Genomic DNA, 144179 nt, shown 5'->3' with positions numbered 1-144179 from the left:
TGAAACGCGGAAATGTCAAATACAAAATAAGAAGTAGGGACAGAGTAAAGCTGTCCCAGACACCTGGATTATTCCTGCAGTCAGAAATGTTGTTTGGGTTGAAAAACTTGGCGCTCAAAGTGCTTCACAAAAAAGTTACAATATTATCAAAAGAATGTTGAACAGATAAAACCTGAAAAGCATTTATTAGATTCTGGGAATTGTGATAAACACACTGAGAGTCCTGCCAAAGCTCCTGTTTTTCTCAGTGCACGCACACAGATTCGTCTGATTTCTCCAGTATTTTCCAGAGATTCACCACTGGCGTGGTTGGCAGCAGCAGGAAACACCTGAGCTGTTTGGCGATGGCGGAAGGAGACGATGCTCCGAAACCTTTGGTGTTGCCACCTGTCCAGATGCTTCAAAAGATCTCATGTCTTATCATAGTCCCTGCAAACACGTCAGACCAGATTATTGCTGATACTGGATGATTCCGTGGGTTATTATTTGCATACAGACGCACTCCGTGACATTTCGATCCGATCCCAACATATGAAAAGTACCATTGTACAATGTTCTTGAAGAAAGAACCTGAAGGCGGTTTCCCCAAAAACTCCCAGGGGGATTGAACGATGACGTTCTCCCAGTGTCAATAAGGAGAGTTTTGATCCCAGTTACAGCTCAGCTGACAGCATCTCGTGAAGAGACCAAGCCAGTCAGTCTGCGCACAGGCGCTTGTTGAGCGTCTTAGAAGATTCAATGATGCCAGATGAGAAAAATCAGAGGAGGGAACACACAAAAGGACAAGGAGTAACACTGATGAAAGCTGCAGTGAAATGGGAACGAGGGAGCGGTTGATTCCTCTGCACTCCTTTTTTAATTCCTCTATTTCTCTATTCTGTTTATTTTGCTCTCATATATTTTTTTCGCACTGAAACGGAATGAGTCCGGACATCATTTTGTTATACTGATGTGTGCTGACAATTAAAAAAAAAAAGAAGAAGAAGATTTTAGTGCTTTTTTGAGCAGCTGTAAAGAGTAAAGTAAAAAAAGTCGTCTGAGAATTCCAAACTTTGGAGCCTGGACTACTAAAATGAGATCGGGAAGCACAGGACGGAGGGGAACGGGAGGCTCGAAACCAACCCTTCCTTTTTCAGTCGTTCTCAGATTTAAAGAGCTGTCACATTACTGCAGTGAGCAAAGTAGTATTACATGACAGTATTACTGTGTGTCTGTGGTTGTCTCAGCGTGGCTGTAGAGGAATTCGGGCCCGGAGCTGCAGCTCTCCGTTCCACTGCTGGCGATGTTACGGACTTTTCACCTGTAATCTGACGGCGGGGGAGTGCCAGCTCAAGGGCCTGTCACAGCACAGAGGTACTCCTGTCTGTGGCCTGCATTTTTGAATTTCAATATTTCTGAGAGATCAAAGTCCAGAGGAAGCATATTAATGTCAAACAGCCTTCAGCAGTTAGAGAGAGAGTGCATCAGGTCCAGGTAGAGCTGATGCGTCTGTTTTGTTGTGAATCGTGAAAGACTGATCTCCAGTTTATCGTCTTCTAATGTTCTCAGAGTTTTCTTTCTTTCTATCGTTGCAGAGAAGTTCCTCCAGAGCCTGCAGGATTTCTGATGACACCTTTGCTTCGGAGCTCATCGCGAAGTCCGTTTTGTTGTCGAGGTCAACAAGATCTTGCTGCACATGTACTTGGATGAATGTGCTGACGATGTATCCTGACTCTTTAAGGAGGGCGGTGTTTTTGACGTGCTTTTAACAAACGTACGTCACTCAAAATAGAGAGTGTTTGACACTAATTCCGTTTTTTTATGTGTAATTTTTTAAAAAAAAATTTCACATGCAAATATAGATTCTGTGGTTTCACTTCTCGGTTTGTCTTCTTTTAGTCACAACATCCCTCTGGTTTTAGCAGCCGCGATACTTTTATCCATTCTTATACCTTAAAAAGCTGAATGAAGAAATACTGGATGACTTGGTTTCTTTTCTGCATGCCAGGAGTTTGATTTCTCCCTCTGCTCACCTTCTTAGACACCAACAAAGAGATGCTTTTTAGTGTGGCTTTTTTTTTTTCCAGGTAAAACTTTAATAGCTTTTCTATCAAATGTATTTTTTGGCTCCCCAAAGAAAAACAAAGTAAAATCAAGAGTAGGCCTGGTGGTGGGTTGGACATTTTGAAGGGGAAGAAGACAGAGGAATAGGAGCAATCAGAACTTTTACAAGGCAAAAAAAAAAAGAGGAACAGAAGCTTGGTGGTTTTTGGGCTGCTCAGCTGAGCGTAAAGGTGTCAAAAGGAGGAGCACAGGCTCGCAGCTCAGACCGACTCCCTCTCAGGCCAACGCCGATGGGAAAACTGTCCGCCTGAAGCCATGCTCACACTCAGGTAAGACGCTTTCTCATTTTTTGAACAATGTCTTCTTCCTGCGTGCGAATGTTTGATTTGATCAGAAACTGTAACCAGTGGTGGCGCAGCTCCAACTTATTCCCGTCATTTCTGTTTGGGCTTTCAGCAGAAAGGTAACTTTGATGATTGTGACCTTGGTCTCAATGTCACCTGAGTGTAGAGCTGAAAAGGAGGATGAGGAGGAGCTTGAGCTGTGTGTCACGTCCAGGAGAAGAGTGGAGGATCTCTCCTATCAAAATCTGACAAGTGTTCCCATGAATCTTCCCAACAACACGCAATATTTGGATGTTTCTCACAACTCCATCGAGACACTGGACGAAGCTCCATTTCTGCGGCTGTCCCAGCTGTGTTTCCTGAAGGTGACTCACTGCGGCCTGCAGGAACTCTCCCCCCGGGTGTTCGATCACACACCGTCTCTCAAGGTTCTCAATATATCCTTCAATAGATTAACTATCATCCCCGATGTTTCACTGAAACACCTGAAAATCTTTGATTTGGCAAATAACCTCTACAAGAGCTATCGATTACCAGCGTCATTCCAGAGCCTGACGAACCTGCAAGAGCTTTCACTGGGAAGTCCAGCGGCTCTGTCGGTCGAGTCCAAAGACTTTGAACCCCTGAGGAACATCTCTTTGCATCATCTGGCTTTGGGAGCAGGAGTTCCCTGGCAGAACTATGATTCTGGTGCTCTGGAAAAACTGTCTTTCCAGAAAATGTCTCTTCATGCATCTTTTTGTGGGAATTTCGGGATGTTTGAGAAGGTCCTCCGAGACATGAATGAAACCGGAGCAAAAGCTTTGAGATTCATCGCCTTATTTCCCAAGGACTGCAACGTGACAGGAGACCCTTTCAAGAGCCTGAGAACGATGCCGACCATCCTGAATCTCACCATAGAGAACACGTGGACGAACTCTTCTTTTATGGAGGTGCTCCTGAAGAACGTATGGCTCTCCTCCCTTCATGACCTCTCATTTGTTAACATCACTTATAATGAAGATACGCCAGACGGGTTTCAGTTCCACGCCATCAATCACACCGTGAGCATCACCTCAGTTACCTTCAACCACGTGCTGCACTATCAGTACAAGTATCCCATCATCAACATGAGCATTGAGGCCTTCTCACATCTGACCTATCTGAAGTTCTCCAGGACGGGAATGAACATTTTACCCTGTGAGCTCATCTCTGCCCTGCCATCGCTGGAGATCCTGGATCTGTCAGATAACCTCCTGTCAGATTTAGGTTTCTGGTGGCCGACTTGCTCGTACACCTCCGTCTTCCCCAGGCTGAGGCAGCTTTCTTTGAGGAAGAACCGCTTCAGCAGTCTGTCCTTCATCTCAGGCAAGACACATGAGATGAAGACACTGGAGTCTCTGGACCTCAGCTTCAACTCCATCTACCTGGACAGACCCTGTTCTTGGCCTGCTCAGCTGACTGAGCTCAATCTGGGGAATAATAACCTCGGCAACAGCGTTTTTCAATACTTGTCTCCCCGTTTTGAGAAGATTGACTTGTCGAAAACAGGAATAACAGTCATAACACAAGAGGATCTGTCTCGGTTTCCTAAACTGACACGGCTCCAACTCAGCTACAACAGCATCCACGTAATCCCTGTGCTACGGCACGCACCGCCTCTGCTCAGTCTCCACGTAGACCAGAACGCCATCACATCTATATCCAGAGACGTCCTGGAGGGGCTCCCCAGCCTTCAGACCCTCAAAGCTGGAGGAAATCCATTTGTCTGCTCGTGTGACTCGCACTGGTTGGTCACATCTCTGAACAAGTCTTTGCTGCCTGACTGGCCCCTGGATTACACGTGCAGCACTCCGCCGGAGTTTGCAGGCCTGCCGCTTTCAGAGTACAAAACCAGTGAGCTGTCATGTGAGCCTTGGCTCCAAGCTGCGGTGGCCTTGTCTGTGCTGATGGTCGTATCTGCTACCTTCAGCCTGCTTTTCTACAAACTCGATGGCGTCTGGTATACAAAGATGTTATGGGTGTGGATCAGGGTGAAGAGGCGAGGAAAGAGAAGGTCCAACCTGTTGAAGAACCTCTCATTTTCGTATCACGCCTTCATCTCCTACAGTCATCAGGATGCCGGCTGGGTGGACCGCCAGCTGGTGGCCTCCCTGGAAGGTGCTGGGTTTTCACTCTGCGTTCATGAGCGCGACTTTGTGCCTGGTGACTGGATCATAGACAACATTATCAACTGTGTGGAGTCCAGCTACAAGACCCTGTTTGTCCTCTCCAAACATTTTGTCCAGAGTGAATGGTGCAACTATGAGCTCTTCTTTGCCCAACACAGAGCCATCAGCGTCCAGCAGGACTCACTGGTCTTCATCCTGCTGGAGCCCATTCCGACAGACTGCCTGCCAAAGAAGTTCTTAAGACTTCGAAGTTTACTGAGGCAGCAGACGTACCTGGAGTGGCCGGAGGATGAACGGAAGCAGCAGGTGTTCTGGGCGAGTCTTAAGTCCATGCTGCACACGGCTGACAAGTCTGTGGCTCTGAAGGATGTGGCTTTGGCTATTTCAGACACAACGGCCCTGCTTACGGACCAACTTTAACTTCCTGCCTGATCCTTGTCAAAGTTTGCCGTCTCCCCAAAAATGGAATGGCTGTGCATCTTCAACCTTTAAAGAGTTGTGTCAGGGCTGCAGAAGTCGGCCCCTGGGCCACAACTGGTCCCCTTGAGGTTCAGTTTGACCTGCCAGATGTGGACTGACAGTAACAAATTCAATAACGGAAAATTTTAAATTGACTTAAAAACATTCTGTAAATTCCTGCTTATGCTTCCTCACTTTTGTAAAAAGGCACTGTCTAGTGAGGGACCTCTTTGATCGGGCGGCAAAGTGGCCCTGCAGGGCCTCGGTCTGAAATCAGGGGGTAACGACTTCTGCCGCTGGCCGCTTGTGCTCTCCTGGATTATTTCAGTTATCGGCACTTAAAAAGAGGCATCAGAAGAAATACGTCGTTCTGGCGGTGAACAATGCAGCGTTCAGTCGTTACTCCGTAAAAGCTTCAAGTGCACCAGTTCACGCACTGAAAGCACAAAGGTGTGGTTGCTCTTTCAGTTTTAACACAGTGTTCCTCACCTGGAGTGACTGGGCTACTGGAGACAGGAACTCAACATGAGAAAAAAAACCTTCTGTTTTGTAGATTAACTGAGACAAACGACTGAATACATGTTTCTGTATACGTGCCATTAATGTAATGGAATGATTTCATGGATGCTGCTGTTTCCTTGAAAGCGTCTTTCTTTATTTTAACTTCATCACATTGTGAATCTGAATAATCCAGGTTGTTGTGTTTTATGTGAACGTAAAACTTAAAAATGATCTCAGGCTTTTTTTTTTTCTGCAGCAGGAGTTGGTGGTAATCATCAAGGAGGGTATTTTATTTTCAAAAAATATATACGTTCTGTTAATATTAGATAAGAGATGTGATAGCTGGATAATAGAAATGCATGGTTATGTCTGAAGCTAAATGGAAACAATGTTAAGTAAAAAAAATGAATGAAACTTGGTAATCAAGGATAATGTGATTTATTTGTTAAAATTTGAGCTGTAAATATTTCATTGTAGTAAACCAGACTGCTGTGTGCCATCAGTGTCAGCGACCACTTCCCCAAATTTGAATGATATCCTGTAAAGTAACGATACAGGCTTGTGATTGTGTCACTTCCTCTGATCAGGTCACTCATTATCTATGAGTGAGAGAGTGAGGAACTGTATTAATACTGCCGGGGAACAAGGTTATGAAAATCTCTTTCTTGGTGTGGATGAGTACAAAGGTCAGTCTCAGGGAGGAAGTACGCAGCGTATATTAAAAAAAAAAAAAAGTACTTTCACTAAAAATGAGACAGTATCATTTTTAGTTACAAGCCTAATTTTGAGGATACAACTGACAGCTGAGGTTCATTAGGTTTGTCACAGCAAAATGAAAAAAGCCAGCACAAAAATTGAAGGTGTAAAATTCAAACAAACACTTTTTTTTTTTTAAAGTTCCATTTCCTCTTAAATCAAATAACTTCGATGTTTGGGTGAGTCAACATGCTGTTTTTTTTTTCTTTTAAAGAGAGTGAGACATTGAGAACAAAAGTATTGGTAATAATCCATCCATCCATCCATCCATCGTCTTCCGCTTATTCCTGTCAAGCGTCGCGGGGGGGGGGGGGGGGGGCTGGAGCCTTGGTGATGGTCAATAAAGGGATAAAGACTGGGGTAGAACATGAAGTGCCATCAAGCTTTTACTACATTTTCATGGTAATACTGTCAGTGATTCGCCTGTTTTAGGTGCCACGTAAACTTAAACCGCACTACAGACATTTTCTTGGGCTGAATTATGTGTTACAATTGAACGATCCCAGAGGGAAGTGGGTTTCCCCGCGGTGGACTACAATACCCATCATCCCACGCAAGCAACATCAAGCCGAAATGCGCCGACTCACTGAGTTGGAAGTACAGTTGCCCCTGTTTTCGCTCAGTAAGATGGTGGTTTGTGCTGCAAGAAGGAAGGCAACTCATGAACCCGCAAAAAGCCGGTAGTTTGGACGACACAAATGCTAGTAAGTTCTCGGGACGGCGGATTCTTGCAGCGGATCTCTCGTCGCAGCCGCGCCGCCTTCTCACCCCACATCCCGGAGTGGACTCCCCAGCCTGGCAGCGCTGAGGTGGGTGACTGTCCTGGTGGACCAGCGTCGTCAAACTGAGTTTAGAAGGCGGCTGAAGCATCTCCCCCTCAGCCAGACGCGAGCGTCACACGGGGGCTCGTGTGTCGTGTCACTGCCTTGCACAAGAGGAGACGTCACAGACGGCAGCGAGCAGCGCACGGAGCCGTCCGACGGTAAACGGTAGCATACCGGGCTGACAGCCAAGCCGGTTAGCATAGCTTCATAACTTAGCTCCGTAGCTTGACGTCACCGAGCGGAAGCGTCATAACAGCACCGCCGGTTCTACTTTAACGATGTAGTACTATTGTAATAACCGGTGTCGGAACGCGTACTTCCATGATGCTATGCATTATATATTACTACTTCGATCTTAAAGTAGCGCGTGACTTTACGATATGTCCAGAGCCAGAAATTCCTGGCACCTTCATCAAAGCAAACACAGAAGTTTGTGTCGGCATTAAAAGACTGAGGACAGTAGACCCTCGTGAAGGAGTCTAGTTCTTGTGAGTGGACATTTGCACGCGCTGTACTTGAATGTACGTGTGTATGAAAACATACGAACGGGGACTCAACCAGGGCTCCCCACGCCTGCTGGTGCTTCCTGCAACAGCTCCGATTGGTCGACAGAGTCACGTGGTACAGTATGGCAGGCTCACCAATGAACAGTGAGCGGTGGTGTCGCTGTTTTCTCCATAAAAGACAGCATCAAAACTCTAAAAAGATGTTTTAGAACCACAGATTCATCGGTCAAAGTCGGTGACGCTCCAGAGATCTTCGCTCCGGACCGACAGAGAGCGACCCTGCGGCTGCCAAAGGGTTAATATGACTGCTAAATAATCAATAATTCCATTGCAAAATGAAGCTGTAAATGACAACCAGAGGGTTACTTTAGGATGGCAGCAGGGTCACGGTAATAACACCAAACCTTTACCACGGACACGTTACATTACCGGCTGAAAACACACGTTCATGACTTTGCTTCTCTGCTGCTGTGCTGAAACATCATGTTTATAACTTGATGCCCCAGCAACGCACCTCCACAGAACAGTGACACACTGAAAATAGAACGAGGAAAGACAGGGGAGGAAAAACAAAATTATCACAGTTGTTTAGGAAAAAACCCTGCACGCAACGTAGTGCATGGTGACCCCATCCAGCGCACAGTCAGAAGCTTTTGTTTAACGTTTAGCAAATCAAAAGGAAAACTATATCAATGGTCTTTTTTAATTGGGATTATACGATCCAGTTGGAATCCTTAAATGTCAAAAATTGCATGCTTCAGTTGCCCTTTGAACCCTCTCACTCGGTAAAAGTTTGTTTGTCAGCTCCAAGCCGTTTTTCAGCCTAATTGGATACAACAAGGAACCTCCGCAAGTCTTAAAATAAAGATTTCTCCTCCCTGGTAAACGCTACTTAAATCCTATTGATATCATGAATACTTGTTTTTTTCCAGGACGTGTTGTCCACATCAGGGCTGATTACATTTTCCATTTCCAGTTAAAGTTGTAAAATCATATTAAAGCCATGTGGTGAATATTTTCCACATCCTTGAGTGAACTCAATCACCATAGATGTACTTTTACACCAACACGTTCCTGTGCTCTGTTGGTAGCCGCCAGCTTCTGCTGTAAAACATGAACATGCGTAGGATTCAAAGGATGAAACCCAAAATGGAGCGTTTCCCCGCGTGTCGTCTGGGGATCAAACCTCAATATTTGACCCAATTATCAGATGATTACAGAAGTGCTGACTGGCAGCGAATGCCACCGGCGCCACCACAATTTGTGTGAATAAAAAGAATGGAGGGATCTTCAAATGCTACAATAACTGGTTTTACTTAGAGGCCGCAGCCTCCGTATCCAACCCATCAGCTGACGGACGAGCGCGGCGCTGATGTCTTTGATGTTTGTCGGCGCTGGCATGAGGAACAGGAGCTGCACGATCTGCACATGCTTCACACTTAATCTGCTCCCTGCCTTTGAATCGCCAACAGAGACATTAATGCAGCTTTCAAATAACAGGTCGCAGCAACGAGTGATGTCACAGCTCCAGGCAAGCAACTAAAGGCCATGCATTTATGATTGTACTGTGAAAATGGCTGCTGTGTCAAATGTGTCTTGCCCCACCAGTGACAGAAACATGGGCGCAGGCATCCAAGCACCTCCGCGGTCTGTGTTTGCGTGTTGACCGTCGCTGCCAGCACGTTAACTCCTGGTCGTCTCTGAGGAGGTTAAGAGCTGCTGCAACTGCACAGGTCGGAGGCGTTATGCAAACATTTGTGTGTCGCCAACCGTGGCGGACGTGTGCTTCCTGTTCCCGTTACTGTCAGGCTGATAATCCTTTGGTGTCCAGTAAGTCCCGCCTCCACGGATCACGTGGACATTCGAGTCAGTCTTTAATGAAACACGGCCATGACTTGATGAGGCACAATGGCGCTTTTTCCACTCGGAAAGCAGAATTATAAAGACACACAATGTTATATCTGATTACTTGAGCTCCTCTGGAGAGTAAAACTGGCCTGAGTCTAAAGTGACAGTGTAATTCTGTTATAAACTATTAGATTACGGCAGATTAGGATCACCTCTGAAGAATTAAGGACAGAGCTGAAGTTTTAAGGGCCTAACTGACCTGCAGTCAAGCACTCCAGCTGCAAGGCTCTGCTGCTCAAAACATTCGATCCTCAGGTTTAGAGTTTTGATGTCTGATTCGGGTCATGGTCAGGGAGGACGGTGGCGTGGTGAGGTATGTCTCATGTTCCACCCGTATGAATTCAGATGTAGTTAAAACTCCTCTCTTTTGCAGCGGTGTCCTCCTAAAGGCCAAACCACGGCGACCCTGGCCAGACTGCTTACGTCCAGGGCTGCAGCCAGTGACTGCGTTCACCACCACTTGATCTGCAGGTTATTTTCACCACCGATTTGTTTGTTCTATAAAATGTCAGGAAGCGTTTCTGCTCTACAGCCTCAGCTTCTCATTGTGTGAATGACGACTGGGAGATTCGGTCTGTGCTGACTCAGCGTGGACCGAGCGGTGGCTCTCGGTGATAGTAAGGCTGGCCGGACTAAACAGGCTGGTCAAGTGTCACAGTGGACCGGCTCAGGCTCATTCCCTGCAGCAGCAGCAGCCTGCAGCCTGCCCCCCCCTGTGCTGAGCTGCAGGAGGAATCACTGTTGACCATACATGTCCAGCAGCATGGCTGTTGGAGGACCACTGCTCCCCCGCTGGACTCCGCCCCTCCTCACTCAGGACACGCAGGGTATTTTTAACTTGCTCTCCCGCCTGCTTGGAGAGATCTTGTGTGCCCCAGAGGTAGATGCAGTTCTGAGACTCTGCTAATGAGAAATGATGTCTGAGTATCTTTAATGCTGTCGTGGGAAGAGTTTACAGCCGTGCTGCCTGAATCGCTAGCGGCTGGCGAGCTCTGCTGCCTCCCGTGGTCACTTGTTCTTGAGTGCCAAGAAGAGATAACCATGGTTTATGAACGGTGATTGGAAAAAACAAAAGCTGTGGAATGTAATTCTGATTAAGTTATAAAAAAACCAAACAATTCAGACTTGACATTGAAAATCCACAGATTACGATCGTTCATCTTCGACATGCAGCTTTGGAAGGCTTCCTGTCGTGAGTCAGCCCAGTAGCCTGCTAACAAAATGTCTGAATGGTTTTGTGTTGCAGTGTCGTTCATTATCTCTCCATTAGCTGAATGCTTGCTCATGCAGTAAAGTCAATCATGTGTTGCAGAATCTCTCCGTTTCTCTCCAATTAACCAGCATTGTCTGCCCACAGAGGGTTTTAGAAGAGTTTAATTGGATCTGGATACCGACCCAAACAAAGTTAACATCTTCTCTTGCGCTCCTGGTGACACAATGCTGCGTCCTGACAGCTTCATTAGCCCTTGTGGTTCAGTGGCAGGAGAGCAAACCTCTGCACCCTCGCTAGTTATCCTGAAGCCAGAGTGGAGTTGCGAGCGGGACCTGTAACCCTCAGAATACTGGTTTCTGAAGACGGAAGGATAGCCTTGTTGCTACCCAACTAGGGCTGCACCATTTTGAGCCGATGCATCTGATTGTGATCATCTTGACTGATATCGTGACATGATTTGCGATGTATGAGGTCATTTTTTTCACACTGTTTCTTATTTTCATTGAACAAACCTCCTAACAAATCTGATGTCATTTTTATGGGGATCTGTATCAAACAAAGATGCTTTCTTAAGCCTGTAGAACAGGAGGAGGAGGAGACAGATCGCAGTGCCACAGAATTGGATTAAGATGACCTTTTTGACGCAGTATTAACCCTGAACCAGTATAGAACCTTGCTGAGAGTTGAATTTTGCTGCAGGCCACATTGTAATTCAGTGTCATTGACAGGCTCCGCTCGAGATCAAGTTGCTTTCCCCTTTAGTCTGGTTTGAGATTCCAGCAGAAGAAGAATCACACTGAATCCGTCAGCTCTTCGTCTCATCGCTGTCAAAACTGAAAAATAGGAAGCTGTGTTGCATCCGTCAGGACTGAGTTGCGTTTCTAATGTGAAACTAACCCTTTACACATTCTTGAATTTTTAAAGTCCCTCCAATTTGTAGCCAAGTCCTCGTTCTGTTCCATTGTTTGCAGCTCCTGCCGTCCTGTCCTCTGACAACAGCCCACTTCAGCAGCGTGGAGTCGTAGGATGTCCGGGCGCCCCGAGGTGAAGGATGACCCGATGGAGTGCCCGCTGTGTATGGAACCACTTGAGATCGATGACGTCAACTTCTTCCCCTGCACCTGTGGATACCAGATCTGTCGCTTCTGCTGGCACCGCATCAGGACAGATGAGAACGGCCTCTGTCCTGCATGTCGAAGGGTAAGAGAATATTGACTCAAAATACCGTAGTCTCATGCAGATGTTTAGATATCATCAGATATCGTTTTTGCTAAATATCTATCAAGTAATTGAATCATTTCAGCTGGTAAAAACCATCACAAACACCTGAGCAACATGAGATTGTGTCCTCTTTTATATTTTAGTTTGATAAAGAGCCAAAAAAACGGGCTGCTTTCTTGGCCATGTTACCTGGTCTCCTAAAAGGTTAAAGGAAATTGTGGTTTCGTACCGATGAATGTAGATGTTTGCAGTCGTTCTGGGTCAGTGGGTTTAAGGAAAAGGAGAGAATGAGGATGATGCTGAGTTGACCTCCAGCAAAGACACCGTGACATGACCAAGACAGCTGACGGCATCACATGTCTCTCACTCAATGTACACCAGAACATTGATTTGGTGACGTCACGGTCGAGGTCATTTCAACGCTACTGTTGGATTCTCGAAGCATGTATCAAATGTGACATGTTACCTTAGTGGGTGTGCCCCACGGAGAGGTTGTGAATGGTGGAGTGAGAGCGCCCTCTGCTGGACAAACTATTCAATGAGTCCACGTGTGAGGGCTCAGTGTTTTGTGTCCTAACCCAACAGAACTGTGCAGAAAGGATTTCCTGCTGTATCACAGTGTTTGATGGCGTCTTCTGCATTCATGATACAAACGTCTGTCTGGGAGTAGCACCAGAACGCCAGCTTATCTACCATAAGTCACATCAGCAACAGTCTTCTGGGCCTGAAGAGTCAAAGTGCAGCAACAAAAGAGATCCGGACTGGTGCCGGTGTTGAGTGCCAGGATATAAAGATCAATGAGGGTGAGGAAGCTCCACATAAACCTGGATAATTTAACGCTCTAGTGAAGCGAAAATACATTAAAGACTAGAGACCAAAGTCAACAGACCCACCTGAGAGCCACCTAAGCACCAACAGCTGGGTTGGACGTCGGACACTTGTTGGTTTCCAGTGTGGAGCCAAACGTCCTGTAGCTTGTGAGGAAGGGAGCTGTAATGTGAAACATATCTGAACCTGTTCTTGTTTTGTGCTCTGTGAGTTTTTTGGAAATTCTTTACATGTTTATTGACCTGAAAAAGTTGGAGAAACAGAATTCACGTTGTCCTGCTCCTTTAAAATTCCCGTACACAGTTTCTATCAGGTGTCACTCACGGTGACAGAAGGTCAATACTACATCACGTGGATTCTGAGGTTAGCTGACACGATCAGTAATAAAGTTCTGAGGGATAATAAAAGGTCTCTCATTCTTCAGCTTCTGTCACTGTACTCTTCAGGGAAAGCGCTCTCACTCTTCATCGGTCGATGCCCATCCTGGGACGTAGCGCAGCGTGGACTGATTACGTCTCAGCAGTGGTGGAATACGAGGAGATGTTGATTTTGACTGTCCCTTGCTGTGTGTGCGCTGCAGCCCTACCCAGAAGACCCTGCGGTGTACACGCCACTGTCACAGGAAGAGCTGCAGAGGATCAAGAACGAGAAAAAGCAGAAGCAGAATGAGAAGAAGCAGAAGATGACCGAGAACCGCAAACATCTAGCTAGCGTGCGAGTGGTGCAGAAGAACCTGGTGTTCGTTGTGGGGCTGTCCCAGAGGCTGGCCGACCTTGAGGTGAACAGTAACTGCACTGTCATCAGACACACTAACTGGATGCAACTGCTTGACCTTGGTCTGATTTTTGGTTTATTTTGGGCAAAAATGAGTATTTCATGGTGTTGAGTTCAGCCTGCATGTTGTCGCTCACTCCTGAAAACAGCAGCAACTGTGTGCAGACCGTGACTGATGGTGTCTCTGATGTTTACTGCCATAAATATCCTTGAACGTATTGATTATCCTCCCAGCGGCGGAGGACGATGCCAGGCTGTGTGACAGTTGAGTTAAAACAAACAGCACAATGCTTTGTGAACACTGGGGCGATGTGAGGGTTCCCTCTTCTGTCAAGCGATTTGAGGAACCAACAGTCTCTATTCTCGTGTCAACAAGGGGGATGCTAATGATTTGCATCGATCAAAATGCTAATAGTTTGTTTCCTACACACTCAACAGTTGAGCTTTGGAGTAGCAAGTGACGTTGTTCCACTGTCTTCTATCTGTGAGGACGTGCGTCCAAAAAAAATCCCTCCTGCTCTTCATTTTGAAGTAAAAAATGATTGAATTTGTTTTACTTTCAGAGAATTTACCAAAACAAAGAAAAAGAAAAAATACGTTTCAACCTCAAATATCAAGGATCCAGTCTTAGTAGTCACTTAAAATCAGGTGTGGTCAGACTCACCGTTGGTGCCTTACTGATCGTAAAGCAGCACAATGACAAGAAAAAAAACGGGTCTGATTGAATTAGCAATCCGCTACATCGTGCCTGGGTGTCATTAACCTGCAGCTTCTCGGAACACAAAGATGGAATGAGGGTTAATGCAGGCGCCAAGAAAAAACTGTATCTGATGATCAGACACAGACTGTTTTTGGAGAAAAGCGTATTTGATGATGTCTGACGCGGTTTGCTAACACGCCCATTCACAAACAGTCATTGTGCTAAGCTAACTGGCGGTCAGGCGGTGAATCTCAGCTCCCTGGTGCTTCTTTAAATGTCAAACAGGGATGGACACGTTGTGGGTTCACTGCAGTGCTGCAGCTGTGTGATGGTGTGACAGTAAAATTACCAACACACTTTGAATCCTCCGACGCCGCAAAACCGACGTCATAGCTTCCATTTCCCTGGGAGGGAACCTCGAGCTTCAGTGCAAAACAGTAGGCAGACTTCTAATAAACACAAGCAAGTCTCACCATACAGAAGCAGAACCAAATCCAGAAGGATCATCGGCCTGATGTACACAGCAGCTAAGTCACCAAGCTTTGAGTTTCTGAAAACAATCAAACGTGTTCACCAAAGAAAAATGATGCTATTATTGTAGTATTATTACCATTATTGTTATTATTATTATTGCCATTGTTGTGTTTCCCAGGTTTTAAAGAGGCCAGAATATTTTGGGAAATTTGGGAAGATTCACAAAGTGGTGATCAACAACAGCACATCGTATGCTGGTTCACAGGTGAGGCTCAGGTAAATACTCTGGTGTGGTGTCGCGCTGGTCGTTGCTCGCCTGCGTTTATAGCACGTGTGTCTTTGCCCCCAGGGGCCCAGTGCCAGTGCCTATGTCACATTTATACGCTCTGAAGATGCACTCAGAGCCATCCAGTGTGTCAACAACGTAGTGGTCGATGGAAGAACGCTCAAGGTAGTGTAGCTGGGGGTGGTGGTGGTGGGGGGTGTCACCTGCCTCGCTCGGAATATTGATCTTCCAGTTGGATTTGTTTTGTGTTTTTCAGGCTTCTTTAGGAACAACTAAATATTGCAGTTACTTTTTAAAGAGCACGCAGTGCCCCAAGCCAGACTGCATGTATCTACATGAGCTGGGAGACGAGGCTGCTAGTTTTACAAAAGAGGAGATGCAGGTGAGATGGTTAGTTGTTGAGAAAATACTACTTATACCTCTGCTGCTGCGACTGCTGCTATTACTACTCTTTCACTGTGATGGATGCAGATGGTGTTTGGTTTCATTTTAAGTTCCCACTGATGTGTTCTCTTGGTTCCAGGCAGGAAAGCATCAAGAGTACGAGCAGAAACTACTTCAAGACCTCTACAAAACAAACCCGACCTTTCTACAGACCTCAGCGGCGTCGGGGGACAAACCAAAGGGAAAAGCCAATTCTTTACAGAGGTGTGTGTGTGTGTGTGTGTGTGTGTGTGTGTGTGTGTGTGTGCTGCATGGCAATGACACCTCACCACAATAACAGATGCAGACAAGAGAATTTTTAGATTTAAACCTGAGCAAATTGATGTGGCTGATGGTGTGCTACAGGTCACTAAGGCTGACTGACTGGTGTTGTGTGGCAGCACAAAAATTACAGCCACACACAGCTGCAGCGCCACTGGGACCCGAGTCAAAACAAAACACATTGAACCCTGCACACAGTGGGCTTGATCCCCCACACCAGACGGTTCACACCTTAAATAGCTAGAATAGGAGGCAGGCGTCTGCCCAGATGGAGTTAGCGGTAGGGTGGCTGTCATCCAGTCGGAGTGGCTCACTTCTGTTTCCTTTCCCTTCAATTAAAAGTTACAAACAAATACTATTTGAACACCATTATCACTGATTTATACACTGAATTTGTCCTCACAGAAGCAGAAGTAAAGGTTACAGTGAAGGGTCATTCAGCGGCATCGATCAGGAGGCCTGGGGGGCCGCGCATTTCCCCGAGCTGTTCTTCTCTTGAAGCACGCTTGACTCGGTGCACCACCACATTTGAGGAACTTTTATTTCATTGCAGAAGTTGCCAAATCATAAATTAAAAAATAAACAGACATTCTTCTAATTCCTCCTCTAAGTCCCGTCTAACCGTAACCGTGGCGCGCCCCCGAAAGTAAACATCTGGAATAAATCAATTGTCAAATCAAATCAAATCATTTTGTCACATTCAGCTTATTATTTTTCCAATTAAGACATTTCTTATCCTACTGCATGACGGCATTTCCGTCAACATTTGTGACCATCATACTTATTTAGAACTTTGTTTCCGGAAGTTGACAAACCCGGCACCCGGACACAAACGTGCTCACACTCCCTTTCCAGCGCTGACGGCTCCAGTTCCAGCACTGGAATATGTAGAACAGGATCTACTTTATATTACGCTGGAGTGCCGTGCTGGTTTGAGGCTTTATTGTGCCAAGAATGTCCATCATTCAGGTGACCATTTTGTTTTCAGGTTTTAATTCTGGACTGAGCTGGATCTTGAGGGGTTGATGTTGAGGAGATGTGTGAGCAGGAATGAGTCGGTTAGATGCTCGCCATATACACTCAGACGTAGCTGTGCAATATCCATCAGAGTAATCATCCCAAAATCAAAAGACTCAGTGATACTTAGAGGAAGTGAAGGAGCCGGTCAGTGTCGGAGTGGATCACCACCTGAATGTTCTCCATCTGTGTGATCTCGCAGGTCCAACAGCGCCAGTAAAGATGGCTGGCTGCCTTTACAACCTTCAGGGAAGACAACCAATGGTTTGTCATCAGACTACAGGAAGAGTCCGCCGCTAGACTGTTCCGACTCGGAACACGCGAGTCCTGAGGGGCCCGAACCCAGCCTCAGCCACGGCCCCGCGCGGACCCTCTCCCCTTTCTCTTCACACTGTGACCTTGCAAGGTAAACCAGATTAATGCTTATTCATTATCCGCTTTTGATCCAGTTTCAAGACATGAATCCAAACGTAATCTGTAATTGTTTCACTAAAATAAGAATGTCATTAACTTGTTGTTGCAGCATTAAGAGTTTTCAGAATATCTCCGACTATGTAGCAAATGACAAGCAGTCTGCAAAATGAAAATGAGCAGTTTTAGGGCAGACAAGCTGGTCTTAATACAATTTCCTGCATGACAACCCAAAATGTGTGCAGACAAAACCAGTGAAACGGTTGATAATGACTGTTATTTCATGTCTGAAACGAGACTAAATAGGTTCTTTATGAGCAAATAAAAAAAAAAGAAAAACAACAACAAAACAAATTCAGCGCCGCTGCAGGTCCCTTCTTAAAAACGACTGTTTGCTTTAGCACGAGTGAAAGCTGCCAAACAAGTTGTCATTTAAACCTGATGAGGTTCCATGACGCGAGACGCATTTTAAGCCAAAGCTGCAGTATGGAGCTGGCTCTGCTTGTAAAGTGTCATGAGATAACTTTGGTTGTGATTTGGCGCTATAGAAATAAAACTGACTTGACTTGACTAACATTCAAGGATGGAACTCTTCTCGCTCAGCTTGTTGCTGCGATGCGTTCAAATATTTAGTCTCTTATTTCAATCTACAGCCCCAGCGACAGACTGCCAGACATCGCCATTGAGGGCAACGGTGAAGTGGTAAGAAACTGACTCTCCATCTGCGAAAATAATGTGTGAATGTGCTGTAGAATGTTTGTTGAGCAGCCTCCCTCCCTCCCCCCTCCCCACAGCTCCCATGCAGCGACTCTCCATCGCCCCCCCCTGGCCTCAGTAAGCCAAGCCTCATCATTCCCGTCAGCATCCCGGGTCGTAAAGCTCGATCGCTGTTTGAAGAGGCTGCTACAGACTCCCAGTCACTGTTCTCAGACAACAGTAACTTCAGACACCCGAACCCCCTCCCCAGTGGACCGCACAGTCTCTCCAGCTCCGTACACGGCCACGCTGACTGGCCCACAGCACCAGAACCACAGAGCCTCTTCACCTCAGGTAGGCTTGATGAAAAGAGGGAAATCTCTGGACTCCAGTGCTCTGATGAGTCATTTATCACGGGAGGATGTCGTCTACGATCAGATCCCTCCTGTGAGTCAGTTTTGTTAACATCGACTTGTGACACTAGGCCTACTTTTACAGGCTCTACCATAGCGCTGTAAAACTGTCATGAAGCCATTTTGAATGTTTACACTACATTAACCAGTGCAGTCACGAAATATCCCCCCCCAGCTGACGGGCAACACGTCAACTCCACACCAACATTGAATTGAAGGAGCTGTTCCGGCGCTCCCTTTCACGCTTTCATACATTTGCGCATAGATTTATGATAAAGGTCAGAAGGAGGGGGAAGCCTCACTGAGCGTAGTGACAGAACCACTGGACACCACACAGGTCTGCGACTGCATGTAGCAGCTCTATTTTTTTGCCCCATCATGTAACAACCCACATGTTTAAAATGACAGAATGTGCGTTGAATCGGTGTAGCAGCTGAGCAGAGTGCAGAGTCCAGCAGAGCTCAGCTCATCCGCTGTGTGTTGGCAGATACCATCCCGGTGTCGTCGTCCACAGACTGGCAGGCGGCGTTCGGCTTCGGCTCATCTAAACAGCAGCAGGAGGACGATCTGGGGTTTGATCCCTTCGACATCACCCGCAAGGCACTGGCTGACCTCATTGAGAAGGAGCCCCCTGCTGAGGACAGATTTAGCCCCGCCCCGTCTCCCTGCTCCTTCCCCCAGAGGAGGCGTGGGCCCCTGCTGACCTCCTCGCCTAACCACCATCTCCCACCCAACAACAGCCTCTCCAACCACTACTCTCACAGCCCTCACCGGGGGGTTTACTGCTCCTTCAGCCTTCCCTCCCACCGTTCTTCATCCTCCTCCTCCTCCTCCAATAACTCCTCCTCCTCCTCAGCTTCTCGTCAGTCTTGGATGGATTCCACCTCACACAGTAATTTTGCGCGTTTGAACCACTCAGTCAGCACTGCAGCCTCCGCCTCTCACAGTGGCTTTTTGGACTTGACTGTTCTGCCTGGACGTCACAGTACTGGGCTGGGAGGACACCCCATCACAGGTGAGCCTGACACAGGGAGGTCTGGAAGGTCTCACCTGTTCTCATATAATGTCTGAACATGGGGATTACACAGTTTTGTCTTTTTGGCAGCTGTCTATAGTCACTAGCTGGCGGATAAACCTGTTGAGGTTTCAGCGTTGGTACGTGTGCTGTCCTGCACCGCCATCCTGCTGCTTCCTTTTTGCTGGTGTTCAAACAAAAGCGAAAGAAAACGTCGGCTGTGTGGGAGTAAAATCCCGCACTGTCGCTGTCTGCTGGCGAAGTGTGTTTGAGTGACAACTCTAGCACAAACATGTTGAATAGCAGTGCAGGTTATGGGCCAGATTGTTACGTTACCTAGTGACATCAGTGCACCCCCACGGGTGGACCCCACCCACACCTGTCCAAAGAGCAACCAGCTTACTAATGACTGTTGTTGTTGATCCATGCGAGTTTCCAGAAACAGCCGGTAAATAGTGAAGTCCTTTCTGCGTCGGCTTTGTGGGCAAATGTATACTTATTGACCACTTGGTGGCAGCACATCCTCCTCTCATATTTGACACCTCAGGTGGATTTAGCTTTTCTCAGAGAGCAGCTGGACGGTGCTGCCTGAGCTGTTACCCCAGCGTTGGAGCATCGTTTCACATCGTGTGGCGAACTTCATCTGCATTTATGAGTTTCGCTGATTCACTGAGAGCCAGCATCATTAGACAGATGCATAGAAGTAACACTAGATACTCTGTGTGTGATCACATGACTGCATTGACGTGATCATGTCACCAAGAATCCATATTTCTCCTCCCTATGAGATGACCTGGAAAAACTGGACCTGATGTTTTTGACTGTTTTCTCTTTTTCACCCACAATCAACAGCTGCAGATTTGTAACGTGGTGAACAGAGCAGGACGGCCGGGCGCGATGAGTCAGTTTTCCTACCAAAGCTGCGTCTGTGTCCCCGGCTCTATCTTTGGCAGCAAGGTCACGACTTTCATTTGGTTAATTGACTTTTCCATGGAGGTGATGATTCAGATGTGAGTCTGCATCAGGCCTTAACGGGATAATAAGTCACTTTTTGTAATTTTGTGTGTAGTTTTCATCTGGAAGATGCCGTGCTTATGTCTGATTACTGTGGAAAACACAACCCCCCAAACTGCACAAATGATCATGAGGAAAACCCACAAACCCAAGCATGTGTTCAGTGTAGAACCTCCGTACCTGAGAGTCACTGAAGGATTCCACTCTGAATGGAACTGAGGCCTTCCTCCGGTCTGGACTAGTGAAGGTCATCAGTCTTGGCCACTCCCCTTATTCAGAATACTCATCTAGACAGAATGAGTTCTTGCCCCTGCCAGTAGTTGTGCTGTTCTGTGTCACCAAAGGTAGTTTAATATCCTTTTTAGGCAAGAAACTGTTTACATATTCACTATGTGATGACTTCGGCGAAATGATATGTACTTTTTCAGAGATCTCGGAGCCATTTGAGGTGCAGCTCACCTCCAGCTATGAGCATCTCCTGAGCTGATCATTATCCACGGTCATTTCAAGCGGAAAAGTCTCATCTCAGCAAGCCCTTTGGTAATCGTGAAAATGAAAAACAAACAAGCAGCATTCAGCATCCCAAACTCCTGAGAATGCAAGTTCAGCCCCGGCCCGCCCCTTCCTGGGAAAGGCCCGCTATGTGAGGAGAGGTTAGAATATCACTTACAGTGCTGCGTTTCTATCTGCCTCAGCAAAATGAAATGCTAATTTAATTTAGCACGCTCCAGTAGCCACTCCATCTTTATCCAGCCCCTCTCTTGACCTCCAGCTAGCTTATCATCAGGAGAAGGCCAGAGAGGCCGCCGTGTCCTGCTGGTGATAAGGAGGCAAATGAGCAGAAAGGCGATGGATTTTGTCACATTAACACAGTGACTCGCCAACCGCCTGGCTTTGATGGTGGTTGGAGGAGGTGAGATACTTGGGCTGAAGGATGTGAATGCATGTTCTACCTGAACATTCCAGGTATACGTGACCACAGGCAGCACCCTCAGCCCTGTGCTTTTGGTTTCAGGCTTCGCAGCTCAGCTGGAGCCCAGTTACAGGGATTTACTCCTATTCAAGAGCATTGGAGTCAGATCATCAGGTTCCACCTCCTCCTCGCATGTTCACAAGTTATTGATGAGAAAAGAGTTCTGATTGTAAGCGTGAAATATACTTCTAGCAGGGAGACCATGAGCTGTTTAGCCAGTGACTTTCTGTACAGTGAGCTGTGCAGAAACAATCCCTTCTCTCCACTTACACGAATCATCCACCATCTTTTGAGCTGCAATGATCTCATTAAGAATTTACCAGTAATGCTGCTCAATCTCAGGCTCAGACATCTCAACCCACAAGATACTGACTATAAAACGAAAGCAGTTGGGAGAGATGAGGCAGCATCGACAAACAACCTTCCTCTTATCCACTATTTTAGTGGTAAACAATTCCAGGATGGCACTGGATAACTTGTCTAAAATACATTTTGAAGGCGGCTCTCAGTCTCATAAATTAAACATGGCGGCACTTGTTTATCTGGGGATCCAAATGGAAACATAGGTGATGATGAGAATGCCAGCCATGCCTCCCTTCCTGACAGCCTGATTAAAATTTTAAAAAGGGGCAGGGTGAGGGCTAAGCAAAGATCACGGGAGAATACTGAGATGTGGGCGGACGTTTCCTTCTCATCCATTTAATATTTGCTTAACAGAATTTGATTGAAAAAGTTCATAATTAAAAGAAGTTGTCATCAGACGTATCGAGGCATTCAAAAATACACCAGCACTTCTCAGCATTGTCATAGTTTTCTTACATTTCTCGCCATATTTTAAGGCGCTAACTGTGAGGATTGATGAGTAAGTTGCAGAGCAATCATGCTGTCAATTAGTATGTATTATTCATAGATCCATGGTAACTGGAAAGGCTGCGGTCCTCGTGATGCCTGCCGTGTGCAGCGTCTCATTAGACGGAGCTCAGAACGCTTCCAGCGCTCAACCACAGCTCAGCCACGCTGCTCTTAGGGTGCAAGGCGGATCACAGCAGCTGATAACCAGTTATGTAGCATTAGAGAAGTTGTACCAGTGTTGTACTTGATCAACAATATCTACTTAAACACGGTGGGTCAAAGTCAGTAGGAGAGCCTCTTTAACCACAAAACACCAAATACTACCCAACTAGCAGAAGCCGCTCCTCACACACTCCCTTCTGCCCACTATGAAGTGTAAGGGTTGACTTCCACCCCAGTTGGAGGGTAAGAAGGCTTCCTAGTGCTTGTGTCTGGGGTAACTGTCTGGGGTTACCACTACATCTCTGTAAAGCCTCCACCGCGGGAGAGCAGCTGAGGACCAGGAGGAAGCGGACCAGCAGCTGCTGAGCCGGTTGAGGGAACGCAGACCTGAGAGCCTCTCAGACCACTGAGGGAGACGCGGTGCTCACTGGAGCTCTGGCAGAGGGCCGGTGAGTCAGCGCCGACGCCTGGGTCCCGGGGCTTTATATAACCTCCCCACACCTGATCCTGATCTGGGAGATCAGGCTGACCCACCTGCCTCTCGTCAGGGGCCGCCAGCCCACACAGCCCTGTGATGGCGGGGATGGGGAACAGCTGGCCCTCACATCCTGGTGCACCTTAGTTTCATTGAACCAGCAGGTGTAAGTGTTGGATGCTTGTGTTCCATTGGGTCCTCCAGTGTGAGTCTGAGCAGGTGTTGATGGTTCCATGTCTGTAGCCTGTACTGCTCCGGAATAGTGCCCCCCCGCTGTGGTTTACATGAACTACAGATTTAGTAGCATGACTGCTGTTGCAGGACTCTCATTGCAGCATGGCAGTGGTGCTGGGAGCAGAAATATCTGTCCTGTTCATCATGAGTGGTGATATGAGAGAAGACGTTGTGGCTGCACTTGTGAGACGTGGGGGTTCTTCAAGGATGGAGCCACAGGATGAAGAATAATCAGATCAAAACTGAAAAATGCATGTTGATGCATCTCTTAAAAAAAAATTAAAAAAGATAAAAATCCCCAAATACGTCACCGTAAACCACCTCAGAAAATATTTACTGGACTCTCCACCTCTTTGTGACCAGGATGAGCACCAGACTGCAGTAAAACTCAGCTCTAGTCTCCTCCTCCTGTCTCCACGCAGAGAGCAGAAGTTGTGTGGAAAGTCGGAAGGTGAAGGAGTGGCAGGACGGGCTCCGAGCTCTCTTACCCAACATCAACATCAACTTTGGAGGACTGCCTACCTCCTCCTCCTCCTCTTCATCCAGCATCAACCACACAGGCGCACAGGGGGTGTCTGGGAGATTTTATTGGGACAGCACAGCTAACTGGATGGACCCAGCCATCATCACAGGTAGGACTGGGCAAGTACTACGATGTGCTACTGTAATACATGTATTATTAGTGGAGGGAGTAGAGTACAAACACCTGAAGTACAACATACAGGTTACTCTGTTTGCAAATCTGGATTTGGTTTTCACTGCAAATTCGCCACCTACACCTCCATCAGTCGGTACTTAGTGTGTTCAGAAAATCACCTCTGACCAACAGACACATTTAAGATGGACAGGAGAAGAAGAAAACCGCGTCTCTCCATTTATTTGTTAAGCACCTGTCATACAAAACTTGCGGCCCAGCGTTCCACAACAAAAGAGAAGGACATTAAAAGATGTTAAAAGAGAATATCAGAGAGGGAATGAATCCAGAAGGCATTTCATCAGATGGAAGTTACAATGACATAGCAAGAAGAAAGTAAAATAAAACGTGCAATTCCAGAGTGCAGTCAAAGCTACATGAAGGCGAAAGTATTGAAATAAGCTGGTGTTGCTCCATCGGTCAGCAGTTGAGGAGTTTCTGCACAGATCCAACATGGTGGCCAAGTAGCCGTCTTAGTCTACCGCTTACACTCACAAGAGTGTGGGGCAAAGAGCAGGTGATCAGAAACGTCTTGATTCACGTGTGATGAACTCTGCCTAGTTACACCGAGACAGATCAAATGACCCATAATGCACCTCACACCTTCGCCATGGGGAGCGAACAGAGCAAAGAGCATGTAGAAGAGAGGAATGTAAGCCGTTAGCATGAGCACGCTGAGGTGAACAGAGACGCTGTGATGTAAAGACTTCCTGCCTGTGGTCTGCAGGGATCCCGGCGCCCAGCAGCAGCAGCCTGGATGCTCTTCAAGACGACACTCCTCCACATTGGCTCAAGTCCTTACAGGCGCTCACAGAGATGGAGGCTCCTTCCTCTCACAGCGGCTCCTTCCGGAGGCAGCAGACCCCCCACAGAGCTGGCTGGGCTTACTACCCGGCCCCCACCAGCCAGTTCCAGTCCCCTCCACCAGGCTTCCAGACGGCCTTCAGACCTTCAACACAGACCCAGGCAAACCTGCTACAGAGCACCGCCATCGACCGCCACTAGGGACTGTCTGACACACACACACACACACACACACACGTGCTGCCAACTAGACCAAATCAGCAGATACAGAGCTATTAATGATAATAATATTTTAATATACACTACTTCAACTTCCTCCTCCTGCTCCAGATCTATAAGCTCCTTGTTAGTCTTTGTTTGTGATTGGTTGTTGGAGTTGGTCCAGGCTCGCCACCCCAGCCACACCCCCAACAGGCAGCATCATCGTCCTGGTGTCGCTGCTGAGTCTGTCATCCCGACCTTTTCATGCCTTGACATGGGTTCTTGTGTAGCTCTGCAGGTCCCGTTGAGCCTGATAGTGTTCAGACTAAACAAGAAGCCAATTTTCACCTCACGCCACTGGTGAGTAAACACGAGTGATCACTCTGCAAATATTCTCCCTTCTCCTCCCGGTAACCGGAGAGCTGCTCCAGTTAATCCATCAGTTCTCGCCGTGTTGCTGCCCTGTCCATGTGACCATCCCAGTCCCCTCCCACTGTTGAGATCATGATCATTCAACACAATTAGTCATTGAACCTTAAAATGTGGAAATACATAAAGAAGACCAAATAAATATATAAACAAACAGGATGCTTATTTGGCCTTGTGGTGCTTTGAGGGAGGGGCTAAAATGCACCGCAGCAATGGAAAGCAAACGCACGGCAGCACAACTCTCATTTCCACTGTTGTCTTGTTTTGTGAAACATTAGCAACAAGCGCTACTGGTGTTAAAGAACATGTATTCGTCCGCCAACACGTTAATAGAGAGCGCCACCTTAGCTTCAGCTCAGCTTCGCTTCAGGAACACATCCCTGCTAGAAAAGTACCAGAACGTAATCATACTCTAGAACACCTTCAGAACAAACCACGTCAGCTGGCTGGTTGTTCAGCCACAGAATCTGCTCGTATGTGAATAACACCATTTTTCATTACCTGAGCAAAATAAGAGGCTGTTTGTGTCTTTATGTGAGCGTGGAAGTGAACGTCAACTCAGATTATTGCTTCATCACCTCAGACGGTGATACTCACAAACCAGGTGGTAGCAGCGTGTGGTGTCACACCAGCGCTCGTCTGCAGGCGCTGGGAGGGAGAACCAAGCCCCTCTGTACGTGTGGACTTCCAGCTGATGGCGCAGTGAGCAAAATGGAGGATGCTGATTGTTGTCAGTGCTAAATTTATCTGTTAAATGTTCCAGTGTTGGAATGCATCCAGGGGACACATGCAGAGAAATGAGACTCAGGAAGAGAGACCTTGTTGGGATGTAGAACTGGATGGACTCAGGAACCGGAGCAGACACACGCATGTCTCTTGTTTGTTACAAACGCACATTGACATGTTTGCCCGTGTCTCTGCTCCACGCAGCTCTAAGTCTTGCAGAATGTGGGAAGCTAAAACAGGTTGTGAAGTGGTTTGGGTCTTGCAAAGCACTGACAGGACATCTGGGTCTGTTCAAACCTCTGTATCAGAGGGTCAAAGGTGCTCAGACTCCAGACAGACTGAGGTTCCTCAGTATGGCCACCGTGTGGCGCTCGCTGTCAGCTGTTGTGAGGCCTTGACTGCTCCAAGCCTCCAGAGGTGATGCTGAGTTTAGTTTCAGACATGGAAGCTGCTGCCATGGTTTTCCTGCCAGTTCTTTCCCAGTCAAGTCAGAGATTGAACAGATCATTGGTTAAGGTTGATCAGCTGGTTATTTTCACCACAGCGGTGGGTGCCGGGCTGGCGGAGCCTCAGCTCAACTCAAACCATCACTCACGTTCTCCATTTTCCTGAGTTAAAGGTCCTAAGTTGTATTTGTGATCATGAGGTGCTGAACATTTTCAGTTGTCCTAAGGAAGAAATCACTTACACATGCTAACATGTTTTTCACACGGCTAAAACATGTCTTATATGAAGAACGGGGGGAGGGTCACTCCTCTGAGGATCCGAATCTGAAATAAAGAGGACGTATCACACGCTGGTCTGCTTCTGTCTTTATTCAGCAGTGATGAATCACTCGTCTGAACAGGCTCGGACCCGTTTGACTCCGGTGTCTCGTCCATCTCTGAGCTGCTTTTGAGCTCATTAATTCTCATGTTGGCTGTCAGAGCCGACGAGCGAGGCCCCGATGGGTGCCACTCGTGACGGCACGCTTCCTGGAGAAGCGTTTGAAAGGACAGGCCTCGAACGCTTCCAGTGAGGCCCAATTAACTTTATCTTGCTGAGGAGGCAGCAGCCTGGAGATAATGTCAAGAGCAAATGAAGTGCTCACGCTGGGCCTGGTTTACCGACGGTACATTCACTGACGATGATGTCACACAACAAAAATGACTTGTTAATTGGCCAGAAATCTGAGGATGTTTAAATTCATGAGGCAGGGTCTGTTCCTGACATTGTGGTGACAAACTGTTTATTATGTCAAGTAAATATTGACTGCAGTGGAGAATGATGACATCATCAGTGAAGTGGCTCCTGAAGAACTGGACTCAGGAAAACGGTTGTGCGTTCACGCTCCTGAACTGTTGTGACGAAGCGAGCTGAGAGGACCAAGCACTCGATGTATCGGAACAATCAGTCTCTGTTCCTTCTCTCAGCTGTGGACATGAACACGACCAGAGCTGGAGAACGAGATCCTGAAAACCAGCCTGAGGAGGCTGGCGGCCCCTGCAGGGATCAGGTGAGTGGCTCAGGCTCCTCGTCAGGAGCCCACCTCAATGCCCCCCCAGGGAGGCGTTCAAGCCACATCCAGCTGGGAGGAAGCAGACCCAGGATCAGACGAAGGGATGCTAGGCTAGGCTAGGCTAGGCCCTGGAGAAAGAAGCATCCTATTTGTCTCTGCTATGGCAGCATCAAATGCAATACCTCCAGACAACACTAGGGGGACATTTTGACTTTCGTCTTTGCAACTGAACATTTGACCATCAGGTTAACCGTTCAGCCTCAGTGACTGACTAGAATTTCACATTCAGGCAAAATTACATTTCCTGTTCCTTCGTGACAGGAAACTGGTTTATGGCACTTTTCTTTCATTTCCATCGATTCAAACTGCATCCCAGCAACTCACCAAGCCGGTGGCTCAGAGGAACTGACTCGGGGAACTCGGCGAGGTTGTTGTGTTTGTTGTTGCCTTTATTAGATATCAGACAGTCCAGAGAAATCGTGTGTGATGTGGTGACGATGCTGCCTGAGTGTTTTTACCTCTCCGCCTTCAGAAGGAGGAGATGCTGCATGGGACATGAGGGCATGAGAGACAGCTAGTGGGCCGTGAGCTCCCGGTGATGCTGGACATGCAAGTCATCCAGCTGAGGAGCTTGTAGGCTCAGGGCCAGACACAGAATCTGGTCCTGACAGCCGACGGGGGGCCAATTTGACCAGGACTGAAGTGAAGAATTCAAGTGGCCTGGAAACTCAGGCGGCTCAGAGGGGAGTGCGCTCATCCTCCAGCAGGTGCATGACATCACAGCCGTGATGCACCACTGTTACATCACAGCCAGCAACCAGACTGTGAGATTTTCTGATGAAGCTTTGACACACTCGTGAACTCATCCTCAGGTCAGGTCCTCAGTAGCTGACCTGAGATCTGCTCCCATCATCAGCCTAGTCCTCAGCTATCAGGAGTGGAGCCGGGCACCTGGGACCCATCGGGGCCTGTCAGGGTTTTTTTAGCAAAATGAGTCTGATGTCGTTTCTATTTAAATGCTTGTGAAAGGCCTCTCAATGTTCAGAATCCCTTTACAACACACATGCAGTGTGACAGCGGAGTGTGTTTTGCTCTGCAACATAAAAAACATGCGTTCTGTTCCTATTTGTTCCCCAGTTCCTCCTCAAGTCTTATGAGGGGACTTTTTTGTGTGGTCAGTTTGCACGGAAGAATTTAGACAAGAAATGATAATGAGATATTTCCGCTGTTCTTAGGAGACCCCTGAACTGAGTTGCTCCGTTGCACCGCTGTGACAGAATGTCCTGGCCCTGAGCTGAGGTTGGAGGAGGTGTGAGGAGGAAAGGGATAAACATCTCAGAATGGAATCTGCAAATATCATAGTGTGTGTGTGCGTGTGTGTGTGTGTGTGTGTGTGTGGGAGCAGGCAATGAATGATTGCTCTCTGTGTGGGTCTGGATCAATTGGTTCCAACAGAGTTTATTTGGGGTCACGTCAATCCAAGTGGAATAAAACTGGCGAGTACGCAGGCAAAGTCAGCCAAGTGACATTTGCGCTCATGTTCTCAGGAGAAAAACAATAGATCAGCCAGAATTCAGGGAAACATTTGGTTTATGGGAAAAAGGGGAGGGGGGGGGGGGCAGCCATGACCAGCAGACGGGTCTATCCAGGACGTGAAGAGATGTTCTCATGCTCTGTTCTTGAGATGGGGTCAGGGGTCATGCAGGGTACGGTGCAAAGGAAGCACACTCTCTTCTCATTACCCCCCTCATGGTGTAGTTACAAGAGATCAATAAATAAACAAACAAACAAACAAATGACATCGAGCAGTCATCAAGAATTCAATGAAAACAAAACACACATTTCACTTCCCGGTGATTCAGGCTCATTTACTTCAGATTCGTTACCCGTGTTTTTAAAAAGAAACAAAGATAATCTGCTGTAAAAGGGTGGTGAATTATCAAACAAATCACTAAGAAGACTTTCACGACCACAGCTTCATGCATGCAGCCACGAGCCTGCCCTCGCGCCTGAGCTCAGACTGTGAGGAGGATTAGCCTTGAGTTCCTGACTGGTGAAGTCAGCCCAGCCTTGGAGCTGCTGCTCGCCTCCTCCAGAGGGTTTCAGCACTGCGCTTCAATACCGAGCTCTTCAAAAGACACCACCTTGGTCCCTCACGTCGGGATGTTCTCCAGTTCCAGATGTTCTCAAGTTCCAGATGTTCCTTTCATGATGTTCTTCCTTTCATCCACAAGCTGTGCGAGAGGGAGAAGCTGTTCTTTTATGGTCCCAAGTCGTCCAAGTCGGGGTGAGGTTCTGGACGGGTGATCCCCGGCGCTGCTGACCATCCTAAAGAGACGGCTGCTAACCATTAGTCGCTGTCTTATTCTTGGTTTGATATTCAACCAGTCAGACTTTTTATTTTGAAATCTTTATTTGAATTTGCCAACACCTTCTAGTGTGCTTCGATGATGTCATCCCTCTGAGAGACCTCTCTACTATCAGCCAATCAATGTGGACATCCTTTGTGTGAAACCTGATATCAGCAGCAGCAGCGGGGTCAGCTCCGCCCCTTTCTCTTCAGAGTTGCTGTTAACTGTTCTTTGAACATGTTTGACGAGGAGACCTATCACGGGTGACGTGGAAAATAGAGGAATTCAATATGGGGGGGGGGAGTCAGCGGAGACCCGCTGGTTCTTCTGGACTCCCCGTATTCTGGTTCTGCTGTCCGTGTCTGTGTGCGTTCAGCAAACCGTCCAGTTGCTTTTCTGTGTGGATTTTGAATGTCAGGGCGGCGTTTCCCGACCCTGCTGACGCTGACCGAAGGGTGCAGATGCAGCCTTCCTCCTCTTTTCAGAGGCTTAAGCCTTCGTGATTTCTTTAATGTCCACAATGGATTTATGCACAGAAGCGCGCGCAGTCACAAGACGTAAAAAGGAAACGCTGCGCTAATAAAAAAACAACACTTAAAACGAGAACGGTAGCCGATGAACAGAGTACATTGAGTGCTTCGGTGTGATGACCTCTCGTCTGTCGCCTCCCTCGTCTCATCCAGATGTGCATATTCAACGTATAAAAAGGTGATAAATTCATGTGTAGCATTAACTTGTGTATTTTATGGCATGCAGCAAAACATTCAAATATCAGAAGCTTGCAGGACCCAGCAGAACTTTTTACAGGCATTTAACGGAAAAACCACTGACCTGAGACAAGGGAGGGGGCGGCTCAGCGATGATGGCCGGCGGGTTTCCAGGCTGCTGGGCTGATTCAGGCGCTGCTCTGCAGCCTCAACAGCTGGACTGTCAGTGAAAACTCAATTTAGGAATCAAACGACAACAATTTTATTCATAACACTATTGAGGAGACTCTCACAATCAGAGACGACGTCCCTTTGTACTCCTGAAATCCTCATTTGCATGCTGCCAATTTATGAAGCTGTTATTTTAGCAAGATTTTGCCAATGTGTGTCACTGTCGCTCAGTCTGTTTGTGTATCGTCAGATTTCAAGGAGTCAAATGTATTAAAATAGAACGTGGGGGGAACAAAGAACTGAATGCAGAGCGTGAATGTGTACAGGAATGTGATCGTGTGAACGTGCACATGGATGGGAACGGCTTCAGACACCAGAGGTCCGGGGATTTCTGATTGCCAGGTATTTGCCTGCATGGCAGTGAAAAAGCCCGCTAACAAACCCACATCCCTCTCACTGAGTCAGTCACACCCTCGTGGAAACAGGCACGCCGCCGATTCTCCTCAGTGGTGAAACAAACCGAGGCAGAACAAATCACGCTGTCCAAAACTGACAAAAGGATGTTCAGAGCGACGCGAGTTGTTGGTCATGAGACGTGTCACATGTTCTGCTGTAAACACGACAAACACACGTGTTCCGTAGCCACTCAGCTACGCCAGTCTACAGGAGCAATGCAGGTATTACGGTATTACGGCCACTGGGGGCTGGCGGTGGTGTCACATGACTGCCTGCTGCGTAGGAACATCCTCAGATCTGAGGTTCCTTGAGCTTTGAACAGTCAGCTGTGATTGAACAAACACGACAACAGCTGAGTGACAGTTCATCTCTGATAATCATCATCATTCTTATTATTATGCTAATCGTTATTGTTATGATTATCATTATTATTATGATCGGCATTATCATGTTGTGGTTTTGTAATGCACGTGTTATTAATGGCTGGTCTGTGCCATGTGGTTTGCCGATCATTTTTTGCTTCAACGACTGATATCGTAGAGTTTGTGACAAAACGTACCAGACTGAGTTTGAAAAGTTGGTTGTGGCCCAGCCCTCCGGCCCGTCACTGAGGACTGGCTGGTCACGCAGCTGTGGTTCTCACTGTTTGCACCGATGTTCCCTCACAAAGCCTGAGAGAACGTCTTCAGTTGTCCGTGTGAGTGAAGCGTTCGCACCCTCAAAACTGAAGGTACGACTCAAGAGCAGGTCTGCACTTGGTGACGGTTCCCTCAAAGCTACCAGAGCACCGGCTGACCAACGGAGAGGGCGCCGGCGTGCCCTTTAGGGACATACTGTTTCTCCGACTGGTTTTCCGACTTGTGTCAGATTTTCAAATGTTTGTGAAGGATTTTTTTTTTTCCCTGAGGAAGAATGTGGTGTTCAGGGCTTTCATTCCATGAATTTCAGGAGATGTGAGAACACCGGTGCCATTGGTACAACAGTTCATCCATCTGAAGAGCTGATCTGAGACCAGCCTGAGCGCTAGAAGCCGTCGTTCTACAGACGCGGTGCACGGGTTCAAAAATGACTGGCAGCTGACGAGCAAGGAGCCTGAACTTGAAGTATTTATTGATTTATTTCGAAAGAAACATCGCACATCATAAACATTGCTGTAAATGTGACAGAGTAAGCATTTACACATCTGCAGTAATCCCCAGACAGTTCCAGTTACACTTTCATCAGATTGGAACTCAATTCTTGATTGAACTGATTATAATTCAAGCTAATTGTTAGTACTGATAACTGGACTTTGTCTTGGCAGAATCCCTGTAAACACTCCCAGCCACACACACACGTCTGAACACGTTTTAACTGCTCGTCGGCCCCCAGAACCCTTCGTGTTTCCTGATCTGACCCAAAATCCTGACATGTTGGAATTCTCTAGTTTGCATATCCAGGTGTTATGAACTGGGGTACATATCCAGGTCAAAGCCAGAAAGACCCAAGTTGTATTAAACTGGAACAGTTCTTAAAGGAACACACCAACTTTCTGGTCAATACGCTTGTTTGCTACTCTCCCCAGGACCAGACAAGAGGACAGGAACCCTTCTGAGCTGAGACCCACAGAGCTAGTTAGCTTAGCACGATGAATGATAGTGGATGGGCTTTGTAGCATAACTCAGTCAACAGTCGCCAATTTCACAGGTTTTTTTTTTTCCTGCATTGTTCAAACTCAGATGTTGCATTTCTAGAATCGGATGGATGTCTGGAGTTGCTGTCCTGGCTCAGCCATGCAGCCCCTAAAACCAAAGACTGGACAAGAAGAGCCACTGCTGCTAGTAATCATGGCGACTTCATAAGAGGCGATGACGAGGTTTACTGCTGGACTCACCAACATCTTGGACCTGAGCCAGCTGATCAGGCAAGAGGGTGGCATTCTGGCCTGCACATCGGTCTTTGTGCTAACTAACAGTGAGCTGGTCTTTGTGGCTCTCAGCTCCCTAAACACACAAGACAGGATTCTTCTTTCTGGCTCTCAGGCAGAGGCAAAACGCACATATTTTCCATAAGTTGCTCCCATTCCAGGGCGTATTCACACCAGTAGCACATTTGTCGTGCTCCAGTTCCGTAGCTAAAGTGATGCCATTGTTGCATTTGTCCTGTGGTTAGTTTGCATTCTCACATTAATCAAAGCAGTCCAACGTTGAGCACGAATGAGCAAACTGTTCTCTCATTGGTCAGAGGTGGCGGTGCGGAACCGCTCGGTCCCATGTCAGGGAGCTTCTGTTGAGGACTACATGAGCTTACCTGCCAGCGTCAACACCTTCACACCTTGACAAATGTGACATGCACCTTTGGGTTAAGGACATGATGTCATTATTTTCCCCTCAGATGAATTTGTATGTTTTTGTAAATGGTCCTGGCCTGCTTTCTGACTGCAAACCCTTCCAGGGTGCAAAGGAAAGTCAAGCCCAGCCTCTTGTTCCGTCTGCACCCAAGGGTGGCTGCTGTGATTACACGTGCCCTCATGAACCAGTCTTTGGGAGAAAATCTCTGGGTTTTGGAACAGTGGCTTCAAAAGGAGCACGGTGTGAATACACCCTGAGGTGGAGGGGTTTTAATGAGCACGACTGGTGGTTCTGGACGGATCACAGGTCCTCTTTCCACCACCGGGAACATAGGACTAGTTGTGGTCTGGTGCAAGTGCCTGTTTGGGGTCCTGCTTTGCTTTATTTGCTGGGGTGAATGAAGATCTCTTCCTCCACAGCAACACTGGCTGACTACACTGTTTATTTACTCGTGTTGATCCTGGCTTTGCGATCCTAGACTGGCATCTGAATGGGACTTCTTGGTTCTGGTTTTTCATCTTCTTTGGATTGCACAGACTAAACGCTACACTTGTCCTGGTATTTAAAAAAAATGGCAGTCACAGAATTAGAGTTGGTCTTGTTTACCCGGCGCCGGCCCCTAGCCCGCCCTCTCAGCTGTCTCAGGCTCCGTACTGGTCTTACAACCTCAGTCCCCTGGTGCAAACGGAGGACGGATCCGTCCTGACGACTGTGGTTGTGTCATCTTTATATGCCTTTTATTTTTTTGCATGGAAGTGTTGCAGTTCAAAGCTGAGGATGACATGCACTCTCACACCCATCGCAGTCCACACGATAGCTTCTGAATTTGGGTTTGCTGAGTGTTGAGACTTATGATCACCCTCCATAATGTGCATAGAAACATTCAAGCTCGTGTATTAGGATTTCTAACTGGGGCCTTGAGGAATCTTGCAGATACAGAACACTGTTTTTTGGGTAACTTCATGGCTTAGGAAGTAATAAAGGCCATTGGGGTCACTGGTCGGATCTAGACTCCATCTACAGCAAGAAATTGATCCCCTAATTGCTCCCGATGAGCAGGTTGGCACCTCGCTTGGCAGCCGTTGCTTGAATGTGTGTGTGGACGGGCGAACGAGGCAGCATGATTTGAGTTCGGCTAAGGTAGAAAGGTGCTGTATAATTGTAACACTTGGACCGTTTCCCTCTTTTCTTCATGGAGACACGTTGAGGGTAAGTAAGGTGACACCTTTTAAACCTTGTGCTTTGATAGGTAAGTGTGTACCCTCGGCCTTTCACAGAAAGCTCTGCCAGGTCTCAGCTGTTGGTGAAAGACAATCAAAGGAAAAAAGCTGTTCACTTCACAAACCGTGGACCTTCAAAGGAACCAGACAGAAGCAGAAGCATTTACTTAAGCCTTCTGCAGTCACGCAGGGCGGCCGAGCACGCTGGCCCTCTCCGAGCTCCTCGCCTTTATCAGCCTCGTCTGGTGGGAGTCCCCAGAAACGATGAACGGGATCCTGCACCATCCATTTCTATTACATTAGTGTCCATTAGTGCTCCTGTCTTCATACATCCCAAAGGAAGGCTCCACTTTGTCAATATGATCATTTTTACAACAGCGAACCCCCCAACACACACACACACACACTCACACACACACACACACACTCACACACACACTCACACACACACACTCACACACACACACACACACTCACACACACACTCACACACACACACTCACACACACACTCACACACACACACACTCACATTTACCTCTATGACTAGAATGGACAAAAATCAAACACTACATTTGCTCTGCATGTACGTCCAGTCGACACTCACAACATGAAGGGCGTTTTTTTCTTCAGTAAAAAGGAAAATACAGTTTGAATAAAAGAGGAATGGATGTATAAAATGCTAGATGTGGGGTCATCAGACAGAATGCAATGCACCTACAGGAGGACGAACGTGGTCCAACATGAGAGTTCCCTGTGGTCTCTGGATTATTCTGTACACTAATGTACAACAGTGGAGGTCCTGGATCTCCTCCCTGCCCGGGTATCCCACACAACTGGGGGGGCTTCAGAAGCTGGAGTACTGAAAGTTGATTTCTGGTCCATTCCCTGAAGGGTTATCCCACAGGGGGGCTCCAAGAGGTCCACGAGCAACTTCCTTTAAAGAAAGATCTTTACTGATCTTCATAGTCAACCCTGAACCCCTCAGTCACTGGGGGACGAGTTCATAGGGGCGGTTCCCAGGCTGAAGACCAGTTTCCTTCGCCGTCAGAGGTTTAGAACCTCTTCAGCAGCACGTCTGACTGAACCTGCAACCTTTCTTGTTCATGTCCGTTTCGGTGTTAGCTCCACAACAACAAAACAAGCACAACTTCATATTTTTTGATAATATTTCTTTAGTTTTTTTTTTTCCTTGTTGTTGTTTGTTATTTTCAATATAGCAGATCATTAAACACTCATTTGAAACACACACAAATAAAACAGATCTAGAATCAGGAGAGACTGGAGATGAGTGGATGGATGAACAAATGAAGCAGTTTCTTTTTCTTCTTTGTTGGTTGTCAATTTGCGGTCGGTATTCTCGCGGCTGCCAGCTTTAGCAGACGGTGCCGTTCTCCTGTCGAGACTTGGGGCAGGTGGATCGGGGTATCGGCTGGACGGAGGGAGCCAGGGTGCAGAAGAAGCCGGCGATGAGGGTGAGGCCGAGCCCTCCCCAGGCGCAGAACATAGACCAGCCGTAGCCGTGGCCGATGTCATCGGGCAGGCCGTACAGGTACCGAGGGTAACGAGAAAGCTCAAAGTTGATCCCGGCAACGCAGGTACACAGGGAGATGATGCAGAAGGTTCCTGCAAGAACAGAGAGAGTCCGTTCAGAGGAAGATCCACCAGAGAACCTCCGTCACAGAAGAGGACACAAGTACAACTGGGACAGGCTTGACATCTATGGGGGATGCAGCTCGTTCAACGCCACCCAGCTAGGACCCACCTCTCAGCTACACTTTCAAATGGTGTTAATGATTTATTAGCCCATCACTGCCAGTCACAACCCAGTAAGGTCCAAGGAGCCGTCAGTCTCGAAACCGTGGATTGACAGCTGCCGTCGTTTTGTTTTGCCAGTTGTTTGGACACAAAAACAACACTTGGAAAATCCCAGATGCTGAATTTTCTGGTTTATTTTTAAGAGCTGAACGAAACACCAGAGTGCTCAGCTGCGTGAACCACAGATTCATTGAAGACGTTTGATTAGAACCCGGTTGAGATGCTTGTGACGGCGGAACCAGGCGCTCAGTGGTGTGAACTCGTTTCTGGGACGCATTCTTGCGTCACTCAAGCGTGGGATTGTTTCCTGAGAAATTCTAGAGAGTTTCCAAAGCACAGCAAAACCCAAGAGGCGATCGATGCGCCTGAAACATGCAGGAGAAGGAAGCGAGCTGAAGCAGGAGGACATTGAAAAGCCAACACGCTTCAACTGTCTGAGCCTTTTCAGGCCTTCAACAGGTGTCATTTATTACATCAGCAGCCAATAGGAGGCAGGTCACATGACTCACATCAGTGGATACACAGGTGAAACAAATACAACACCTGATGAACAGAGCGAACTATACAAGAGCCGCACTTACAAAGATGTGTCAGGTCTAAAAATGTCAGCGTGAAATAAATAACCACAACCACATTTCTGGATGCGGCGGTCTTTGGGATGACATCAGGTGTTGTTCTTTTTCTTCCCACGTCTGTGCTCAGAAAAAAAAGCTGTTCCGCATCCAAAAATATCCATGTTGTTTTCTAACGTTGATGTTTTCTGGAATATCATTTTCAAATGTGCGGTTTTTGTGTTCTATTCACTGAGTGTGACGTCATCAGGTGCTCCATTAGTTTCACCTGCATGGTGAGTGATGCAAGTCATGTGACCTGCCTCCTATTGGTTGGCCACAAATAGGTCACATGAGTCATCTAATTCTGAATGAAAACATGGAAACTTGCTTCTTTTAATGACGCCGCCGTCTCACGACGGGGAACTTCCTGTCCTGACGTTCTCCTCCCACATGTGCTGCTTTGCCTGTTTGTTTTCCGCAGTGTTTCCAGCGTAAAAGTCAAGCCTCCGTCACGAAGAGCAGCCGTCATTTCTCTTTCTGGACTCCTAACCATGTTGGACACAGTTTCAGAGTAAAGCTTGAACTTCTGTCAGCCATAACCTCCAACCCTTCATCACGGCTGTCTTCATCGCTGCATCGGTCGAGAAAATTGTCTCTGCTAGTTTCTCCCTCTCCTTCCTCCTCTCATCCACTAAAACACTGTTTATAACCCCAGCTGACAAGCGGAGCGCGCAGCCTAATCAGGACGCGTCCCGTCTGTCCTCGCTAACTGCAGCTTTTCATTTGGACTGTTTATGGAGGCACTTTGTGCTGCCAGTTCTACATACGGCCTCATCTCGGGCGCTGCGTGACCCTATAGGCTGCCTGGCCGGGGCTCGGCTGCTGCAGTTTGACCCAGCCGCTTTTTTTTCTTGTGCCTTTATTACCAAGCAACATAATTGACTTTTTAATTGCCTGTTCATTATACAACTGCAGGGCACTGCTCTAATCCAAGGCCTCTCATAATTGAGTGTGCAGTTGCCTCCTGCCAAGCCAGAGCTGCAATACACATCAGTGTGTGCGTGTGCGCGTGTGTGTGCGTGTGTGTGCGAGCACACTCCCAGACTGTTTTCATTCGTTAATTTAAATAACCACTGTAATCACTAATGAGAACAAAAATACACCCATTCTGTTTGACTGTGCGATGATGAGTTCTCATCATCGCTGCGTTTCTCTCTGCGCGCTCAGACGTTTGACGGATCTCAGTCGGCGTCCCTGACAGGAGCACAGTCAGGATGGGAAGTTCATTTCGTATGAAGCAGAGAGAATCCACGTTTTAAGCTCCAAACGCCGTGTGTACAGTAGGGTGGAACGATTGTACCTTCTCTGATTTTTAGAATACGACTGCTAATTAAACTATGGAGACAGCAGAATATTGACTTTGTTTGTTTTCCAGTATATTCCTGGCAAAGTCTCACCACCTTTAGTAATTAATTTGTTTTGTTGTTTATTGCAGCGGCGAGCAGCTCTTCCATGGCCTGTGTGCAGTGCACTGTGGGATTAAAGTGTGCTCATTTAAAACCACTGTGTGTGTGTGTGTGTGTGTGTTTATTCTGACTGTTTGGATTGTACTTAATTGTGCTGCTTTTGCTCTCTTAACTCATTAGATACTGGAACTCTGGTTGGAACCCAGCAGACCCTGAACTGTAGCATCCTTTGTTCAGCTCAGCCTGGGGGCTTTGTTGCTTTGTTGCACCCCCCCCCCCCCCCCCACCGCCGTTCCAGTCAGCGCTCATTGCTGTTTAATAAAGGTGTGCATCTTAGGTCTGCTTTTAATGAGGTACTTAACTGGGAAGGCCAGTTTTACCCCGCGTTAGCATGTAAGATCAGACTGACCGCAGACTTGAGCTCTGCTCTGAGACGTCCAGTGAGTGGAATTTGGGATGCAATAATCGTGTTTTATGTTGACTTCTGGCGTGAAACGCAGGGATAAGTTCACTCCGAGTTTTATCAGAGCATTCTGACTAGCACATAAACGTCTACAGCCACGAATGCGTCCAATGTGGAGCTTATGACTGATTGTTCTCAGCTGTCAGGGCCAGCTCATACAGTGATGGCTGAGGTACGACCCTTTGGATGGATCTCATCTGAGATCAACGCCAGTTTCTACACTCAAGATGAATGAAGGTCAGTGGGTTTTTTTGGTTAAATGCCTGAAATAAAGTCTTTGCTTCAAATATTTGTTAGATATTTAAAGTTTTGTTCTCGTCTGCAGGGCAGGAAATCCATCAGTAAACCACACGTGGGTTCTGAAGTACTTGAGGACATTAGCATGACAAGGCAGACCGCGGTCGACAGGCTGTGTAGCGTACAAGAACGTCGCTTTGGACCACGAGTGATTACATCTGTGCCTCAAGAACAACACAACTGGTGTTCATGTGTTTGGATCCTATTGTTTACACAAAACAGGATACTTTTAAACTTTCTTTGGCTTCAGTGAGGATTTTTTGCAATAATCCCCAGTCCAATGCAACAGTCCAATACGCTATTGGTGGAGGGAACCATGGAGATGATCACTTCCTGTTGGACTACAAAAATACCTCATCTCTGACATGAGAACTTCCTGCTGCACTACAGAACCCCTCTATGAGCTCTGTGGTTGAACGCGGGGGGCGGGTCCTCCTCCATAAATGGTAATAAGGTTCCTCTGAGAGGGAGGAGTGAGCAGTCTGGTCCTGATACTTGAACATTTCACCTCAGAAAGAAAACAACGACTTCTTTCTTTACACATGAAGAAATAAGTGACATTTTTAACAGAAATGTATCGAAATAATGTGAAATAATATATGATAATGATGACAACTGCTTAAAGACGTGTCTCACCTCCCATGAGGAAGAGAAGGCCGGCCACATACTGCATGAGGCCTCGGTCCCAGCAGCAGCCCAGCACGCCGATGATCCAACCGAACAGGATGATGGCCACCGCCATGCCCATGAACCCGGCCGTCATTCGCCGCAAGTCTGAGGACATGGAGGGAGGGAGAGAGAGAGCGATGTCAGCCGAACTTCTAAACCTCTATCGAGGCATAAAATCGTGACGTGCCACGTGAAAAAAGTCATGCGACAAACATTTGGCAAAAATTGATCAGAACCTCAGTAAATTACACAGAAAAGTAAACAGCTGAAAATGCCTCTGACTACACGACATCATCGATGACATCAGCAGCTGCTCAGTGGTATGAAGCATCAGAGTGGTTTGGCATGCTTGGGTCTGATTGGCTCTCCAGCTCATCCACCTGCATTCTGAACAGCCGAACACAGGAGAACCAGCGGGGACCTAAAAGCGTGTAAAAATACTCGTCCAGCTCACTTGGGATCTTTTCTGATCCTTGGAGCCTCTTGACCGCCGCTGTTTTACGCCTGAGGGAACAAATGTTTGTCTGAAGAAACATTAAAATCAAATTGGACCAGTACAGAACCGCTCTCTGGAATGTGCATGGTGAAGTAGTTCCATGTCCCAGCAGGTGCAGCTCCTCCATACACGGCATGTCGTAGTTCTGCTGATGTAGAATTTGAAGGGTGCACAGACTCCACGTGGGTTTCAGAATCTTTCAGGCTACTTGGACGACTGTCGCATGTTAGAGTGCAGGATGGGCTGCAGGGCGTCCACACCCGAGACTTTGAGACCGATCAAAAATGTGATGTCAGCAGGCGTCAGCAGGACCTCTGGGTTTACATCGGAACATCTGTGTGCTTTTGTGTCTAAATGGCTTCGGGGGATTGGTGGCTTGGAAGCGTTTGTTTTGGGCCACTCTGGATTAGCCGCCGCTCTCACGAGAGTCCAAACGAACCGCAACAGATGTTGGTGTGTGAGAGTGGCTGAGCCGACCCTTCTGTTTTCTCCTGCCATTTGGGTGCCTTAGTTTATCAAATCTTATGGAATTTTTCAGGATGAAGAAACAATTGGATGATTATGAAATGGTATAGAACTGAGGTACATTTGCTCCTGAGGTTGTGAATGTATTTTAAAGAAAGTCTTATCCTACTGTGCCTCAAGCAGCTGGCTTAAAACTCAATTTTCTGGCTTATACTTCTGGCATATATAGTTTTGGAAGAAAAATTGTTCCCTGATAGAGGGCAGTAGAAGTCAGACACCACTTAACGTGCAGTGTTAAATATTAATTCTAACAGCAGTTTTATAAATGTGGTCCATACTGCCGAGATGACACTGTGAGGGCAAACAGAGAGAAGAAGAAGAAGGAATAAGGCCACGCTCGGCCACAAGGACAGCAGTGGACGCAGCGGGAGGCTAATGACAGCGACAGCGGCTGGCAGCAGACGCAGGCTGAAATATGAGGAGGAGGAGGAGGAGGAGGAAGAGGGAGAGCTGCAGGCAACTGCCTCCCTACCCCAAGTAGATTAGAATGTCACGGGTGAGCAACTCTGCCATGGGGAAGGAGGGGGGGGAGGGGGGCGAAAAAGGTCAAAACATTTGGCCTGAGAGCATAAATGAAGAACACCAGAGGACGAACCTGCACTCATGTAGAACATGAAGAACATGTTCCCTCTGCTGGGTGTGTTCCCTGCACACCAGCGTCCGGGCTGGCACACCTCAAACATGAGCTGCTCTCAGCCACAACAGCCTCAAATTCAACTTCAGCCCTGACAAGCCCACCCGGCTCCTCCCAGTCAAATGAAACGCCGCACAGGAAACAAACCAAATAAGGAAAACAATGGCCAAACAGAAGCATGCAGATTAAAACCCTTCTAATCTAGTTTAGTCCGGTGTGGCTCTCCCAACGAGGTGATTCTGAGTAGTTGCCTACGTGTTCGTTGTCACAGCCACAAGTTCGGGATGCACAAGGTTTCCCAAATATGTTTTCTTTTTTTGGTCATTCTTCAAGGGAATAGTTGCTGCATTCTGTGCTTGTAGCGCCGCCCAGGAGGAATGTGACTGGCTGACAGTGTGTTCTACAGATGGAAATGAGCTTCCTGCCAAATCTGACGCAAACATCCTTTAGTTGCGTGTGATTTTAAATCGCACGCTGTCCTTTTCAAATAGACTAAAACCAGCAGGGGAGCGGCCGGATGGACGCTTGGCACACGCACCCAGGGTACACATGTTGACACAGAGCTTTAGCAGCAGTTGTGGTGAGATGAAGTAATGCAGGGCTTGTCTCTCCGTAGGTACGGCAGTTATCGATGAATCACCGCTGACAATAACCGTATAAGCAGCCTCTCAGGAAGCAAGTAAAAGGAGTGTGATGTGTTAAATGCAGGCACCCTGCAGTGAGCATGAAAAGGACAGAAATCTGTCTCGCCACCAGCCAAAGATTAGCGCCGCCACGATGGGGCACAGGCAGCCGTTTGATATTCAAATGGCGGCGTGCGCATGGAGGAGATGGAGACTCTGACTGAGTGTAAGGTCTGCGTTTATTTTACTCTGGCCAGAGAAAAGAAGAACCAGAGATGGAAAAATCACTTGTGTGTGTTCCTCAAAGGAAGTGGCATCAGATGAACGCCTCCCTCCAGTGAAGCTGTGGAGGGTCCAAGTGTTGCGCCAGGGAATATTTGAGATGAGTTCATGCTGATGATCAACCAAAGCAGATCTACTCGATCCACATCTGATATGTACCTCCACCATGAAGAATCCAAAACATTTGAAAGAGCTTCATCCGAAAAGAGAGGCAGTTTTCTGTGACCCAAGCCCACAAAGTCTCAACTGATTTATGGCGAATATGTGAGGGCAGACTAAAACCTCGTCATCACAAGATAATTAACTTGTTACCTCAACATAACGGGACTGCTAATTCATACCAGACATAAAAACAGCTGTACTCGTCTCCTCTGTTCTAGGGTGTTGACACAAACTTTTCTCTCAACTCAAGAGAGAAAATCAAGCAGATCCGAGCTTCAGTTCACCTCAGCTGAATCTGGATTTCAGGTGGCAGCCTTAATTTCCTCACCCCCTGACACGGGAGTCCGTTGAGGGTTAACGATAAGATCGCCCTGAGCGTCACGGTTGAATGAAAACGACCCCGGATGTAGGTCAGGTCAGGGGGAGTTGCTCTACTTCCACTCACGCGGCACCCTGACGCTCCTTATGTCAGCTCAGATCAGCCGTCAGCGCGAGCCGCGTCCTGCAGGTCATTGGGAGACGTTTAAGCACTGAGGAGGACTAATATGGAGCCAGATCCCCGGGGGTGTCCTCTAGTAGAGGAGCCCCCTGGGTAACTTTGTCCTCTGATGCCCCAACGTAACCTCCTCCATCATGAATGCATTGTGCCAACCCTTCCTGCCTGCAGGAGGCCAACAGAGGAGTTATCGCTATTAACGTATATTAGCACCTTCCTCTTGATTTAATGACATAACAGGAGCTTCCACTGGTGTGCTGACAGCTGTAGTCATTTGCTCATAAAAAGATTCAACAGTGTGAAAGAAGAGAAAAAGGGCCCTTTGATGACTGTTGTGTTCGCTGTCTCATGTTTAATCTAACCTCTGCTGAAATCCATGCAAGCGTGTGATGCACATCCTCAATGTGCTGTGTGTGTTGGCAGGTGTGTGTTGGCAAGTGTGTATTGGCAGGTGTGTATTTGCAGGTGTGTATTTGCAGGTGCAGATGGGTCCTAAAAAGCAGGATTTTAGGGATGGGCGTCTGTAGGAGCTGATGTCAGCACTTCTTTGACATGCAGACTCACAGTAGCAGAGTGACAGCGCCGCCACCGGGCTGTCAGTCAGTGACGGTGAGGCAGTCTAGCAGAAGACTTCCCCTCACTTCTCTTATTCCTGACAAAATTGGAGCTGACACAAAATCTGTGTGTGTGTTTTAGTGCAGTGTGCTGAGGTTTAGGAACAAAAAGACTCGCTCAGAGTTAGAAGAGATCGTGGAGGGGGTTCAGATGAGCACTAATCCAGAGGAACAGGAAGCCAAAACTCACCACTGGTGGCGGCATGGCGGCAACAGTTGGCGCCCCGCAGTGGTCCATCCACGTATCCACCCAAACAGCAGCAAAATTCACCCTCCCTCCACAAAGTGTCATCTGTCTATCCGCCCCCTCCCTCCACCTCAGATGAGCTGTGGCCACAACATGACTGCCTGTCGTTTTCACCGCTGGTTGAAAACCAATCAGCATTCGGGAATATAAAAGTATTGGTGATGTAAAGGCGGTACAGGCTTTGTGGGGGGTGGGGGCAGACTCACAGTTCAGATCCAACACTATAATTTCAAGTTAGTGAAGTACACAAATGATGTCATGTCACTGGAGAAGAAGAAATACTTCATTTATCACAGCTGGACTCTCTGCTGGTTCTGGGATGAACTGTGACATTCATCAGTTCAAATAACAAAATCAAACATTAAATTAGGATATTTTATCAAAACGAATGTGGCATTCAAATGCAATCAGAGCCTGTAGGAAGTCATAGATGAATAAACTCTGCTCACTTTGGCGGAACTGGAAATTCCTGATTGCCTCAACTGAGACCAGCACGACAGAAATGAGATGAAAATGAATCTGAACAGCAGCTTACAGGGCGTAAACGAAAAAACCTGTAAATGGTTGAAACACAACGTTTAATATCTAAGTTTTCATTTGGAAAAATGTGACACTTCAATTTTTGTCTTCGTCCTCCACTTATCCGGTTGGTCTGGGTCACGAGGGCAGCAGCCTCAGCAAGGAAGCCCAGACCACCCTCTCCCCAGCCACGTCCACCAGCTCTTCAGGGGGAATCCCGAGGCGTTCCCAGGCCAGCTCTTCTGGGGGAATCCTGAGGCGTTCCCAGGCCAGCTCTTCCGGGGGAATCCTGAGGCGTTCCCAGGCCAGCGGACAGACATAAACCCTCCAGCGTGTTCAATATTCGCGTTCTCCAATATGGATATTGAGTAATTGAGTATTTAGGCTACATCATAGTGAGTTTATTACCTTTACAAATCCAGATTAGATGAGATAATCTGAAGGTGATTCTGGATGCAAGATTTTAGCCTGTAGTGGAAAACGGAGAGTAGGAGCTGAAAGCACGCTGCCGCTGCCTCAGAGGGTTACTAGTATAGTCGTCTGGTTCAAAGGCAGTAGAATCTTGGCGCGCAGTAACAGCGAGTAAACCGTAGTTGTCATTCCTTTGATGGCCGGTCCAAGTGTGTAGGAGATGAGAAGGTAATTCTGGGCCTTGCTTCGGCTCCTAATCATCAGCCCCTATTTGCCCGGGGACCACGAACAGCTCGTTCTCCACGAGGTGAGTAATTCCACCGGTGAGTGGGACTGAACACAAACACTTTTCTCTCCTGCTGCCGACTCGTTTCTTCTCAAACCTCCTGCTCTTTCTGACCAAGTCAGCTCTGAGTGACGCTTTGGTCTCACTGGCTCATTTAACTCACTGACGTGGTGCCACGGCGCAGCTCCACACACACCTACGGGCCTGCTAGAAGCCCCCCCCCCCCCGCTCTACTGAGCAGCGGTGACACAACCTCAATATTACACTTTCTTAACCCGACCACGAGACAAACGGCATCCCAAAGAGGGCCAGTCTGTCCAGTCCTGGAGGGTCCCATATGGGTCTGAGACACAAGGCGAGACACGTGTACCTTTGGAGTGAGGGAGGGCAGTTCGAGGGGCGAACGAGGGCTGGTGGAGATGAGCCGAGTCACATTTAATGACTATTTATTTTCCGCTTCAGGGCTCAATGTTGCTGCTTTCTCTTGTTTGTAGGGTTGGAAATGTCTTGAAATATCTTCCACCCCCTACCCGCAGGTAGAAACTGACTCAGGGGAAAGAAAGGCTTCACCTGAACGACATTGTAAATATTTCCTATGGAATGCAATCTTTTTTCTTATTTTTTTAAAGAAATCCCCAATGAACCAGTCAGTCAAAGGTGGCTGATACGTTACATTCATCGTGACCCTCCATCGTCTACAACGTCCCAGAGCTTTGAGAGGAAGTGGTGTACAACGTTACCGAGTCTTAAAGTGAGAACTTGACGTAGCACTCGATGCAGATATCAGACATTATTCTTAAGATTGTTCCTGGTTGGAGTGACTCAGCACGGTGGAGCATCTGGTTCTCTTGTCTCAGAGTTAGTGAGGCTTTCAAGAGGGTTTTTCGGTAAAATTCCTGCCTTAAGGTCTGGTTCACACCAGCTTGAAGATACCTGAACATTTTCCACTACGGAATAAAACACATACACGTCACACGCGTTAATTTTGAACCATTTTATGTCTTAAAAGTGCTGTTGCTAAGAAAGTAGGTGAATGAGAACAGATGTTGTCAGGCCAACGCGGGTGGTGGTGATGTCACATGTTGGAGGTGGAGTTTGTTCTCACGTTCCATTTACATTTTGCTTATAAACTGATAAGCATTGCACTCGTTCGTAAAGATGATGATCTGGAACAAACGTTTATTTTAGGCAATAATCTACAACCTGATGTGACAATCCCACGTTGTTTTCCTACCTCATGCTAACTTCTGTGCTAAATAAAAACATCACACCCACAGCTCCACGTAACACGCTGAACAAATATCACTGTCAGGGACGGCTAGGACGCTTTTGAGGGTCTGAGAGAAACTCCCAGGAGGACGCGGTGAGACGCTGAAGCGCTGCAGTCACCTGACAGACGACTAACCACGTCTGGGTGGAAACGTTGCATCTGCATGCAGTTTAGCTCCCGTTGAAGGGCGACTGAGCATTGTCAGGTTTGATGTGGATACCTCAGTGAGAGATAAACCCTGATGCAGTTTGATGCACGTCTCGCAGCTGTCAGCGTGTCTGTCTTGGTCTGCAGAGCCTCGACTCGTCCTCCCAGCAGCAACAATTCAGACACACGCATATGTGTTGGCCGGAGCTGGGAGCCATCAGGTGTCATCCGTGGCTGTGCTTCTGATTACATTTCACCTGCTCTGGAAGTCTGAAGAGTTTGATTGATGGACGAGGAGATAGTGTGCATCCGCGTGTGAGGTATGTTAGTATTTTCCTCAGAGACACTACAAGTAGGAGGCAAAGGCCAGCGCCGGCGTCTCGTCCTCCTCCTGTCATTCTTGTGCATTAATGAGGCTGAAACCAGGTCCGGTCTCTGGGTCTATTCATTCAAATATCCGAGAGGTTGTGGAGTCTCCAGTATCAACACTCTCGTCCGCCTCAATGAAAATAAAACGCGGAGTGGGTATCACGTGATCTATAATCAGGGATTCAAATGAAGGGAAAATCCAAAATTGGAAATTTCCAGTAAGAATTGACAAGAATAAACTGGAAATGATGGCATGATTTCTGTATTCACCTTAAAGTGTACAGACATCAAAATAAAACATCTGTATTCTCTTAAGCGGGGTGGGGGGGACCATGTGCCATGGAGGGCCTTGTGTATGCAGGTTCCCCTCTAACCACACTCTTCAACAGGTGAGTTCACTGACTGACACACCTCCCTCACCTGTTGAAGTGCTTGGTTCACATGGTCCCCACCCCTGCTCTGAAGCATAATGCACATTCTCATTGCATGTGATGGAAGAACGCACAGTGCATGGTTATGTACTGATAATATAAGTGGCCCAAAATGTCCAGAGGAGAAAAAAAGATATCCAGAGACAAGAAAATACTGCGGTTTGCTGACGACGACGGCTAACACTGATTGGAAAACAGGATTCATGATTACTAAGTAAGAAGGAAGTGACAGATGTTGGTGGGGACGAGAGAAAATACGACAAAACATTCAAATGTTCCCATTTCAATCAACCTACACTGCTGTTTTAGAAAAGATTTCTGAGTTTACAGGTTGCGCCTGAACGCACCGTGACTCAGTCCAGGAGACGCTGTCATGCGGCGGGTTAAATTCCAGCCTTGATGGTTAGAGGTTCTGTTTTCAGTGTTGCCTGCCTCTGGACATCATAGCTGGTCTACGGGTCTTCCTCGCCCTCAGCCCCTCATCCTCAGCAGAGGCATCCTTGCCTGGCTCCTGTCACCTCCTGCTTCCATCCTGCACCAGCCACTCATCACTCAAACTAGCTTCTCAGTAAATTACTCTCTGACTCAAACTCTCCATCTCTTGTGTCTGTGCTCTTAAGGGAAGTTCCTGAGTCTGAGTGCAAGACAGCAGGACATTTCCAGTAAATGGTGGTTACTGCTTGAACGCAATCCTGGCTCAGCTTATCAACACGAGAGAAATTGCTCTGTATTTCACAATATAAACTGTTTCTGTGGCTGCAGAAGCAAAGAAAGCAGACGAAATCAGAGAAGCGTTTAAGAGAAGTTCCTCGACTGTGTTTCCGATGCAAAAACGCCTCAGGGTGTGAGCAGCACTTTGCCCTTGAGTCATTCCAGCATAACCGTTGCTTTAGTTGTTAACGTGTCCGTGAGGTGCATGAAGTGTCAGGAGGCAGGTGGCAGCCACCAGCCCCCCCCCCCCCCCCCCCCACGCAGACACATGGAAATTTTAATGGGTTTTTCAGTGTAAATCAGAATAATGACATTTCCTCCAACATCGCAAATCATATCACAATCAAAACAATCACAATTACATACTTTTCAAAGTACACAAAGCCCCACTTGTGTGTCTGCGGACATCTGACGATAGACATGTACTTTATCTGAGAGACAGAAATCACATCAACATTCTTGGCCAACAAAGCGGATTTTTATAAACCAAAGTTGTGACCTGATGGCACTGGATGAGAATTCAGCAGCTCACCAAAGGGATTACAACTAATTCTGAGGTCTGAAACAAATTTCCTGCCCCTCAATCCAATAGTTTCCAAGAAATTTCTCTCTCTCTGTCTCTGTCCACACACACACACACACACACACACACACACACACACACACACACACACACACACAAAGATTGATACTAAGCAGGGAGAAGTAGCAGGGATGTACTTGTGCATGTGGGTTGGTGACATCTCCCCACCTGCGGGGGGGTGATGACAAGCTCACCTATTAGCATAGTTACATAGGTGGTCTATAAGTACTTGTATATGTTGCAGTTTCTTAGTCACGGTGAGTCACGGTGAGTGAAAACTGTCAGTGAGACAAGAGCGTACTGATGATGACTCATGTACTCACACTGCACTCAACCTAAACAAATAATCCCAAATAAATAAAAAGATGCCGCCATGCTATCCTTCAGTCCATCTCTATTTACCCTGATGATAACTGAGATTAGCACGGCTGCTAATTCATTGGAACGGACATCAATAACAGCTAGAAATCTCGTTCGGCACAATTCTATGTATGGAAACCTTGACATCAAACTGGATGTGAGGACTGCTGCCCCGAGGGAGTTCCAGACTGAGATGACGAACTGAGCTTTTAAGCTTTTGGTCTGTCTGTGATGATCAAAGAAGTCAAAGATCAAAGACGACAAAATTACCAAGATCAAAGTCAGAGATTGTTGGGGAGGATTTGTGATATTTATGTCACATAACCCGAGGCCTACCGCTGAGACAGCGAGGCGCGGCATGGTCCATCAAACACTGCAAGGGATAAAAGGGTGGGGCATGTTGTAGTCATGTCAATCAGAGATTAAAGTTAGAAGCCCAAGATCAAAGCCCGCACTCTGAGATCAGAGTCAGGAAGGTTTTGTGATGTCGAAGCACCCACGACTCCTCAGACAAGAGACACTGCAGTCGTAGTTACTTCATTAAACCCAGACGTCACTTTTCTACCGTTCTGTTGCATTAAAGGAGTTAGTGGAATTCTGAGCTTCTGTTGGAGAAAGTGGAGGTAGACACAAAAGACTGAGATAATGAAATATTCAGCAGAGCAATAAACGTCTTAACGGTACGAACGGAAAAAGAACGATTGGGGAAGAAGAGGCGCAGATGATCAGAGCAAACACTGTCTTCAGAGATATTCACAGAGGTCTCATTGAATCCTCCTGATTGCGGATGGCGCGCTGTGAATAACTCGGGATAATAACTGTGTTCATTTTGTTTACTGTATCAGCATATGACAGGCTGCTGCCTGTCTGCTTTCTCCGCTGCTTAATGGCTTCCATTGTTCAACGCAGCGCTGCAATTCCCTTTTAATTCTCCGCTCCAGGAGCAATGGCCCAATGAAATGCTATTTCATGGCATAGGAAATGACTTTGGTTGTGTGGAAATTTTATTTTCTCAGTCAGATAGATGGAGGGGAAGAAGTCCTGTCTGCTGCAGCTCAAAGACGTAAATCTGTATTTTGCTGCCTTGGTTGTTGGGTGGGAGGGACGTCAAAGGAGCACAGCACTGGAACTCTGGAGCAATTCAGGGCGTACCAACAGCTTCCTCACAGACCGACAAAAATCCCCCGAACCCCAAACCCACTGGCCAGTCTGAAAATTTGGTTTCTTTAAAGTGAAAAATGAAGCTGTTCAACTTTCCATCAGTTCAAAAAAAGACACTTAAACTTACATACAACACATAATTCATTTTTTACAATAATGAAATTATCGCAGGCAGCGTGGTGGAGCGGTGGTCCTCCCTGTGGCCCCCAGCAAGAAGGTTGTGGGTGGAGCCCCGGCTGCAGCACGGGGTCTTTCTGGGTGAGTCTCCATGTTCTCCCTGTTCCTGCTGGGTTCTCTCTGGTACTCCAGCTTCCTCCACAGTCCAAAGACATCAAGAGGGGACCAGGTTAATCCAGACTCTAAATTGACCGTAGGCGTGGCTGGGAGAGCCAATGGTTGTCTGTCTCTATGTGTTGGCCCTGCCATGGACTGGTGAGCTGTCCAGGACTGCTGGGATAGACTCCACCCCCACCACCCTCAACAGGAGAAGAGGGAGAACATGGAGGGATGGAAATTATCACATGTCAATGTTAGTGTTTGGTTAAGTTTAGGCACAGAAGTCTACGCTGAAGTTCAAGTGCTGAATCTGGAGGCTTCAGTGTGGTTCTGTAAAATCTGGAGCTCATGGGTCTCATCCACAGCTCCACCCCGCCTCCCCGGCACGTCTGCAGCATGAATCGGTCTGCTGTTCATCTTGGTTGGAATTATTCATGGTGTGCCGATACATAAATACAAGCTCGATTCTGGCGTCTGCGTTGTGGTTTATGCAAACGCAGTTGTTGGTACTTCGTCCCGTGACACAGCAGCTTTGAGGTGTTTTGCAGCAGACTGGATAGACAAAGAGCCCTCCAGGCAGTACAAAGTCAGTAGGTGTGGTTTTCAGAGTACTCTTTGTCTCTTGCCTTGGATTTACTTCTTTGTCTGCAGTTATGACTCCTGACTCAAGAGTCTAGCATCATGTCCACTGAAAACCCCATATTTATTTCTTCCAAGATGCCGTCGACTTGTCGTCTGACAGCTCTTTTGTCCTGTTTTCAGCCTTTTGTGATTTCTCTTACTTTGTGACAGAAACATTTCAACCAAGGCTTTAAGACAGGCTAATGATCCAATTGAGACGTCTCTGCCAGTGGTGACTCTGAAGCTAATGGATGCGCGCCAAACCTCAAGTCCTGAGATCATCTGTGCAAATAACAAGGTTTGCAGGTTTCACACAGGCGGACATGTTTTTGGAAGCAGCAAGTAACTGAGCGTTAATGAGGGGAGGTGTTGGTGGGGAACACATTTCAGTGAGCTTGAGATTTTGCCGCTGTAAGCATGTGGCCTTGTCACAGAGGATGCCTGCAGCCACAGCTCGTCGTGGAGGAGGAATCGAGCTTAATTTCATTACCCCATGTCAACTGCCACTGGGGACAAAACAATAGAGTGGGGAAATCAAATTATACAAGATAGCAGGGAGGAGGGAGATGGTGGGTGTGATGGGGATGAGTTGGCAGCAGTGTGAGCGGAGTCCATGTCCTTAAACATATGTGCTTTTAGCTGAGAAAGCCCTCACAGTGCGCCCCTGGCTTTTATGGCACTGGAGCGAAGCCTTGTGTTTTTCTCTGGGGTGGGGGGGCCATATGGGTGATGTTATGGTGTGTCAGTCAGCAGCAGTGTGAGCACCCCTGCAGGCTGAGGCCCAACAGAAGGAGGAGCCCACCCAGAGGGGGGGTCCACCGACTACGGATTTCTCTGACATCCGTCTTTTGAAGAGCAGCGGACACGCGGGTCCCTGCGGAGCTGGCAGTCTGGGCTGGACACTGGAGTGATGAGAGGTGGGATGACACCCTGGGCCTCCGGTTGGACCTGGAGACCCAGGGTGGGGCCAGCGTGCTGTCCATCATCTCTCTCTAGGAGGCATGCAAGCAGGAGATGGAGACAGGATGGCCAGCATACAGGTGTGTTCCTACAATGGAATGCTGTTCCCAGCTGTCCGTTAGCGTTTCTATGGCAACAGGAGGATCGACTCTGCTAGACCTTTATTGTGACACGTTAACGGTGTAAAAGGGCCAGACTGTGGTCCAGCGGCTTCCCTCATCACGTCACAGCTTTAACAACGTTGACGATGCAGAAGGTGGATTTGAAGTGGCTGCTGCCCTGCCCAGCAGGTTTCACCAGCGCTCTTTTAATCCTTCCATTTCTTGAGGGTAACATCACTTTGTGGCCCAATCGTATTTTTTAAAAAATGCTTATTTTTAGCATGCTTATCCGACAACAAAACCTCCCAGTTTCTGTGCGTCGTGTTGGCTCACTGAGATTTTTAAAATCTTTTCCCTCTCTCCGATTGCACGCCGCCACATCCCCAGGTGGCCCTGCTGGTTCACTCTCCAGCAGAGTTACAGTCGCTCCAGCGCAATCAGCACAGACTGAAATCCACTCGTTGGAATTCACAGTTTTAAGTTGGATTTCGTGAATCAAGTTCACGGCCTAAAAAAAAAAAGATCTGTACTTCAAGTACACTGGTTTTAAAGTGGCTGCTCTGACTTATAATTTTCAAACAGAACTTGCTTGCATCCACGCACCGTCCCACAAGGCCACTATAGAACCACAGTTTACTGTTAAATCACTCTTTGTGTTTCATCACTAAACTGTGACAACCCTGCATTATATGCACAAAGTGAAAAAGCAAGTGTCGACCTCACTGCATGAAGCTATGATGCAGCAGTTAACAAACATTGAACACGTTCACGTTCACTTTGTTGCTGACGTCACAGCATCTTTTCTTGGACAAACAGGTCAAATTCACATAAAAACACCAGAGGTTTTCTATGTGAGTCTGTGACATCACTGATCTTCTTCCGCTGGTGGATTCAAAGCTGCGTGTTTTTGTTTTATGTCTGATTTTCATGGACCAGGGTCCTGGTTCTTGCACGGGGCCCCGGTGCTGACGAGTGAAGCTCCTGCCCCTGAATATGATGAGTATCCTTGGAGTCAGGATGGGATCTTTATCACGGTCATCTGGCACTTCTGAGCTGTTCTACCAGCTTCAATGGGTGACAGAAATGTATTAACAGGGTAATAAATTCTATTAATGAAGGTCAGGAACTACAATCCAAGAAGATAAAAATCAGCAGCCTCTGCAAAATGCATTCATGTCTCCGCTGGCAACGAGGAAAAGGAAATGATCCAATATGGTGCCTGAAGAAGTTTTCCTGGCCTGCCAAGCCGCATGACACACTGCTAATATACTATGATGCTCTTTTTAAAAGGCTGTGAAGCTCAGGGAGGACTGGCGCTGACAGCCAATCACTGCAAACATCATTAAAGCCTTGGTTAGCATGGCTCTGTCTTAATGACGGCGTCCCTCTTTTTTTCTGAGAAGAGATTTTCTTAATCTTTCCAGGACTGATGCCAAGTCGTTGAGCGAGCAGCGCCGTAGCCTGGACCCCGAAAGCTGTTTGAATGATTCAAAGGCGGAAGAGGAAGCATTCGTGAGAGGGAAATAGAGAAAGGAAAATCTGGAGAGAGAGAGCTGCTCACAGCTCTTGGCCATTAATATCAGCATCGAGAAGCTCTGAGCATGGAAATGAGAGCGTGACTCGGTTTGAAGGCTCGGAGCTGGGAGCTCTGATCGGTTCAGCTCACTCCCGTTCCGTTTGGTTCCTACATGATCATCATTTCTAAAGTGAAAGGTTTGAAATTACTTTACTGTCTCGTAAAATTGAGTGTGAATTAGAAATCAATGTTTGCAATAATGTAGAAGACAGGAGCCAAACCCAAACTTGTATTCAGTGACACTTTGACATTCACAGTCAGCAGGATTATCTGGAGCGTTCGAGCACGCATTGGTCAGTCCGGTCGTTTATGTTCCTCAGATGGTTCTGGATAGAACCGCACCGCTACTCCCAGAACCTGGAGTCTCTCTCTTTTCACCTGTTCAGCCAATCAGATGTTAAAACCCAGAGTTCAGCGCTGGCTTGACGGCAGCTCTCGACCGTATTCAGCAATTTCAGTCCAATCCTTCTGAACTTGCTTTTTTTTTTCTTGCTGTTGTTTTTTTCAGGACGTCAAATGAAACTATCAGGTTCATTTGATCGACTGTGGACTAAAACCTCCACGTCAGCAGTTTTACAGCGGAGACGCACAGAAGCAGCACCTCAAATAAACGGCCTCAGCTAATAGCAACACAGCAGCGCAAAAGTTCAACAGGCTGCAACGCTGCCAGACGATGGCAGTGCAGGCAACATTACACATGGCTGGAATAAATGGAGTAGAAGAAGAAGAGCAAGAATTACCCTCAGTTGGATAAGTTGCACTTGTCAGCTCGTAGTGGACGTGCATTCCAGTACGTCGCTGGAAACGCGGCTGCTTTTGTACATCTGCAGCGACCTCCTGCTGCCCTCTAACCTTCTGCCCTCCTCGCCGTGAGTGGATGTGATTACTGGAGTTCAAGAAGGATGTGCTAGTCAGAGCAGAGCCCCACCACCTGCACCGAATTCAATTATACGACACCTTCAAATACTCCTGCCCTGCCACATCGCACTACCGGCTGCGTCAGTCTACCTGTAAGCCATTTTTCTATGCTTACTCGCTTGCCTATCTCTGTCTTTTCCTCCCCTGCCGTCTCCAAGCCTCTTCCTGTGTGCTCGCTAACCCTGCCTCTGGATTTCCACGCCTCTCAGCTTCTCCCTGGATGTTTTTCCTCTGACCTTCACCATTCTTCCACTCGCCGCCTTCTGTTCAAGAATCCCTTTTGCCAACTCCTGTGATTACATGCTGCCCTTTGCTACATTTATTCTAAAACATTTACATTCATCCTTTTGAGGTCCGGAAGACGTTATGTTTGTGGCTGTGACGGGACATAAATCCTGGACATGAATGTGGGATGTGTGGTAATCCACCCCCCCCCCCACCCCCCGCCTCCTCAGCCTCACTTCTGTCTTTGCTCAACGCTGCGTCCTGCACCGCCATCGAGATTTTTGCACTGTGCATGTTGGCTTCAACTGGAGCCTGAGATGAAGCTCACGGTGACTCCAGTGTCTGTCAGATAGAAGGGCACCAATGTTACAGACTGTCAGCGTGCCTGTGTGTGTGTGTGTGTGTGTGTGTGTGTGTGTGTGTGTGTGTGTGTGTGAAAGAGAGAGAAGTGAAACGCTGCCTGTCTGATTCTCCTGTTAAAAGCTATTTTTAAAGAAATCAAGTATTAATCCTTGGCTGCTCATGTTGAGGGACTTAACGTAATAATCAGAGATTTGCATGAATTTATGTTAGTAAAGGGCTGACGAGACAAAATCTCTCTCTCTCTTATTAAAACAAAAAAGTGCAGCAGCAACTGTAGAACGACTACACGCTACAAGACTGAGCGGCGCTGCACAGGATTACAGTTCAATCCTGGACCAGCGTGCACACGATGACCGTCCCACGTTCACAGACCATGAGAAGAGGATCTGTTAGAGAGCTACGAGCAGGAGGCCGGGACCTCTCCCCTACAGGCCGTCTCCTGTCTTTGAGCGGGTGGTCCGCCACAGAGGCGTGATAGGATTTCAGAAGGTCCGGGGCTGAGCTGTGATCGCTCAGGGCGCATTTAAAGTTCTTATGCTTTATGTGCACGTGACCTATTTTACAGTGATTATGGTGCACTTCCGGTTTTGTTTCCTATATTTTGGACGTTTCAGAGCCGCATAAACGTAACTGATGTCATTATTAAGTTGGTTCTTTCTTAAAGACAAAAAGAAACAAACAAACAAAGGGTCTTCACCAAGTTTTATGTGAGTCGACTCATCGTTGATTAAGCTTAAAGGAACACATCACCTTTATGGGAAATTCATTTATTTTGCATCATTTTCAGAGCAACAACAGCAGATAGAGACTCCTCTCTCCTCTCTGGTGTATTGCGAAGCTCCAGAACTCCACCAGACGGCTGACTGCTAGTTAGCTTAGCTGCAGTGACAGCTAGCAGCGGGGCAGCAGAGGGAGACGTGGCAAAGGGGATCAAACAGGCATTTTTCCCAAACTGTCTTTGCCTGCAGTAAGAGAACTAGGCTTGAGCTTGACATTCGCTCTGAAAGAAACTTGAAAAGATGTTGTTATCCATCCATCCATCCATTTTCTACACTGCTTATCCGTTCAGGGTCGCGGGGGGGCTGGAGCCTATCCCAGCTGACATTGGGCGAGAGGCTTCACCTTGGATGTGAAGATGTTGTTATTATTGGAGAAAAGTGTATTTGATGAATTGTGAGACATCATTCTCTACTGGCACATCAACAGTAACCATTGCTGCTACGCTAACTAGCAGTCAGCTGTTTAAAGCTGAGGAGAGGAGCGACAGGTCTCCTTCTGCGTGTCTGCCTCTGAAAAGGATGGATGATGTGGATGTCCCAGAGTCGTTGTGTCCCTTTAACTGGACTCGCTGGTCGGTGAACGCTGGATGCGTCGACACTGATGACATTCACAGACGTTTTATGGCCAGAAGTGGGAAGCAGTTAGAGAGTCCAAAAAAAACCTGCCATGCAGAACCAATCCAGGGTCCTTCGTCACTCCAGATGAGTCTCAGAAGAAACTCTTTGAAAATGTGCTTGTTGCATTTGCAGCAAATCACACGAGTCAGAACCAAACTTTGCAACACCTCGTGTAGATGTGACGCACAAACATGGAAGTTCTGCATGCTGACATGAAACCTCGCCAGTTTGGAGCGTGAGACGTCTGCAGGTCTGGACCACACAAGTGTGAAAGGATCCAGCGTGTCAATCCCAGGAGCGTCGGTACACAATGTGATGTCACAGCCATGCAAGTTAAACCTCAGCATGCATGCAGTTCCACGTCTGAGCTTTACACTGAACTTAACTCGTTTAAACAAGAGTCCTTGAAGAAGTTTGAGGGTCCAGCAGCCATGACTTACAAGGACTCGAGCACACGGGGACGCGGCGACTGAGAGGATGCTCTTGCTTTTGGCATTCATCTATCCTGAAACTGACGGCCCGAAGTGTCTACATTTCTGCTGCTTATCATGTCACTGAAGGACATCTGGAATATTCTGTGATTTTATCTTAAAAGGCGGCCGGCTGGAGCTAATAGGAATGAGGAGAGGAGCTGCGGCAGGATGAGAGTGGAGGCTGGTGAAAGTAATTACTTCTTAAATTGTGAAGGCTCGATTAATTCAAAAATTCTGCTGCAGGAGTGCTGACTAAGACCAGGAGGAGAGCACACATTACGCCTTTCCTGAAGTTTTCACCCTGGATGCCGTTAGTTTTCACGCTGATTTAAGAATGATGTGATTAGTTTGTACAGCACCATGTGGCCTCGCACCAGACGTGTTTTTGGTTGTGGACCAGGAAGCCCTGCTCTGGTTTTGCTGCTGTAAAGACCCGGTCTAGACCCTGAGCCTGAAGAGGAACTGGACATTCTTAAATGCAACTCAAATCCCATCAAAGTAGTCTGGTTTTTACGTCATGTTGTAGAATTCTTTCAGTTTTTCATTCATAGTCGTTTGTTTTGCTCTCCCCTCTGCGACAATTCCCTGTCATTATAACGTATTTCATTGTCTCACTAGAATCTATTTCCTCATTGTTTTCCAGTTCTTTCTTCTGAGTTTTTCTTGCAGCACGTATTATCTTTTATTACTATTTATTACCAGCCATCTTTTATTGTCGACCTTTTCAATTAACTCGGTGCATTAGTCTCTCGACCCATTTTCAGCATCCTGAGTTTAATCAATCACTTGTGAAACACTTAGGATTGTAATTTATTTGGTCAGGAGCTGCTATAAATAAAGCTGGATTTATCGACTGATTGATTGAGGAGACGAGGGCAGAGAAACGCACCTCGGTCTCCGCCGCAGAGGAGAAGATCTGATGATGTGACGGATGGAACTTGGTGCTCAACTCAGAAATGATTAGCCTGTATTAGCATTTGTCATGTTTTATGTAGACAGTTACCATCAAATATGACGAGCCTGTCACATCACTGTCAGCCACACATAAAACACTTGTATTTGACTTGTGCTATGGAATATCATGTAAGATAATAAGGCTGTCATAAGCCACAAATCATTTCATGTCGTTCTTTATTCACGCCTCTAGGGATGAAAAAATCATAGGAAATTAGGGATCCTACATATTTAAAGAGGATTTTACTTAAAAAAAGGAAGTTCTTTTTCTAATATTCATTCATCTTTGATGTGGTTGGCCAAACTGACCCTCAGGGCAGACTGAATCAGGCCCCCGGGCCTGACTTTGGACATCCCTGATCTTGATAAAACAACTAACAGGTTTGGAAACCTACATTCTCAGGTGAAGTGTTTAATATTTACATGAAAAAGTAGTAGTACTACCACCACAGCAGTATTCCTGTCTGGAAGAGAACACTCAAGTATTCCTTTTCCTTTGGAAGCGAATAACCACCAACGATCGTGCTGCCAGCTCAAACAATGAACATCACATCAAATTCTTCTCCATTAAAATCACCAAGCGAGCCCAAGATTTCTTTGTTTGTTGTGAAGAGAAGTGAGCGACGCTGCAGTGTTTGGGATTAATCATTCATCTTTCTCTTTATTATTTCATCATTCTGTCACTTCAGTTCTCCTTCGTGAAGTATCTTCCTTTATCCAATTATGTAGCCGTTTATTAATGAGCGGTGCTCAAAGACTTGGCTCTCACGCTTGTCATGATGTCAGATGCTGTTACCGATGTTGCACCGTTAAATTCTACAGAACTCCTCCTCCAGTCTCCACAGCAACCTAAACTAAACTAGCTAAGTCTAGGTTCTAGTTAAAGTAAAACTGCACTTGCAACATCATTGTGTTCAAACAGAGCAGACTCCAGATCAGTGGGTGGCGGTAATGTAAGCTAAATCTGTTTGGCCCGCAAGATTAATTTCCCAAAAATATCGTATAATTGTATTCTTAACACAAAGCATGAAGGCCGCCACCTCTCAGGTTGGAAGTGACGCCAAGTCAGAGAAACCTGAGCTCTGAAAAGTTTTGTGATTCGGATTTCAGAGCTCAGACGCAGTTCACATCATTTTCACAGCTCAGAGCTCGTTTTTCCTCGACTTCCAAGTTGTCTTGAAAGCAGCGCGAGGGGTTAATGAGGAGGCAAGTGGTGGAAATTTAATTCATTTCTGTTCTAACGCTTTAATGTTCTGCTAGAACCATCAATATATCTTCCTGAAAAATGTGCTGAACTCAACCTAAACCCCCCATGTAGTATGGATGTCTTTCTTATTCGGGGATACACAGGGAGTATTGATGACCAGCATGCAGGAGGGGGGCCAGGGTGTTATGTGTGGACTTAATTAATATGTGAATGTGAATGTGAAGCTTAACTGGCAGCGCTAAAGTGTTTTGTTTCGTCTCTATGGAAACACAGCACACGCTGGGTTTAAGTGAGGTGAGGAGAAAGCAGGCTTTTCTCTCAGCATCCAGCAGCTTGAGGAGAGGACGGGGCTCCTATCCTCATGAGCCAGAGCAGCAGAGAGAGGAGAGAGAGGGAGGGAGAGAGAGATGACCTTGGTTCCTCAGACGCTGGAGTGGCCCTGCTGCCCACATGTGCCGAGCAGATAAGCAGCAAGTGCTGAGGAGTCAACTTGTCAAACCCTGAGTCCACACAGCACTAAAGCTGCACGCATTGTCTCCACAGGCAGCAGGTTTCTGAGGCGGGAACACGGCGGCTGGCTCTTGTGATGCCTGAACATCTGTGTTCACTCCTGTCTATCTGCTCCGTGATGTTTTCCTAACCTACATGATCCTGAGAGACAAACAGCTCACCACTTTGAAATAACAACCGTGTGTCACGTCTACGCATTTCAAGTTTGCCATTCAAAGCATCATACCGTCGCCGCTGCGCAGTGACGTCACTTTGTGTTCAGCTCAATCGTTTCCAGCGTGTTGGGCAACTAACAAACAGTCTAATTTTGCAACTAAACAATAAACTAAAGCAGGATTCTGAAAACATCTGAAGCAACAAATAGGTGATGCAGTAAGAGTCAGGCGAGACGGCGGCGTGGCGCTGGAATTAAACGGCACATGCTGGCAACAGACGTTAGCACACAGGGGTTTTGGCCTCCACGCAGGCACGTCTGTGTCCCTGTCTGATAATGAGATGGAGGCCAGCAGGGGGCTGCTTGACTGCACATCGCTCAAATCAGCTGAGCAATTCTCTGCTATTAAGACCTGCAAAAAACTTGCTTGACAAGAGATGCAACATTTTAATAGTTCAGACAAATCAGTGGTTCAGTTCAGGTTTGGTGTAAAAGTTTGGTTGGAATTCTTCTTCTCAGGTACTCAGAAACAGGATAAATGCAGAGAGACTCAGCCACACACATATATTCAACTTGCAGCTAGCAGCGACTGTTGCTAACAGCAGTGAAAATTCCAGGATGCGTCCGTTAATAAACTCCATGTCGTATTTATCCAGACGTATTCTCAGTCTCACACACACACACACACACACACACACACACTTTGCTATGCGCTGTGTGAGAGCAAGCAGCTGCACACTCACATGAACAAACTCGCTTGAGTTTGTTTTTAGCTTAGCAGGGAAAGAAACGTGTTTGTAAGTTATGTGTCGCTTTATGGAAAGATGGTGGTTCGGGCTGAAATACAAATAAATGATCAAAAATGGAGCGGCACAGTGGAGCAGTGGTCCTCACTGTGGCCCCCAGCAAGAAGGTTGTGGGTGGAGCAGTGGTCCTCACTGTGGCCCCCCAGCAAGAAGGTTGTGGGTGGAGCCCCGGCTGCAGCACGGGGTCTTTCTGGGTGAGTCTCCATGTTCTCCCTGTTCCTGCTGGGTTCTCTCTGGTACTCCAGCTTCCTCCACAGTCCACAGACATCAAGAGGGGACCAGGTTAATCCAGACTCTAAATTGACCGTAGGCGTGGCTGGGAGAGCCAATGGTTGTCTGCCTCTATGTGTTGGCCCTGCCATGGACTGGTGACCTGTCCAGGGGGAAGGTTGCTGGGATAGGCTCCACCCCCCCCACCCTCAACAGGAGGAGAGGGGGAACATGGATGGACTGAAAATGCTAAAAAAAAAAAAAAAAAACAACAGCAAAAAAAAAACTATGGTGTTTTGGCCAAATACAATACAAAACTAGACACCGCGTTTTCCCGAATTAAGACGCATCAGGTCATTGACCCCGCAGGATGTAAAATAATCCAGGAAAAGAAACAAAAACATCCCGATGCATGAGGGGGAAAGAACACAACATGTGAAAGGCTTCATGAAGCTGGTGATTGGTGAATCTTTGACATGGCGTCTGGTGAGCCAGGCTGTAATTCCATTGGGTGAATAAACAGAGTTTACAGAAGGAAAATAGTTATAGCAAATATGTTGACTTGAATCTTACATAATCTCGTGTAATACACAGTTAAATAATCAGATACTACAGAGACAGAAATGGAAGATTTAATCGTGTTTTTTTTCTTCCATACAATCTGCAGCTCTTCAAATGAAGGGGAAGAGCCATTCCACTATTGGCCATGTTCAGAAGTGTTTGCATGGTGTGTGTGCTTCACTCCGAGCTCACATTCCACGTACGACACCCATGATGAGGTCACGTGATCACAGTGTGACATATAAAGACTTATGGAATGTTGGCACCTCAGCTGGAGGAAATGTTAACCTGTTTGCTCGCCGGCTGGGGAGGGTGAGTGGACAATACCTATACCAACACAGAAGTACTGTAATAGGATTTGGACATCTTGTGGTGTGTGTATGCAGTGCATGTACTTGTACTTGCTTGTACAAAGAACATGAGAGAAGCGTGTCAAAGCCCCTGTGGTGTGTGGAAGTCTGAATAAATCCAGTGGGACCAAACAGGAGCCTGGAGAAAACTGCTCTTCTCTGTAGATATGATCAGGGACCAGAGCGGCTGTCTTTAGCGACCGAAACATTCTACGCTGAGCTGAGACGGATTTCATGCAAACTTGTTCATACTTTGACACCTCAAAAAGTATTTTGTACCTCAGTTGCAAATAAGTGTCTTGAGCTCACAGTGAACTTTTTCCCCCTCATGCATCATTTGTGACTCCAGAATGCAGAAAGAGCCAGAGACGTATATTTAGCTTGAAGCTAACGGAGACTGATGGCTAACAACAGCAAAACTGCTCAGGAGTCATGTGACCGAAACTATCACGAGCATCATGTGGTATAATCCACAGTTTCTTTATCCAGCCATGCGCTCAGCAATCCACACACTTTGATTTGTGCTAAAGAAACCATAGAACGTCCAGGCAGCTGAACGTTCTTGCTGGCGCTGGGCGACGAGTGAAGCCTGCGTGGTTGCTGGTGTTCTTATCTTAAAAGTGTTTGCAGATTAGTGAGCAAGCGGCTGAATGCAGAGGGCGTGCATAAGACCGGACGATGCACTTACGCTGCATGCTGAACATGCGTAGCTGAGTCTTTCTGCATTCCGGGGTAAAAAAAAACGTTAGAACCAATGGGAGTAAAAGATGGTCGACCAGTAGATGACAAATGAGGGACCTACAGAGAAGCGGCGCCAGTGTGAGCGAATTCATGGTCAGGCTCAAAGTGACGAGTGAAATTCTGCATTCAGATCAACTCAACATTTGCTTCATACTCAGTCTGAAGGCATCAGAACCACAAGTGAACCGAAACGTACTTTCTCTGCAGCACATACTGCATCACACAGTGCTGGGAGAGATGAGAGGAGTTCTTTAGGTGGCCAACTTTGAGCTAATTACAGTAAACTGGAGGGATGGTGGTGCACTGTGAAATTGTATGTGGCAGTTGGTCAGAGTAAGCTAAGCTTTCCCTCTTCGCTTTCTTCTTTTTTCAGTCAGGGAAAATGACTTGAGGATTTCAGAGCTGGTGGATACAGAAGCTCTGTGATGTAACTAACCGGATTAGCGGTTAGCAAGGACTTCACGGGAGGGAAATGCAGTGCAGACTCATCACCCTCTGCAGCAACGGCAACAGACATATCTACAGTTACATTACATTCACTTACTTTGCAGATGCTCTTATCCAAGGTGAATTTAAAAGGGAGGAATAACTACAAATCTGTTCAATAAGACAGTGCAGCTAACAGGCAAGTTATTTGCTTGTGCTCTTGAGGAAAGACACAACAGGTGCGACATAAATCATGTTGCTAGTTTGCTTGAATTCTTTGTAAAGATTTCTCAAATGATCTTTTACCATTTATCCATATAAGTAGCATTATGATGGATAAAATCAAGAGACAAACCTGGCAGTGTCACTAATACCTGGATGATACCAACGGCTGAACTAAGCTAAGCTAGTAATAGTACAGTCCATCACCCGGGGATTGGCTGGCTACATCTTTTCCCTGATGGCAAGCAGGATCACCTGATTCCCCCGGTGACCATTCCCCCAAGGAGGTGCCCCAACTGACCGGTGCTAATGCAACAACCAGGACGCACCCTGGGATCAGAACCTCCTGAGTGCCCCAGAGACAACATGGACCACAGTAGAAGACACTGGAACTGCACCTCCACACAGGCAGATCTGGTCTCCGGTCACACACCGTCCACCGCCACGCAGAGAGGAAAGGTGACAACAGTAGGAGGCACTTACAAACAGAACCTCCCCCGTCACTGCAATGAAAACTGACATTGTTGCGAACCTGCTCACGATCAGGCTGCACTGTCCTCGTCTCGTCTCCCTCATTGTCATTCCATGAGGAGGAAAATAGTCTGTCACCGGTGTTTGATTTCCATTGGAAGTGACACGTTGGCGTTCTTGGGTTAGCTGCTCTCTGCTCTCACCCACACCTCCTCAGATTGCTTCCATCCACTGTATCGACCTCTGACTCCCCCGTGCCCCTCTAGGCACCCTAAACTGGCTTCCATTGATATATGACTTGGATATTACTAGATCAGCAAATACTTAATGAAGGCAAATGTGTATTGTTACATCTACGCCAAACAGTTCCCGGGGAGGCTCCCTGAATGGAAGAGGAAGAGTGAGTTATGATAATAGTGACAGAAACGGCATCAGATGTAGGCTGCGGTGTTTGGTGACACAAACAGCTGAGTGGTTTCTGTTCCATCGCTTCTCTGTAGTACTTTACTGTTGGCCAACATCAGCTGACTGCGCAGGTGCGCTGGCTCATCTGAGGGTGAGATGTGTTTAGAGTCGATGTCTCTCGCTGGGTTATTGTTGAGGGGTCAAACCTGCTGTCACCGAGCGACGCCATCTTGAGCCTTGATTGTGTTAAACACCTACGTTTAAACCCCAGGAGGAAAAAAAATGATTAATTTGTGTTCAGAGTTGTGGTCAATAACCCTCCCAGTGCTAGTTTGTTTTCTAGATTTCCAGAAATGGAATTAGAACATAAAACCACATTAAATCCAAAAAGTGTTTTGGCTGCATCTGGGAAGTGACGACCGAGCTCGTTACTTCTTGTTTCGCCCTCCATTCTGGGAGCCTGCCACTGCCTCGCTAATGTCTCTCCTAGACATATTTGCAGATCTTTTTTTAGCCATGGTGATCTGACTGAACAGAGATAATGGCACACATTTTCAGACAGTCTGGCTGCTCGTAATTCACAGACCTGGCGCTGCGGCCAGGTAAAAGGTTCCACCGGCAGACAGGAAATATCAAGCTCTAAGGAGCAGATGGAGGAGACTGGCGTTAACAAGCAGGGTGAGCAGGGGGGTGAGCGTCGTCATCCCCGGTCCTCGATGTCCTCATTAAAACAATGTCATGAAATATTAGCAGTCATTAAGTCGGCCTTTGTTTAATCTAAAAAGGCGAAGGCTGATGTTTTCCGTCTTATGAGGTTATTAATTGGTCATCGCTGCAAGACGGACTCCGTCTTATCCTCACGTGACCGCGTCCACCAGACTGTCCTAGAGCCAATTTTACAGCTTTGTTTGCTGTTGTTGCGCAGACTGTGAACTCTCATCCAACACACCCACACACACGCTCCACAACAAAAAACAAAAGTTAGGACAGATGATGTGTGTTGTTTCACTTTGGTGTTTTCACACATTTCAAGACGGCGCCATGGGCTGACGCAGCAGCTCGGCTCGCTCGCGGGGAGAGCAGCTATGCAACATTTCACGAGTAGCTGATGTTAATGACATAAATAAGGCTCGTTCTAGGTTCTTCCCTGACCCACGGCCATGGCTAGCGTATCAGTTGATCATAGAATGCAGCGTTGGGAAGTGCAGCCGGTGGGGGTGTTGTCTGCCCCAGATAGCAGGCGAGGAGGGAGAGTTTTGGGCGAGGGGAGCTGGTGAGGTGCAGTGTGGCGCTGCTTTGAAGTCTGTGGAGTGCTGCTGCAGTCAACCATGAGATGGGACTTTCAGTTTCCAATTACCCATGGCTCTGTGCAAATAGCAGGAAACTAACTTCAATCATCTGGCAAGTTATGTCCGCCCCATGCTGAAAATAAGTTCTCTGCCAAGTTTTTGGCTTTGCATGTTATATGGCAGGGGTTCTCACAGTGGGGTTTGGGGCCCTGCAGGGGTCCTTGAGGGCCTCCCAGGATGTCCTCAGCAAAATGAGGAATACCTTAGTGACACTTTTACTTGACTGCTCGTGAGAAGCTGTGCAGGAAGACATTTAAAGTGCTTAGGGTGTGCATGATCTAGAAGCTGTGATGGAAGGGCCTTTAGGGCGTGGCCCGTCCATCAAATTAGTTGAACAATGCACAACGCCAAATGAATTTTGTCCCTAAATCAAGCGCACGTGTTTCTTGTCTGCGGCGTGACTGTAGCTGATCAGTGCCTTCTCTCAGCCTTTTCCCAGTTGTTTGTATTTTCTGTTTTCTGAGGCTTGAAGGTGAAAAAGTGAAGCAGACGGTGTTTTAGAGCATGTGTCTGCACACGCGTGCGAGTGTCAGTGGGAGAGAACGTCATGTTCACCGCACTCCTGCGAGGCGAACAGCGGGGTTGCTTGTGTGTGACCGTCGTGGTGCTGCGAGGTGAGGAAGGTGCTGGTAGTGCTAGGAGCACACTGCTGATTCAGCAAGCTGGGGAACCTTGAAACTGTTCTCTCAACACCTTATATTGTGCTTGTCTTTCTATAAAAATATGTCAGGAGCTGAACGCTTAATTCTGAATCCTGCAGGAGAGGTTTCTCTGTGCTGTCAAGCTTCTAGACAGTTTAGTTTTGCTGCTGCAGTGTCCCATGATATTTGCAGCAGGGACATCACAGCACGCGTGGAGACATTTACAGTGACTGTCAAATCTTTAAAGAGAATCAATAAAGGAAGCGTCTGTACACATAAAGACTACAGTCTTTTCATCAGCTTGACTCGACTGCATCCATATTGCTCCGGGGATTTGTCTTCCTTGTATACATCATAGCCAGACTTCTACAACACTTAGCAAAGAAGAAAATGTCAAGTCTCGAGTGGAAGGAGGGATGAAGAGATGAATGCACAGTTTGAATTAAAGACACAACGACGCTGAACACAGAGAATTGCACTGTTTCTGGGTCAGAACCGGATCTGGACAGGAGCTGCAGGGTGAAGCTACGGATACACAGCTGCCGTGAGCCAGCCTGCCTCTGCCCCACATCCCCCGTATCAGGACTGAACTGCTGTTCACCATTACGGACGGTTGAGGACTCTCACTGTCCCCAGGCAGGGCACCACGCTACACGTTGATAATTGTTCAAAACTCTTGATTTAAAAAATGAATTTGAGCAAACAGCCTCTAGAGGAAAAGTTTGAGTGTTGTGTTCACTTTCCATTCACATCCAGCTGGAACTCATCGTCTGCATGTTGCCCAACAGAGACTCGCTGTTTCTAGTTTATGAAGTTTCCTGTTTTCAATGTTTCATGGGGACAAGACAACTGACCCACAACTCACAGCATAAACGAGCACTGGAATAGTTGTTCTGGGCAATGCTTGCACGAAATGAAGCCAGGAGTGATAAAATGGCCGAAAACGGCTGTTTGTGGTCAGACAAGTAATGGCTGGCGGGTTGCGCCGTCCCGGAGGTTACAATGAGCCGCATCACTCCACAGCAGTAATTTCAACATGCACACTCATGACACTGAATTCCTTTTAAAATACAAGACAAATGCAAAAGACTGAGTATTCGCTTGCCATCACATCTTTTCCTCGCAGTGCTGTGCTCTTGCTGCATACTGGAGCCGTTGTCACTCGCTTCGACTAAAAAAATAGGAAAACTCAGGGTCAAAACAACAACCAAAACACAAAGTTCCCCTTTAAGGACTGAGACAGTGATATTCAGATGTGAATAACTTCATGGTGCTAATTTCTGCATTATCCTCGTCTAATGAAGCTCCCCTTCCTGCTCTGGTGTAGCACCACTCGGCCTGGATTATGGATTTATATATGAATCATAAATAGGCAGCTCTCTACGTCTCATAGCAGACAGGTGGAGAAAACCTGGGGTAATGCAACCACTTGATAACCACCGTCATGATACCACGCATCCTACTGGTGGTTGTCAGGGTAACGTGAAGACACCCTGAACATGCTGAACCTGCTTCAGCCCCAGGGCAGTTCTAAGGTCCACTCAACCCGTCTAAAAATAGCATCAAGGTGCTGACAGCAGAGCCCGTTGTCAGGAGCCTGCAGCCCCCAGCTCCTGGAAACCAGCAGCAAAGTATGTCGCCCAAATGTGGAGCCTGTGTGTTGGCTTGTGCGTGCACCATGGCTGTCTGGAGAGAAGATGGAGGCTGCACCTCTTTAATTCACTCCCAAACATTCTAAGTGACTCCCCCCTCATGCCGTTAAGTCAAGTCAAAACAGAAATCATATCTTCTGAAACTATTATGTTCAAAATGCCTCAGTAAACAACATTGGGCCTTACTGTAAGCCCATGAACAAGCCAGCAGCGGTCCATCTGCTCATTCAAAACCACTTCATTCCCAAACAAGTGATGAGGGGTTCAGAACCGCTCTGCAAGGAAAATGGCGGCACCCATGATGCCACGATGCTTGGTTACACTGAACCAGACAAAGCTGGTTTGTGGTTTTTGATAAGAGGCCTGCGTTCCATAATCGGAGCTTGGACACGTAACTGGTCGATGTCACGCCGAACCTTTGGATGTCAACTCTACCTCTGCTGCCAGTTTAACAGCAGAACATTCTGTCCCCCATTTTGTCTTCAAAAGGCTTAACAATGGCACAATACTCCCGCTTTGAATGGGCTGCTTAAAGGAGCTACTGAAGCGCTAAAGACGTTAGCATTGCCTTCTCAGACAAAGGGAGGACACTTCAACTTTCTACTGAAGAAATATGCTGAAGTCTTCTGTTTCGGAGTGTGAAACTTCTTAGGAATATCTTCAGATTGAACCTTTAGGGCCAATGTGTCTTTGAGCTTTGTTCATTTTTGGCAATGATATCAACCAGTTAATCAGAATTTATTTGCAAAGCAGTTTTCATAGGAAGAAAATACAGCACAAAGAGCTCCGTACCTGGCAAAGGTTCAACTGTGACACTGGAACTGAGGAACCACCAGAGGAAGAATAAAAATCAATCAGTAAAAACTAAGAAGTAAAGGTGGCGTCAAAAGAAAAATGTAATCATATTCAGATTACTATTATATTCATATCAGATTCATATTAATATTACACATATTGGTGTAAGGTTTCCATTGCAACTCAGAACAGCATAAACATGAATGACGCTCTTCAGTCTGTAGCAGTAGCTTTTCCATCAGAAATGGAGATAATCCCTGAGGCTCCAGCGACTGCTCCTTCACAACACATTTGCTCATGTCAATTAATGGATTGCTGTATTTTTACACACTTCTCAGCAATAATAATAACTGTACAATAGACTTCATTCTCTGAGCTTTTCACATTCAGATTAATTTATTGGTTAGAGCTGATTAAGCATAATTGGAAAGATGTTAATTCTACACTGAGTTAAGATGTATGAGGTTTTTAAGTGGCCTGTGCTCCTGGTGCTGTGGCCCATTATGTAGGTCAAAGATTCATATCAACAAATAATTCCAGGAAGCAATTAATACATCTGCACACACACGCGCAAACAACAGTGTTTTGAGGATGGGACTTCTCACTCGACACTATAGTCATTGTTGCATTATTGCTGCATTGGCTGACAAAATCAGTCGAGTGCTTACGCGTAATTGTCACGAATCAGCAGCGTTGCAGCGGAGACGGGCCTCATGCAGCGTTCAGGTCCTGGGCTGCGACTGACTGAGCAGAAGGAGAATTTTCGATGAACACACGAGGTTATCAAAGAGTAAGAGTGGCTTTTACAGACAAATCCTCTAACCCAAAGCTGTGCCAGATTGATCCACGGGCTACCGTGACTCACACACTTGACTGCGCACTGAGACGCGGCACAATTCTTACGCTATCCATGTTCAATGGAAGTGGGGAGAGGGGGATGTGGGGACTATTTTCAGCAGCTGAGGCAAAAGCTCATATGCAAAAAAGGATTATCTACATGGACAAATATAGAGCAGCAAAGAGTGGATTAGCACAACCATTATATTCTAAATGCACCACCTAAGATACTGCAAGAATTTTACAGAATGACTTTTAAATTCAAAACAGCCGTTTTAGCCCATTAATATTACAAATGCAACTTTCCTTACATGCCATTCAGACTCCCTCCCAAGGATTTTACAATATCAACTGATCATACAAGCAGGTGGAAGTGAATATTTGAAAAAGGCATCCGCTACCCAATGCTAATGGCTCGTAGTCCAGATGAGCACTTGCACTGTTCAACACAGAGGTCGTGCGTAAGGCCGTGTCCTGCCCCGCGTCTACGATACCAATAGCAGCCACAACACAGGGGTTTGTCTGGTGCAGCCTGGAGCTTTGCAGCCTGTTGTGATGTCATAAAAGTTCTGGACCGCCAAGAAGTTGCTTGAGACTTCACCGATTAGCTACACGGACAAAATTAAATCCGATATCTCTCCTACAGACCAAACTGTTGAGCCAATGAAAGCTAAAGTGGGACTGACATAGCTAGAAAATACAACCAAGAGTCAAATGACACCAGCTCGTGCAACGCGGTCAACTCCAAGCTGCACGTTCCATACATCCTGTGGCAGGTGGTCGCATCATCACGGCGAGTGCAACTATCCATAAAAGAACTGTTCATTCTATTTCAAATCTTAAACTGAAATCCCTAAATTTTCACCTTACGTCATTTGCGTGACTGCAGGTGTTTATTCACCCCTCAAGAACAGGAACATGGGCTCCTCCAGGAGGGGACGGGTGCACCGCTGCTGCTGCTGTTAATTCACCTCCTTGCATCGATTTTACATTTTAAATATTCTTGTTCTGTGTGGGGGTGGCATGGCTCAGAGGCAGCGTAGCTATTGAGGAACTAAAGGGTTGCTGGTTCAATCCTCACTTCCCCCAGAGACCATGTCCAGGTACCCTTCCAGGTTGGAGCGCCGGCTGCAGCACGGGGTCTTTCTGGGTGAGTCTCCATGTTCTCCCTGTTCCTGCTGGGTTCTCTCTGGTACTCCAGCTTCCTCCACAGTCCAAAGACATCAAGAGGGACCAGGTTAATCCAGACTCTAAATTGACCGTAGGCGTGGCTGGGAGAGCCAATGGTTGTCTGTCTCTATGTGTTGGCCCTGCCATGGACTGGTGACCCGATGGATGGATGGGAATGTTCTGTGTGGATGCAGCTAAGAGAGCAGACTGCCCCCTACTGTTCTGGAGGCAGACATACTTGGTGGATTCCCTGCTCATGTACACGTTTAGAACAATGAGCATTAACTATGGTTCAGGGCACATAAACCCACTGACTGAAACTCAACCACTTATAACATGAGAACGCTGCAGACTTTTTTCTCTCTCATTATTTCCTGTTTCCTTCACATTAATCCAACAGAGCTGTAAAGTAGACAGCTATTATACCCCACTGGAGCGCTAAATGAACTTGGAAAGTTAAAGATGCAGAAGAGCGAATCCCATAATCCAGATCTCTCTTAAAAGATGTGGTCGCTCACGGCAACCAAACATTTTTTTCCTCCTGTAATATGTCGGACATCAGCATTAGCATCATCCACATCCAGAGAGGGACAGCTCTCTGCCAAAGGCCTAACTGACGGAGCTGAAGGGTGCCTCCATATGACACTGATGTCCAGATGCACACCACGCAAATCTCCCCTTTCCTGTGTGGGTGTCAGCTGATGTCTTGGTCTGTGGATCGTGTTTTATCAGGCTTACGCTCCACAAATGTGATTTGTCCACATTTCCAATGAATACTAATGAGCCACAACTCATCGTACAGCTTTTTAACTGGGTTTCAATTCCTGCCTTTGCTCCTCAGCGCCAGTGAGGAGAGCCAGACTTTGAACACTACTGCACCTGTCGGAGCTAATTTAGCACAATGACATGGTCTGATGGAAGAGGCTGTGTTTGACCACCGATGAGATGATGCTTACAGCTGCTGTGTATGAGAGCCTGTATTTATGGAATCAATCCTCACAACAGAAAGTAACCCTGATGATGTCATTCTTTTTAAAGAATCAAACCCCCTTTTTTTTTTGTGCCTTCCCCCAGTTGTACGTCGCCAAATTACCAAATGCATCACAAGAGGAGTCATCGACCGTATCATTTAACTTGACGAAGAGTTTAACCAAGAAGCTCGAGAGAGGATCAGACCAAAAACCAGAGGACTGGACCAAAACCCAGGGTGTCATGGTTACCGAAGCAGCCTGTTGGCAGGCAAAGACCACAGCACCACCTGGATGGCCCTGGTGGTGTCACAGTCACAGCTTTGGTATGGAGTCATAAACTGGAGGTAGAACATAGTTGCAAATGAACATTCATCGCAAGATGGTAAAGGTAGGATGCAGTGGTTGGGCAGCTGGAATCCTTCTGATGGAGGAATCTCGGTCCACATTATGGGGGAAGGGAAGCTACACCGGCAACGTGCAATGAGCAGAAATGGGAGCTTCCTTGATGCTTTAGAAAAGTACTAATTCAGATGTTAATGTTTCAAAAGCTTAGCAAGCAAAACACATCTTCAGTGCACACAAAAACAATGCATTCCCACCGCACAGGAGTCTTCCTCAGGCTGACTGAAACCCTGCGTGGTTGAGACGCATTCTATTCATTTTTGGTTCATGTTCAAAACCAGAATTAGCATTGAGAAGAGATGCAAAAGGTTGGGGGTCTCCTTTTATTTAACGTGTTGCAAAACAACACCAATGTAACAGTGCGAGATCTCCTGCTGTTAACAGGACGGGGAATCCAGTGCATACATCAGGCCTCCAGCTACTGGCGCCCACTCAGGCCTTCAGCCTGAGCCCAATCGTCAGGGGACAACTTTTAAGTACGCGAGTTCACACCTGACATCTCCCGTGACCCTGTGATCAGATCTCACTCCTGCTCAGCGTCAGACAAACACCTACATTAGCGCTGTTTGCAAAGACCAAGTGAGTTTGTTTTCCGGCAAGAGGCGGTGATAGCGTTGCCTGTGGCTGGCAGCTAAACCCGCACAGACGGAGCTGTGTTTGCAGCAGCGGTGTGTCTCCATACGTCCACGGCTGAGGACTAAAGTTTGTAAAAAGATGATCTTACGGCAGGAATGAAACATTAGAACAACTGTTGAGCAGCTTCTTGCATTTCTGTGGGGACTTTGTTGCAGGATCGTAACTTATGGTTCAGTCGGTGTGTGAATGAGTACGAACTTCCTCTTACATACTGGACAGGACGCCAGTTGATTATGCGGTCCTTGTAGGGTGGCCATACGTCCGGTTTCTGAATGCCTTTTCCAGCGTCCGGCGCAGCCTCAGACCAGACACTTATTTGTCCTTCTGTTAACCACGTTAACAGAACATTAGCATGCCGAAAAAGCAGACCTCATCCAATCCAGAACGGTCTAAAGAAGCCTCAGTTCCTGCTGAACGCAGCAAAGAGGACTGCATTCTTTGGCAATGTCACCTTTCCCCGCAAAGACCAGAAGTTCCTGGAAAACAAAAGACTCTTGGATGCAGCCAGGAAAGGTCGAGGAGTTGCAGGCAGAGAGTCGACTATTTGGTGATTACACTCGTCTCATGTTTTATTTTACAAATCAGAAATACCACGAAGATGATGTTGTGTCAGAGGCTTCCGCTTGATCTGATGTTTGCTGTTGTGAATTATACTTAGGAAGTCCACTCTATTCCACAGAAGGAAGTTGTAATGCCAGATTGATTCTAGGTCAATATTTGGATTTTGTACATGAGCTTTATAACGTGAATGTGTACTGTTAAAACCAGGCTGTTGACAGTGTTTTTGCTGTGTTTTGTGTGTACTGCTCCTGCAGGAGATGCAGGCCCACGGGCAGTGGGGGCCTGGCCATGATGGCCCTGGAGCTGCTGCGGAGGTTGAAAGTGGACTTTGGTGAGGCTCAATTGAAGAACAGGATACTGAGGACTATGAGAGTACAGTGGACTGCTGCACACAAACACAGAGGACAGAGGCGCGTCCCCAGGAGACTGAATCAGAGCCACTTAACATGCAGCCATTCAGTGGTCGACAGTTGTGTTCTCTCTTTTGTTGTTTTCATAAAACAAGTTCTTTATGCTGGTTAAGAACTGAATGTGGGTTTTTGCATTCTTTTATTTGTTTATTTTTTATTTAAACTCAATTTTCACATTTTAAGAGCATAAATGTTCTGCTTTGTGAAACTCTCCACTTTGTAAAACAGGTTCCTCTTAATTGTCAGTGTTGGAAACAGACACCAGTGTACTGAATGAATACAAATACTGTGGCCAAATACTGCCTGCCTTCTCCGGAGTATTTCTCCTCTTCTTTAACTCATATGTATATACCATGATGTATCATAGATCAAATTGTCTTTCAATGAACAGAGCAGCTCAGAATTACTGTTTCATGTCATGGACAAAATTCTATGGTATTGGGGAATATACAAGTACTATATGTTGGATTAATTATGCTTCCCTAAATACTGCAAAATGTCCTCCTTTTTGGTGCTGTGGAACGGCCACCCTCAGTCCTCGCACGTGACCGGGACACCAGTGCTCACTGCAAACCCTCGTACAGATGTGTGTCGTCTGTAATTTCCTCTAATACACCAAGGACGCCCCCCCAAGTTGATACAAACACTGATGAGGCGAATATTTTGTCCATGTTTCAACATCTGCATGTGTGAAACATCTGCAGGTGTAGCAATAGCCTGTTAGCTCCTTCGTGGCCGGTTAGCTTATATTACGCTGTTTGGAAATGAACAGAATTCCAAATGTATGAAGAGACTCCAGCAGAAACGAGGTGCTCTGAACTTCTGTGTGGACCCTCGCGGACATGAACAGATTACAAAATGTAATTAAAACTCCAACACAGCTAAGATACATAAAACTGGTTGCAGGATATTTGACGATCAGGCTCCCCAGCTTAGGCAGGACGGTGCTGATTACTCATCAATGTATTAATCATGTTTTGTGCAACAAAATAATCTCCACTCAGATGTCACTCGTGAATTAAGGCTCGGCAGTGCAATCACTCCCCCTGAATAAGTCTGTCGCCAGTCCTGACTTCATCACTGAATGTTGAGAGAGGACCTCAGAAGCAGTGGTCAGGCACGAGGATTAAGGCTGAGCTGTCACTCAGTCACCATAGCAACACAGGATAGCAAGGAGACAATCCTGAACCACAAGCAGGACAAAAGAGCAGCAGGGTTATGCTTTTGTTCCTACAAATGCAACAAAGGTCTCAATCACTGCTTGTTCTCATGTCCCAACTTGACTCGAGGAAAGGTTTTTGTCTGTCTGAAGGATAAAGATGTAGAAAGTCTGAACATGTGGGAGTTGGGCGGAGCCTCTGACGCAGATGAAATATCCCAGAAGTGAAACAACAGCTTTAGAAGAAGCAACCGCACGTATATTTCTAAAAAATTCATATTTTGTGGGTTTTAATTCACCCGCAGCGGCGCTAACCAGCACAACACAACACAACACTGTTGAGCAGGCAACTCACATCTCCCACGACCTCCCCTGAACAAGAACGCACCACAATTGTGATATTTCATATTTTGAACAAGTGACATCATCAACAAGTTATTGACATCAGAAACATTAAGTTGAGGGCACAGTCTTTGTCCCCTGGCCTCTAGAATAACAAATTAAATCAGAAATGTTTCTATACAGCCGACCCAGAGGTTCTGTGTAGTCATGAATCATGTGACCTCATCATGAAGTTTTGTGGCGCGCGCGCGTGTGTATGTGTGTGTATGTGTGTGTGTGTGTGTGTGTGTGAGTGAGAGTGAGAGTGAGTGTGAGTGTGTGCGTTGTTTCAGGAAGTCAGTTCCCTGTTTGCAGCCACAAGCATGAAGCAGGTTCAACATATCCAGGAAATCTTTGTGGGATCTACTTGGACAAAACCTTGCAATATCGCGCCGGCAGGTTTTTCTGTCTAGTTGAGGTCTTCAGAGAAGTGTTGGTGATATGAAGATTATAATCCCTTAATACAGTCTAAACGCTGCTGCAGCCAAGAAGGAAAGCTGGCAAAAAAATATCTGTCTGTGCCCCGAGGTGGACGGGATCCTCCAGGAAGGGAAGATTTATTTGGTCAATAGTAGGCAGGTGAATATTTTTGATGTCTTATTTTATCTTGTGTCTGCTGCATAAGTTACCATGGCGATATTAGCCTGCTGAGAATGTATGAACCTCCAGGACACGAAACCTGAAGTTACCTCCCTAACCCACCAGTCCTGGCACCAGGTTAGCCAGCTGCTAGCAGCTCACTAGGTGCTGGAAATCACCTCCTAAAACACTGCAAAAGCTTGTTTTTTTCCACAGATTTGTGTATTTGTTGGTTTCATGTTTTATTTGTTTTTTTTACATTTTCTTAACTCTGAGAAGGTAATTAAGGTTGCCAAGCTTCAACTAAGCCCAGTCCCCTCGTCCATCTGGTCCGGCCTGAGATGACTCTCTGTCTTCCAGTTTTTTGGGCTCCCCATTTGTGCAGGACTCAGAACTTCCCAGTTTGGAACCAGCATCTTGCTGACTGGATCCACAACCTCCTTTGTCTCTGTCAAATTTTGTTTTGTGTAATCGTATGTCTTTTCACTTAAATGCAGTTTGTGAATGAGTATGAATCAGATTGATTTCAGAAAACACGGAGGAGGAAGCGAGCTGGGATGCAGAAGGTGTTCCTGCTTGCCTCCCGCTGGTTTCGACAGTTCCCTGGGAGTCATCTGAGGACATGTTTTTAGATTCAGCCTCTGAGTTCCTGGATCTTCAGACTCACTCATCAAGCATTAACACAATGGATAAACTCCAACGGACATGGAAAATATCCACTGGAGTTGGATAATCTACTTGCTTGGTGAACGTAAATGACCCCTCACAATACAATGTGTCTCCATCGTTGAGCTTTGACAAATATGAGATTAGGACGATGCCTGCTGGCCACCTTTCTGCCTCGCCTCTGTGGATTACAGACAGAAGACGCCCTGCTGGACCGCGCCTGCGACGGCTCTCCCCTCTGGTTTGCAGCTTCATAAGGATGAGCAGTGATGAATCACTGGGCCTGAAGCGCTGTGGTCACATGGCTGGACACAAGCGATTTCCTCTAATCTAGAGAGCCTGAAACACATAAGTGTAATGAGGTGCATCCAGGACTGCCAGCTATGGGTTTCTGCAGTGTTTGTTAATTATGCTTAATCCCTCTTCCCATCAATCATTCACAACTACCTCCGGATTCAATTCATTTTTGCACGTGAAAGATAAAGTGCGAGTGATGCCAATCAGCAGCTCCACGCCTCAATATGGAAACAAACCGATTTCTCCACTAATTGCTGTGAGCAGCGTTGCCTGCTGCTTTGCATAATCCCGTTAAGATCCACCAAAGTGACAGGCAACTTCAGATCCGCCCTCATCAGCACTGCCACCTGATTGGTTGATATGGAGAATGATGATACAGGAGGTGCTGTATTTGCATCAGCGCTTTCTTCCATCACATCTAAATATACAGTCCACTGCCTCAAGGTGAAATGTGCCAGAATATACCGCTAGGAAGCTCTCAGCTGTAGCACTGGCAGGGTAGTGCGACTTGTTGCAGACACAGTCAGGGTATTTGTTGTTGTAATTTGTTACTTTTCTACTATTCATCTGTCATCAAACAGACAAGGTTTGCAACCAGAAAATGAGAGCAAAATTCTGTCAAATAAATTTGCTCCTAGAACAAACAGAGGGAGTCTCGTGGTTTGAACTTGCTACATTTCGCCAGAGTTCTGCGTGAATTTCCAGGACCGGTGTAACAAACCAATTATTTATCCACTTTTCACTTTTTATGACTGAACCTAAAGAAAACACTTGCACCAGCTACTTTGCCTGTTTACATTCTCCCTGAAAATAAATCAGACTTATTTGTTCAAAATAAATACTTGTTTAAAAAAGCAGCACTTGTGTTTTTCCTAGTTTTGCATTTGGCTCCGCCCGGTTGAATTAGGCTAATTGGTGGCGCTACATTGGCTCATCAGAGCGTCGACTCCAATCTTTTACCGCTTTATTTCACTTTTTCTGTTATCAGGCTCTTTTCTTGCCAGTTCTCAGGTTTTCTGCAACTGACTTGGAGCCGAGACAGAATAAAAAGTCAGCGCTCTGCTTCAAAAACCTCCCATCTGACGAGAGTTACTCCATTTCTGAGGTCCTTAAACCGGCTTCCTGGCTGCCAAAGAGTGAAGCTGAAACTGCTGCTGCTAGTTTATGAGACAGTGAATGGTTTAAGGCTAAAACACGTCTCTGATCCTCTGCTACACTGTGAAGCATCCAGGCGTCTGGGAGAGGTCTGCGTTCTGTCCCTAGAGTCTAAACTAAACACTGAGAAGCAGCTTACTGTTTTTATGCTCCACATATCTGGAACAAACTCCCAGAGAACTGCAGGTCTGCTGCAACTCTCACTCCTCCGGAATCGAGGATGAAGACTTTTCTCTCCTCCGCTCTTCTGTTTTCCCTTTTATTTCTTTTCTCCCTGTTTTTGTTTTTCACCTGACCTTATTTTTAGTGATGATTGAGCTCTTGTAAAGTGCATTCAGCTGTATTTTTAACGTTTGTCTGCTTGTTCATTTCGTTGTGTTTAAGCGATCGAAGCGCTTGGTCTTTGGCGTGTGTCTGTTTCACTTCAGATCAATGTTGAATATTGATGAATATCCTTAGGGCTTGAAGTCCTCTCAAATAAAATTTCATCTAAAAATCATTTTAGATGAAAAAACTACATTTTTGTGAACTGATTTGACGTGTATTGATTTGTTGGTGTATTTTTCCTCAGCTACATGGTTGCTTGGACCGTTAAGTAGGTGGAAGTTCTCTTTAGTCGGCCTGGAGCAGCACCACAGCCCCTTGAAGACCCACACATGGATCCTCGTGCAGAGACGTCTGGATCCAGGGCTGCCGGTTCGCTTGTTTTTGGACTTGAACCTGCAGCGTTCTTTAACAAGGTGACAGCAGCGCCCTCTACCACAGGGCTGTGGTGACAGGATGCCAACAGTGGGAATTTCTCATCGATTGCAGGTGAAGAGTTAAACAATGTGGGCGCTTGACAGGAGAGTTCCAGCGCCAGTTGGAGGCTAGTGATGTCACCTGAGCTGCACCATGCGTGCGTCACTGCGCCGAGCACAAGATGGAGCAGGGCCCTTTGTGTTTTATGTAAAGTACTCGGAGCTGTTGACAGGTGCTAAACAAATACATTTGCCTCGCCTGCTGCTGCACAAGCAAACTGCTGAGGGGCCAAAACCCCTCACAGCGCGGCAGAGGCCAACCAATGGATCAGTCTGTTTATGTGTGCTGTTTGTTTGTGTGGAATGTGCAAGAGGTGGTGATGTGGCGACTTAACAGCTTAACAGGAGCAGAGCAGAGACCCTACAAAGCTTTTTTTAATAGCAGCGAATTTGTGCGTCTCAATGAGTTAAATCCCTGTCATCTTCTTGCAGGCCTGCTCTCTGCATAATCTACCAACTGCAGCAGCCGCATCAGCGTGATGAGATTGAGTGGGAGTGGCTGCCTGGTGAACAATTAGCCTCAGCCACAACCTTTAGCTGGTACCTTGGATTATACGCTGTCACTCATTGAGAGCTTTTCCCAGCTCACAATTTATGCTTCCTTTTGAAGTAACAAAATCCCTAAGCTGCAGTTTGAGAAAACCTCCTTCCATCCTGTCCTCTCTAAAAGCCAGCGTCAAAAATGTATGCACCCTCACTGCTGTCTGCCTCTGTGACAGACAATGGGGGTGGGAAAGGGATATTGTGTACTCTCTGCTGTTGCTTTGATGTTCGGCAGTAATAGAAAAGGGGGTTTTGTTCCTGACTGCGCGGGTGCCGCTGCAAGTCGCTGCAGCTTTTTTGATTGACAGAAACAAATGAGTATCATGTTCATCTCCAACTCTTTGAAGCGGTCTCAATGTCACCCCACTGTTTTCTCAAATATATGTAATGGGAGTGGGAGAAATTGTCAGGCCTGCCCGAGCTCAATTTCACACACTTCATGAAAGTGGAGACTAGGCTGTCATTCTTACTTAATTCATACATGGCCCGAGGCAGAGTGGGTGGATTGGGTGCAGGACATCTCTTAAGTTAACAGCAAACTATTAAACTCTGCCAGCTGACCAAATAGCTTGGAAGGGCTGAGTTGAAGTGGGGTCACTCATCCGAGCAAGCAGTCGGTGACCTTCCGCTTCCAGCGACCGGTTACACAAAGAAACACTGGCGCCGCGCGCCGAGGAACGTCCCCGTCCCTCCACGTTACCTCCCCACAGCAGGAGTCAGCAACACGTATGAGCTGCTGTGGTGTGTTCACTCGCCGCTGAGCTGAGTGTGCGTGGGTGAGTTCTCGCAAACAAGCACTGATCAGCGGCGTTATCACTGCAGCTATAGAATCACCTACACGCCGCTCTTTTTTTTTTATCAGTTTTAAGGGTTTTTCTTCTTTTCTTTTCTTTTCTTTTTTTTTACAAATCCACCATGCAGGTGGAGGTCAGGTGATAAACTGACCTCATTCCAGGTGCCTTATGACCAGCCTGCAGGTCAGGACGAGGAATTCTGTGGTTCTGCCTTTACAAAGTACAAATGTGAAGCATTGTGGAAGCGTGACAATGTGTGCGTCTGGCGAGCTAGCGGCTCGCCAGACGCAGCATCAGACTTCCTGTTTCATCCTCATAGCTCACAGTCCAAATCACAACGTCAGACATTTGCATGGAGGGGACTGTTCCACAAGTAGCCAGTTTACACTCAGGTCACAGTTTAAACCCCCACAGCGGCTTTGCTCAACCATCAGACGACAGAGACTTGCGTTCCGTCTCTTTTATGCTCCACACAGACTTTTTACATGGACGCAACCGAGGCTCAAACCTGATTGGTCAGGCTTCCCCGTCCTGACATTTTCTCCCCCACCGCAGATTCCGTTCTTACTGTATATGGAGAATGTATTCATTGAGATTAGAGTGTGTGGGCAACAGCAAACTGCTCTTCTGTCCCATGGGACATTCACAGGTTGTCAAGCACTCTTCTGGATAGTTGGAATGGGAACTCTCCAGAACTTTCCATCATCAAAGCTGCAAAGCTGTCATCAATTGCTGTCATGTAGGAAACATTTTCCAGTAAAAAACAAGTTATATTACTGCTCATCCTCTCACTGTCCACTAGTCCTCTGGTTATTCTTGTAATTTCATGTTCAGTGGCGTCAGAGCTGGTGTCAGAGTGCGTCACGCTCCAGCTTGATCAAACGTCAGGTAGGACGACTGTCGAATGACCTCTGACCCGGGGGGCGGCCCAGTGGAGGCCGACGGTCCCCTGCAGCTAATAGCGTGTCATTCAGAGCTGTTCAATCCGGTGCGTCTTGCCTTGCGATTGATTAGCGGAGAGTGCAGACGCCCTCTGAGCTCTGTTTATTTGCCCTTTTGCTATTTCTATTTTTTTTCCTTTTGATACCCTCATCAGAGTGGCAGGCCATCAGTTAGAGGAGCGGAGTTATCTCCCACCGAGGTAGTATGTGGATACAGGCCCCGTAATAAGGACATTAAACATGTCCGCCTGGAGAGGGGTGACCTTCCTGCCATGGGTATGAGCTATGTGTTTTCCTGAGCGGACTGAGATAGTGAAGATGAAACACATCCTTCCCGTTCTCTGCTCATGAACTGCAAACCAAGCTGGAAAACAGTAAGAGAGCCAAACGTTTCCAGGTCATTTCCATACGCAGCAGCAGCAGCAGCAGCCGCTCTGTTAGTGAGATCAGTAAATATGATGTCTTTTGTCCTTGGCTGGAGTTCCAAAGTCTTTTCATGGGGGATAATTTGGAGTCTGTGACATCCAGGTGGGAATATTTTTGCTTGGGATGAACAGAATGGATATAATGCCAGGCACAATCTGTCAGATAGATGCAGTCCTGTCATTTACCAGACGCGACTGGATGCCTCTGACTGCTGACAGTACACTGTACGCTGTACACTCTATGCTCTGTTTTTTTCCTCTCATACAGGCATTTAAATGACAGAGTCTCCATAGAAACGGCTGTGTTTGTGCTGCAGGGCGCACAGCAGCAGCTGAAGAACCCACTGACGCAACCTGCCTGGTTCGTCTTCAGCAGGTTGAAGACACGACTGAGACGCTACCTGTCAAGCAGTTCTGTCTAATATTAGTTATTATTATGCGGGGATAATTGGAGTAAAAATAGACAAAGATTCCTGGCAAGTACTCTGCTGATTCCACGCGTGACCACGGAGGACCAGCGAGCAGAAACGCCCCATGTTGAACCCGCGTCGTCTTTGCGTCTGTAATCACGGCCCCGTTCAGAGCCAGGAGCCTGATGTTGGGCACACCGGCCAGTTGGAAAGGCCGACTCCCCAAACAGAAGAGGAGTGTGATTAGTGTGTGTTGACTCTGCACTGATGTGGGGATCCAGCTGATGTTCCTGAACGCCGATCAGACGGAACGCAGCTGTGGAAATATTAGCTCTTCACATCTAACCTGATCTGCTTCAATATCACATTCCTGATGTTTATCTTCTGCGACAGTTTGCTTCCTTAAACATCATCAATACCAGCTCAACACTTCCTGCATTTGTTTCAGGTCACAAGACAGAAAGTTGGGCTGCACGATTGTGAAAAAGGATCTGATTGTGATGATTGTGACTTCTACTGCAAATGTGACATCATTCGTGACAGAAGAGGGAATTTTCACATCATTAATCTCATTTTCATTGAAAAACCCATTAAAATAATAATAATAATAATAAATAATAATAATAATTATAATGTGCTGGGGATCTGCATCACACAAAGATGGTTTCTAGAGTTTGTCCCCAAGTGGTATTTTGACTCGCATTTAGAGTTTAACAAACACTGCAGCAGGACAAATTATGATTGACCAACCAGGCATCATGACCTCGGTCCATCGTGGAAACCTGACGCTCATCGTGAGAGTCAGGAAGCTACTGACTTGTAGTTGACCAGAATTTTAGTTTTCCTCCAGGAAATCCCCAACATGAAATAAAAATCTTGGAATGATCCTGAGGGTGAGGTGTCATACAAGCGCAGGACATCAGTGTGAAACTGACCTTTTGCAGGGGGACCCACACTCCCGTGTTCCTCGACGCCACACGTGTGACAGAGCGTGAGAGTGCGATGACCCGAGTGTGAGAGCAGGCTGACAATGTATGTTTTTCTCCCTGTCTTCTTCTTCTTCTTTGAATTAAATGTTGCACAGCCAGACTTCACACTTGATTTACAGTTTTGGGGTCTGATCTCTCCGTCATATCTGCGTCTCTATCTGGTGTCCTTGTACGCAACGCTGGCGCGGAAATGTGTGCTTTCCCTTTGATGGATGAAGTTCCCGCTGCTCTGCTCCCTACTGTGTGCATCAAAGTAAGAACGTTGTAATCGTCTTTTTCATGCATGTTAATAAGAAAGATCTGCAGCCGTGCTAGTTGTTTAATTTAATAACAGAAACAAAATGATTTCATCTATGGAGCGAGCGGTCCAAATCTGTTGAAATATTACAGCCCTGGATGTGCTGGAGAATTCTTTTTCTCTGTAGGATGGAGCCGTGTGTTGGAGGGAAGACAGAAGAAAACCGACAGCGGAGCAGGCCTGTGTGGTTTGGAGCTGCTATTCCCAAGCCTGTCACCTGACAACCACGGACTAGTCAGACTGAAACAGGAAACAGTGACAGTTTGAGGCCAGAGCGTGTTTCCACTCGGCTCAGTGGCCTGGCGACTGGAGAGCTGTTACATACCCAGAGGAGCAGCTCATGAATGGCAGGTATCCTGAAAGTAGATAGACTCCTTCTAGAGTCCTCTGACAGCTCTCGTACCCATGCTGATATCATCTAACGGCCTGCAGGTCTGTGGAGAGGAAGCCCTGCAGCTCCACTGTGTACTCGCTCCAGGCCCAGGACGTGGATGAGTGAATCACAACTGAGCGTGTTGAGTGTCCATTACCTCCATAAATAAGTCAACACAAAGAGAAAGCATATGGTGGCGGAGGAATGATGCAAGAGTGGCGCCTGAATGAGCCTCCAACACGCTCATCTTTCCAGTGTTCTCATCGCCAGTTCCTGCTCGCCTCTCTCAGACTCACAGTTTTTCCTAATTTCTCTCTTTCCCCATCACAACTGGTGTCTGGGACCGTTTCCATTCCAGCCACGCGTGATGGTTTCATGCATGCGAGGCAACCACAGACAGTGTGGAGGGATGAATTCAACTGTCTAACCAATTATCTTTTATAAATGTCAATTTTCCAGTGAGTGCGGCGGAGCGCAGCAGGGAGACGACCAGCGAGGGGCTGATGAGTATAGGAACGTGATATGAAGATGGTGCCAACAATAACTTCCCTTCGACGGATAAACGCACAAGCCAGTGCGGAACATGTTCCTGGGCTCAGATGCTGTCGAGCACACTCAGAACGTTAAGACCAGCCCTCACAAGGCAGGTCGGTGCTGCCGAAGGTCCGATTCCCTCGTCCGCCTGTCTGTTTTTTGCAGTGTCGTTTGCAGTGAAGCCAACTTCCAAGTTGGCCTAAATAAAAAAAATAATACAAATCTGTCGTAACCAAATTTATTGGAAGCTGACATTAGGAATGACTTGAATGTTCAGTGCTTTGCTTGAGTGATGGTAGGCTGAGATCATCGTCATGCCTGAGAGGTAAACGCAGAGCCGGATGAGCTCATGCTCACCAGGCTCAGCAAACAATAGCAAAACAACATCAATCTGTTTTCAGCAGCAGTTCCTCGCGTAGCAGTGGAGCAGCTAGAGAACTCCGGCTCTGGCCTCCAAACCCAACAGCAGCACTCTACCCATTCATGGGAGCCGCTGGAAAGTCCCGACTGAAACGGTGTGAATACACAAAGGCAGAAAAGGCAGAACAGAACCTTTTCTGTCACCAACCAGCTTCAGACCCGCGGCACGTGTTCCTAGAGAGGTCTCCCTCCTGAAACTCAGCATCAATATCAGCTGTGCCACCAGGTGGACTCGTCTGATCACGTTGTTTACCGCCTCCCGTCATCTGATAGAATCAACACCAACACAGCAGTGACAGCAGCTGTAAATCTGAGTGGAAGGTGATTGAAGGTCAGCATGCAGCCCCCGCGCAGCCTCGCTGCTCTGCTGCAGCGAGGCTGCACCTCCTCCCAGCCTCCTGCTCACCTCTGCTACTCCTTCTGTACTTTAACGCTGATGAATTTTACTACAAAAACACACATTCAGTTTGTCATCCCTCAAATTCAGTCTTCTCTGGTCGAGAAGAGTTGGCACAGCAGAAGTGTGAAGGGAACAGTGACACGCAGGAGCTCAGCAGAGGTTGAGGTAAAACCTTTACTGAAGCTCTGATTCACACGAGAGTTCAACCTGCTGGGAAGCTCTTCAGCTGAGTGCCGCAGGCCTCGGGAAGACCAGCAGAACCGAACCGACAAGAGGAGTCTTTGGGTTGGGACAACAGAACCGACGTGGCTCAGTAAGGCTCTTTCTTCAGATGGAATTCTGGACGTTAACAGCAATTAATTATTAAAAGTTTTGCCTGCGGTTTGTCATAATGTTTCAGTGTTCCATCATAATTTGAAAGAAAAATGTAATATTCGTGTCTTCATCAGCCCTAAAATCCCTCATCAGTCAGCTGCAGTGGAAGTTGACAGTTATTCAAAAGTTTCCCACGACAGACTTCTTTTAAGTTATAAACTTTCATAATTTGTTCAAAAATAAGGACATCCTGGACCTGTGTGGACAGCCGTCAGCCGAGCATATCATCACACTCCGTACCGATACACCCCCGACCCCAAGACCCTGTTGAGCCTCTCAAGGACTCTGAGGGGCCAGGGGGTCCTGACAACCCCTGGTGTCCAGGATAAACAAACTTTAAAAACTGTATTTATTATAATTGGGGAGACTCACGGAGGGAGTGCCACTCGTCCTGCCGTATTGTCTTGGTGATGTTGTAGGAGAGGTTTTTGGGTATTGTAGCCGAGGAGTAGTGATACTTGATGTAGGAGCATCTTGCAATGGAGCCTGCAGAAGGAGAAAAACACAGAAACTTCATTTAAATATGGGAACATTGACTCACGGGTCATTACATAAGATCCACAAACAGAACCTGAAGATAGCGTTGTTGACAGTGGCATGATTCAGCTGGAGAGGCCGCGTCTGCCATCATCAATTAAAGAGACAGAAATCACTGGTGTCTTCCAGGAGCAGCAGCAGTCTGCTGGAGACCGAGATCCTGCCGCTGAGGAACATGCATGTTAACACGCTGGCTGCCACGAGATGTGCCACGATGTTTTTCACAAGCTATCAACTAATCAGTCAAGGGGCTGTTTGCTGCATAATTATAAAAATCTGTGTGAGTCTCGGGGCCTAATGATGTGTGGGGGATTTCTAGATGAAGTGACTCACTGACAACGTAGACCTGAGTCAGTCTGACAGTCAGAGTTAAGTCTGAATTACTGCAGACAAGCTTAGCCCAGTGCTGCAGCAGTGACGAACACAAACACAGACGAATAAAAACGTTCCCTCTGGTCCGCCGTGTTGAAAATGACAGAGTTGGCTGTTTGGGCAAAGACTTTCTATTTTTGACTCCTGTCATTTGATGCCCGGCCCATCCAGGCTCAGCCTCACCAAACAACTAGAAGACATCCAGATCTCCTCACTCAAAATGTCCCGACTCCTTCCGAAGGCCTTGCAGCCGCCACAATTCCGATCAGCTGACTGCAAAAAAGTCACAGAGCTGCAGCCTCCGGACGATGTTGTGGATCCTCACATGACTGCACCTGCTTTTCCTGCACACCTGAGATTCTATGAAGCACTGATGTGGTTGAGTTGATCATGACTGAGCATCGCCTCAGCTGTCCCACTGCTGGGGATGAGAGGGAGTGATAGGGAGGGAGGGACAGGGAGTGACGGGGAGGGAGAGACAGGGAGTGACAGGGAGGGTGTGACAGGGAGTGATAGGGAGGGAGAGACGGAGGGAGTGACAGGGAGGGAGGGACAGGAAGTGACAGGGAGTGATAGGGAGGGAGAGACGGAGGGAGTGACAGGGAGCGACAGTGAGCGTGTGACAGGGAGTGAAAGGGAGAGACAGACAGGAAGTGACAGGGGGGAATGACAGGGAGAGACAGGAAGTGACAGGGGGAATGACAGGGAGAGACAGGAAGTGACAGGGGGAATGACAGGGAGGGAGAGACAGGAAGTGACAGAGAAGGTGTGACAGGGAGTGATAGGGAGGGAGAGATGGAGGGAGTGACAGGGAGCGACAGTGAGGGTGTGACAGAAAATGAAAGGGAGAGACAGACAGGAAGTGACAGGGGGAATGACAGGGAGAGACAGGAAGTGACAGGGGGAATGACAGGGAGGGAGAGACAGGAAGTGACAGAGAAGGTGTGACAGGGAGTGATAGGGAGGGACAGACGGAGGGAGTGACAGGGAGCGACAGTGAGGGTGTGACAGAAAGTGAAAGGGAGAGACAGACAGGAAGTGACAGGGGGAATGACAGGGAGAGACAGGAAGTGACAGGGGGAATGACAGGGAGGGAGAGACAGGAAGTGACGGGGGGAATGACAGGGAGGGAGCGACAGGGAGGGAGAGACAGGGAGGGAATGACAGGGAGGGAGTGAGGGAGGGAGTGTCAGGGAGGGAGTGACAGGGAGGGAGAGACAGGGAGGGAGTGACAGGGAGGGAGAGACAGGGAGGGAGTGACAGGGAGGGAGTGAGGGAGGGAGAGACAGGGAGGGAGTGAGGGAGGGAGTGACAGGGAGGGAGAGACAGGGAGGGAGTGACAGGGAGGGAGAGACAGGGAGGGAGTGACAGGGAGTGACAGGGAGGGAGTGAGGGAGAGAGTGACAGGGAGGGAGAGACAGGGAGGGAGTGACAGGGAGGGAGTGAGGGAGGGAGTGAGGGAGGGAGTGACAGGGAGGAAGAGACAGGGAGGGAGTGACAGGGAGGGAGTGACAGGGAGTGACAGGGAGGGATCGATCCAGAAACGTATCAGCATTGTGGTGACGCTTGATCCTGGATCAGTTCACTGCAGCAGAGGAACTTTGCTTCAAAGTAAAAAGTTCTTTAACCATCAGAGTTTAGTCAGAGCTGCTTTGAGGTCCAAAATCAGTAAATGAACAACCGGCAGCGCCGCACCGCCGTGGTTAGCTTGCTGTTGGTCACCAGGCTAACGTCGCTCCAGCTCTGTGCAGTATATTTACACATCATCCTTTAATAACATTCCTCTCTTCATGACTCGTCCTCCACCTTGGCTCATGAATCGCTCTGTAATAGAACCCGCTCAGCTAGCAGGATCAATGAGCTCAGACATGACTGATTTCTGGTGTGTGTGTGTGTGTGTGTGTGTGTGTGTGTGTGTGTGTGTGTGTAATACAGTAAATAACGTCTGTTTTCTTTGGTTGGCCAGCACGTCAGCATATGAACAGCTCAGTCATGGTGACGAGCAAAACCTTGTGAAGGAGAAGCTTTTGTAGCCCTCATCAACTGTTGTTTGCTGATTTTTTTAATTTTGTGAACACCAAAAATGAACAAGACTGGAGAACGATAAATAGGTCGAGACTCAGGAAGGCCATTCCATGTTCTCACTTCTCCAGTCACAACAGATGTGAGATACAGAATGAATCACTTTAATAAAAGAACTTCTTGAGATTTGTATTCTCACTCCAGCCTCCTCCAGACAGTCTCCTTGCCTCACCATCTTCATATGAACTGAAATGTCCTTCATGAACTCCTCCGAAAAGCACAAATCAGGAAGTGAGCTAATGAGAAGCACAATTCTGGGTCTTTAGTTTTTGCTGCTGGTTAATCATCCCTCCATGTTCCCCCTCTTCTCCTGTTGAGGGTGGTGGGGGTGGAGTCTATCCCAGCAGTCCTGGACAGCTCACCAGTCCATGGCAGGGCCAACACATAGAGACAGACAACCATTGGCTCTCCCAGCCACGCCTACGGTCAATTTAGAGTCTGGATTAACCTGGTCCCTCTTGATGTCTTTGGACTGTGGAGGAAGCTGGAGTACCAGAGAGAACCCAGCAGGAACAGGGAGAACATGGAGACTCACACAGAAAGACCACCGTGAGGACCACCGTGAGGACCACCGCTCCACCGCGCTGCCCGAAGGGAAAGCAACAAAAAGTAATTATCTTTGTTGTTCGCGTCTCTTCTGATGGACTTGTGGCAGGTATGTGGGACTGGCTCTGTGCCACTTTGAGCTCGGTGTGAGAATGCTGCTGTAACAGCGCATGTTGATTCTTAGACTGTAATTTTCTGGCGGGAGGAGAAAGAGCTGCTTCCTTTTGACACCATAGCTGCATGTCCACTCTAATTATCTCTGGCAAGGCTGCCAGGCTTTCTGGAAATTGCATTATTGGAGTCCTGGGAGATTTGAACAGCACAAACACAGACAACCAGGATGACACCCCCCCCCCCCCCCCGCCTCTATCCTCCAGCTATGTACACACACACAAACACAAACACATACACACACACACACACACACACACACACACACACAGGCATAAACAAGCAAACCCAGGAGAGAACAAGTTCTGCTGACAAATGGTAATTAACCATTCACGACTATCCGCGGTGCACCCGGCGCCCCGCCGCTCACACCGAGACATAAACTGCATCTACAGCTTCAAATATTACTGTGACTACTACTACAAATAGTACACATATGGTCCATCTGCTGTTGCAGCACCTCTTGATAGTTGCAGCTATGGTAACTGTCTCACTGTACCAACAGACACACTCAAGAATGTGCTTGAAAGCAACTGATCCCTGATCCCCATCCCAGGCGGGGGCGGGGACACCGGTGTGTCCCATTGTTTACATTTCTTTCCTGTGACGAGACACCATAGAGCAGGTAGGTTCATCACATTCATACGGGTGATATTTCATGTATTGGACTTGTATTAATTGACTGGCTTTCTGGCTACGAGCATCTGGATCACTCATTCTGAGCCGGCAGTCCTGGTTCACCCAGGACCCCCCCCCGAATCAACCTCACCACTTCCAGGCCTCTGCTTCTGATCCCAGTATGTAAAGTACATAAAAGTTTAGCTCAAACCTGCGGGATACGCCAAGTGCAAACACAGTCCCACTTCAGATAAACCACTGCTTTCCACTGGGGACAAGAGTGAAACCATTTCCTCGAAGGGTGCAATTAAGGTTATATAATCTCCATCCTGAGTGTGACTGCAGCGCACCGAGGAGTCTGATTCATCCAGCCACATGGTTCAGGGCTGAAGCTGCCTGGAAATGCAGCATTAGGTGATTTAATGTGGTGAATTCAAATGTCACTCATATTCAGGAGCAACATCCAGTGAATGTTCCAATGTGACCCCTCGTCCTCAGCTCCAGGCGTCACAGCGCATCTTCATTAATCAATGACGTGGGGATACACGACACGTGCGCTCAGCCGAAGCTCGTCTCAAGGCTTCACAAGGCCTCGCTTGTTATTTCAGGGCCGCCTCCCCTGTGTCGTGTTTGAAGTGGATCTGAACTCTGGCTCTGTTTGATCCAGGTGGCTTCAGAGCACCAGACTTCGGCTGATGTTCCAGTTTGAGTGGCGAGGTGGACCTGAGAGGTGGCCTCAGGACTGGTCCCAGGCTGCAGAGGCGTGGAGCTGCTGAGGATTTTCCTGCTGCTCCAGGAAAGCCTTCGAGCTCTGGAAAGATTTCAAATAGGCCAATAAAACTGATGCAGCAGGAGGCTCATCAGAGCACCCATTACCTGACCAGCACTCAGCCATGTCCAATAACCCCCCGATACCCTGCGCATGTACACACGAGGCATCAGGAGGCCACGACGCAATCCTCAGAACAGTTCATGCTCCAACATTCCAGGACTGAGAGGCTGATCATGTGGGCAGAAAGCACACCTGACAGTCAACCATAGTGACTGGTGCTGTGTGCATGGAGTCTCACCAATGAGGTAGCACCATGACTCCTTCACTGCCACTCCGCGCTGACAGAGGAACACCGACTCTCCTTTACTGCCTGGACCGGATGTGTTGGTGAGGATTCACTCGGGTTCAAAGACTCCATGTGAGCCAGACTGAGATCCTCCTCTCAGCGGCGCTCGTCTCACCCACACCTGCTCACGCCAGCGGCGCTCTGGTTTGTGAGGAACACACGCTGGTGTGAGGCCAGCTGGGCTCGTTCCTCCCTTTGGCCTGAGAGGAGATTTGAAAGTTTTCCTGTTTGTACTTTGACGTGAGATCCAATTCTCCTCGTGGCCTCTGGGTGCCGAAACGGCTTGTGACCCATCACATTGTAAAATTCAAAAATTCACAAGGGGAGTCAAAAAAATAAAATAACATTGTGAAGTATTTTGAGTGCATTCATATTTTTTGAGGCGCAGGAGGAAGGAGAGCTACAGCATCGCATGATTATCTACTGCAGAGGTACCTTTAGGGCCACAACAGAAAAACGTTCTCTGAGAAACAGAAAATCAGGAAGTATTCTACCCTCCACTGTCATGGCGTAATTACACCCCCCAGTCCAGCCCGGGTCTGTTCTGGTCTGAGGACGATGCCACCTGAGCTACAAGGCTTCTGCTGCAGACCTCAGTGGTTTCACTCCCCGTCTCCGTTTACGGGCTCAAGACATCCAGGACTCCAGCGGTTGCCCACTTTGAGGTCTCGCGAATGAGTGAATTATTTATCATAGCCCCATCATGCTAATGGTGGACGTCACGAGGGCCAATGTCTCACTTAAAGCTGCCGTGTGCAGAACATGGAATTGATTATTGGCAGAACTTCCATATCATATTCATGACTATGAAGGGCATATAAGTATTTAAGAGCGTACGCACCGAGGTACTACTGTTACTACTCAGCTCCTTCACACTGCAGCTCTGCTCCGGTGACAGCAGCAGATGCGAGGTCACAGACGTAGACGGGGCGTCTCATCGTGAACACGGATCCTTGGACGTGCTCGAGCCAGAGGGACGTCCCCCCGCTGCGTCTCTCTCCCCTGGTCCCACACGTCCACTGGGCAGCAAGGATGAACTGAGAACCGGGTGGTGGTCAAAGGTCAAGGTCACGTGACACTTACACATCTCAGACATACAACCGATGATGCGGTATCTCTAGTTTTACACTATACACTGCTGTATGATGAAGTCACGGCACTGGAGTCATAAACTCAACACAACTACGTTACAAAGTTTCTCCGGAACAAGTTTAGCACGTTTAGCTCCTGAGTTGGCGTGACGCTGGCCGCCGGCTGGAGACCCGCACTCCTCTCGTCTGTACATCCGGGGAAACACGGCGTAACATCCCGAACATACAGAAGCCAGAGCCACTCAACAGAAGAGAAGCAACCCTAACATTTACGTTTCCACATACACCCTCCGTACAACCGTGCCACCCTGGAGGAGTGACGGTGCTGCGGAGCTCTGTAGCGGAACTAATGAACCAGGCATGTCTTCATTTCCTCTGTAGCGCCAGTGATGATGCGTTTACAGTGACGTGGTGTTTCCCCCATGACAGTTTTTAATAAAACAGAGGCTGAAATCACCACACACCCAGCCAAGTGGAACTCACTGCACCGCCCCCCCCTCCCTCTCTCCCTCTCTCTCTCGGGGGAGAGTCTGCTGCTTTCATCCTCTCACCATACTGCACCTCTCACATGGAACATTAAGTGTCCAAAAACAGGGATGCATGAAAAGAGGCAAAAATAAGCACAATGAATCATCGTGTCAGCCTGTAAAAGTCATGACTGCAAAAAATTAAACAGAAATGTCAGTAATTTTAAAAAAAGGAGTGTATTTCTCATGGTATTCACTGAATTTAGTACAAGATTGTCACTTTGAAAACAGTACTGAATACTAGAGTGTTTTTGTACTTTCTAATACTAGTGTCCAAAGTATTTCAGTCCAGAAACGTTGAATATATAATACTAAATTATCAGTAACTTGTGAGTATTCTCTTGTTTACAAAGCAGGTAGTATCATGGTACTATTTGTTTACCCTATGACAGTATTACGCGCGGTGACAATATTTCACCTGATCAGGCAGTGAGCAAATCTGTATAGGGACATTTTTGCAAGTTAGAAAACCTAAATAACCAGATTTGACAAAAAAATGTGTACTTTTAAAAATCAATGCGCCAAAAGAGAAAACTCCCATCTGCAACATTAACAATCCAGATGCTTTGAAAAGTACTTGAAAAGACGCGTACATCATATTTGCTCCAACATTCAGCACAATACACGTTGCACTTCATGTAGGATAAACAACAACAATAGCAAAAATAATACTGAAATGATAGAGCCGCCATAACATAAGTGGGCAAAAAAATTATTGAAAGGAATTTCAAAATAAGAGCCTACTGGTAACAGATCAAGATAGATAGATAGATAGACTGATACAGATGGATAGATAGAGGGATAGATAGAGAGATAGATAGATAGATAGATAGATAGATAGATAGATAGATAGATAGAGATATACATATAGATAGATAGATATAGATATACATATAGATAGATAGATATAGATAGATAGATATAGATAGATATAGATATACATATAGATAGATAGATATAGATATACATATAGATAGATAGATATTGGTAGATAGATATACATATAGATAGATAGATATACATATAGATAGATAGATATAGATATACAGATAGATAGATAGATTTTGATAGACATACATATAGATAGATAGATATTGATAGATAGATATAGATAGATAGATATAGATAGATAGATATAGATAGATAGATATAGATAGATATAGATATACATATAGATAGATAGATATAGATAGATATACATATAGATAGATATAGATAGATATAGATGTACATATAGATAGATATAGATATACAGATAGATAGATAGATTTTGATAGATAGATATAGATAGATAGATAGATATAGATAGATAGATAGATAGATAGATATACATATAGATAGATAGATAGATTTTGATATACATATAGATAGATATACATATACATATAGATAGATCTAGATAGATATACATATAGATAGATAGATATACATCTAAATAGATAGATATATAGATATACATATTGATTGATAGATATAGATAGATATAGATAGATATGTACATATAGATAGATAGATATAGATATATACATATAGATAGATAGATATACATAGATATACATATGATAGATAGATAGATAGATAGATAGATAGATAGATAGATAGATAGATAGATAGATATAGATGGATATACATATAGATAGTTATACATATAGATAGATAGATATACATATACATATAGATAGATAGATATACATATAAATAGATAGATATAGATAGATATACATATAGATAGATAGATATAGACAGATATACATATAGATAGATAGATATAGATAGATATACATATACATATAGATAGATAGATATAGATAGATAAACATAGATAGATAGATATAGATATACAGATAGATAGATAGATTTTGATAGACATACATATAGATAGATAGATATTGATAGATAGATATAGATAGATAGATATAGATAGATAGATATAGATAGATAGATATAGATAGATATAGATATACATATAGATAGATAGATATAGATAGATATACATATAGATAGATATAGATAGATATAGATGTACATATAGATAGATATAGATATACAGATAGATAGATAGATTTTGATAGATAGATATAGATAGATAGATAGATATAGATAGATAGATAGATATACATATAGATAGATAGATAGATAGATTTTGATATACATATAGATACATATACATATACATATAGATAGATCTAGATAGATATACATATAGATAGATAGATATACATCTAAATAGATAGATATATAGATATACATATTGATTGATAGATATAGATAGATATAGATAGATATGTACATATAGATAGATAGATATAGATATATACATATAGATAGATAGATATAGATAGATATACATATGATAGATAGATAGATAGATATAGATAGATATAGATAGATATACATATAGATAGTTATACATATAGATAGAAAGATATACATATACATATAGATAGATAGATATAGATAGATATACATATAAATAGATAGATATAGATAGATATACATATAGATAGATAGATATAGACAGATATACATATAGATAGATAGATATACATATACATATAGATAGATAGATAGCTATAGATAGATATACATATAGATAGATAGATATAGATAGATATAGATATATGTTCATTGACATTATTAAATCAAGACAATGCTTTCTTTTGATGATTCTTGTGTTTTTGGTTTAACTTTTATTCGAAACAATAATAAGAAAAGAAGAAATCACGTAACAGTTTACGGGAAAGTGACTTTTCTGAACCCTCTGGTGCGAACTACGACTGACGCATGCGGCGAACATAGAAACATGGAAGATGATGAAGATCCTCTGTGTTTTACAGCTGTAAGCAGCATGAGGTGGGCTGGAAAGTGAGCACCAAAACACATCATGTGAAGTGGTTGAGTGTGCTTTCAGAGAGCATTTCCTAAATGTATTCACGCCTCAGGTAACCTAGCCTTTCAATTTAAATATTTATTAAAGAATAAAGAGCCACGCGGTGCTCTTAAATGAAAAAAAGAAACAACTTAAGTATGTAAAACGCAGTGATTAGCAGCCCCGTCTTGATCATTTTCAAATATTTACCTGTGAAGGAGTAATTATGTATTCATTCCCAAAACAAAGTCGTTTGGTCCAGGTCACTGAAGATGGGCGCTAACATGAGTCAACATCTTTTTACAGCGTTGAGCAGCCGTTCGTAGCAGCAGCCGCATGACTCAGGCCCGGGCCTGGCTGGCAAACACACACCAGCATGTCGAGAGAGAGAGAGAGAGAGAGAGAGAGAGAGAGAGAGAGAAAATGAAGGAAATCTGCTCGGATACGCCCACATGTCACTCATCTTATGTTTCGTTTCTAGCTCTGTGTTTGAGGGAAGTATTTTAAGTATTTTCACAGCCAACAACCAAAATTAGCAAATCCGCCTGACGACTGGAGGTCAAGGTCGGTGTGAAGCCCATCGTTCAAATCAAAGACAACACTGTTTGGTTCAACAATCAGATGCTGATACAGCAACACCACGTGTCGCTCGGGGCGCTACCATGCAGGTACGTGATGATGTGTATGTGTTAGGAAAATGTAAAGTTAAGGTTTGTGTGAATATCCTGGTATAATATGTATTATTATTATTATAATAATAGTGCATTACAATATATATTTTCCTTTCTAACAAAGATGGAGTGGGAAACCCTCTGTCCTTCGATTCTTTCTTTTTTCTGTGTGTTGTCTTTCTGTTATGGGTCGTAGCTTGTTAGCTGTCAGTCTCCATTAGCTTCAAGCTAAAAATACATGGCTGGCTTTTTCTGCACTCTGGAGTCACAAGGAAGTAATGCAGAAGGAAAAAAAAACCCTTCAAATCTCTTGACACCTATTTGTGTGTACTTGAAAAGCAAAGTACACTTTTGGGTGAAGTATCGCTTTCAATATTCTTAACAGCGCTAGAGAGCTGGGATGATTTTCTTTGGGTCCATCTTCACAAAACAAAAGCTGTTTCTCTTCAAACACCTTCACTTTGAAATATGGCTTCTACAAAAAAACACAACATATATTTCATATGTGTTCTAACCAACATATCAGTACACATTTGCAATGCAGACTCACTTGGCGTAGTCACATCGATCGATAAATCTCCGGCATGTCCACCCTGCTCCGAGCGCAGCATTAATAACCACTGGTTCATGTGTAAAGCCCGCGTGGATGAGAGGATGAGAATGAGGACTAATGTCATCCAGACTTGTGTGATACATTCAATATCCTTCTGCATCAATCACCATCTGCTCCCTGGAGCCTTAAGCTGTGCTGCACTTTCACAGTTTGATTTCCTGCCTGGCGAGAGCTACATTAACCTCTCTGCTGCTTGTCTCTGTGGACGGCAACACCCGAGGAGCCTAATCCCTGAGTTTTTTTGCATTTTTTTTCTTCCACCAGGAGACACATTACATTACACAACATTACACCCCTCCGCCGGGAAGCACTCCTTCCCATGCTGTGAAGGCAGCATATTGCTTCCGCTCTCCCAAATGGATTTCTAACTCACTCATTTTAGCCAAATTGCCCTTCAGCCTTCTGCAAACATCTCCAGGCCAGACACAATTTCCTCACTGTTGCCGATGGTAACTAGAAGTGATGATACTGAAGGACTAGGTGTGTGTTTGTACCTGTCCTTGGGTGTGTGTGTGTGTGTGTGTGTGTGTGTGTGTGTGTTGGTCATTTATGAGTTTATTTTTACACTCAGGGGGAAGAGAGGGATTCAGTATAATTCCATCCTTGAGCAGCGGCACTTGACCACTTGTTAAAGGTTAATTGTGAATTTGTCCTCTTTTTATTTCTTTTGACAATGACAGATGGTGATTTGAGCAGTGTTGTGTTGGCTGTGAGGCGGGAAAGTGGACTGGAGGAAAATGCCCGATGACGGTAATTTTAGATGTCAGTGTCACACAGATATCGCTGGATAAAAAAACTACAACATAATTGGCAGGAAACAGACAGTTAAAGTTGCTTTTTGCTGTCCGAACCTTGATCAGAATTTGTTGCTCCTCTGCTCTGAGTGTGTTTCACACACCTTAGCACACACAGAAGCATAATAATAACTTTCTTGTTGAGGCAGCTCCCCTGTTTTTGACTCATCGTTCTCTTCATACAAATGTGGAGACTAAAAAACGTGATGGATCAAAATTTGGAGCCTAGAACGTGACCGGGATCCGGACCGACCTCACATTCTCATCGACACCTGAGGGAACCCCACAGCCTGCTGGGCTCATCCATGTCTTCAGCTCCACTGTGGGTCTGGACTGCCTTGCTCTAAACCCTCTGTGAGAGGGTGGAGTCTTGGCTTGACAGACAAGTTCTTTCAGCCAATCAGCATACAAAACATGTGACACCATCGCTTTCCAAATCCAGTGACCAAACATCATTTGTGCTGACAAACTCCACGCGATCGTCACCCTGTTCTTCTCTGACTGGTGCCATCCAGTCTGTCTCTGGTACTCTACTCACGCTTGTTGGGCATCATCATCACCAACAAGGAGAACCAACCAGGAGCTATGTTACTGCTGGGTAGCAGAAGAGTGTTCGGACGCAGTCCTGACTGGTGTGGGCACTTTCTACTTTCTCTGAGTAGTTTTAGATGGACGGCTGCAGAGCTCCGCAGATCAGAAAAGGAAGGAATCAACTTTTTAACACTCGCACCAGAAAGTTTGCTCTCCAAAGCGAAGGTCAGCTGGATTGGTGAGTGAGCGAATGACAGGCTGAGGATGTGCAGCACATGAAACGTGTTCTCATGCCCTCGATGCTCTGCAGCATTGCTCAACATCTGGACAGTTTTTCTCCATTTGTTGGAGTTCTCACGCTCGCTGTGCGAGTGGCTGAAACACCTGAGATGTTCCCATTCCGAGCCACTGCGTCGTGCCGGAGCCGGGGAAGCACACCCTGCCTGGGCACAGTACGGTCGCACGCAACCAGTAGATTCGTGTCTCAGAGCGCTCACACTCCTCACATGAAGTGGAGTTCATGGTTTAAACGCTTGTATCACAGCACGGAAGACAACGCTGAAGGTGGCGAGATCTGGGTGCAGGTGACGAGCGATGCCAGTTTGTTTCCTGTGACTCTGCCTGGGCACTGGAGGCCCAACCACCTCCAGGGTCAGTATGGATCACGTGAACCCGAGGCTCTGGTGTGAGAGCCCCGGCACCAAAACTATTTAAAATGCTGCTTGTGTTTTGGGGAGATGGCTGGAAGTGTGCAGTTACACACTTGGTCCAAACATTCAAATCATTTTTCAGAAAAATTCAAATGCCGCATTACTTAGTCACGCTTGTGCGTTCGTGAATACTGTACTCAGAGGGGAGGACGCACCCAGTAGAAACCTGACCTGGCGGCCTGGAGCGTTCTATTCGTGCCCACGGCAGATAGGTTGCACAGCTCTCCGCCAGATGGGAGGTGCTGCTACAGTTCAAGCCCTGCATGGCCTCATTTTGTTGTGACCCACTTCATCTTTCCCTCCGTCCCTCCTCCCACACCCAGACCCGTGGGATTAGAATGGAAAGCTGGGCAGGGAGGCAGCACGACCGCCCTGATGCTGTGATGTGTGCTGGAAGGATGCACAGGGGCAGATGGGGGCAGGAGGCTGTGGCAGGTTGAAGGGAGGAGGGTTGGACGACAGGCTTACCACGCCACACTCACTTACACCAGCTGTCGGTTATTTCATCTCAATCAATACCCTCACACACTGAGGCCCATCAATGGCTGGATCATAGCAACTGTTAGCGGGTGTTAGCTGTGCGCGCGTGCGCGTGCGTGTGTTGCTGCGACTCCTCATAATGGATTTATGTAGCTGTGAACGGGGTATTAACCACCATTTAGAGGATGTTTATTGATGAAAGTCAAGACTGTGCTGCAAATGTAGCATGTCGAAATATTAACGGCACAGTTACTGAAGCATTTTCATTTATATGAAAACAAAGTAATAACCTCATGTGCTCATGTCGTCATTCTCCTCACTCCCTTCCTCGTTCCTCCTCTATCACTGAAATTGTCCCCCAGGTTTTCATCCATGGAGTTTTTATGGGAAATGATTTGAAGGTGGATGAGTCCATCACAGCGTGGTCCTGTCAGTGTTTAGCCGGCCAGATTCTGGCTCACGCCGGGCTGTCAGCCCCACTTCCTCAGAAACAACCAATTAAAGAGAAGACAACCAAGTGTTTTCTGCTGTGACGCCCAGTGGGATGTCGTGAGACCTGCTCCGTCTTCCAGTAGCATCCCAACGCTGTATTTGGGTTAGCTGATGGATTTGCTTCATGTTAGAATTGTCCAACAGCAGGAGCAGGGAGGAGACGGCGCCGCAGCAATCAGAAGTTAGAAAACACGTACGGGCGCCACGCTGGAGCAGATATTGTAAGGGAATGCTGTCAAGCATTGCCTCAAGTCTGCAGCAATCCATTATCTAGCTCATTATTAATATTGTGAAGACTTTATTAAATTACGCCTACTAAAGGTGCTTTTTTCACACTGACGCACTCGAATTGTTGTTATCACTGTCTGACAGCACAATGGAGAAATGAGTGTGTCTGTCGCGTCAGCTGGAGACGGCTGTGGTTCCTGGGAGTATCTGACAGCAGCCAGTTGCCCCATTGATTACATTATCGCTGCTGCGGGGCTGCAGGCTGGTCCAGCCTCACTCCGACGGGAGCAATTTCAAAAGAGAGTTATTGACAGCACAAACCAATGCTCGACGATTCAGAAAAACAGGATCCACGCTGAAAAAGAAATGAAGTACTGCTTTAAGTCCGGACATTTGACACAGATTATACTTATGGAATAATCCCACTATACTGGGCAGGTTTCCACGCTAAACGTGCAAGATGACGGTAAAGATTTTAACCGCGTCTTTACTCTTCATATGATGTCTATGATATGCAACTTCCCTTGAATGTGAACACATTCCTGTCCCATCAACGGGTTTCTGTGTTAGGTTGAGGCAGTCAGTCTTCATTCCTGCGGTGTCATTTTCATGTTCATTTCACATTTAAAGGGTCAGTGACCTCCAGTGGAGGAGAGAAGGGTTTCTTGTCCGGATCTATAAATGATCGATATAAGAACGTTTCTCACATCGTTGTTGTGTTTCTTAAAGCAACAGTTAGCCACACTGGCCGATGAGGAAGGATCCCCGTCCAGCGGCAGCCTGAATCGCTGCAGATCGGTCCTGTGATTACACGACTGTAGTTGCTGGTGACATCATCCCTGATCATACAGCGAGGTAGATTTGAGCAGCTCCTACCCACTCACTCATCCCGCCGTCCTTCCTCTGAAGGCCGAGGGGCTGCTTGTCACTCCGAGTGACAGTCCCCTCCCCTTCACAAAGAGCAAAGCAGCCATCTCCTAAATCTCTCCTGAGGCTTTGGCGAGCAGAGTAATGACAGACTGCAGCATCTTCCACAGCTCATGGAGGACAAAGGTACGAGGGACAGGGTGAAGGGTGAAGACCAGTCAAGTCCCTCTCTCTTCCGTGTGGCTTTGTTCGGGTCCCCCAGCAGCAGGCCACTGTACATTTGTCACGATGGACGTCGGTCATTCATCTGTCAGTCTGAACTCTCCGCAACCCTTTCAGGAGCTCAGCTCATCAAACACATGGAGTCTTCATGTCACAGCAGGACGCTGTAGGAAGCCCTCAAGACTACGAATGACCAGGAATTTAATGACATCGGAGAAAGTGACGGTGAGGAGGGAGCATAAACGCAGTCTGAGTGCAGTTCGTCAGAGGCAGACGTTTCCATCCTTTATGAGCAGTTTCAATTCGCACCTGAGTGGAGACACTGAAAATTCGAATAAATCTCTAGCTATCATCCAAAAGTTGTTCAGCTCGGCGGGAAGTTGGTGCGTCAATCACCGCTTAATGTGAATAAACACAAGGGAAAGAGATCCACTGATTACATGGTGACATAGTTGATCACATGCTCATCAAGGCTGTAACCAGAGCTCTGCATGGAAGGTAAGAGTTGTGTGACTGGCGCTTTTTCTAATGACATCATCAGTTTGCAGCGCCTTCCCCTCTACAGAGGTAGACGGGAGAGTTAGCGCCACCTACTGCTAATCTCCTGGAACAAACTCTCCTATTCACACAACAGTAGACAGAAATGCATGGACATTAGTATTTTGTTTTGCAGACTCTGTGAAAGTCTTGTTCAAAGCTACGATTTACTGAAATCGAACCCTTTCATTAAGAACTACAGCAGCACCTCACGTGTCTCACAGGTCCAGCAAGAACAACCAGGTTCTTCAGCGCTGTGGCGCTTTGATTGATGACACTTCAGGGTTGATCCGTCAGAACGAATGGTGAATTATTTTAATAGTTCCATCAGTTTCACACGTTTGACATTTCTGTTCAGTGACATACTTCCATTCATTTCTACTGTACTCAACGCTTCCCTTCCAACCTGAATGCTACACTCATGGGTTGAGAAACGCTGCTGTCAAGCAGTAAAACAATGCCATTTTTTAAGACCTTATTTGGTACATAAAATGTCTCATTTTAAAGTAAATGCGCACATCAATTTGGAGCTTGCAGGCAAACTGGAACATCAAAGCTAGAAGTGTAGCGCCGTACCACCTCAGCTGGGAGTGTGCAATGACAATTACCAGCACCTGAGTGAGTTTTTCTGCCACTTGTCACCTGCTGGTTGGAGAGAAGATTCGCCACCAGTGGAAAAACCTCAGCAGAGTTTAATCTGAATGACTCCACCGTCAGCGGGGACAGGTTGTTTCTCTGCATTCTGCGCAGACAAATCTTGCTGAGCTCAGCTCCAAAGTTTTGCCAATTATTCTGCAGGAGTGATCTGGGTTTGATTCGCGGTCCTTGAGAAGCTGCAAGGCTGCGACAGATCTCGAAGCTTTAAGGGGCCTTTGTCCGGCCCTTTGTCGGGACTGGCACCTGAGCGACTGTCAGCAGCTTCCTCGGTGCGGAGGAGAGTTTCTAATTTGAGTTCTATGTCATCACAACTCAAGGCCTGCTGCTTTTATGGAAACAAATTACTCATTAAACACAGAGTCTTTTAATAACCTTGGCAGAGTTTTACAGGCGGGAATTCTCTCCACTGCTGTGCATCTGACTGAAATAAATAGATTCTCTCTGACGACCAGTTATTGTTCTAACACTGTCACACTGCTTTAGAGTCTCCATACACAGAAACCAGTGCTTCCAGTCAGGGGCTGCATGTGAGACCCTTCCTTTTTGGCAGTCGTGAAACCGCTGTATTATTTCCACACTGCACAAAACCTACGAGCGTTTCCCGTCGCGAGCATCAAGCACTAGATAAGAAACTGTCAGAGATATTTGGCAAGTACTCAGTGATACCTCCTGATACTTTAAAGTTACAAGTACTCCAGAATGAGCAGCTTATAATTTGAATGAAATATTCTCTACACTAATGATGAGACAATTTATAATCTTTCAGAATGGTGATTTTTCTTTTCACATCGCAGAAAATCACAGGGTCAAAATCGACCAGAATCTACCAGTCCACTGGTGAACTGGTGTGAGTGGTGATACTGGCAGTAGACGAGATACGACCGCCCCCCTGCAGGCTGTGGCCTGATTCTTCGGGGGAGTTTTTACCTGACAGACCCCTTGTGGTCTGATTCAAACACGTTCCTCGCTGTTCAGGCGCCATTTCCAAGCCTGAGAGCGACTGAAAAGTTGGAAGATTCAAACTGACTGAAACCTTCAGAGATGCCAGTGGAAGCAGAGAGCACGTCGATATCTGCGAGATTCATTTCCACACATTTCTCTCGCCGGTCTCCTGAGTGTGTTTCATGTTCCTGCTCACTGGGAGACAGCTGGAGCCGCGCTGAGACGGCTCTGAGCAGTGTGCTAACCCAGGCCGACATCATAGGAGCTGACCCACATGCAGAGCGCCTACGGTTCATTTTACACCGAGTTAACAGAGACGCTACCTTCACACAGCTGAAGTTGTGCCTCCGTGCTCTGGCTGCGTTCCTGTGTAACCTGACAACCACGAACGTCTGTGAAAATGTGACCACGTGATGGACTGACAGGTGCAAATGTGTGATATAAATTTGGCTTTTACAGCGTGGGAACATAAATGTTTCTAGATCTTTCTCCACCTGAACGCTGAGGTCACGTGGCAGGTAAACTAGAGCCTCCGTAGAAATTCTTAGAAAACCTCTTGGATGTGACATGGATACCTGCTGTGAATGACAAAAGATGTCGGGCAAAGCTACAGTTTTCGACAGTTTCAATTACCTTCAAGCCATCAAGTTTGTAGCCTGCCCTGGGGGAGAGCGTTGCCGTGGCAACCTTCGATCAAAAGCTGATGGGATTTTGACAGCAGATTTTGGATTATTGCTGAAAATAAACTCTGTGGCAATTAAATTTATGGGACAAGATAATCACTAATGAACACTGCTTCCACGCTGTGCACAGTCAGCTCAGGGCCCCGCCATTAAAGAGCATGCAATCAAAATGGCGAGCGACAGAGACGATTGGAACTGAGATCGAGCTGAGCAAGTCATCAAAGTCTACTGAAATCTCAATCTGGAATTTTCTCAAGGTAAAATGTGTGTCAAAATGAAGCACTGTGGTGCCGGCACTGTAAAAATCACGGGATGGTAATTATGGAAAATGGTATCATACAGTTTTCAATTAGACTGTGAATAATGAACCGTATTAACACTGCAATATCAGTCTAAAGTATTCACTGTCCGATCATCCTTCAGCTCTAAATGCAGTATTTCCTATTTCAGCAGCCAGAATGTTTCCAGCATTTATCAGACTCGAGATCATTAAGCTTCATTTGGTTGATTCTTCCCCTTGAATAGTTCAGCGTCTTCCACTGTCCAGAGCTGAGTGGAAATGTTCCTGCAAGTGGAGTCGACCATCTGATGGAGGGAAACGTCTGGAGTGCTTGGGATGTTCATTTGAAGTCTCATCGCTGGGCTCCGGTGAGCCCTGCAATTAAACACGTGTTAAACTGCTTCAGTGCTAATGCTAATACTCCACCAATTACTACCTTCAGTTGTTAGAGCCTTGCAGCACATGCAGTAGTACTGCGGTGAGGTTATCAGATGAATACTACCCAGGCTCGGTCTGGCCTTCCCTCCCTGCATTCAGACAGAATGAGATACTGTCGCGGTGGATAATCTAAACCTTGGGGAGGCGACGGGAAGCTTATTTCACATGCTGATGAAATTGATTTCCAGGCCTGAATGGCCAAGTCCAATTAGTGTGCCCTTCAGCGTGGAGAACCAACAGTTCACCAGAAAAGAGAAGAAAGGAAGCTAAAGTGAATTCGTCAGCAGGAAACATTTCGGCCTGATTTGTGTCATTGGCTGCGTTTGATTGGATTCTTCCTCCCCTGATGTGATCTCCATTTGTTGAGATATTTGTGTCAGTCACTCCTGGGCTGACTGATGAGCGCCTGCACGCTGGAGGGACCGTCCAGATGTGCTTCAACATCAGGAATATGCTTTCACTCGGCTCGCCTTTGCGAAGAAAGATGAACATCATGATGACAAACCAGCCGCTTTTCATTTACGGGACGTTCTTGAATTATCCTCAACAAATAATTAATAAACACACACACACACACACACCGCTTCCACATGAATGCTCTGTGTATGAAATGAAGAGTAAAATGAGTACAAATGAAGGTGTTTTGCTGATTGCGAAGTATTGGCTCCTTGAAATGTGCTGTTTCCTCATTCTTATTGTCTCTGCTTTGATTCTAAATTGCACCTTGAGCAAAATGTGGAACCAGTTGAAAGGAAGAAATGTGCATCATTAGTGACTAATGGCGACAGCGCGCTGCTCACAGCCCCGCGCTCCCTGCTCTTCCTTCTCTCTGCCTCTGTCAAACCCTCCGTGTTCCCTGTCTTCTTGGTCTCTAATGTTTTCTGAGAAGAGTGGGAGGTCAGACGATGCTGGCTGGGCTGGAGTAGCATGAGACAATAACTTTACTACTTATTTGCTCTTCTCCCAAGCAGGAGTACTACCAGTAGTAGTAGATAATAACAGAACACTCTTGGCTCTTTTTTGTGTGTCCTTGTTGATTAAGCTTTGATTTAGCTGGAGCTATCATCTTGTAATTAACATTTTCCCCACAGTAATCTGGATAGAAACAATACCACACACACACACACACACACACACACTGATCATAAACATAATCCAGATTATTTTCACCACGACTAGTACTAATACTACTAACCTTATTCCAATTATATGTTGCTGTGCCTCGTAACAGAGACCAACGTTCTTGAAGGTAAGGTACAGTAACGTTCTTGACCTCTTGCTTTTCTTCGACCCCAACAGCGAAAAAGGGATTTGAAGAAGTGGAACCTCAAGTTTGAAGGGTGCGTCACATAAAACAAGACCCCCAGAGCACCCCCCCTTCATCGAGGCCATATGATGTCATTGGCTTTGTATTGAGTCCATAAGGCAACTGCTCGCTCCTCAAGAAATATCATCCTGCAAAATTTCACCAGAATCTGCCTGTAGCGTTTTACCCAGAACTGCATTGACGTTACTATAGCAACGATCTCAGGAGCAAGGAGTCACACTGAGTCGTCAGGCTTCGCTTCCTGTCTACAAAAAACTAATTTGTGTGGAAGAGCATTTAGAATGTGTTTCTCAGTGTTCCAAGGTGATGTCCCCTCCCACATCAGTTCTCTGAGTCCAGAGCGCAGGAAGAGCCAGCCATGTATGTTGAGCCCATGGCCAACAGCAGCAAAACGTCTGTGTACACACTGTCAAGCACGTGGTCCAAAAATGACAACAAAAACACTACTTCACTATCACGCTTCCAGTTTTTCGCCACCATGAACCAGCGCGAGGGAGCCAGTTCAACTGAGGACGGCAGCTCGCTGCGTCGGGCAGCGTTGAGCCGGACAGGTTATAGCTTTTGCTTTATCTCCTATCAAGCGTTTGCACATTTCTGATCAAGCGGCTGGAGGGAGAAGCTGTGGATTCTAGCGGATGAGGACCCGGAGCGTTTGGAAACAGATGTTTTGCTGTTGTTAGCTGTCAGTTACCATTTGCCTCCCACTAAAGATAAGTGGCTGTCCCTGAATTCTGGAGTCCCAAAGAAATGATGCAGGAGGGAAAAAATACCTTTGTGAGCTCCGACATCTTTTTCTGAGCACTGAAAAGACAACAGCAACAACAAAAAAAACACTTTTTGAAAGTGTCTTTTTAAACATCGGGCCCAGAAAATCCTCAGAATCTGCTTTTCACTGTCACTCTGCTATTTGGACTTGACCTTGCCGGGGTTCCGATGTAGAGAAGGACTCCTCCAGTGTCAGCGGATCACGCTGCAGTATTGAGCCCATTGTGACATTTGCGCCGTCGCTCCGGTTCTCGATTGTTGCTCACTCAGCAAGTGAGTGTTGACTTGCCTGCAGTGATGGCTGGAAAGTGGAGGTTGGACCGTGGCAGACTTCATTTGGTCCCAGCGGGTCCCAACTTGGAGTCATTATCTGAACAACCACAAAGAGGTTGCACCAGAAACCACAAGCAGGTTGTTCTGCCAATATGAGCAGTTGCTAGCGCTGCTGACACACTCAACAGAAACTATCGACTGGCAATGACAAATCTCATTTTGGCCAGAGGGTGACAAGGGCCTGGATCTCCCTCCTGTTTTATCCCACTCCCACAACACTCCTGTTCCTTCCTAATCCCACGACGGAGAAGAACATCCTGTCCAACCTCATCCCTGCTGTGTGCTTCTTGTTTTTTGGGTTTTTTTTTGTTTTTGTTTTTTTTGGATGCCATCTTCAGGTGATGCAGTGGTTTTGATTATGTTCTTTGATCATGTCGTGTTCCACAGCGTGTTTCCACCGGCATCGCAACATACCAGCAACCAGCGCAGACAGCAGAATAACAAAGACAACATAATTAGCATTACACTCATGGTAAAGACATGCTGGTACATTTTAAAAGAGTGTACTTATTTATATACACACACACACACACACACACGCACACACAAAAGCAACCCAGTGTTTTTGTGATTCTCTTCCCCGCCTGCTTCAGCTGACTATTCTCTGTCCTATTCCTGTCAACTGATGAATCGTATATCTGGCACAGGAGTTGCGAAGCTCTGACTTAAACAAGCGACTGGCCCATTATATGCAAGAACCAGGCCTTTTTATTTGCATACACCTTGAGTTAGGACTCTAAACTTAGCAAGTGCAGCTCTAATGACTTCTCCTGTGATTTCTGCCAGTTACAACAGCTCAACTCATCACAACAGGCCATTACTGGGAGAGCAGAGCTCCAGACAGACAGCAGGACAGGGCAGGTGTGACGGACAAGTCCAGATTTAATTAGCCACATTATCCTGTTATACAGTAGGTCTCAGGAAGGCACACACACACACACGCACAGGTCTTATTAGGCCTGTGAGGGACCTCCTGTGATACGCTGCTCTCCTTGGTGTTGTTAGGGATTCACTGACAGCAATACTGCTTATCGATACCAATACTTACCAATGCGACTTTTGCAAATTGATGTAGAAAATAAAGACATGACATGAAAAGTTTGTTTTGGTTTCTCTTGCATCCCCACAGCTAAAGGTACAAACTACAACTATACACGAGAGTACACGTTAACGTTACTTCTTGCTCCTGCTCAAACTACTTTCTACTTTCTAAACCGACTTGACTTCAGTGTATTCAGTTAACAAGCGTATTTGCATTCACTGCTCCACGTTTAACCATCAGAGCCACGGCGGCTTGAGGGCCCCACCGCTGTGCTAATGTTAGCATTAGCCGCTCTGCTGACAAACTCTGCTTTATATTCATGGAATGTTGCACTGTCACTGGTCTTCATCGGTTGCTGGTGTAACCTCCTTAACACGAAGATCGCATTTAGCCACCAGTAAATTCAGAAAATTGAGATCAGACTTTCCACCGCTAAGTCTTCTTTGGGGACGTTGGTTCACGTGTCGCTGTTAACCACCGCAGCCTTGTTTATCAAAGAGCTTATCGGTGCATCAGAACCAACCCAACCACATCCCAGTACCAGTTCATACCAGTCCGCCGCACAAATCCCTATCTGTAATTTTTCTGAGCAACAGCAGTTCCGAGTGTACAGGGACTACAGTACCAGCAGAGATCAGAACTCATTCGGATGCTGTGTTGATGGAAGACTTGAAACTACAGACTGAGACCATAAACAAACGTCTATCTCCAACCAGGGGAGTCGCCCCCTACTGGTCACAAGATAGAATGCTTATGCAGGACAACTTCTGCAGTTGCTTCATCCACTTCGATAAATTCAGTCTTCCAATGATCAAGAGTCAGAGTTACTCCAACTGCCCGAGGGCTTTGGCAAAAACAGTCACTGTCCTTGCCACTAGGCTGAGAGGACCAATGCTGCTTTTCGTGGGAGGACAGTCTCACCACGGATTGGCACACACACATTCATCATCTATGATTGCCTTCTTGTCTTGACCAACTTCTCCCAGGGTCTAGCTCAGAAAAACACAACTCTCCCTGCATTCAATTAACACCACCACCAACCCTGTTACTGTGCGTCCATCTGTACATTTCCTCTGGGCTGTGAAGGGACAGAGGGGGGATGCGTGTGTGTGTGTGTGTGTGTGTGTGCTATGTGTGTGTGTGTGTGTTTTATCGAAAGACTTTCTTACGCTTTTCTGGAGCGTGAAGTTTTCATTAATCAACTCACCGTGGCCTCAATTTGTCCCTTTGTTTCCATCAGTTCCAGGCTTTAAAAAAAAAAAAATTTAAAAAAGGAAAACGGACATGAGGCTGCCTCGCATCAGAGTGATGATCCGAGCCCACGGCGGCAGTCATACATCTCCTGCCACGCTCCGTGATGCCAGCTGCAGTGGTACAGGGGAGAATTCCTAAAATGGCAGATCACAGCAAACCGCAGAGGACTGGCTGGCAGCGTGGACTCTTCTACAAAACCACAAACTGATCTCGGTCCCAAATAGCGCTAAACCTGTAATGGATTATATTACTTGAAATGGGCTCTGATCCAGCGTGAACACCCTGACAGCCTGCGCTGGTTTGGATTTCAGCGGTGATGACAGCAAGTATTTGCAGGGAAATATTACTGACAGTATCAAACTGGAGACGTCACTGTTGTTAGACACGTGAAAGTGTTTCAAAAAAGAGCAACAACAGACGACTGAGGTCTTCCAATTCCTTCCGTGTTGCGTAACAACAGAGCAGTACTACATCAGAGCTACAAATACTCAAAATTGACTTTGTTGTGTGTTCCAGATGTCTCAGTTGCTGGTCCACACGCCACCAGCTGCATGGCCATGCGCACCGACAGTCAATTCAAACGCACACAACTTGAAATTTCACGTAGCAGCGTTTCTTCGCCACAGTGCCACTGACCTTTGACCACCAAGACAAGAATGTGTTAACCAGACTGGGATGTTCGGTCAAACAGACCATGCCCCATGACGCCTGCAGCCTGCAGCCTGCAGCCTGCAGCTGCGCTGACTGATTGATACCGATTTAAATCACTAGAATCACTCTCCCATTGAAAGAGAATGAGAGACTTCAGCGCCGTCTGAAGTACAAGCGCTGGTTGGGGGCTGTGACAGCCTGCGACCGTCGTCCTCAGCATCAACGGAAAGAATCCCTGCAGAGGGGCGGGACTCAGTGAACGACGGCCTCCATCGCTCACTGTCAGCAAGGATCTGTGACTTCTAACTTACAGAGTTTGTTTTTGAGGGATTCCTGACAGGCGTCCGTGTGCCAGGCGTCCGTGTGCCAGGATGCCCAGTCAAGACATGAAGTTTAGCTTTAACGAGACCTCCCCTCTTCAGGGACAACAGCTTTGGCGTAGGATTTCTCTTCCTCACTGAGCGCTGATCATGATGAGGGTCTGCAAACGCAACGGTTTGCAATGTTCTACAAAGGAGCCCAATTAATTAAGAGGCATTAACTACAATAATGTTGTTCAAGTTTTTGCCAGAAAATTCAGCTGTTTGCACAAGCCAAGCCCTGCAACATGTACGAACGCCTGCGCTCCTCTGTGGAAGCGGAAACTTACAATTGATGAGGTTCTGACCGACAGTCGCATGACAAAACTCTAGGACAGAAGAAAGCAGACTGAGTTTCTACAGCTGTAAAAATGGAAATTGTCCTGTACAAATCAAAACCTGCAAAATGTTCTCTTGATTCTGTTTCTTATTTTGCATGTGAGAAATTTTCAAAGAACTTTCAAGTTTTTTCCTTGTTTCCTACTGTTTTGTTTCTTTAATAACCCTAAAGAAACGCTGGTGAGTTCTCGGTGCTTCAGGTCTTAAATGTTTCCACTGAGGGAAAAATGAACAAATGAGTGACAACGGAAGATTTTTGAGGAGGAACTGAAAATGTCTCCAAAATTGTGCTTAATACAAACAAATACTCATCCTGTATGTACAAATACTCTGTAACTGCAGTCGTTGAGACCCTAACCTAGGATAATGCATGTAAGTACGTATGTGACAAGAAGAACAACCTGTGAGACACACGGAGGATTTGAGCGGCACATTTTCACCCGGCACCAGATTAGAGCCGACACAGTATGTGTGTGTAGTGACAGTTGTAGGCTTTTAATGCCATTGTCTAAAAGGTCAGGATATCCCAACATCCCCTGAATTTTAGCATACTTTTAATCTGATGCTCACCAGTCCCCCTCCACCCCCAACACGATAAAAAATGCAATCAACTACCTCCTTAATCCCTCCACAGGCTTAGTCCAGCCTGGGCTACTGTACTGGCTCATCCTCTCCCTCCAGCCTCTCCTCACACAATCCTGCAAGTCTGAAATTGACCAGATGCCACTGGCAGAGAGACCCAAGTGAAACAATTGAATTAATCAGAATTTTTAGGGCTTCGTGCTGCTAAATGAAGTTGCTCTGTTTGCAGCTCATTTCCTCTCTCATTCACTGGACCGCTGTACTGCAGCAGCCTTCTTTGCCATCGGGCTGGAAATTCGATGTGAATCTTTGCACATTTCTGTTGGTTGTTGTGTTGTTGCCTTGCATCTGATCCGTTCTCAACCATTTGCAGACACAAAACTGATTAGTCACTTGTGATTCCAGAGCTCCACATGGCTGTGCAGCTAATTATAGCAAGATGCGGCGGTTCTCTGCCTTATGCCTTCGTATGTGGAGCTCTTTGTCAGAGGCTCTCGACAACAAGCATGGATTGGAATATCAAACAGGATGAACAGAAGCAGGCACGTAAGCGCAGCTGCAGCTCGCTGACGTCACAGCCAGCCGCCAGCCAGGTGCATGCACGGGCCTGCGATCACAAATCTCCATCAATAAGTCAGAGGAGTCTTGTGTCTGGCGTGAAGCACGTTCTCTCTTAGATGTCAACACTGGATGATCCCTGCACCGTCTACCGATGTTCAGTAGCATCTGGTGGGGGGTTTATGGTCCTTTGTGAGAGCCTCAACAGCAGCTTATTTTACTGGTTGTTATCTGTGATACGATATGGTGAGAAAGACAAAAATGCCTAGAATAAGGCAGATAAGCTAACGTTAGCTGGTTCACCTACAATCTGAATCCATGCAGATTGTTAGCGTGGAGTGTCTTGTTTTTCTCAAAATATAACTTCCTCAACAGTGAGTCACAGAGTTGTGGAGTCTACAATTTAAACTTGAGAGACTTAAACTAAAAGCACAGTTCAACAACTTGAGATTCCTACCTGAAAAATACCTAATCCCTGCAAGACTCCTAAAAATCCTCCCCTTAAATGAACAATCCACCATGTCCTGTGAGCAAGAGCTCTGGTGTAAAGGAATCAAAGGCGTCTCCTCAATATAAAACTCAGTCTATTAACTGAAATATTAGTGTGCTGTTGCCAGTGGAGGCTCAAGTGAACAGATTACACATTAGCGTAACCCTCTTTTATTTGCCCGAGGGTGTTTCCCAGGAAACCGTGATGACGCTAATATGGCACATCCCTCATTCGGTGAAGGGTTATGTTTGTATTTGTGCTGTGTGCTGACAATTCAGTGCGATAGCTTCCTCGGTGCCTGGACCTCATTTGGGTTCTTCGTGCCGTATTAATACAACCTCACGCCAATTGCCAGGAAGTGGAATTCAATTAGCGCTGCAGCATGGCGACGCTGGGCACCCTGACAAGCTTCAGGTAAGAAGAACTAATGAGGGGATGCAGGCAGTTTGGAAATGCAGAGCTGTTCCTTCAGACAGCCAACTGAGGGAATAAACGTGTGTTTGAAAGAGTGAATGTGAATTTCTGAGGTGATTAGTGAAATGTGAAGTACGAGCTTAGCTGCTGCCGAGCTTCCAGTTCAGTCCCGGCGGCAGCTGACCAAGTTTTGTTTGATATTGGGATTATTGTAGAATTATAGGGAAAAGTGTGTTGACGTTTGTGTAACTGTATCTCAATCTGTGTCTCTGTACACAGATTGAATTCGATGCCTGAATTAGTTAGCATGCGGCGCCACATGGTTGGTTACACTGAACCATCTGGGTAGAGGTTCTTAGAGACAGTTTGGAGAAGGGAAGCCACTTTCAAAAAGATTTGGCAGGTGATTGGAAGGAGCACCCTTCCACCAGCGTCCATCAACTGCAACCAAGAGCCAAACATCTTCTCCAAAGAGAAAAACCCTCTGTGCTGTTCTAGTTCTCCTTCTGATGGTGAGATGCAGGTTTAACTGATGCTACACCAGACAAGTGCTGACTGCCGCAGTCGACTGAGGCTCAGCTCCAGTTTGAAGAAGACCATTTAATGGTGTTAATTCAAATCACAGCAGAATACCAGAGCCTGACATAACGTACTTACAGTAGAGGATGTAATAAAAGTGTGTGTGTGTGTGTGTAATGTCTGGGGTGGGGGACTGAAAGATGTGCCCCACCTGGGGCGGAGCGTGTCATCATCAGACTGATGGACGGCCAAGACGTCCAGTCTTAAATTTATGATAATATAAACTCCATGTATGCAGTCAAAATCATATGATGTGTAGACAAATTTATATATATTTGCTTAAACTGTAGTTAAATTTATACATACATTCACTTAAAATAGAGTGTAGGACACACAAGGTAGTTGTAATAAAGATGTTTCTGTGGCAGTTCCCAAAGAGGTAGGAAAGGTTCCAAGACTGTATTTAGTTCATCAATGTACTTCTTTAGTGTTAGTAGCGGTACCGGGATCTCCTGCTCATGCATCCCAGGCAGAATCGATGACTTAGCTACAAGTCACCTTATTTGACCTCGTGAACATCTGGAAGTAGTAAAAGGTGTTTTACAGAGGGGTCCCACAAATCTCCAAAGCACCAGGACTAGTTGGTGCCATTGCGACTCTAGGAAGGAACTTATAAATACTGGAGACAACACAGATCGACATTCCAAGATATAAGACAACAGAAAAACACTTCCTATCAGCAGTGAAGCACAGACCAGACTGTTTAGAGTGGACAGGTGAAAAGGTCACAACAGGGAATAGCGGGAGTGTAGCTCATGCTAGCATCACTCCCTCAAGCTAATTAAGTCAGAACAGAGTCCACAAGAATTTCTATGGTGGGATGAGGCTGTGAAAGATAAGAGCATGGCCGTAAATCGGAAAGAGGTTTTAATCTTTACAGCTGCAACAACAAGGCCACGATGGACCAGAAGGGACTGGCATGGGGTCAGACAGAAGATCCTGCAACAGACATGAAGATCAAAAATACACACTTGCACGCAGAAGCGATCACATAAGCACCTCCCTGTAACACATAAAACTGGAGAAGATAGTTAGATCGTTGGACTTCTTGCCCCAACGCCAGGGACGACGCATCTGCGTATGCTGACTCCAGCATAGGGGAAGACCATCTCCAGAGCTCTGGATTCTTTCCTGTTAATCTGAATAAATTCTTTTGAACCAACTGGAAGGTGTCCTCTCCAGATTGGAACAGCGCAATACACAGACTCTGTGGGTCCTTCGGATTGAATAATGATGACTTGTTGAAAAATTCCTACAGATGCTATGATATATTACGTTATACACTAATCTGACATAAATACATATTTATATTTTAAACATATCCAACGGAGTTCAAACTTCTGATGTCATCAAAAGGGAGATTCTAAAATGGGAGGTCGTGAGTCTTTATGGAAGTTTGGCTCGGCAGCTTCGTGACACGTCGTCGTGTTTGAGGTTTTATTTTTTCTGTCCTGTACCCGGTGTTGTCTCAGCGTCCTCCGAGCCAATGTTCATGTTGCTCCCAAATTAATTTTTCATATTAAATGCTGCAATCGTATGAAACTCATCATGTGCCCTCCAGCACTAAATCCTGTGCGTCGCTTGGTTTTCCATTTACTGCGAGGACGGAGGAGCAGCTTCTCTGGAGGTGAGTCGTGTCAGATAGCCTGGACTTGTCATGGTGGGGAAACATCATACGCCCATTCAAGACGTCTGCAGTGATCGGTGTCTGGTTTAGATGTGACTCCAGACATTATCCATAATGATACCTGAAGATGTGTTGCTGAACTCTTCAATCTTTGGCTGCAGAATCAATGCGCTCCATGGGTAAGGGTGCATGCTGCAACAGGCCCCCCGTCCTTCCATCCCTGCTGTCCCCTGTGAAGCATTTCCTCCGCATTGATTTGATTACATCACCGGCTGTAGTACAGCGAGTTGCACAGAGGTCAGCGTGTGTTCCCATCTGTCTCATGTTGTTGTCACAGCAGTGGGAGATGGCGGTGCGGTGAGGAAGCGCTCCTCAGTGCTGCAGGGCAACTAGGTGTTTGTAACAAGACCCTTGAGCTGACCTGACACCGAGACACTGACACCACTTGGCACAAGTCGAATTCCCGCCGACTCTCACACTCATACTGCACTCTGCCGACACCCATATCCGAACGCAATCCGTTCTCTCAGGTTAAAGTGAAAAATCTGCAATCACGCAAATAGCTTGTGATAGCACAAGTCAGGACCTCCACCGGCTCGTTTGACCTCCTGTTGGTTTTCCATCAGCCAAAGAGCCTCTTAGTCCTCTGGGGAGACTCATTTCTTGAACATTCAGACCTTTGGGAGATGAAGTGAATCCGACCTCAACCTTTTCAGCTCACGATACTGTATGCATGGAGCGTGTAGCAGACAGAAGGGCTGTGATGTGGTCTCCACGTCGGGGAGGGAAAGCGCTTGTAACATTACTGCAGGAGACGAGCTGAGCAGGAGGGAAGCCAATTACTCAGAGGACAATCTGCTGCACTTCTGCCTCCATGCTTCTGATTGAGAATAGTAGGAAGATCTGTTGTAAATAAAGCAGAGTAAGCAGGCTTTAACCCTATCAGGACCCATGTTTGTGCTCGACGCAACAACATCAGGGAAATACTAAGATAAGGTAACGCTTCAGGGACCAGTGAGCGCAGAAGAACGTCTGTGGTAGCAGTGAAGTATTCATGTTTCCCAAACTGACCAACTATGTCAAAGTGGAATGGAAACGTACGAAAGACCCTTTCAGAAGGTCTGGTTTTAGCATCAAACATCCGAGTGATCAGGCAAGAGTTCCAGGAGTATAAATCTGTACAAAATACTTACCAGTAAATCTAAAAACGAGGCGTAAGGACAGGGTATTATAGGGAAACCAATTATATTTAAGTATTTTGTAAAGACACAGTACTTACGGGCAAGTCTGACAGCAAGCACACCAATTATACTGTAAGTACAGTGTATAATATAGCAGCTTTCAAGCTAATCCTGTTCTGAGAGAGTGCTGACGGGCCCGGAGGCTCCACAGCTCATGACAACAGGTCAACAGCCAGAGGGTAAATCTGGTAACACTAGGTTGGTATCATCTGAGCGTGAAAGCCCTGCGTGGAACTGCTCATTGTTAGCGTCAACACATCATTGCTGTGTGTGAGGGTGTGAGTGTGTGTGTGTGCAGCTAAAGGTCGAGGTGGAATCAGCTGCTGAGTCTGGCGTGAGAGGACCTGTCGAGATGCCGTGATGCCAGACTGCGTCTCAGGACCTGGGACCTGAGCTGCTACGAGGCTACTGGCTCTATCAGCTGTGGAACCACGAGGTCTAAGGAAGGCAGAGAAAGGTGAGCCATGACACCAAAGAAGAAGTCCTGCAGTTACGTCTCGATGAAAGTTTGCTCATTTCAGTCAGTGTCATCTGCAACTTTTCTATGCGTATTATTGATTAAAATGTATGTATTTTATCAAACTCAATGTCTGTAGTCAGACTGACGCTCAACGTGATGCCAGAATAACACGCTATAACCGACAGTAACCATTTTAGCTAACAGATCCTTAGCGATATCGACTCAGACGCAATAAAGCCGGGTCAAGAGTACTGAGGGCAACGCCGAGTCATCCATCAGCACCGTCACTCTGGGTTAGGAGGAGGACACCGGCGTGAACATCAAGGCTGCTCCTATGAGCCGGTCATTAAAAGGTCACACCTTGAAGCCGTGACTGACCGCCTGTCAGGGACCTGCAACACAAGTCCTTCTAAACTGGTAAGATGGGGCGACAGTAAAACACTGTGGACACAACGTTCCCAACGCTCTGGCAAAGATACATGCAGTAGATTAGCAGACCACCACGGAGGCGCCGGGGAGCCAGAATATGAACGTCAGCATAAACTCACTTCAGTGTTTGGCATGAAAACGGTCTTGCAGACCAAACATCCATGGCTGGAAATGAATATCATCAAAAGATTCACATCCCAACATACAATCATAGAGATCTAGGATATATGATATAATACATAATGGAGAGGATGTCAGGAAGCCCATCCATCTGTCCCTCCATCCATCCTTCCATTTTCCCCCTCTTCTCCTGTTCAGGGTGGTGGGGGTGGAGCCTATCCCAGCAGCCTTCCCCCTGGACAGGTCACCAGTCCATGGCAGGGCCAACACATAGAGACAGACAACCATTGGCTCTCCCAGCCACGCCTACGGTCAATTTAGAGTCTGGATTAACCTGGTCCCCTCTTGATGTCTTTGGACTGTGGAGGAAGCTGGAGTACCAGAGAGAACCCAGCAGGAACAGGGAGAACATGGAGACTCACACAGAAAGACCCCGTGCTGCAGCCGGGGCTCCACCCACAACCTTCTTGCTGGGGGCCACAGTGAGGACCACTGCTCCACAGTGCCGCCTTTCTGGAAGCCCAAACAGGCTTTTTCAACACTTTTATATGAGTTCAAGGAATTCCAGAGATCTTTAATCCAGCCAGTGGCCCAGAACAGTCGTCAGGATCCAAGATGCATGAACTTCACCTTCTTCATATTCATGAACTCTTGTCACGCCGACTCTCCCACAGTCCCACAAATCTGATCAACTCGGTCGGTGACTTCAGGGGTTCCAAACATCCTCACTGATATCTGGTCATTTGACGTCCTCCAGCCTTTATGAAGCCACTTGAATATTTACTAATGCGTTGCTTTCAAGTGTTGCTCAGGTCCCTCAATTCTATTCATTATTTTAATTATTTTTTTCACTCAAATATTGAAACTGTTATGCTGATTGAATGCCCTAAATTTCCAACTTTGGCCAAACCCAGTCAGGATCCTCACCCGACTGGACAGGGACTTGGACTGGTGAGTTTGATGGCTCAGGCTGCTGCTCAGCGTGAATCCATGTAGATAACGACCACATGGCCGGCCTCGCACAGGGAGGCAACGTGAGTCTCAGGCATGATTGGAGGGACACAAGGGTGAATCAAGGGCCCCCTTTAACTTTAATGAGCCAAACTTTTTAACTGCTGCTGAGAGTCATCCACCCCACAAAAGGAAGCCTGCATGTTTAGTTTAATTGCCTTAATCCCCAATATTCCCCGAGTTGTTTTCTTTGCTCAGATCATCTCGATATTCTATCTTGAAAAAGGACGGGTAGCAATCTCTGCCTCCTTTATCTCACCTTACACACCTGACTGCATCCCTCTAAGCCATAGGCATCTGCTGCGATAAAAAGATTAGAAAAGGCAGAGCAGTCGAGCCGAGGCAGCCACATTTTCTCACCTACCTTGATGACATAGCTTTCTTAATCTATTCTGACAATGAAGCGTCTGCTTAAGGAGCTGAGTTTACCGAGACAGAGAGACAGATGCAGAGGAAACCAGGAAGAGCTGAGGCAAAACAAAACACTTCCATTTCCAAGCTGTTTTATCGAATGCTGTGGATATTTCAAACAAAAAGCTTCTCCTGACTTCTCAGAAAGTTCCACAGGAGAGTCACACCAGATATTTGTTCAACTACGCGCTTGATGCGACACTCATGTGACTGACTAACTTCTTCAATGAGGCCTGCCTGGGTGGCTTCACACTTATGGCTTCCTGGCTTCATTTCACTGGGAGATCTTCATCTGCCGGGATGTCCGCTCAGATGCAACGTGCAGCTCTCGTCACGTCATTGAAACTGTGTCACGTGACACCAGGTGCTAGGAACGTCGTCTGTTCTCGCTCTTTCAAACAACAGGCTTGGGTTTACACGCATGTGACAAACAAAACACGCAGAGTTTCTTCCTCTACTCCAGGGTTCCCTAATAGGCTGAGAGAGGACGCAGACTGGCCCACACCAACTTGTGAGCAAAAAGGATATTTTGGGGGGGGGGACTGTAAATCTGGCAACTTTCCAAGCAGACTGTAATAAGCAAATATTTATTTTGAGTAAATGGTTGGTTCTCAACTTTTGTTTCCAGAGTGCAATTTGTCTTTGTGTGACCCTCACAAACAGTATTCCTGAATCCCAGGGCCCAACTAATAAGAATGTTATAATGCACTACAAGTGCAGATTCAACGTTGGTATCTGCACTGTCACTGGAGTGGGGGTGCGGTGGTGCCCCCCTCCCTGCCGCCGCGTGCCCCACGGTTGCTGTGGCCCTCGGCTTGGTGCCCAGGTCAGAATTTGGCCCTTGGTGAAATCTAATGGGGGAACCCTGCTCTACTCCATCCATCCATCCAGACTCCACCCAGAAAGACCCCGTGCTCCAGCCGGGGCTCCACCCACGACCTTCTTGCTGACCACTGCTCCACCGTGCCGCCCCTTCCTCGACTCACTCATCAGTATCTTGCTGCCAGTCTGACTGAAGAATGTCAGACATCAAAGTCAGAAATCAAATACAGAGATTTTCAGGGATGCAGAATGTTGTGATGTCGCACAACCCATGGCCCCGCCCTTCAAACTAAACAGGTGAAGGGGAGGGCCCCTCAAACATTGCCTCTACTCTACAGGCAATAATGAACTAGCTGGAGTGTATACTTTCTCTAAAGGAGAGCAAACAACTAATTATACGTAATAAAATGCTTTCTAGAATTCTGCTGCTGCTGAAAATCATTTGACGTCAAATCATGACGAACTGATGTGAATGGCTCCTGTGTGTTGGGCTTTAATTGTGTCAGCAGAACTTTAAAGCTGAAAGTTGTGTCTGACTTAAGTCGTGTTGTGTTGCCATGTGACCTTTGACGCCTGAAGATGAACTGAGCGTTCATCCAGTGGGAATTGGGCTGTCGGTGCCAGGCGAGCAGACTGAAAGAAAAAAGGTGTAATTACAAATCTGTCTGCTCCTTCGGCGCCACGGATTTATCAATGAATACAGAGCACCGTGACGCCGCTGGGATCTGAGACCTGGACTCTGACTGGAGGACAACGAGACGGGCAGGTGAGACCAACCTGTCCACCTCTCTGTCTGCTGTCTTCCCCACACGTCTTTGAGGATGTACATAGTGAAGAATTACGTCACAATAAAAGCACATCTCAAAAGTGAACTAATAAAATCAACCGTGTAGCAGGAGCTAACACTTCCTGCTTTTAATTCTCTAATGGTTAGTTTTGTTATTCACATTTGAATCATCGTGACAACCATGTGTGATTAGCATGATTTGACATCAGTAAAACAGAAAATGCCGCCAGGCTGTCCAGCGTCCATGGAATTCAGCAGCAATAGTTGACTCACCAGAGTCACGATAACTGGGCTGTTGAATACGTGACGATGACGTGACGATGACATGACGCGAGGCCCTCGCACGTCTGAGTTCAGACGTGACTCGCCGAGAAGAGGCTTGATTGTCATCGTACAAGAATGCAAGGGCATTCTGTTTGGCAGCATCTCTAGTTCAATGTCACCAGGACAGAAAAACAAAAGGTAATATAAGTCATAAATATTCAAGTGCAGTTACAAATGGCAAATATAAAGAGTTTGTATAAAAACTAGAGCAATTAACAAGTTGCTGCTTGGTGTAAGTTTGAGATAAACGCTCACTCATCAACCTGTTATAAGCAGACCAGTTATTAACACAGAAAAGTCCTAAATCTAGAAGCGGGGGGAAATGGGTGCAGGTTTTCACACAGTCGCTGCTGGAGGATATTTATAGGCTTATAAAACACAGTGTGATTAAAAAAAGTTCAGTAAAGAACAAAAAGAGAGGCCTTGAGAGACTTCTGGTGCCCGTCTAGCTCTCTCACACCTGACTAATGTGCTCATGGGTGTGTCTATTTTAGGATACTGGAGGCGTCTGAGAGGAGGGGCTCTCAGGCGCTGCTGGACCAGCACCGCGGGGCGGACCAGAGCTGAAGGAAGCTCTGGAATCCTGGAGGATGTTAAACTACTAACGTCCTCATAACCAATGACGCCTTCGACGTTCTCCGGTTTCACATTTAAGCTTGAGATCATGTATTTCAAGGAGCAGTGAGCTTGAAATGTCTGAGAAAAGGTGGTAATAGAGGGCATTATGTCGCTTGATCGGTTCACGGGGGCCTGACAGCAGCAAGGTCCTCCGATTAAACAACCCCGTAAATGGAAACCAGACGCATAAAATCTCAGACTCAAGGTAGCAGGATGAAAGGTCGGCCATCCGTTTAGGCGGATATTATCTTTCATTGACGATAAAGGGGAAGACGTGGAGCATGTAGGTGCAAAGTACACTTACTTTAAGATGGTAGTTTTCATGTAACCCCGCGGACAGACAAACTCTCATGTCGTCTCGTCATGTTGTAGACGTCCATGACCTCATTTGCACCGTCTGGTACAAGTGACCCGAATCGTCTCTCTCTCGCTCTCTCTCTCTCTCTCGCTCTCTCTCTCACACTTGGCACAAACTGGTTCATAGTGTAACCGTGTAAACAGGAAGAAGACGCGCATGGGGTGAGATTCCTCTGATATGTTCAAGGCCTCCATCACACGAGTGTCATCTGAGAGGACAGGTTGTGTATCCGCGCCGGCGTGAGTCAGAAGTCACTGAAAAGTGCTGCGTTTGATGACGCTGATGCATGTGGCGGTAGCTATGGTTACCGCGTGCCATAATTACATGGTTGAAAAGAGATGAAAGAAAGCTTCAAGGGGACAAAGACACAGTGAGAACCATTTCTGAATACTGATGAATCCACACGTGCACACGGTTGGAGAAACCTGGAAAAACAAAAAACTGCCGATTGATTTTTCTCACCGAATTTTTTGTGGATCCAAACACGATCCAGCAGCCTCAGCAAAAACTCCTCCACACTCTCGTCCAGCGGAAAACTGGCTGGCTTCTCAGCAGCATTTATTCTTTTTTTCACAAGTTAGTACTTGTATTAGTATTATTGTAAAAGTACAGCTGGTTATACTAGTTTGGTATTAATGCTTTTACCTGAGAGAAGGGTTTTGGGTGGTATGAGTACAGTGACACGCGTCGTAGTTTATGGTCATTGTACATATCCCAGGAAGCAGTATTACACACTTGGTGAAGTAACTTCAGTTTTTTTCTGTACTATGAAGGTGGTTCACTGGGGACAGCAAATTCCTTTTCCTACATCAAGTCCAAACACACGGCTGAATGTACTTCAGTGCATTTTTCAAGTACCTGTATTTTCAGTTTTACTTTCTTTGGAAATATTTACTTTTGCGCTCTTGCTTCTGGAACTTTCTGTCTTCCCAGGACGTCTTTTAACTCCACTCTGTCTCTGAGAAGGTTGTTGCTACTCGTTACTTTAAAGCGCGAAGCTTCCACTGTTGGTCTTTCTCTTCATACGTGATTGGCCGGCGGCGGTGTTGCGCTCTCAGCTGAATGTGTCTGTGGAAGCTGATCCACTCATCGACGTCCGTGGTGTTAACGCTCTGCCAGTGAGGCCCCCTATGACCTCAGCACAGGTAAGTGTCTGATGTCACATGTTTCCTGTGTTACATCTCTGCCCTCAAGAAGTCTCCATCAAACCTGAGAGGCCATTAACATTTAATAACGTGTGTGTTGTTCATGAAAAGAAAGTGTTCTCTTGGCACTCAAAAGCAAGCACTCCTGCACTTTAGCTTGGGTGAGCAACTTCCTGTGGTAGTGGGGTGGAGCAACCCTGAGGCCCTGGGGTTGTGGCCACACCCCTGACCACGGCACCTCAGGCTGCACACCTGACCTGCAGGCTAAGAGACAGCGTCAGTCTTCCTTCAGGCCAATCACGTCTCATGGACAGTTGTCACTATTCCTAGAAGCTCCCATTGATCCGGGGAGACGTTCCAGAGCTCTCCGAGTCAGGCGAATCCTCCTGGTCTCTCTAAACCAGCACTTCCATGAACAATACTGATTTTAGGTGGGAATTATTGACATTAGCCAGTAAGTGGACCATTATAAGGCCAGAGAGACGGACAGTCGGGCTCTCGCGGCCCCACTGTGCGTCTCCACCGGGCTCCCTCAGCTGGAGGTGACAGAGCTCAGGCCGAGTGATGACTCCCTACATGTCTTGGTGCAGGTTCTTCCTCTTAATTGTGTCGTTCAGTAAGCTGCGATCTCTCCGGGCCTCTTCTCCCTGCATATTCAATATTCCTGGCTTGCCTGTGATAGAATGACAGAAGAGCTCTTTCTGTTCTTTTACTGAGGCGCGACTCCTGAAGCAGCCGTTGTAAAGGAGCATCCATTTACCTCTTTGACACTAAGTGCCATTCCGAAGCTCGTTCCAGACGTCTGCAGTGCTTTCACTGCTCTGCATTCGTCTACTGTCTGTCACTGTTGCCAGGATTTGTCAGCTGGTGTCGCTACACAGGTTTAAGGTTCAGCTGTCGGCGCTGTTGTGGGAAAGTTTTATTTCAAACAGCATCACTGCTGATAAACCATAAAGTATAGATTGGGGGGGCACCACTGCAGGAGAAGAACTGAGATAGAACTGCATTTTTTTAAAAATATTTTCAATAAAGAATTGAGTTCACTGTGGTTTTTTTTCACATTTTCTTTTCACAAATTCTGTGTTGAACATTTTTTACCTTCACGTTAATGTCAGTAACATTAATATACAGATTGTGAATTGATGAGAACACGGAGAGAAGAGATGAGCAGAGACACTGACCTAAATATGTTGTGAAGGCTGGAACCACAAAGCAACACGGGTCTGGCCCAGTAACAGGGTCCCACTCAGTCCCGTGGATTACGGTCCCTATTGGGAGTGGGCCAAGCAACCCCCTACAGAATATAGAGTACCGTGAAGGTACAAAGAAGTGCTATATAAATAGAGTAAAGAAGTTAAGTTCAGGTTGTCCATGTAACTGGACTCTGGGGTCTCAGGGTCAAGGGGCCGCTTGCGCATCACTAAAAGGGTCCAGCGGGTTCATCCTGTCGTGGGATCTGCTCCTCCCCCTGACCACCATCAGCTCAGCCAAACCTGTTTTGTCCTGGGGTCCCTCAGCGCTCTCTGTGCTTGCTAAGGGTCCTCTGGTGGTACGTAAGGGAATACTTCAGTTCAAAGTCAGAGGGGTTTCCTCTAGAACGCCCCAGAGAACCCTTAGATGGGTTTCGCATGCATCTTATTCTCCTTAGGTAAACATTTAACGACAACTTCAGCCTAAGTGGCATTTTTGCAACAGACCCTCAAACTCAGCGCTGCACCTCCTTGCAGCAACGCATCCCAACAACGCCAACAGGTTACAGACGTAGTCCGACACGGACACAGGCATCATGCAATTGTGTGTATATGCGTGTGTGTGTGTGTGTGTGTGTGTGTGTGAGATACAAACCGACGCAGAGAGTAGCTTTGTGTTGCTGAGCAGAGGTGGGGGAGAGCCTGTTAGTACAGCCGCTGGTTTGCGTTTGTCACTCATAAGTAAAGTTTCAAATTCATCACAGTCTTTTTTCGCTAACTCTTCTTCTCCACCACTTTTATAAGTTGTTCAAAAACTACGTCTGCTCCGTTTAGGCTTTATGAAACTGCAAGATTGCAGCGGTTTGAAGAGATACGCCATGTCTGTGTCTGTCTGTGTATAATTGCCTGAATAAACAAAGGATTCTCCGCAAAAGAAGGCAGGAAAAAAAAGAGCAAAAGCAATTTCACAATCAAATAATTGAGTGAAGATGATAAGAGAAACAAAGCAGCACTATCTGCTGAGGAATAGTTTTCTTGTCAGCCCTTTCCGTGTGTGTGTGTGTGTGTGTGTGTGTGTGTCTACATGTGTTTTCTGTATCTGCTGAGAGGATCCTGGTGGTGAGGACAGGCAGGTTTCTGGAGCTTGACACCGATCTCAGGCCTCAGCCAATTACTCAGAGAGGAATTTGTGTCATTCAAATGTCAAAGCCATCTCAGTGTCTCGCGGAGCCTCCCCTGCATGTCAGGGCTGCTTATTAAATGCATCTCCATGGCTGCATGAATCAAGCTGACCTGCTCTAATGTGTCTGCCCTGTGTGGACACGCCATTCTGTTTATGTTTCCTGCCGATGTCAGAGCAGACTGAGGCCATTAGGACATTATATACCCTGAATATAAATGGTCTCCCTCAAGCGTGCAAGTCTCCCCTCAGATTGCAGATTGCCTCAGATAGCTCCTGTTACAGATTCAGACTTTTGGAGCAGTGTTAGGCTTGAAATATGTTTTCAAAAACAGCTGTATGTGCCAGAGCCATCTCAAAAGATGCCTGAATAAAGCTGAAATCCATTCTGATGAGAAAAATTACTGAATATTAGTAATTCACAGGCATAGAAACAGCTGGAATCATGTCATCTCAACAGAACAACTTCAGGGGAGGGTTTCTGTGTGTAGTCCTGGTCAGTTTTTAAAACAAATCCCCACAGTAAAGCTATTGGAAAGTGTTGATATGTGAAGGAACAGAGAGCAAAATGCAGCAAGGGGATTCTTCTAGTTTGTAGTTGGGGCTGGATGATTGGACCTGGAGTGCATTATTGCAGCAGAATTTGTTTTTACTATAGAAATATGAAAACATGTTCAATATAGTGGTATTAATGTTACGTGCCACTGCTCTTATTTTGAAGAGATGCTGAGTGTGGGGACTTGGGAAGTAGCCTGCACAGTTGCTAAGCTAGTTGGAAGTAAATACCTAAACTGAGCCATGAAGCTGTGCAAGAGCCAGCAGCACAGATGGACGTGAGGGATGAAGACTGAGGTCACTGGACTTCCTCTATACGTCCCTCTGTACACGCTGGCGCAGGTCAAGAGGTCAGATGACTCCCTCTGTAAAACAGCTCCTCCCGCCCTCTGCTACCCTTTTATTGGAGCCTTCAGGGCTGGCAGATGTCCTGTATTCGCCAGGACGTGCCGTATATTGAGCCAAGTACATATGTCCTGTACGGGACCAACCATTTCCTCTTTATTTCTTCTGTTAGATTCATGAATGTTTTGATCTCTGATATTTTTAAAGAACCTCAATTCCCCTCAGTAGTTGACATGATTGACAGGTGTTGAACGCAGCACAGCATGATGGACGCTAGATGAATGACCACTGCAACACCTCTGTGCCGCGTACATTATTAAAGTCAGATGCAAACAAACAGCTCTCTGGATAAAGAGTGAAGAAAAAGGGATGTAAAGGATTGTGGGGAGGGAAAGTGAAGAGGCAAATAAGGGAACCTTGCTGCATCCTAAAGGGATGATCGGAAACCTTTGCTTCATGGTTTCAGTATTTTAACATAAATTTTGTCTGCTTTAGGTGGTGACAAATATAAGAGAGCTAAAACCAACGACGTAGCAAGTGCTCCAAAAAACTCTGTACTGTAAAAATGATCAATAGATCTCCTCTATAATCTGGAGGTACAATTTAACAGTATGGAAACAATTTTAAAATCAGTGTGGGCAGTAGTGGCAGCAGTAGTGGCAGTGGGAGCAGTAGTGGCAGTGGTAGCGGTAGTGGCAGTGGCAGCAGTAGTGGTAGTGGGAGCGGTAGTGGTAGTGGCAGCAGTAGTGGCAGCAGTAGTGGTAGTGGGAGCGGTAGTGGTAGTGGCAGTGGCATTGGGAGCAGTGGTGGTAGTGGCAGCAGTAGTGGCAGTGGCATTGGGAGCAGTAGTGGTAGTGGCAGCAGTAGTGGCAGTGGCATTGGGAGCAGTGGTGGTAGTGGCAGCAGTAGTGGCAGTGGCATTGGGAGCAGTAGTGGTAGTGGCAGCAGTAGTGGCATTGGGAGCAGTAGTGGGAGTTGGAGCAGTAGTGGCAGTGGCATTGGGAGCAGTCGTGGTAGTGGCAGCAGTAGTGGCAGTGGCATTGGGAGCAGTAGTGGTAGTGGCAGCAGTAGTGGCAGTGGCATTGGGAGCAGTAGTGGCAGTGGCATTGGGGGCAGTAGTGGTAGAGGCAGCACTAGTGGCAGTGGCATTGGGAGCAGTAGTGATAGTGGCAGCAGTAGTGGTAGTGGCAGCAGTAGTGGCAGTGGCAGCAGTAGTGGTAGTGGCATTGGGAGCAGTAGTGGTAGTGGCAGCAGTAGTGGCAGTGGCATTGGGAGCAGTAGTGGTAGTGGCAGCAGTAGTGGCAGTGGCATTGGGAGCAGTGGTGGTAGTGGCAGCAGTAGTGGTAGTGGCAGCAGTAGTGGCAGTGGCATTGGGAGCAGTAGTGGTAGTGGCAGCAGTAGTGGTAGTGGCATTGGGAGCAGTGGTGGTAGTGGCAGCAGTAGTGGCAGTGGCATTGGGAGCAGTGGTGGTAGTGGCAGCAGTAGTGGTAGTGGCAGCAGTAGTGGCAGTGGCATTGGGAGCAGTAGTGGTAGTGGCAGCAGTAGTGGCAGTGGCATTGGGAGCAGTAGTGGCAGTGGCATTGGGGGCAGTAGTGGTAGTGGCAGCACTAGTGGCAGTGGCATTGGGAGCAGTAGTGTTAGTGGCGGCAGTAGTGGCAGTGGCATTGGGAGCAGTGGTGGTAGTGGCAGCAGTAGTGGTAGTGGCAGCAGTAGTGGCAGTGGCATTGGGAGCATTAGTGTTAGTGGCGGCAGTAGTGGCAGTGGCATTGGGAGCAGTGGTGGTAGTGGCAGCAGTAGTGGTAGTGGCAGCAGTAGTGGCAGTGGCATTGGGAGCAGTCGTGGTAGTGACAGCAGTAGTGGCAGTGGCATTGGGAGCAGTGGTGGTAGTGGCAGCAGTAGTGGCAGTGGCAGCAGTAGTGGCAGTGGCATTGGGAGCAGTAGTGGTAGTTGCAGCAGTAGTGGCAGTGGCATTGGGAGCAGTAGTGGTAGTGGCAGCAGTAGTGGCAGTGGCATTGGGAGCAGTAGTGGTAGTGGCAGCAGTAGTGGCAGTGGCAGCAGTAGTGGCAGTGGCAGCAGTAGAGGCAGCGGCATTGGGAGCAGTGTTTGTGCAAAGTCAGTGTTTTGTCATAGGATTTGTAGTCAATGGCTGGAAAAATTGCTCAATGGACGTAATGAGTAATCCAAACACAGATGGTTTCATTTGTCACTACAACTGTGATTTCAACATTTACTTCATCGTGGACTTCATAATGCACATACAGTATATAAAGAGTTGCCTCTTCAAAGTGAGTTCTGCACAATCCCAGCTGTTCAAAATACCTCTCAACTTCTTCTCAGTCAGTTGCAGCAGAACACATCTGCCGTTTTTCACGGATCTCTGACACCCTCCGCCATCGCGCTGCCGGCTGCTTCCCCACTAACTCGAGTCAAATGAGATTCTCCACCTACACCCGTATCATCTCATCCTCCGTTCATCTCCCGTCATTCTGCATGTTGTAATTATGAACTCAGCGCAAATTAGAAGGTAAAAGGAGATGAGAGAGGTATGGCAGAAATTGAGGGCTTGACGATTATGTGAGGAGACGAGCTGTTAAGGAGCATGAGATGAAGCCCTTATGCAGGTTTAATCAGGTTTAACCACACAGGGCCGCCACACTATTTCTGCACAAGAAACAGGCACTAAATCTATTTGTCTACTTGAAACGATAGAGTCATGCAAGCAGAATACGATTTATCAGCAGGGAAGGTAAAGAGATTTATACAGTGTATGAAAACAGTTTTCTATGTTATGGGTTGGTGCTACAGGAGGTGTAGCTCAGATGTTTATCTACAGTCGATGGAGGTCCCACAGTCTAAAGAGGAGACGCTCCAGTCTGACACCACTATTGGCGTGCGTGCTTGCTGGGTTCATATGTTTGTCATCCGTGCCTTCTGTGCTTCCTGCCGTGTTTTCTTCAGATATAAACGGGTGCAGTACACAGCATGATGGGGGGGGGGGGGGGGCTCAGGTACGAACAGCATGTCATGTTATAGATTCAATTAATGATGTTGAAGGTTCCTATTCAAATACCAGGTCATGCATTAATTAACCTCTTCAGTCCTGAGGTCAGGAGGTGAGGTCCACCAAATCCAGGCCAGCTCAGCAACCATCAGGTGTGTGTACCTGATCCAGGACTCTCTGGACCAGTGAGAGCCCAGGAATATTCTCCCAGTGACTCTGATACCGGTACCATGTGTGAGTCATCAGTGATGAAGCAAAGGAAACATTCCTATGATGAGACAGTTGATAACAGCATGGCAGCGATGACCCCGTCCACAGAAACACCCCTGAATCCCTCACTAGGTCCTGGACTAGAACTGGACCAGGTCTGAGAGAAGCACCACCAAGAACAGAGACACTACCAGGATCTCTGTGAAGGCAGAACCAGGAGAATTCTCCACGACACCCACAATTTTCTGGGCTTTTAATTTGATGCAGACAGGTTCAAGGTTAACACAACCACTAGTCACACGAACATCAAGAGCAAACGGGGCCTTGGTTTGAACCGTTATTGACGAATCATGTGATTCTGTTCGTGACAAAAGTAGAAGAGACGGTTCTTCTCAAGACCCTCAGCTGTTAATCAAATAATATTCTTTGCTGTTCCTTCACTTTCACCATCCAGAGCAAGAAGCTTTATTGTCTAACCTCCTGACATACAGAGAAACACTCATCCTGAACCCCCCCCCACACACACACACACACGCACACACACACACCGCCTCGCCTTGGCTCACCCGTCAGCTCAATCTGACTGAATAACATCTGTCAAACAGCCATTGCACGTCACCATGACAACGCAAACCGGGGCATGAGCCGGGCGTTTATTGTTAGGAAGCAGATGATGCTGCTGCTCGTGTTCAGTCCCTCCGGTTTTAATCGGCGGCTGCAAATTGGTGACCTCTGGCTTGAACTGAGTGTGCAATGATTTTTATGGGCGAAGGGAGAGTTCAAAGCTAAGATAACTACCGCCTTTCACTTAACACCGAGCCTGGATGCTCGACTGTGTGCACAATAAAGGCTCCTTTATGGGACTCAATTGGAGGATTGTCCAGGCGTTCAGAGCGGTAAAAAGGCCTGCGTTGTGCAGGAGGCAGCTGTGGTCACAGAGCTCCCTTCATCTGCTCCTCTTCCTCACAGACAGCGAGTCTTTGGACAGGGAGAATAAGGGTCTGATTGATGGGGGCTCTCCCGCCAGGCCCGTAGCGCTCTCTTGACTTGATAAACCGTTGATGAAACGGGGCTGGATGAGGAGGCGCTGCAGGAGACAGAGCTGCCTTGGAGAGAGTGGAGATGTCCACTGATGTGAAATCAAACATCGTTTTCATCCCAAACGCTTCAGGAGATCTCGGCGTCTGTGCTATTTGCTGCTCTTCGCCCTCTGACTGCATGGGATTCCTCACTGTCCTGAAGCCACTGAGGGCTCTCAGCTGACCTTTCAACCACAAACACTTCAAAGGTCACACATTCATTCATTAGCTCTGCACCTCGTCCTGTCCAGGGTCAGGAGGGGGCCGACTTCAGCAGACAATAACCAAAATGTGCAGGTACACACTGGGCAAGTTGCCAGTGAATGACACACACACACACACACACACACACACACACACACACACACACACACACACACTTCCCAGTTCAGAAACCCCAAAAAACTTGAACTTAAACAGTGAAACGAATGCAGCTGAAAAAATAATCTGTTTAACAGCTGAGACCAACATTTATCTTCACCAAAAAAGTTTGGCTGCAATCAAGATGTTACTGAGGCGTCTGGGTCGCTGTGACCTCCATCCAAAGCCGTGCTCTGATAACAGGATGAATAAACACCGCCGACGGTGAATTTGGGTTCCTTTCCTCTGGTTTTCCCGTATTCAGTGAGTTCCTTCAGACTTTTGTTCCCATGTGTGCTGGAATGTCCCTGCAGCAAATGTCTTGGGAAATTTAAGCAGCAAAATGCAACACTGTGGTTACGCTGAAATGTTTCCTGGTTTTAGTTTAATTTCTAAAGTTGATGTTGATTTGAAGAGGAAACCAGACAAAGTTAATAGAATTCTATTCTTATTTCACCCCAAAAAATACAGGGAAATAAAACATGCCTCTTATATTGGTTGATCCTGCTATCAAACTCGCATTTAGAGAGAAGCTGAGGGCACGCAGCGATGAGGCGATCTCCCCTGGGGGGCGCCGTCACTCACCTGAGGAGTCACCTCAGAGAGAGAGGTTTTCCCACCTGAACACAGTCGAAGCTTGATTCAAGGGCCCTGATTTAGTGATCCAAAGTGAGTAGCATCGCCGTCTTCGCACAGCCAGATGGTTCACACGAGCAAAAGCATGAATAATGGGTGCAAAGTCCTGTGCCTGGCACAAAAAGGTTGTTGTTGGTCTTGAATGAATCCCGGGTGTGTTTGGGAAGTGACAGGAATTCAACCAATCAGTGTCATCTCAGGAGATGACACTGATTGGTTGAATTCCTGTCACTGAGGAAGGTGCGCCTGTTCACCGTTTTTCTGTCTATCAAAGAAATTTCTGAGGCTTATGAACCGTCTGAGCGTTCGACCACAATTCATCACTTAAAGACCAGTTCAAAACTGCAGCGCATCCACTGGGAAGAGGTCAAAGGTCATCCACCACTGGACAGCCAGAGAAACATGAGTGACTGGCAAGTCCAGGACACCTTTGCCTCCATGGAGATGTGACACTTCTGTGACATTACCGAGCATTGTGGGTAAAAACAGCTGAGTGAGGTCACTCTTGGCCAAAGGGGAGGTGTGTGTGTGTGTGTGTGTGTGTGTGTGTGTGTGTGTGTGTGTGTGTGTGTGTGTGTGTGTGTGTGTGTGTGTGGATGAGTACATGCTGTGTCACCACCAATGGCTTGCATGACATTTCTGTGGACCAGGGTTATTAAAATAGAACCTTTTGCACATTCCAACACACGCAGAACAACTCAGATTTTCTACCAATGAGCGGCAGTCATTAATATCTTCGACTACGCCAAGTGGCATATTTGGAAATGTCTCTTATGTCCGGCCATGTCGTCTTCCATCTCTGTCGTATCAAAAAGATGTCCAACTATCTTTTGCTGGCTGACACCCTTTTGCATGTCTGGCGCTATGAATGCGTTGTTCGACCTGCCAGATTCGGAAAAAAATATTTAATTGCAATAATTTTAACTGATACTTTGATTGAGATAATTTGGGGAAAGGGAATTTTTATATCTTCCTCATTTCCACTGAAAATCCCATTAAAACAATAATGATGTATCAAATACAGATGTTTTCCCGGCGTGTGTAGAGGATGATGTGTGGGCGGGACGTAGCTGCTGCACAATATTTAATCTAAAATGGTATTTTCACACACAATTAACCCTCAACAAATATTGTTCATCCCTGCAAGAGGAAATTTGCAGCAGGTCATACTGCAATTTACAATTAGCTTAGATTAAGTGTGCAGCCATTGTTGCAGCTCGCAGAGAACCGCTGAACTGACAGAGAGGGTTGGCTGATCTGCTCCGTTATCAGAGCGTCCCATCCTTTTTAATGGAGACTGCCGGTGTGCGCGGGGTGGGAGGAGTTACGTCACCGATGGGCAGCAAGTATGGCGGACAAGGAAGTTGAGTTCGTGGACGAGGAACGCAAATCTCCTTTTTAGGGTTTCACCCAGATGCCAAAGTTGAATCTGTGCCAGTGAACGAGGTGCAGACTCACCATCCCTCTGAGGCGGCTAACCTGGTCGAGGGAACGCACCTTGCTAGTCCTGGTTAGTGGCATCTTTGCTAAAGGTGTGAAAAAGAGGCACGGCAGCACGAGACGGGTCAGGAGCACAACAGCTGTGACAACATAAAAGCAGAGAAACCGATTCTTTGAAACATCCTCTGACAGTAAATCAGGTGCGAGGAGCTCCAGCCGTCGTGATACCTCCACTCAGCCGCTGGTTAACAATCTGAACGCCAGTCAGAACAAAACTCGTCATCGGAAGTAAAGTAAAGCTATTTGAATTATTAAAATAACTGAAGTTGCAGGTACCAGACTCAGGATGATGATCCGTGGAAAACTACCTCGTCTACCTCATCGCTCACGCAGCTCCATCACACTGATCTGGGTCATGTTTCATCCGAGCAGGCGTAGCGCGAGCATTCCTACTCTCCATCCTCCTCCTCATACATCTGCGTGCAGGCCCATTGTCTCATCGATAGAATCAGAGATGCTCATTGAGTGGATCATTCATTATTCATGTTTGATAAAGCATTTGAATTTGTGCAGGTAGGAAAGTTTTTGTGTGTGTGTGTGTGTGTGTGTGTGTGTGTGTGTGTGTGTGTGTGTGTCAGCTCCGTGGTGGTAGTCCTCAGGCCGCCGCCATCTATTTGGAGCAGTGTGCACTAGCGTTTCCGTTGCTGGTCTGTGGGTGCGAGCGCTCCACTCTACACCATGAGGTCATCGAGCGCCTGTTTGCTGAGTGGCTTTGGGGAAACAAACCACATCATGCCTCCTCCTCCACATCGCTCTCTTCCTCTCTCCATCTACTCCGCCTGTGGTTACAGGAGTCAGACTGACTCGGTGATGAATGCTCCGGCCAGCCGGAGCCCAAAGTCAGAACAGGGAAGGATTAACACGTTGTATAAGCTGCTGTCATCGAATGCTCGCCTTTGAATTTTCCTTTCAAAAGGTCGAGATGAAAAATCAACTGGACTTTACTGAAGCACCAGGAGACTAAAAGAACAATGTTGAGATTTACAAGATTCCGCACGTCTAAAAGTATTAAGTTGCAAGGAGGAGAGGAAAACCACAGACCAAAGATTTCACTCCCTTAGGATCATGAATAACGGATAGATAGACGGATTTTGATGTCCTTTTGAACCCTAGAGGACCGAAGCAACGGCCAGTAGAAGAGAACAGTTCCTGCATATCGTATGAAAGCTTTACCAGAGAAACCTCGATCACATTATTAACAGAAACCCAATTATTCCAGTTCTAAATGAATTAATTCAGGAGTATAACGACATCTACACGTATGAAAACACAAGAAATATCAGCACTTTACTTGGAGCACGACAGTAATGAAATAAATGCCATTTCCTGTCACTACAACCAGATTTATTAGCCTGCAGCTGCAGCCCAGCACTCGCCGGACCAGAGACTCAGCAGAGAGGCGGTCCGTGGATCCTCTGCTACAATCATCCAGCCTTCGCCACCCTGGTCTCATTTCAGTATCAACATATTTGAAGACAATTTTGATGTGATGACACTCCAGCGTAACACAGCAAGACTGAGAGGCAAAAACATCGACTGCATCACAATCATTATTAAAAAGACATCAAAGTCGTCCCGAACTGAGAAGTTGCCTAAAGCTGGCAGCGAGTTGCTTTTGTCAAATCGTATTTCATCAGTCAATCATAAAGTTATCAGTTAATGAATGATGTATTACACCCTCGGATCCCGCTGAGCTGCTTTGAAGGAGCTTGTTAGAATGAAAGACAGTGGCTGGGTAGTGTTAGGATTGCAATCCAGGTAGCGCACAAGATCCCAACCGTTAGCGAATAGCATTTCTGATAGTCAAGTGCACTTTGAATAACTCTGCCTAAAGAAACCTCATGCAATTTTAATTTGAATATTTTCCACCCGTACCTAGTTGGATGGCATCACGGAAGCCTTGTGAAAATACTGTGTGTATTTCATGAGTCTCGGGGTGCAGCCGCTAACAGGCAGTCAGTCTGCTCGGCCTGGCTGGCTGCAGACTACACTGGCACTAATGAGCTAGGAGTGTTCCCACATGAACCTGAATAATTTAACTGTTTCCAGGAAGATGAGAGAACCCCTGAGTTTACCAGCCAGAGCAAACCGTCTCACACACACGTAACCCCATCACCTCGCTGCAAAACTATGCACTGAACTATATTTTATCCCATTTACTATACAACCTCATGCATGACTCCCTCTCTAATGCGCTGTGCTAATTTACAGTGAGCATGATTTACAGACCAGCTTCAAGGGAGATTTTCAAAGCAGAGACTTTTAACTCCCTCTTTTCCTTCATGTGATACTTCACCTAAAAGGTCTAGTTTGCATTTCAAGCGCTCACGAAAAGGTGTCTATTAAACACCTCTTTCCCTCCTGCATTACTTGTTTGTGACTCAAGAATACAGACAGAGACAGCCATGTATATTTAGCTTGAAGCTAATGGAGGCTGACGGCTAACAGCAGGAAAACTGTCCTAAACCTTCCCTTTCCAGATTCTCAAATGTATCATCCTGTACAACGCAAGGCTTCCTTATCCAGCTGTACTCTCAGGAACGACCAACACTCAGAGCCGAGCTAAGAACAAACAATAACAGATATTTTTGGACACTTTTGCTCTTGTTAGCTGTCAGTCTGCATTAGCTTCAAGCTAAATAAATGTGGCTGGATCTTTCTGTATTCTTGTGTCATTAGGTAACGCAGGAGTGAAGGAATGTGTCCTCATGAGCTCAAAACACTGATTTGTGAGGACTTGAAAGGCAAAATACTTTGTTTTTTGGGGTCAAGTCACCCTCTGAATGCTACAACCCACCAGTGGATCAGAGTGACATGTCCCCTTCAGAGGAAATCACACTTACACCGTCACCACGTCTGCAAACACCAGCAAATAGTTCCGGAATTATAGAGGTTGTAAAAATGAAAACATTTCAGTGTGTTTATGTGCATATTTCCAGTAATGGTGACATGTCAAGCTGTAGAAAAATGTTCCCATTGATATAATTTAGCTGTGTTTTGTTAGAATTTGTGCCGTGGTCGTGATAAACTATAATGACATTGTTCTCTTCTCCTGGCGATTACTGCTTCTTTTCAACAGACGTGTGGGGATCAAATTGCAGTGAAAAATCCACCCACTGTGAGTAAAAGGAAGGGGAAAAAAATTGGAAATGCTTTGAATTCAGAGAGATAATGAAAGAAATGATCGCAATAATTTTGGAAATAATCAGCAAGTATGTAAACCCGCTGGTTTGCCATGTGCTTAATCAAATCATAAAAGCTGCTGTTGCGTGATGTACAGGCTGCTAGCGCGGGGAGCGAGCGCTGTAGCAGTTACTCAGCCACTGTTATGGTTGCAGTAGCAGAAGAGCAATAAATGTTATAAATGTGTTTTTCTTCCTTGCAGACAACCAGTTCACTGAGTCTAATACATTTGACTCTGCTGTAAAAATCATTTTACAGAGATTTACAGTTTCCTTGACATAAACAACCCATCGCAGCCAACCTTCTCACCTCCGATTTAAATGACCAAACGTGATCCGATCTCAGGTGCCGATGACTTCTGCTCGGCCTGATCACATGATTTCAAATTAATTCTTGGTGATTTGACTGTACAGATGTCAGGGAACTATATGTAATTCTGAAAAACTGCAAAGTGAAACGAGCTGCCTCATGGGTGTTGGGGGGGGGGGGGCTGGGACACTGTTTGGTGTGTGTTTGTCGTGTTTTTAGTGCTGCTAATGTGTTGCTCTGCCGAGCAAACATAATAGGGCCTGAGCCTGAAGGTACTTCAGGCTCAGGCCCTAATTACTCATTTTACATGAACAATTGCAAATAGACAGTTACTAATCAGTGCAGCTTCATAAGCCAGACAAAAAGTTACTCTTCATTTCATGTCTTTAGATGCAAATTATCTTCCACTGCAACTGAAAAAGGTCCTTTGACGCGTGACTGCTCGATGAGCAGCTTCACCAGCAGGCACATTGGCAGGGAAGCTAAGAGGCACCTTTAGCCTCCTGTAGGGTCTAATTTAGCCTGGTGACACTGGGTCTCTGGGGAGAGAGGTAATCCAATCTCCCTTCTCTCTCTGCTTGGACTATGGATGTCTTGATCAAGACCTGAAAGGTTCTTTCCAGCACGGAGGGACAACAGATGGTACAAGATGAAGAGCCCTCACCCCCACCACTATTAAATGTAGGTCTAATCAACTCCTCTGAGTGTGTGCAGTATCACACATTTCTGCCTCGCGTTTCCTTGGAGGATCTTCACTAAACCGTTCATCATCCCTTGTATCAAGCACGTTAGCTGCACGTGTGTTTAGTTCCCGTCCTTGGTGACAGCTTAGTTTTCATGCTTCTCTCTTGCAGGTTGCACATTGATGCATGAGGTCACCGGCAAGGCGAGTCCAGTCGGTGGCTAGCCGACTGTGTTAGCCATGGCGGGCTCCACAACTGTAGCATTTCTTCTGCAAGGCTTTGCACACTTTATCGACATGCACCAATTTCTGATTTTAGCATCTCATAACCCCAAAGTTATGGGTGCAGAGCGCCAGTTAATAAAGGCAACTGCTCCGTGATTCAGCACCTCAAGCGCTCCACGCGCCCATCACCTCATGCACCGTGCCCTCGGGCAGTGATAAAATAATAGTGTGAGGACTGCAATAAATCCTACAGTGTTGCCAGATGGGAAATGTTAAAAAAATCGTGTTACAAGATTAGAATTATCTTGTTTTGAGGAAAGTTATCATGTCACAACCAAACATTCTGTACAGACTTCTTGGCGTTATCGACTGCTCTTCATGTCAACTGTACGATGTCACCGGACCTGGCAGCACAGGTCCTGGCAGCACAGGTCCTGGCAGCACAGGTCCTGGCAGCACAGGTCCTGGGAGATGGGTGGGGCTTGTAAAAAACAAAACTCAACCACGATGTGAGACTTGATAAGAGATTAGATAACAACTGGGCCTGGAATCAAGCTGCACCACTAGGAGGGGAACGGAGAGGTCTAAACTTGAAAAGAAAATAACAAACAAATGACAGTACAGTTTCACATGAAGAAAGAGCCTCAGTGGAATGTTCCGGGTCCCAGGGTTGGCAGCACAGTAACAAAACAGAACTCTGTAAAATACAGATAAAGTTCAGCAGCAATGAGGACACGGAGTGTTTGGTTACACCAGAATAACCACAAGGATAAATAACATTATGTGTGTGTGTGTGTGGGGGGGGGGGGGGAGCTTTATAATTAAATAGACTACAAGCATTCATACTGAAGTTGGCCTTTAATTATTTTAGCTCGGTTTAAAAACTAAACTATCAGTGTTTTAGTTAACAAGTCACATTAGCAGGAATATTTGGCATCACACTGGTTTCTTGCAGTATTGTTGCATGTGCTCTCTACTTCTGTGGACACGATAGAATGAATGAGGGGTGGAGGAGGCTGCTGCTGCTGCTGCTGCTGCTGCTGCTGCTGCTGCTGCTGACGGAACCAAACCCGTCTCACGTTTGTCACTGGATGGACTCAAATGCACTTTTTTGCTTTAACTGATGGTGTCATTGATTGGAGCGCCGACCGTACTGGACCCAGGAGCACAGAGCTGACGTTACACTACAGTTTACCTGATGTCAGCGAGGCCCAGGACAAGAGCCCAGCCAACCATGTGTTTTCAGTCTCTCTCATAGAGTTTGACCTCCTAGCCCGGCAGGACATCGACCCCCAGACCCACCTGCTTGTGCCGAGGACGTATTTCTGTAATTACGTCTTTCACATGTAGAATTCCATGACTAAATGCTAAGTGAAGTCCAAAATATTGGATCGAGATATGCGCACGACATCAAATGAACATGCGAGTCGCGCTGATGTGTTTACAACACTGAACAGGATTAATTCACGACTGGTTTGGATCTGAATATGGGATGAGGCAGAAGGTCTAAACCTGTTTGGGTTGATCATTCCGGTCCACTCCAACACACGCTGTCACACTTCTACTGTGACCTGCAAACCTCTGAAAGTGGAGAGCTTTGCGTCGACCCCGCAGCGCGGCCTCTCTCCCTCACCCTCCTGTCTCCATAAATCTACATAATGATGCATCTTGAGGTTATGGAAGATGCCTCGGAGACGAGGAGACGAATGCATCCGGCCAGACGCTGACGGATGAAGCATCACATGCCAGAGAGATGGATGAGCATGAGAGATTCACAATGGTTAAATATGAAAGTGAATCTATTTGCACACAATGATTCATTCCTGACATACAAGTATAATGTTTATTTATGTGAAAACAGGATGATCTTATTTAAATAGACAGGAAATGACTCACTGGGGTCTGTTTGAGGACACACACACAGATATGCCCCAGCAGGTCGGCATGGAATTTGCCTTTGGATATGAAAATGAAGTAAACGTGAAAGAGCATGAAGAGGGAGCGACTGACCCACCACGCTGTCTGCAAAACTACCACCTTCTGCTTTATATCGTATAAATTTGAAGTAGTAATGATCACATACAATGTAAAGAAAGTGTAAAGTTGAAGTAACAGTATTATTGGTGGTTATAGAACCAAAGAGACACCCGAGTAGTGATGCAGTAGCTCTAGTACCACCTGCAGTATGGCAGAAGTTCCGTTTCCAGCAGTAGATGTGTCAGTAGAAGTAGCAAGAACATTAGTTCACGTCTAGCAAAAAGGAATTTGAAAAACTCCAATTTTTGAGAAAAACCCCCACAGGGGCCATGAGGCCAACAGCAATGGGCTATAGAAGTAGTACTTTACAGTACTGGCAACAGAAGTAGTAGTGTCATAAACAGAAACACTTAAAGAAGCAGAGGAAACTGACGTAGCACTGGCATTAGTAGAGAGTGGAAGTAAAAGTAGCAGTAGTGGTAGAGGTTAAAATTAAAGTAGTAGCAGCAGTAGTCGCAGTAGTAGTAGTAGCAGTAGTAGCAGTAGTAGCAGTAGTAGCAGCAGCAGCATCGACACAAGCATGAATAATAGCAGTGAAAATTCAAGTTGCATTCGCATTGTCAGTGGCTATGGCAGTAAAAGTAATGGCTGTGGTAGTCGTAGTAGTAATAGTAGTAGTAGTAGTAGTAGTAGTAGTAGTAGTAGCAGGGGTTGCAATGGAGGCAGAAGCAGCAGTAGTTGCAGCAGCCCTGAACTTTTGAGTAGTTGTCTACCATAAATATTGCATTAAGAGCAGCAGTGATAGTTGAAGTAGAATCTTAAAAAAGAGCTGAGGCAGTGGTAGTACAGTGGTAACAAAACCAGGAGCAATGGCAGTAGTAGTGGTAGTACAAGTATGAGTCATGCGAGCTCGACAAGTGCAGTAACTGTATCTTAATGGTTGGTGGTGGCGTGCCAGTGTGCTGCGACGCGGCAGCTGCGACTGGACCGGGGTCCCTACCAGTACAGGTGACATGTTCATCTCGGTGCTTATTGACACTTCAGTGGGAGCTCCTGTCACGCGCATCCTGATGACAAATCACGCCATAGCCTCTGTGCTGATGGAGCTGAGGGCTCCGATAGAAAACACCCTCTATGGAGGCATTCATGGCTGTGGGCTGGCCATTACTGCAGATGGTGGGCCATCAAGGCCAGTGAGGCATCCTCAAAGGAGGCCACAGCTGCAGCAGTCACACACACACACACACACACACACACACACACACACACACACACACACACACACACACACACACACACACACACACACACACACACACACACACACCTCTTCCAGCTTGGACTCAGACCAGTATCCTCCATCAGAAACCTCAGCCTTCCTGTCGTAGCATTAGCAGCGGCAGAGACATAGATGGGAGTGTGTATCTGGGTTTTACTGATGCTCATCTCCTGCTCGTCACCAACACTGCATCCTCCCCAGCAGGAGTTACCATTGTTGGCGTGGCGTTTTTACGACAGCGTGAATTTAAAAGGTGTTTGAACCCATTAAATTGCTGTACTTAATAATATGATTAATGAATGGCCTCCTTATCAGGAATCGATGAACCTCATTGTGATGTATTTGGACTCACATTCCTTCCAACCGCCTCTCAAACCGACTGCAGGTGTTACTGGTTGATATTCATGGCTCATGTTTCAGGTACCTGATTAAACCACTGGGGTCCACAAATCAGAGGTCGCAAAACAACGGCGGGGTCAGAAAGAGAACGTTGCTCTGTTTGAAAATCCCTTATTCTGACTTGTCTCACCGACTTTAAATAAAAATAACACCTGAGATGGAGATTTGAAATAAGACAAAGAAGAATGCAGGTTTTGTTCGATCATCAGCCAAAGATCCCCGTAACTCTCAAAGAACTCAGAATTGCAGATCTGGCACTTTCACACCAGGATGATCCACGATGAGGGCCCCTCCCACCCCCACGCTCGCTGCTGCGTGTGTTCTGTACTGCAAAAAGAAACACACACTCATGCTATGTTGTGCTGCTGCCGACAACACAGTGTGATTTAGATTTAACCTAGCGTTTACTAGATGGCGCTGTGACAGAGCTCAGTTCAGCTTGTGGAGTCTGGAAGAGCATGTGACCACATGGACTCCAGTTACAACAGTTTCCTGTTCTATGGCGAAATGTCGAATTTGGCCGTCTCACATGGCAACACCAAAAACTCACAGTGACCCATCACCAAGTTCTGTTAGAGTTTCTCACCAAACTTGAGGTGATGGACCCATGAGGTTGAGCACTCAAAAAGTGTGCACAAACGTGCTATTTCCAGTTGCCACCAGGTGGCGCTACAGCTGATCTGCCTTCCCTGCCATGCTGGATGTCAAACACCCTCATGGGTTTGGAGTTGTCAGCAAACACAACCTCAACATCATCACAGCGAGGAAACGTTCACATCTGTAACCAAGTAACGTTCCCTGTTGGTCAGCAGTAACTAAACCGTCAAAACACCCAAAGCCAAAGTTGTCAAAGCGGCTCAATGCTAGGGGCCCTCTGAGCCTGGCCCTGCAGCTGCTGTGTACAAACTGAATTATTTAGACCGCTGCTCTCTGCCTCCAACCATCTAACAGGTGGGTTCCATATTTGGTTAAACGAACGCTGCAACCTCAGGTGGCCAAAGGTCGCCGTGCTGTAAAAGCTCCGGCAGTCTGACTCGTGATGCTAAAGACAGCTGAAGTTGGTATTTGGTACTTTTAAGTTTCATCTTGCAGAAGTCATGATGTTATTATCCACATAACTGGGAGCTCGGGAGTTTTCTCAGGTTGAAATTGTGGGTTTTTAGTGCAACCTTGGAGTTTGACAGCAGACGAACCCTCGGTGTTGATGTCCGCCTGATTTTCATTAACCGAATTGAACATCTGTTCAAAGTTGGGACCAACATCTGTCCTCAGTAACCCAGTAGCACCAAATTAGCACACAGCAGATATGGACCATTAGCACCGACACAGCAAGCAATGTTCCACCACCAGACAAGGGGGGGTTGTAGGAGCCCACCAGTGTCCCCCTCTATCAGACACGACCCCCAGACCCACAGAGGCTCTGAGCCCTCGATGAAGAGTGCACCCCCCACCTCGTCCTGCCTCCCTCCAGGGCTGGAGCTGGCAGGCCAGTTCACCCTGGAATGATTATGTCATTATTTGCAGTTGAGGCCAGGTCAAGCAGCACCGTTTAAACTACTATCAGAGCTGAGAAGAGCGACAACACGCACACAATGCAATTAACATGCGCCCTCCCCTCTGCCAGATAACTCGACAACAAGCTGTCTGCAGCCACAGGCCGTTCATTCTCTCTCTCTCTCTCTCTCTCTCTCTCTCTCTCACACACACACACACACAGGCACACGCACGCACGCACACACACACACACACACACACACACTGCATGCCTCAGGACAGGCATGCCTCCATAATAGCAAGAAAATAGCCGGATGCCCTTGTTTGCCCTTTGGCCAAATGAACAATCAGCACTAATTGATTCATGTGATAAATGTCAGCGCGCATCGCCGTCAGGCTCCGCCGAACTTCAACCTCTGCAGCTCTCTGACTGGCTTTTATCAACGTTACCTTTTCGAATTAGGTCTTCGATTTCTTGGTCGAAACCCAGCCGGTGGCATTTCCTCCACAGCCCCATGTTGGTCGAGTTGTACTGCCTGCTGCACTCGTCCGCGGCGCTCATGGCGAACAGCTGCCGCCGGTTCCGGGCCAGCAGCAGCTTCTCCTCCCAGCGGGGCAGGCTGCTCCGGCTGGCCCGCAGCGGAAGGCTGTTGTTAGGGATGTAGATGAAGCCCGGGTCCTTGCGGCGGCTGGAGAAGCTTCGGCACCGCTCCCTGTACCTCCTGGCGTCGGTCTCGTACCAGTGATCGGAGCACATCGCCACAGCCAGCATGCCCAGGGCGCAGAGAGACAGAGAGAGACCGGCGTAGAGCAGCAACTTCCCGGCAGCCATGCTCGCTTCTGTCACAGCCGCATCAGCACCTCGACAGACGGACAGCTCCTCTGCGGCTTCCCCGCTGGTTCAGCTCACATCACCTCTGGAGAGCAGCATCAGCGCCGTCAGCGAGGTGCGGGATGAAGCCAAACCTTCCTCGGCCACAAAAAAAAAAATAAAAAATGTAAAGAAAGTGTAAATCCCTTTATTCCGGTGTTTTCGTCTACAAGGTGCTCACGTCTCCCGTGCGTGCGTGTGCGGCGCTGCAGCAGCTCGGCGGAGACAGAGGACGCTTATCTCATCTCAGCCTGGATCCTCAGCGTCTGCCTGAGCGGTTCAACATGTACAAACACACGTCAGCACAGCGTTCAGGTGTTCACACTAGACCCACACCAGCTTCTATTCCGCATCTGAACCCCGACTGCAAACCCACCCACTGAAACCAAGGATGGACAAAGAAGGGGGCAGTAGAACAAAACCTGCTATAGAGAATCGCGCCCCAGCATGGAACTGAAGCCTATCTACTGATCCAGGTACCATGTGAATGTACCAGCCTACATGTACCTGATGTATCCGGAGAGATCGCAGTCCAGCAGCAGGAGGAGCAGCAGCGGGAGGAGCAGCAGCAGCAGCAGGAGGAGCAGCGCGGAGGGGGATCAGCCAGTTGAGTCAGCAGCATCCCCAGCACGTCTGATGGGATGACGGCAGCTCCCGAGCAGGCCTGCCCACCGTCCAATCACCACAACCTGTCTGGAGCAGAAGCAGCTCAGCTTACAGGCTGCAGGATGTCTGGTCTGCTTGAACAGTCACCAGTATTACCTGGAAAAAAGGAACACCTTCAGACGAACCCCGAGCAGCTGCATTCCACCCATCAGTTTCTCTGCATTGACAGATTTGAACTTCTTGAAAATGTGGCAAAACCTAGCAAAAATTATTTACTTTCCTATTTGCTATCAAAGCAACACGATGGGACCACTTGGATCTGCCCCTCGGGTCGTTGGGTCGAGCATCAAAGTGCTGGAATACACAAATATCACATAGAACATGTACTACTACTTCAAATACTTGGGGCGATACTCTCTCCATAAAGCGTTCTCAGCCTTTCAGTCGCACATTTGTTCCTTGGGCTCATGAAGACATTTTTTTAAACTCTGCATCACGACTTTATGACTCGGCAATGCAGAAAGAGCCAGCCACGTGTTTAGCTTGAGGCTAATGGCATCCCGTTGCCATGAACTACCAACGACAGCAAAACTGAAAAAAACCTGCATTCCCAGACTCAAGTGCATCCCTCATCTGATGTAATCAGCCTGTTTTCTCCCATCTGTGGCTCAGAGACCCATGAACACTTTGATTTAAGCCAAAAACAAACGCTTTATCGCTGCTATGCAAGTTGGTGCTAACGAATTAGCCTGCTAAATGCTACCTGCAGTCACGATGCGGTGAAATACCAGCTCAGACACCTCTATGCAAGTACTTGAGTAGCAAAAATACACTTTTTGAGTGAAGTATTACTTCACTTTCTATTTTTACTTCAATGGAATTCTTAATGAATACTTTTGAAAAAAAAAAACACTTTTGCTAGAGCTCTGTTTTATCAGTGTTTCTATTTTGT

The 144179-nt window shown here is 46.7% G+C and overlaps 3 protein-coding genes and 2 long non-coding RNA genes across 18 annotated transcripts in view; 4 read left to right on the top strand and 1 right to left on the bottom strand.

Moving 5' to 3' along the window:
* The window catches only part of LOC147262429 (toll-like receptor 1), a 6413-nt gene extending 535 nt beyond the window's left edge, over positions 1-5878 (top strand). For 2 of the 4 annotated variants that reach the window (XM_086201264.1, XM_086201262.1), the window contains 3 exons: positions 1227-1353; positions 1575-2372; positions 2500-5878. In XM_086201264.1, the coding sequence (XP_086057390.1) occupies positions 2359-2372; positions 2500-4957 (2472 nt within the window). In that variant the 5' untranslated portion in view covers positions 1227-1353; positions 1575-2358 and the 3' untranslated portion in view covers positions 4958-5878. The remainder of the gene's footprint in view (positions 1-1226; positions 1354-1574; positions 2373-2499) is intronic. The other 2 variants (XM_086201266.1, XM_086201265.1) reach the window with 2 other exon arrangements.
* Positions 5879-6802: 924 nt separating this feature from the next.
* Positions 6803-26621, top strand: cnot4b (CCR4-NOT transcription complex, subunit 4b). Of its 9 annotated transcripts, none has more exons than XM_086201258.1 (15): positions 6803-7062; positions 9865-9962; positions 11433-11576; positions 11676-11904; positions 13334-13531; positions 14880-14966; positions 15051-15152; positions 15244-15369; positions 15511-15635; positions 16912-17115; positions 17774-17822; positions 17915-18170; positions 18717-19244; positions 23377-23586; positions 24376-26621. In XM_086201258.1, the coding sequence occupies exons 4-15, from the start codon at positions 11731-11733 to the stop codon at positions 24651-24653; spliced, it is 2337 nt and encodes a 778-aa protein (XP_086057384.1). In that variant the 5' UTR covers positions 6803-7062; positions 9865-9962; positions 11433-11576; positions 11676-11730; the 3' UTR covers positions 24654-26621. The 9 variants fall into 9 exon arrangements, with proteins under 9 accessions (XP_086057384.1, XP_086057379.1, XP_086057381.1 ...); XM_086201253.1 differs by having other exon boundaries at positions 6803-7235; XM_086201255.1 differs by having other exon boundaries at positions 6803-7242.
* A 5458-nt stretch (positions 26622-32079) lies between these two features.
* tmem178bb (transmembrane protein 178Bb) lies at positions 32080-143310 on the bottom strand. Of its 2 annotated transcripts, XM_086201251.1 has the most exons (5): positions 143129-143310; positions 142201-142891; positions 85397-85510; positions 39775-39912; positions 32080-36166 (listed from the first exon to the last, which is right to left on the bottom strand). In XM_086201251.1, exons 2-5 carry the CDS (start codon positions 142580-142582, stop codon positions 35916-35918), a joined length of 885 nt encoding a protein of 294 aa, XP_086057377.1. In that variant the 5' UTR covers positions 142583-142891; positions 143129-143310; the 3' UTR covers positions 32080-35915. The 2 variants fall into 2 exon arrangements, with proteins under 2 accessions (XP_086057377.1, XP_086057376.1); XM_086201250.1 differs by lacking the exon at positions 143129-143310 and having other exon boundaries at positions 142201-143120.
* LOC147262427 (uncharacterized) lies at positions 36933-40260 on the top strand. The gene is made up of 4 exons (XR_015112375.1): positions 36933-37026; positions 38559-38702; positions 38981-39078; positions 39167-40260. It is a non-coding gene; the product is annotated as an uncharacterized LOC147262427 (long non-coding RNA).
* LOC147262426 (uncharacterized) lies at positions 53743-73705 on the top strand. 2 transcript variants are annotated; one of them, XR_015112557.1, is made up of 4 exons: positions 53743-53805; positions 54177-54678; positions 71580-71799; positions 73330-73705. It is a non-coding gene; the product is annotated as an uncharacterized LOC147262426 (long non-coding RNA). The 2 variants fall into 2 exon arrangements; XR_015112556.1 differs by lacking the exons at positions 53743-53805; positions 54177-54678 and adding an exon at positions 70196-70485.
* Positions 143311-144179: the final 869 nt, after the last annotated feature.

This window comes from Aulostomus chinensis, chromosome 4 (assembly GCF_037954235.1).
Source record: "Aulostomus chinensis isolate RoL2024-O1b breed Wild chromosome 4, RoL_Achi_v1.0, whole genome shotgun sequence".
NCBI classification, from domain to species: domain Eukaryota; kingdom Metazoa; phylum Chordata; class Actinopteri; order Syngnathiformes; family Aulostomidae; genus Aulostomus; species Aulostomus chinensis.
Note: the sequence above shows the minus strand (reverse complement) of the source record. Positions and strands in the feature narration are given on the sequence as shown.

Excerpts from the sequence above, each read along its gene's own strand:
- tmem178bb (XM_086201251.1), bottom strand. The coding sequence starts at position 142,582 with ATGGCTGCCGGGAAGTTGCTGCTCTACGCCGGTCTCTCTCTGTCTCTC. Across the intron at positions 85,511-142,200 it reads CGAAGACCTAATTCGAAAAG|GCTCCATTGCAAGATGCTCC; the intron begins GTAACGTTGATA and ends CTCCTTCTGCAG. Across the intron at positions 36,167-39,774 it reads CCTTCTCTTCCTCATGGGAG|GAACCTTCTGCATCATCTCC; the intron begins GTGAGACACGTC and ends CTGTTCTTGCAG.
- cnot4b (XM_086201261.1), top strand. The coding sequence starts at position 11,731 with ATGTCCGGGCGCCCCGAGGTGAAGGATGACCCGATGGAGTGCCCGCTG. Across the intron at positions 15,636-16,911 it reads AAAGCCAATTCTTTACAGAG|GTCCAACAGCGCCAGTAAAG; the intron begins GTGTGTGTGTGT and ends GTGATCTCGCAG. Across the intron at positions 18,171-18,716 it reads ACAGAGCCTCTTCACCTCAG|ATACCATCCCGGTGTCGTCG; the intron begins GTAGGCTTGATG and ends GTGTGTTGGCAG.